General features: G+C 39.3%; 1 protein-coding gene and 1 long non-coding RNA gene across 10 annotated transcripts in view; both read right to left on the reverse strand.

Annotated features, from left to right (window-relative positions):
• Positions 1 to 4,684: 4,684 nt before the first annotated feature.
• SHISAL1 (shisa like 1) lies at positions 4,685 to 86,255 on the reverse strand. Of its 9 annotated transcripts, none has more exons than XM_085232703.1 (6): positions 85,695 to 85,885; positions 84,836 to 84,936; positions 49,166 to 49,264; positions 38,949 to 39,162; positions 30,646 to 30,975; positions 24,401 to 25,827 (listed from the first exon to the last, which is right to left on the reverse strand). In XM_085232703.1, the coding sequence occupies exons 3-6, from the start codon at positions 49,230 to 49,232 to the stop codon at positions 25,692 to 25,694; spliced, it is 747 nt and encodes a 248-aa protein (XP_085088829.1). In that variant the 5' UTR covers positions 49,233 to 49,264; positions 84,836 to 84,936; positions 85,695 to 85,885; the 3' UTR covers positions 24,401 to 25,691. The 9 variants fall into 9 exon arrangements, with proteins under 9 accessions (XP_085088875.1, XP_085088829.1, XP_085088835.1 ...); XM_085232709.1 differs by lacking the exon at positions 85,695 to 85,885 and adding an exon at positions 85,226 to 85,687; XM_085232749.1 differs by lacking the exons at positions 24,401 to 25,827; positions 84,836 to 84,936 and adding an exon at positions 4,685 to 8,585 and having other exon boundaries at positions 85,695 to 85,881.
• Positions 86,256 to 89,237: 2,982 nt separating this feature from the next.
• The window catches only part of LOC146545393 (uncharacterized), a 58,095-nt gene continuing 3,153 nt past the window's right edge, over positions 89,238 to 144,179 (reverse strand). The window contains exons 2-3 of the long non-coding RNA XR_014881242.1: positions 90,864 to 91,123; positions 89,238 to 89,594 (exon numbers count right to left, since the gene is read on the reverse strand). This is a non-coding gene — a long non-coding RNA (uncharacterized LOC146545393). The remainder of the gene's footprint in view (positions 89,595 to 90,863; positions 91,124 to 144,179) is intronic.

A 144,179-nucleotide genomic window follows, 5' to 3' on the forward strand; every position in this document is an offset into this window, starting at 1 on the left:
CAGTCTAATTGTTCTGTGAGCTCTGATGTGAAGTGATTTGTGAGGCATTTGGGATGCAACTTACGTGGGATCGTGGCAGTGGAGTGGGTGACTTGTGCTGAGACCTGAGCCAAGCAAGCTGGGACACTCTGGCTTCCATGGGCTCCCATCAGATTACTCTTAATGCTTTCAGACCATCCTTTGTATGTGCTTCTTTGGATGTAGGGCAGCCTCCTAATGTTTGATTTTGTGATGGGAAAAAGAGCTTAGCTGAGGTATGTGGCTAATAGTTAGACATAAGTAAATAGCCATGCTAACAGGAGTTGTTATTGCTAGCCCAAAGCATCTCCCTTCCTAGTGAGCAGACGTGCAGTTCAGCCTTCTTTCACACTCTGCCATTTTTACTCTGCTGTTCTCCAAAGTTTGTTCTCCAACTGGCAGCTTGCTGAGATTTGTCTCCTTGGTTCTTCTCTACAGAGCCTGGGCAGGAACAAACCCACAGCATCACTACAAACTGGACAGATTTGGACAGCAGAGCCTGGCTTTAAACAGCAAATGCCGGAGAGGCACTTTGAAGTGTTTTCAGTTTCAACAATTTCTTTGCTCCTTTTGTGCACTGACATTTTTCTGGCTCAAGGTGGAAAGGAGTGAAGTGTGGCCTCAAGGTACAGCAAGATCTACAAGTCATAGTGGGGTGGGAAAACAGATGTTTGACAAAGCAGGACCTGGCCAAGGCAACTGCAAGGCTTCAGTATTTAGTCTCTTGGAAAGGACATAGCAGCAGGGAATGCCAAGCGAAGCTGCAGAAACTTGGCTCTAGCATCCACTGCAAGATCCCTCCACTGCTCTTGAGGAGGAGACTCTTTGGGGAAACGTCTGGGACAGAGCATGCTGGCCCTACAGCACTGATCCTGCATCAGTGGTCCTGCATTGTCTGTCCCAGTGAGTGCAGGTGCAGGCTTGCAAGGCTTGCAAAGGAGAACTGGAGCCTAGTACCAGCTGGAGTAATGGAAACAGAAACCTCGATCCAGCTTTTAGCTGTCAGGAAAGAGATATGGCACTGAGAATTAATTTACTCAATTTGTTCATTCCTGCTGAGAAGGAACGTGTGTCTGTGCAAAATGATGCTGGAAGCTTTAATGCATGCATTCATCCATGTCATGGGTAGAAGGTGAAAAGAAAAGATTTCTTAATGTTGCTGATTCTCCTCATAACGCCATGACCTGATTTCCTGTGGGAAGCTGGAGGGGGAAGTAAGAGAAAAAGTGGTGCATAAGTAACCCAAGTAACCTATTTTATCTCAGTCCTGAATCAGTTCCAGTGTCAGGCATGTCTGAGTGTCTGTGGTACCTGTCCCCTTGCTGTGAGAGTGATAGTCCTTGGGAAAGGGAACAGGATTGCAACCAATGGCATCAGCAGACTGTGCCTTGACTGGGAAAAGCTCACGTGCTGCCTAGGAATGGAAGCACTCAAAGAAGCCCAGCGTTGGCCCTTGCACCTATGTGCAGGCATGCTCAGTGCCTTGTGGAGATGGGAAGATGAAGCACCTGCAGGTGGATGGAAAAGCAGGAATCAGAGCTGGAAAAAGACAGTGAATGGAGGATAGGTGACTGTGCAGCACGAACACCTGGAGTTGCCTACTGTGCAGCCTGTGGGCTTGACAAAAACTTGACTATGGGCCTATGCGTGTTTGTATGAGTGGCATAACTGAACATAAAATCTATGAGGCTAACAGTGTTGCACGGTTTGTTCTGCTAGGGCTTGGGGCTTTCCACTTAATTTTTTATTATCTACAGGAAAAGGATGTGAAATGCCTTTAACTTGCTTCTGCAGAATAACAACAGACATAGCACAGGGATGCTGTGTCTCTTTGCTGGATAATTTCGCAATTGGCTTTTTCTTTCATTCAGGAAAGAGGATGTGTGCTATGTAGTTAAAACTATAATGGAGCATATAGAGCCAGCCCTCACTGCCCCATCATCACCAGGAGTGGAATGTCCTGCAAGGCTGCCACCCAGTAAAGGATTTCCCAATAAAATCGGTAATGCTGGAGGAAGTGAAATTCACAGTGAGCAGTGTGACAGCATTAATTATCAGTGATCTAATATACTAACGGTTGGGCTAGCAAATACTGGAGAATGAAGCAGGTAGGTTCTCTGTGGGGGAGGTAAAACTTGAGGTCAACTGAAAATAGCTCTTTACTTGAGTAAACTTGAGTTAACTTGAGTTAACTGAGTAAAGGGATAGCAATAGTTGAGAAGTATTAAGTTAATATTCCCTAGCTTAATTAAAAAAAAATCAGAAAAATAAAGCAGCCTTGCACAATAAAAAGTATGTATGCAGGCACACAACTCACATTAAGGAAGCTGTGTTGTTTTGGTGACGAGCACCAGCCCCTAGATGTGAGCTGTACTCCCACTGGGAAGCTGGAAGAGTGCATGCTGCAGGAAGAATCACTCCTAGGAGTGCCGTCCTGTGCAGACAGAGGCAGAACGGAATGCAGGAATCTCAACTGGATGCTTCCTTTGCAGCAGAGCAAATCACTTTATGTTGGAAATGTATGTAAAAAGAAAGGTGCAAAGGCTAGCTGATGAAAAGGTATTGCTGAGAGGCACGAGTTTTTTTCTCTCTATGTGACTCCTCAGTTCATCTTAAAATCTGGAGGATTTCTTGTTATCCTTGTAAATAAATCCTGAAATTTTATCCTGAAATAAATCCCAGTGATCACACTTAAGGATGAAATGATGCACTGAAAATGAAGAAGACCTTGAGGCTCTGTACAGCACAGGGTCAGAATTCAGACTCATAAATTCAAGACACAGTATGCTTACATATGAATGCCCACACATGCCTAAAAGATTGGTGTCCCCCCAGTCTCCACTTTACACATGGACTGCATTAACTGATGAGAATATCTTAAGAGAGCTGGGCAGGGTTTTGTTGTCTCAGAAGTAAATGTCAACACAGAAGACACTTTTCTCTTCTTGTCTTGACATTCTATCTGTATGAGTGCATGATGAGCAGTTCAACACCATCCTTGCTTTCTAGCAAAGCAAGCATGTAATTTAAAGGAACTGATGCTCCTGTTTGCTTATGAGTTGGCGATAATGGCTTGGTAATGGCAGTCTCTAAGTCACTATCGACATCCTAACATCTTTTGTGGACTTTTCAGAAATATCTCATTTGCTCGCTTGGTATATAAAAGCTGTTCCTGCTGAGCATAATGTCTTGAATATAATTCTTACTCAATTACTAGAAATGCGCTGTAAACATTGTGGAAATTCAGTAAGGGAGCCATAACACACTTCATCTATCAATTTACTGTTTTTCTGTCATTTGTCTGACCTTATGAATGGATCTGTCTTCATAACTGCAAATACAGTTTGAGAAGGGAAGTGGGCTGTGATTATTTGTAGCTATTTTTAAAACCATCTTTTGTCCTCCCATTCTTTGCCATATGTCTCTGTAACTGAGCACAGTGGGAAGTAATTGCAGTTGCAAGTAAAGGGAGAATTATTAAAGTGTTGCTTTAATGAAAATGTTCCATTTCTGAGCTGATGTGTGTAGATATAGAAACTGCAGGAATGATCTTTATTGTAGGAAATAATTGACATTACAATGGATTTCTCAGATACGTGTATACTTTAATTTTGATTTGATGTTCCTCTGCCTTTTCCAGTGTAGGAGAACATACACTGGGGAGCAAGGGAGCTGCAGGAAAGGAGCTGCTTCTGTCTGGGGACACAGATCACACCAGAGGGCAGGAATGGCCCCTCCAAGTCCTCCCTGTGGTGCCATGCATTGTGCTAGGGCCTAGGCTCACTCTGAGTGCTAATGAAGATGCCAGAGACTTTTTCTTGAGGAGTGGGTGAGTGGAGGAGAAACATTAAGTATAAGCAAGGCTACCAACACAGAACGGCAATTGTGTTTGTGTCTGTGAGTTTGTATGGGTACAATTTGGCAGTCAAAAATGCCTCCTCTGACTAGTCCAAAAGCTGAAATTTCAGCTAGGCATGGTAAAGATTTTCTGGAATATTGGCAGTGATGCCTCTTAAATGATGTGTGACAAAGGGACTTGAGAGAGCACCATGTGCTTAGAAAGTCTGAGCCTTTCTGGGAAACTCTGAGTCCTTTGGTCCAACAGAAGAAAAATGTAAGCCTTGCCTTGGTGAGTTATGAATCCAATCTTTTTTACAAGCAAGTTGAAATGTATTTACCCCACTTCAGCTGAGGTGGTGGGGCTGCCATCACACATGTAGAAAGGAGCGTGGTACATTGCTTCTGCTCAGTTGCACATTTGGCTTCTCAGCTAGTCCTGAGTAGTGGAAAGATTATGTTTATTTCTAGGAGTCTTTGTTAAACATCCCACACTTTCCTCTAATGTATCTGGTATTAGTAGCTGCTGGAAATGTGATGCAGATTTAATGGACCATGTGTTGGCAAGTGCTACCTGTGACACCAATCTAAAGGCCTTAGCCTTTTTTTTTTTCCCCTCCAAGCCCAAGCATCATTCCTTCTGCAAAATACACAGTCTTCTTCATTTCCACTTGTATAAACTACAGAGTATTGGTATCTGGGGATTTCCCTGCACATGGAGAGGGAAGACATGAAGTCTGAAGCTACCGAAAGAGGTTGGAAACTCAGACCTCTAAAGCTATTCCAGATGGTCTTGAAACATTAAAGCAAGTTTTATTACAGAGAACAGTTTACATTACACTCATTTATTAAAACCTAAGGACATCTTTATAAAAACTACTGTATATAAAGACAAGAGCAGTGCAATAGCAGTGTAAAACACATTTTTGGTTTACTTGGCAACCACTTTAGAAAGACAACATGATTCATAATATGAAGTTAAGTATGCTGCAAAAAACAGGACAGGTTTAGATCAAAAACTAGATTAGCAAATCACTGGACACTGGCACATTGATTTCAAACATCAAGTGTTATGTAAACAGTATTATTGTCAGCATTTCAATAGTGAGAAATCACTGTAACCCTAGAATTTCTAGTTTGCTTAATTAGCCTAAAATTTGACTGTAGATTATTAAAATGGACTATTGTACTGTATCTATTATCTTCTTAGTGATTTACTAGTTATGTAAAAAGAGGACTAGAAAAAAATGTCTTATGCAATAGAATTTTCAAGGATGAGAAAATGTGTTTCCTTCCAGTGAATTGGTTGGGTTTTGGGTTTTGTTTCAGTTGTCCTAATTTTCATACGTCACCACTGGTAATTAAATAGAACTGGCTTTAAAAATTGCTTTGATGCATTACTTCAACACTTCTGCAAATGGACAGTCCTCGTATAGAAATTACAACCATAATAAAACTATTAAAAACAGTTATCTAAAATAGCTGCTACAATATGCTGATGTATACATTAAAAGGCCAGGTTGTTGTCACTTTCTGTTTTTTTGTACAATCGATAACCAGGCACGAAATATGGTTAATTACAACACCAAGTCCTGCACAAGCTGTATTACGTATCTTTTTATGTTCTACGTTACGCACAGCAATTATTAAGAAGTTGGACACTCAGTTCTCAGTGAAACGTAGGAGAGAAGATGAGTTGGACAAGGAAGAAAGCTTCTGGAACACAAATGTAATTAACAGCCACTGAAGTAGCTGCCATTGGTATACAGGGTGTACACTGAAATTATGCACTTTTTATATTAATTTTATATCCTTTGTTTTTCAAACTATACCAGGATGGAAACTGAGAAATATATTTTAGCCTAGGTCTTTTCTTTTAGAGAGAGATCACGTTTGAACCTGGCTCTTTCTGCAGAAATACTTGAATGATTCATTGCAGTTCATCTGATACACCATGATTACTTTGGTCAGGTGAATGCATGGCACTATCAGAGCTCTACTGTACAGAAGTTTGGAATGTTCGGGCTACCTTTTGTCTAGCAGTGCTCTTCTGCAATATCTTGTCACTATGGGAAATCAGTGTGGGAGAAAGGCTGACAGAAATTGGGGTTGGGAAATGTGTGTGCACTGTTTCCCTTTAGTTTAAGGCCCAGCAAGCATTAGTCTTATTCAAGGTCTATTCTGCAAAACTAGGTAGGCTATCAGGTGATTATAGCAACACAGTTGATGCATATCATCAGCTACGATGTGGATTTATCCATAAATTAATTGGTAGGCAAAATCAGAACTTCAGCCAGAGAGTATCTACCTTATATTAACTGGCTTTGTATGTAGAATCAAAGGAAAACAAAGAAAACTGCTAATCAATTACAAGGTATACATGTACTAGAAGTAAAGCATAAAACTGCTCATTAATAACGCACAATTCCCAGAGGGAAAAAAACCCTTACAAAATACAGTAATTCACACAAATCAGTATCTAATACAAATTCCTCCATGAACATAAATTTTTACAAAGCTCTCTGTGGCCCATTGCCTCACAATGAAAGAAGATGCTGGCAGAAGGCCAAAGGAGCAAACAGCTACTGCAAAACACCAATGTGGGACTGACTGCTGTAGGCATAGAGACTTTGGTGGCTGTCTGCAAGGGATCGTGAATCTTGGAGCCAGTGTGGAACTGGGCGAGGACACGATGCCTGCAGAGGCATGGATAGTGTTGTTTCCAGCTACTTGGCTTCCTTGCTGTTCTTGCAAGGTGGCCCTGCTAGCATCACCATCTCTCACTAGGAGAGATCTGCCAACACTCAGAGCTCAGCTCATTCCCCTGCTGAAGCTCCAGGCTCCCACACTTGAGCCACTGGGGCTGTGCTGATATCTGCAAGCTACTTACGGTGCTTGTTTGCAGGAGGTTCTTTTTTGCTCCCAGCTGAAGTTCCTTGAATGCTTCTGCCATGCACTAATGAAATGTTCTTGTGAAAAACTAAGGTCCGCTGTGTTTGGAGTGAAACAAGGTTTAAAAAGTACTGACTGCTTTTTATTTGAAGTGCTGGAAAGAACAACATTCTGTGAAGAGAGAGGGCAGCCAGACTTCTGCTTACCTAGAGCAAGATGGAGCCTAATGCCTGCAGGCTGACATACTTATCTGCAGCATTTGAGTTCTTGGTAGTTAGTTGTTGCCTGCCTCTATACAGGCTCTATACTCTGCTTTTTTTTTTTATTTTTACCAGTTGGATTGCAAAGAAAAGGGACTTGAGCATATCAGTATCCTCTTCAGATCTTCTTTGGAGACCAGGCATTCCTATGCTCTCTAGTCCTGCTGGCTCCTCCCAACAGTAATTGTTCCTGGGGAATTCAGTTGCATACTGTCATGCACTCCAGTAGCTATGAATTAGCTCAGATCTCTCAGGAATCTATCCCTTTTGAGTTCACCTTAAGACTAAAATGCTCTCAAATCAAAAAGACTAAAAAAATAAAAATAAAAAAATAATTATTCACAAGGTGCTTCTTTATACACACTGGCAAAATGTTCTTCATGCTGTTTGTACAATAAAATATGTCATTATTATAAAATTACTTGTATCCGCGGGACAAAAGATTAGGCAGGAAAAATTAATTTGGTATTAGCGTGACGCTGTGTTGCAATTTCTAGATGAACTCTGCTTAGTTGTCATTGCCAGGTTTTCCACAAATAGATCTTAACAAATGATTACATTTCACAGAATTTGCTCGTGTAATTGATATTGTGTGATTTTTAAGTAAACCTGTCCTGTGGAAAGTTAAGTTAAGCTTTCTTAACTTAGTCACCAAGTACTCCAGGTGCTTCTGTGTCAGCATCATTTCTCTTTTGACTTACAAATGAACTCTTAGATTTGGGAGGGATAAACTCTGACATCAGTCAGTGGCTGAGGGAATTGGATTATTGCCTTGTAAAGCAGAGGGACAATGGTATTATTGCTTTTGTAATATAAAGGTTGTTGCTTGTCTTCTAATATTCTTTCAGCTTCAAGGAGTATGGGGGAGGAATGGGGTGCCTGTTGCTTCTTAATAAAAGCTCCCCTCTTCAGAAAAGCATGTGAAGCTATTGAAGCTGAGATGTATTCAGGTATTTGATATCTTAGCAAAATCATTGCCAATGATCTTAAAATGTGCACTAAGGCTGAATCAGCTGCTATCCTGCAGTTTGATTGGTGGTGAAGGCTTCACATACCTTGTTATGCATGACAACGTGGGGACTGCCAGCATCTACTCTATTGTGACAAAGTAATCACCAGAGAACTTTGGAAAAACTCACATTCCTTATTCTGACATTTAGATTAGGCTCAAATGGCAATAGATGGATGGGGAGGCAAAGAAAAGTTATCTACCAAAGGTTTGTCTTGTGATCTTTTTCCACCTTTGTCCAGATTTGCCAGAGCAACTTTATTTTCTTCCTACTGAGCACTTTCTCAGACATTATGCTTCCTTTCAAAGATAATATTGTTGGTCTAAAATTAAAATATTGCTTACGGACTACTGTCTTCTGGAAACTCTTTCTACATTGTTTGCCTATAGAGGTTGTCTGAAAGATGTTTCTCTCCAGGTGACTTGGTCAACCTCCATCCGGTCCTTTTTCTCTCTCTGCTGCTTATCCACCATTTTTTAAGTTCTTGTCATTGAATTGGTTTCCTTGAAAGCTGCTCCATGGAGTCTGATCTTACCTCTCCCATCCTGAGGCACATCAATATACTTTTCTGGAAGACATAAAAGACACAGGTTCCCACAATGCTTTGTAAGCATTCGACATCAAAGTACTTTCTGTAAAGATAAAAGAGTAATATTCTCAGGTGTGGATTTAATCTGGGAAGGCAGTAAAAGAGCAAGGAAATGGGTCAGAAAGGAAAAACTACAGACTCTCAGATCTGAGGTAAAGACAAGAATCAGATTATATTCCAAAACTCTTTTTTACTATGTGTATGTGGGCTACTGTTTCACATTGCTGAGCTGCCTACTACCTGTGTGATGAAAAGATAAAATATTTACCTAAAAGGTAATAACTGCTGAACTCTTCATTTCTAGTGCAAGCTGTCCACTCTGACAGTACAAAGTGCAGAGGACTTCCTTTTGCAACTATAAATTTACTTTGAAGTAAATTTTATTTGCTTACACAATCTTACTTTTGCTGTTTACATGAGCAAAAGGGTATTCCTGTGACCATATTGTAAATGCCTTTAGCAAATATCATAGAGCTTTCTTCTCGCACTTGTTACCAAGGTATGCATCAGACCAAGAATACATGGCTTACTCCAACCTCAATTCCCTTCATACAATGAGAAAATGCTGTTTTTTCTACTTCTGCATATATAAATGACTATATGTTATAGTTATGCTTTCCTTACAGAAGTGTTGTGTTTAGTTTTTGCTTGCAACAAAAACAATAGTGTAATTCCACCCATCTTCACCTTGTGCAGAGTGTGTAATTATGTGATATAGGAGCTATGGTAGCATGTATAAGTTGCCTAACAACAGAAAATGTTGAGATAGATGGGGACTGCTAATCATAATGATAAATTGAAGCAATGCATCTGCTTGCTTGAGTAGGAAAGCTGTTGGAGGCACAATTAGATATCCTAGTAGCAGCAATACTTTATTAACTTCTCCCAGCAGATTTCTTAGCGTATTGGGTATTCCCAAGTCCATGTGCTACATTATACATGTTGCATTTCATTAACGTATAAAATGTAAAGAAACATCTGGTTCAGACAGCAGAATATCCATGGGAATCAGCATGCTTGAGGTTATCTATCTACCCATCAAATCTGTTTGGTGTATGAGGCAGTATATGCTCACTATATCCTTGATAACCTTATTCATATTAGAAATAGAGCAAAAGTATTTTGGATTCTGTTTTTTCACCGTCCTTTTTTGACAAAAATGGCCACTAACAAATCTGCGGACCTGCCTCTCTGAAGGCAGAAGTTTAAAAGTAAGTTTGTTTGTATCTAGAAAAGAACCTCCTGAGACTTGGCTATCACTAATTTAATAAACAGCTGAGAGAAGGGAAAAAGAAGAGTGAGAGCATGTGCCGTGGGTTGGAGCCACCTGTGACCTTTACGACACCTTCAGTACCTTCTTTTCACTCTTTTGTGGAGTGCTGCATGTGCTATAGCTCAGATTGTATCAGACCCACAGCATCATGGAGATGTAGAATATCCTGAGTTGGAAGAGACCCTCAAAAATAACTCAGTTGAACTTCTGGCTCCATCCAAAGTCCAAGCCCTATGGCTGAGAGTGCTGCCCAGATTCTTCTTGAACTCTAGCAGCCTGGGTCCATGCCCACTGCCCTGGGGAACCTGTTCCAGGGCCTGACTACCCTTTTCTTAACCCTCAACCTGACTCTCCCCTGATGCAGCTCCATGCTATTTCCTCGGGTCCTGTCACTGTCTCCAGAAAGAAGAGATCAGCACTGCCCCTCTGCTCCCCGTGTGAGGAAACTGTAGGCTGCCATGAAGCCAGCCTCTTGCAGCAAGCAGAAAGTACCTGCCCTCTGCTCTCCCAGCTCTGGCTATGGCTGATGAAACTGAGCCCAGTCAGCACAGATGCCAGGCTAAGTGTCACCAGAAGTGCTGCTAAAGGTGCAGCCCTCTGCTTACAAGCTATTGAGTGGCACAAAGGCCCAGTAAATTCCACTTCATGACCATGTTCTGCTTCCTCTCAGCTTGATCCATGCCCTAGAATGAGAAGTGTATGGGGGCAGTGACTGCAGGTTGGACTGATGATGGACCAGTCAAACTGGGAGGTTTGACAATAGCGGGATCATTGGAAATGCTTGCATTTTCCTAAGGGAAAGAAATGCTGATTTCCATGCATGGTTAGCCAGAGTGCATTTGGCAACAAAACCTTGTCTTGTGGTCTCTTCTATTGGGTTTTTACATATTAACAGTTGATGCACTTGGAGCTGGCTCAGCTTGCTGTCACTCACTAGCACAGGTCACCATCCACTGCTACCCAGACTGCCATTATTATGGCTCTGCCTGGCCGCTCAGGGGACAGACCCGTCATGCTGCATCCATTCACACTGACAGACAAGGAAGTAGCTAGCTAAGAAATTGCCTCTTCCTTCACAGCAATGGCTTTGCAAAGCAGCTTATCTCCACTGAAAAAAAAATAAAATGACATCCATTAATAACAAAGGAGTGATTCAGAGCCTCTGGAGAGAAGGCTTTTTGGGGGAACTTTTTTCATTTTCTGACAAATGAAGTAAACAGTTGCCACATTCCTGGTTGCAGGGCCTCTTGCAAAGTTAGTCTTCACATAAAAACACTATCAATCACTACAGCTCCTCCAGAGCCGAGATAACAAAGCAAACACCCTCTGCCGAGATAACAAAGTGAACAGCCTCTGCAACGTCCTCATCTCTCTCTGGTATAAAATTGTATTATGCTGATCAAACACACCCACCCTGATCTCGAGGTTCTGTTGCAATGCCTTCAACTCTGCTTGTATTGGGAAGCGGAGGAAAAGCTTTTCATAGGAGGAGCTCAGCTGCTGGACTAACAGGCGGCTTTCTGCAGCAGGAAACCCTGTGTGGATGCACTGATTGTTACAGGCACCAGGCATGTCCTCCTTTCCCATAAATGGAAGGAGAAGACAGAACAATGCACAATGCACCAGATTCTGAAAAAAAGCCTCGCAAGTTTGAAAGGAAAGGATATGGAAAATGAATTACAGGACAAGTACCAAATGAAAAGCCATTCAGTTGTCTAAATATATTGCAAAGCAGAAAGAAATAGAACATAATCTAATCCCTCTGCCTATGGAGTATGCAAAAAAAAAAAAAAAAAAAAAAAGGAAAATAGTTTTCATGGCTTGGCATCTGTACTGTCCAATGATTGTGTTATACATAGCAAATAACACAACATCCAAAATGTATGCTAAAAGAATGCTCAGATTACCAATTCTAAATCTTAAAAGCTATGAAATGCAAGAACAAATACTGCCTCTGCAGTCTTAATTTGGCCCTCTTGTTTGGGTAAAGAAAAGCCTCAGACTTTAGATAGGGCTTGTCTCCTTTCTTTGGGAAAACCTTTCTTTGGGAGAACACCACCAAAATAGCTGAGTGAATCATTTTTTTCCAGTGTAGTGGCAACACTTCAGACACAACTAACATTTGCTTCAGGTTGGAGCAGTAGTCTGAAGAGGTCACAAATTTTGTTCTTCTGAACTGACTATGAGCATTTCAACATCAGGCAGTGACATGGGATGTTGCTATCTTGACGCGGAGGAGCATCAGTGTGGCCCTTGTTTTCAGCCCCAGGCTGTGATTTCTTGCTGGCTTACATCGCCTCTGGGGCCCCACAGATTCTCCCCATGCATCACAGTACCTGCAGGGGATCTGATAAAAGGGCTGCCTTTAAATGGAGGCAAATTAGTCTTGTTACAATCTTTACCCAATATTACTGCTGTCACTGGTAGCCATTGCTAATGTTTCTAAAATACCAGTTGGCTCAGGGCAGAGACATCTGCTGCTTAAGAGTTTAAACAAAACCCAGGCACTGGAAATTTTTGACTTGAGAAACAGACTCTGATTTTTCAACTCGTACATTCTTTCTGCTTTAGCTGACAATTCTGCAAAGGTGGAAATGTCTCAAAGTGTTTGAAAGCCAATACTTCGGGAAGTGTTAGGGATTAAATGGAATGAGTATGTAGCAAATGTCAGATTGATCAGAGTGAAGTTTATTCCTCAGCAGCAGGACTAAGAAAAAGAGGCAGACAAAATGAGAAGCTTCTGTCCTGGTAGGTGTATTCTTGGCAGGTGGGGGCTCCTAAATGAGGCCAACTGAGAATTGGGCCCTTTGCTAAGCAGTCACAAATGCCTGAGAAATTGCTGTCCATCAGCTGTTAAGAAATACCATGGGACTTAATCACAGGCCCACAAGCCCAGGGGAGCATGGGACTGATGGGTATGCTGAATTTTGCTTATATTCTGCTGGAGTGTTTTGGAGGGTATCCTTTTTGAAGCATATACCAACTGCATTAAGCTGGTGGTCCATGACTTACCCAATGCACACGTGAGTGGTGATTAGGAAGGTTACTACATGTTCCGGACTAAGCGTAAATGGAGAAATGTGAATCACAGTTATGTGAGTCAGAGTTCTGGAGTGTAGCACCAGAGTGCTTAGGAAATTGAACAGTTCCCTGCTATTTCAACAGATAGCTTACTGGGATTTCTCTGCCTTGCCCTTCTGGAGGACATAACCTGCTCTTTTACTCTCATAGCTCATGAGCCACCATCTTGATTCAAGAGTATCACCAAAAGGCAGGTCTTTTCACTCAAAGGGTGGTGACACACTGGAACGTCTTGCCCATCCCTGGAAGCAGTTATGGCCAGACTGGATGTGGCTCTGGCAGCTTGATCTAGTGGTTGACACCCTGTATGTAACAGGGGAGTTGAAACTAAATGATCTTTAAGGTCTTTTTCAACCCAAGCCATTCTGTGATTCTATGATTTGCAGTGGGGATCAGCTGTGGATTGGAAGAGATTGCATTTATCTGGTGTGTTCTGGAAGGCTGAGGCCTACTGATAAGTCTTCTGCAATGTGCTCAGAACAGTGCTGGCATGTGCCAAGGACTTTAACACTACGAGAGAAAACTTTTTCTGGGTGGATTCACTGCAGTCCTACTGAAGCAAGTTGTAAAAGTGAATGCTGTGTTAGCTGTCTTCAATACTGGAGCACTGCAGCAATGCATTCAACAGTAGCAATTATTCCTTACAATGCTTGAGAAAGGACTATGCAAAAAAGTTCAGAGCTTTTTGGTAAGCAGAGCTTGGAATGTGCTTGGATCCCAGGTCTGCTATTAATTAAGCTAACAGAGAAAATGGGTTTTAGTAATATTTATGATTGCACAAATTAAATACATCTTCTGTCCCATCAGTGAGGCTGGGTGAGAAAGGAATGAAGATGAACAGGATACAATTTTTTCTATATTTTACCAAAGGCTATATTTTACAATTCTCACCAAGCATAGTGTATTGAAATCAATAGAGTGGCTAACATAAATATGTATTACTTACTATGAATAATGGTTCCTGAACTGTGAATGATGATTTCTGAAGTAATTCTATGCTTCTGAAATATGTATTTTTCAATTAGTAGTCATGTGTTTCATTTGATAGTTTCTGGCAGATGCTCCCCAACACAACTCTCCTGGACCGCTCAGCTGGGGAGACATTGAGTATTTTTGAAGGAAATATGAAGTGTTCAAACTTCTGATTTATGAGCATTGAATAGAGAAACAGATGAAGGTTTGAGGACATAAACTGAAAGATGATCACCGAAAACTCTATGTGTTTTCCCTCACTGAAGTACACTGATTCTTTAATGACTTAATTTTTTTTCTTCCTTCCATCAAGACTATTAAAAATATATATGTACTCCAGACATCCTGGGATTACCAAAGCACCTTAGATGTGTGGATCACCACCTGTAAGTAAAATGGCAGCAAGCTGGACTGACTGGTTTGCCTTCTGAAATCCTCCATTCATCATTCGTCTGATCAGCTGGGTCAGCTGAGGATGCAGTTACTCTGGCTGGTTGTTGCCCAGTTTTCCTGCAGGCTGATGTGTGGCAGCCATTAAATAACTGATGTACTTGAAGGCCAATTAATTTGCATAGTTCACAAGAAAAACTGGTTTTATTATGTGCAGTTTGAACTACTTCTGATTTTTGTCAAGACTTCAAGGAGTTCTGATGACAAACTCAGTAGGAGTATGTAATTAACTTCAGATTTCTTGTTCTATTTGAGACTGGGGTCATTCTCACATGTTTTCAGCTAACCTGAGAGACCACCATTTTTAATTGCACTTATATCATACAGGGAGATGTGACGTAAAATATTTGGGCATGGAGAGGCTAAGAGAAACCATTGCTAGAAGCAAGATAGTTGTGAGGGTGTTTGTTTTTTTTTTGCCTGCTTCTTTGAACTCTGGAGCACGTTTGCTGCTTCAGAAAGGAGATTCCAGCAATGTGTGATGTGTCTGTATAGATTCTATCATTGGGTTTCACCTCACCCAACTTTAGACATCAAAATGACCAGATGTCCTCATTTTGAAAGAATGACCCCAGGCCCCTTACTGCCACCAGAAAGAAACAGGCATCTCTGCAGAGTGTTCTCGTCCTGGGTCAGGCACCGAGTTGGGTGGGTGATGTTGTGGGGGCTCTCCTTTGTCCTTACCACAATGAACAGCAGCATGATGAGTTCAGGGGCAGATATTTAGAAGTAGGATGCCTAACTTAGGGCACCAATAACCCCACTTACACTAAAAAAACTTAATGATAAAAATTTCTAATACCAGTATGGATTTCCATTACCATCATGTTCAGACTCTTACTGACACAGGCCAACGTATAATTTCCTATGTAAATATAACCAACCATGCTGTTTACAATCCAGTATTACTAAATGGAAGCTGTTCCACAGTCTCCATGTTCTGTCTAGAAATGTTCTTGCTTCAGGTTTACTAATGAGCTGATCTGATTTGTGTGTTTAAGACCTGTAAAGTACTACAAGATTTTGATGGAAAACCCAAGCCAGGTACGTTATTTCCTCACACACTGCTGCATCTGAACAGACAAGCAATTTCTTACACTGGATGTACATGTGCAGCCCAAAAAGTTTCTCCCCTCTCTTGTGAAGTCTCAGTGGCTCAGAGTCAGGATGAGTGCATCCCTGAGGCTATACCCCAAGCACAGTTATACTGCAGGTGCTGCAGGCCCCTGTAAATGGGCAGTGGGTGGGCTCTCTTTGGGGCAGGCCTTCAGATTCTTCAGATTCTTTTTTTTTTTTTTTTTATAATTAAAACAGTAAATGCTCTTTAAAACCCTTTAAAAAAGTTTGAGAGCCTTTGAATATTTCTATGTCAGTGTTAAACGATCGGGATGATTTGAATGTCTCCAATTTCAGCTCATCCCAGTTTCCCAAAAGCTGATGTTATGGGCTTTCAAGATCTGTTTCCACAAAAGGGCTGTGACATACATAAGATATTCAAGTGTTCTTCGCATTTGCAGAGCTCTAACACAGTGTCAATGTAACTCTAATATCCAAGAGAACACAATGAGAAGTACAAGAGGCTTTACAAGAGCATGCCCTTCTATGTAAAGTTGAAGTACACGATATGAGAAAAAGGCTCCTTTCATGCTGGCTGACAATTTGAATTTAACAGTTCCGTAAAATTTATAGGATGATGCATATGGTTTAGGAGTTGACATTAATTGAACTGCCCAGAAAAGATAGCAAGTGAATGAAAAATGAGATCATATGTAAAAACTGTAGGTAGATATATAGAAGTATGAGTACACACACATATATTTGTATGTACACCTGCATAGTATATTAACATTTTGCCTAGTATTCATAATTTATATTAATCAGGCTGACAAGTTCTATATATACTCTGACAGATTCTTTATGTAACTGGACACATAGTATAGAAACTAGCCCTGTTTCTTCATAAAATTCAAGAAGGACTGACTGAGCTAAATAAAAGTGGGCTAACCTTCATCTGGTGACTAGCCTGCTCCTGGCATCCTATCTCTTTTTGCCCTTGTGATCTTTACCATCTTGACATCAGCCAGACACAACTTATTAGAATTGCTGCCTGGCACATCCTGAAGGCCAGCAGTGGATTAAACTCCTATGTTCCTGGAAACGGAGCAGTTGGAATCTTCTGAAGAGGTTTAGATTTGAGAGTGCTTGTGCTATCTGTAGAGCTGTAAGGTTCTGACTTCTTTCAAGTTCTGTGGAGGTCAATAAAACCAAAAACATTGAATTTGCAGAAGAATTACATTAGAAGCAGGAGATTTTTTTTTTCCTGTATTCCACCAGAAAGAAGGCAGCAAGGTTGGTTTGCAAAGCAGAGATGAATGTACTGCTTGAATCTCAGCTGGATCACCCACAATGGTTCCTAGTGCCGTGGAACAGTCCAGGCTCTTCATTCCCTGCTAGCAGGGTGGGTGTGCAGGGATTGAGGGCTGCGTGGTTGCCTGCAGAGGGATGTGGTCAAATCCTGTATCACCCAGCAGTCAGGGAGGTCCCGGGTCCCTCTACATGCTGGATGCACTCCTCAGTGTCCACCTCACCTCAGCCCTTGTTTGGCTTCCTGTTATGCTCCTCTCTTGCTCTCGTTTCCATCTTTTTTTCTCTCCTGTATGTTGAAGAACTTCTAGAGATCTCATTTCTCCTCCAGGAGGCCTGGAGCAATGTGCACGTGCTGCGTCCCTTAGCCCTGTCTGAGCCTGAACTTGCTCCAGTTGCAGAACGGTCAATGAAGAAGGAGAATTCCAGTGCAGCACTGGGATTCTGATCCTCGAACCTCAACGTTTTACATTTGCTCTTTGTTAAATCCGCTTTTTAAAAATTTATCTTGGCAGCATACAGGAAATCCATTCATTTCTAGAAATTAAATGCTTATTGGTGACATATGGGAAAAAAAAATGTATCTCTTGAAATAGTTGTTTCTTTTACCAAAGAGTCTTATTTTCTACTTTTGCTTTTCAATACTAGAAAGGCTAGCCTCCTGATATAGAGCTCAAGAAAAAAAGGTAGCAATTTCTGTGATGAGAGATAGATTTCAGTGTAGGAGGAAACATCACAGCATTGTGTTTCTTGTAATTGCTCTTTTTCTGCAGGATTTTTTTTTTTTTTCAACAGAATTTGTGTGGCTTTTCCAGCAGTATGAAATTTAAACTTGTTTCTGCTAAAATAAATGTCTGAATACACTTCAGACAGGAACACAGAACATTTTTAATGTTAACAGAATGATTGCAGCAACAATTAAAAAGAAGAAGAGCAAAGCTGTCATGGTGTAATCTGGTTACGGTGTTTGGTTTCCTGTTGTGGATCCAGTATATGTTTGTTTTGCACATAACTAGTAAAGCAATATACAATTTTTAACGTTATTTGTAGGTAAGAGCAGAAGAGCTGCACCTGCAAGAGCACCACTGGAAGCAGCGCTGCCTGTAGAAAAGCTTTCTGCAGGATATCCCTTCCTTCTCCCTCCCTGCTTTCCACACAGAGTGAGAGCTGGAGAAGTGGCAGTGAGTTGTTGTGGACAGAAGAATCCAAGGGCCCTGGTAAATTTCAGCAGAGTGGGCAGGAACTTTCTCTTTTGTGGCTACCTGAGCTGCATCATTCAGCTCTACAGAGAAAAAAGCTTTGATTCCGGTGATGGGACTGTGACTGGCTTATTGCCTTTAAATTATCTCATGGCTGTATTGGGTTGCTGGGGCATAAAGTTTGCTTTGGTTGCAATAGGAGCTTTGTGCGTATATCTGTGACAGCACATGACCCCTGCTGAGGAGCAGTTCTTGAGTGCAGAAGAAGAAAAGCTGTGCTTTCCTGGTGTCATCTGGCTGAGGTATCCCACTTGCTATGGCTTGGTTTGAACAATCATTTATGAAGCATGGAAATTTATGTTTTGAGCAGTTATGATGGCCAACTGGATGTTGCTCTCTGTTCTGTGTAATTCGTCATTATTTGTTCACCTGTTTGTGTTTGCGCATGTTTGTATTGTGGATCCATTGCGTGCTCATTTTTTCATGACAGATATTCATGCTTTTTGCAGCTGCCCAGTGTGACTATGCTTTTCAGGTGTGCACTTTAATATTAGATGAGAGGCAAAAAGGAAGTAATAATTCAGAATGAATAATTCAACAACAGGCATCACATGCACTCAGTGTAATGGAGAATCCTGCTGTGTTGTGTCAATGTTCTTGTGTCCACTACAATGTTAGAGTACTTCTAAACAAAAAATGGGAAGCTGACAACATACAAAAAATAACCTTCACTTCTTCATCTCTCCTACCAACACGGGCTTTCTGTGCCAACAGAACAGTAGTGACAAGGAATTAGCAGGTGATGCTAAGACCAGAATTTGCCCAAAGATTTCCATGCTTTGGTTTGCTTACGCAGTCACCACAGAGCCCTATTGCCATCAGCAACTAGTGTGCAGCAGCTGCATAATCAGGAATTTATTGAAGAGCTGGGGAGGAAGAAGGACATGTTTGTCCCCTGTGTTCCCAGGCATAGAGGATGAAACAATTGGAAAAAGCATTGTGTGATTCTGATTTGCAGCTGTTGGTTCCTCTTCTCTGTAAGTCTGATGTGAATGCAGTGCTAGAAATATTGATGATGGTATGTGTCTTCTGGGAGCCCAGCCTCACACATTCCCCAGCTGTTCTGCTTATGCTCCTCTGTTTGGCCTCCTGTGCAGTTTCAGATGATACAACCAAGCCAGGGACTCTTGCTTATACTCCACAAGTCATTTTGCCTTGTTGTAAAATCATACTTAAAGGGTATTTTGGTGCAAATCAAGATATTTCCTTGCAGAAATGTACACTTAAGTGAGATGAACACCCCTGCCAAACTCCAGCTGGTTCAATGCTAGTGACATGTATAAGCTCGTCTTCCAATATACTGACCGAAAAAGAAATAAGAGTGAGAAGCACCCAAGTGATTCAGTCCATCCTAAGGGAAATGAACAGCCCTCTGGAAATTTTTCTCTCAGTGTGTCAGGGAGGATGTCTAAATAACTGACTTGGGGTATATGCTTGAGTTTCAGATGGCTAAGCTGACTGACGTTAATCCTTCTCTTTTTCACCACTTTAAATTTGATTAAATTGATCAATCAGGTATTGGATGTTTTTGTTTTTGCTACAATCTGTTGTTATCTGAAATCTCCTCGCAAAGAATTTACAGACTGGGTTCAAATTAACTTTCAGTGCTCTTTTAGCCTTCAGCTTTTTAAAGTTCTTACAGTTTAACAGACTTTCTAAAAGTCAGACCAGCCCACAGCTCTTTTCCAAATGATCTCCCACCTGCTATTAGCTTGTTTTTTGCTACAGGTGGTGAAGGTGATGTTTCCCTCCAGCACTCTCACCGCTGCTAGTGAGATAACAGCTCCCTACCTCTAATTGGCATTTCCATCTTTATATACTTAATAATTTATTTAGCTCACTTAGTCATGATGTGGTGCAGGAAGCTCATGGTGGCTAATTACCTGTTGTATTCCTGGATATTTTAAATGTAATCAGCAATGCCTGCAGCATAACAGTTAAGAATAGGTTGTGCTTTTTCCCTGACTCTTACATATCCTCCATCTGCTATGTAATGCAAAATGTACATCTTGGTGCAGTGAGGCAAGATCCTCGCACAGCCTCCAGTAAAGCAGGAACCTCCTCTGTCAGCCTCCAAGAACCCTGCCCTAGCATGAGATTTATATGTGCAGATCCACTCAGTGTGCTGCCATGTGGTTTCCATGAAACCCAAATGGAAAAACTGGTATTCACCTATGCTGTGTGTGGAGCAGGCTGAACTTGGGATAGCTGGAGCCAGAATCTATAGATATCTATATACCTCCACAGTCCTAGGATTTAGTGCCTGCTGGTTATAAAGAATGGGTGATCCCTGGAAACTGCGATATTAGTTCGGGGGAGAAGGGCAGGGTCAGATTCTTGCCCTTGTCAAATACATCCTCCAGTGGGGCTTTCAGTAGCCAGATTAGCTTTTCTGCCTCATCTGTCGCACTAAAATAACAGTACTGTAAGCACTGTGAGGATAAATACATCTCAGAGCATTAAGTATTCATTTCCTTTCATAGCAGAACAGTGTGTAACTCCAGTTATGGCTAATGGTCATGAGAATTGACTTCAAAAAAGATAAGGAAACACTAGCAAATTCCTTAATTTGTTACTAATTTTGTTATTTAAAGTCTTATCTAAGCTTCCCAGACCATGTTTGCAGTAATCTAAATGGGAGAAAGGGACAAAGGAAATAAGGCAGGGATTGCCCATGCAATCACTGGAAGATCAGGTCATGTAATGGGAATTGGATTACTTGTCACTACCCTAATGCTTAACAAGCTCTTTTGCTGTTATTGTGCTTCTCTGTAAACCTTCCCTTACAGATAGCATTATTTTGTGGATTACAGGTTAAGTATAGTTGTGTTACTGCTTCACTGCTAGGTATTCTCACTCTGAGTTCCTTTTACTTTACGTACTCCCAGGGAAAAGAGGCAACCTAAGCAACAGCCAGCAAATACTGAATCAAATTTATTTTTGGTTTCAGTAGCACCATAGCCTGGCTGTATTTTTAACACATTCACAAAAAAAATCATTGCCATTTTTATCTTCTTTAAGTTGTACAAACAAATGGTGGGGCTCTTTTAGCAGGGACATCCTTCTTGCTCTGAGCTTTCAGAGGCTTCATGAAAGAGTAAATAAGAAAAAAAAGGAAAAAAGTCAGTCCCCATCCACTCGTGTAATTTTCTTAGATGTCTGAAAAATGTAAATTAAGCAAGCATTTCTGTAGATTATCTCAGTTATTAACTTCAGCAGCGTAAGAGAAGTTTGAGAGTTTTTTAGTGATTAGAGAGGATGAATTCTGGCCACTTTCAATCAGAATTTCTTCAGAATATTTCAAGAGAAACTGTGATCAAGATGAGCTGTTTGTATAAGTATGATAAAAGATTATGTGCTCAGAGCTTCAGTGACTCATCACTTTCAAGAGAAAAGAAGTTGGGAATGAGAAGTAGAAAATAACGTGCCACCCTCATCTGCGTGACTGATTAAAATCTGTATCGCTAATCAAGCTAGAATATAGTTAATGACTTTAATTAATTTGCTGTAATTTTTGATGAAACTCATTGCAGTTACTTGCCCACATGCTGCTACATGATAGTAATTATTTTCAACAGGAAGAAGGCAGACTTTTCAGTGTGTTTCAGCTCTCCTGGCAGCATCGCTTTAGTGACTGAAAGGAATTGCTCTAACACAGGGCTCGCCTCAGTGGTGTGATTAGCTCCTATTAACACACAGAATCTCCCTAAGCCATGAAGGCTCCTTCATGCATAACCTAATCAACTTTGTGCCATAGCATCAGTCATTCAGAAAGAAAAACTGTAGGCAGCACTTTTGTCCTTTAAATCCAAGCCCATCCGTCTCTGCTCTGCCAGGTGATTGCATGACCCCAGAGCAAACCCCTTACTATCACTGCTATAACAGCTGCTGTAAATGGTCATATCTCCACCATCCTTACATCTGTGAAGCTATTTGGAACATGAGGGTACCAATACACACAAACAAAAGGGAACAGATCACCTTATTGGGTAGTAAAGAGAGGTGGTTTGAGTATTTTGCAGCTTCTTGGCTTCCTGTTGTTTAAGATGGGTACCCACTTTCCACCATTTATTCCTTTGATGCTGCTCTGTGGAAGCAGCATGTTGCTGTGCTGATTAGCCTGTCTTCTCCAATGTTTAAAGTCATGTACCACAGGTTTGCCTCCTTGTTCAGTCTGGGATCATGTTATTACCTGCTGCTGGATTAACATTATTGATATTTTTAGTTGCTTGAGCTATATTTGTCATACTCCTGCTGTTAATGTTTTAAACAGATTCATCTCTGAATTTCCTATGCCATTTCTTATGGCAAACTTTAAAGTCTTTCCAGAGGCATTTTTTTTTTCCTGCAGTAAATAGATTTTCTTTATAATTACAGTTGTAGATATCTATGTACATGTATCCATAGAATCATAGAATCACCAAGATTGGAAAAGTCCTACAAGATCATCCCTCCCCCTATCACCAAAAGTTCTCACTAAATGATAACATTGTTCATGTAGCTTCTCCAAAACCTTTTAAATTCTTGAAAATAGTTTGCTGATTGACACAAATGTTCTCTCATGGCTTAATGGACAGTAAAATGACTTACATTTCTCAAATTTCAAAGCTTTTTCATCTGTTTTGCTTTTGAGACTAGAACAACCATTTTTCTGATATCTTCCTAATGATGAACACACTGACTGTGTCTAATTGCTGGCCTTTTCTTGAACTGTGTGGTGGAAGATCAATACACAACCAAGGTTACATAAACATGTTTTATCACTTTTCTGATGGAATGCCTAATTTCTTGCTGTCATTATCTGCATCATGAACTAATCAGCAACAGTGATAATAGAAGTAATGATGTTGCAGATCCTTGACCTCAGCTTTCAATGCAAATAACTGCCTGACACTGTTACCATTTATGGTCACATTCAGCATTATTACATAAGATTTTGATGATTTGATTATTGTTTGGCATTCCATGGCATGCCATTACTTCATGTAGAAACGTTAACACAGTCTAAAAGATCTTCTGCAGCCCTGTATAAGGATTATTACTTATAGCTTTTGTTTAATAATAATTCTGAGAATGATAAGCTGCTCTGTACATGACCTATGTTGTTCCTACATGACTTAGGAAGTAAGCTATCTGTTTCTTGATAGCCAAAATCTATGTTTGTGGTGACTTTCCAAGACACTGAAAGCAATGAGGTTTTCATTTAGTTTCTATGCTGTTGAGCGTCTGGCTCCTAGAAGGAGGTAATGGGTAGGAGAAAGAACCACTTAACGAATTATCGTGCCTTTAAAATTAAGTGGCTTTTGTTGTAATGCAAATGATGGGATTTGTTGATAAAACTTGTGATATCGTGCTCATTCCTGTGTATGACACTGCAGTGTTGTGACATTATGCAGTAAAATTGCAGGCTTAGTTGATTTCTTTTGATTTTGTATGGATTTTATAATGTTATCTGGTAATTCAGCAACATGTCTCTGGATTTGTTACAATGCAGGTGAGCTCAAGACAATCTACTCAAAATATAAGAGAAAAATTGAAAATGGAAGTTGTTCAGGACCAGTTTTCAGTATTTTACTAGCTTTCATTTCTCAGTGTGTAGAGTTTATTTAGCAATTTCTTTAGATAATCATTTAACTACTCACTTTTCTACTAATTGCTGTTTTCTGACAATTTGTTACCGCATTTAAGTTAGTTAAATGACTTCAATGGATTATTTAAAAGAAAAGACTTTCATGAAGTTGATAAATATGGCAGTCCGTGTTTGATGGGTAGGCTGAGAAATAAGTATGTAGACAGTATTGATCATCCCATATCCACTGAATCTGTATGTGACAAGAACATATGGAGATAAATGTTGCAATACTGGGTTTGACTTAACAAAAGGAAAAGGGGGATAGGTATGAAACAAAGCAAATGTATCATTTATGCAACAACAAAAGAGACAGTATCTACCAGCATATACAAAGGATTGCCTGGATCTAAACTGAAGTGGGCAGAAACCTTACATACTGTCTTTACTTCTCATCAACAGCAAATTTCAAAAAACGGGAAAGAAAGCACAACTTTTTTATCTTGAATTGTTTAAAGCAAAATGATGAAATTCAAAACTTTCAAGTTATTTGCATGATTATAGTACTGAGGCAAGTAGGCAGGAATCAGAGCATTAATGACTCTGGGGTGCTCGGTTCCAAGTCTGTTGTTCGTTTGTGCCCTTGGTTTCCTTCCCTGACATCAAGTAGGAGCCCAGGCAGAAGGGATTTGCGATGCAAAATCAGTTTTATCATCTGTCTCTTCTAGGACCAGAAAGTGATTTCCCTAGCTTTGTTTTCTAAGCAATTTCTGTTTGTACAGTTATGCAGTTCTTAGCAAACAGACAAGAATATTTAGACGAAATCTGTTTAACAATATCTTTATTCTAAATGAATTAATTATGAAGAGAATGGTAGATGTTACCAGATACATTTAACATTTGTTACTAGACAGATATTCCAGGACATTAACTCCTAGGTAGTTCTCTCATAAAAGCTCTAACAGATTATTTCATTTTCTTTCTTTCTTTCTTTAAAAAAACAAAAAACAAACAAAAAAAACTATTGGTGCGCTAGTTTGCCATACTTAATCTCGAACACAACACAACAGTCTAGCTATTGGGTTGTAAATAAAGTCTGCCTTGAATGTGGTAGATTTTGTTCACCTTGTTGCTGTAAGTATCTTCTATGGCAGCAGCCTCTGCCCAGGATCCTCCCACCACCCCAGCACTGAGTACTTTTGCTGTACTGTGGCCATGGTCGCATTGCACAGCTGCCTCTCTTCAGAGTCAGTGTCCCTAGTGAAGTGACAGCAGCAAGGCTGCCTGTGCAGCTCTTGGAAGTTACTGAATCAGAAGATCTACCAAATGTGGATAGTGTTTCAAAAGGTAGTAAGAAAGGAATTATTTCACGTAGTCTTTTTAGCCACCAGCGAAGTGGCTGTGGCTTTTTTTGCATAGCTACTGTGGATGTGCTTAGTTATTGCTAGTGTTTGTATTCAGCCAATATGTTTTTGTTTTCTTCCCTCTCTGTAAGATATTTGGTAGTCACTGGAAGAGGTGTGAAGTACTGGTGTGCTAAAAAATATTCTACTTTTTATCTTAAAGACAATGCATCTCAGAAGAACTCGCAGCCAAAGGAGGCTGCAACATTTCATGTAGGGAAGTTAAAACAGACTTGCTTTTGTCGAACCCATTCCAACTGCATAAATGAAATAATCACAAGCTCACCCTGCTGGGCTGATATCTGATCCAGGGCAAGCAGCAATTTCTGAAACTGTGACTCATGTGGCATAACATATATGGTCACATACAGAGTAGACAGAGCCCTGAAGACAGAGGCAGCAGTTAGCCTTCATGACAGCATCCCTGCACTATGCATCCTTGATGAATGTGGGGAGGAGTTTCACATCACCAGAACAAGGCAGATCACATTCATCTGTTCCACAGCTACAACACAGCCACAGGAAATTTGGAAAACACTGCTAGGCTGCCCTTGTGCATAGTGCTTTTGTGTGATCATCCTGACCTTTTTTATTCATTACTGACTATGAATATTCCTGGGGTAGCAAGACCATTTTTTAGCATTGGTCTGGACGTTGATTCTTCAACTTAGAATATTTCCTTGTATTGCTCCCTGGCTTGCACTTAGCTGAGCATCAGTAAGGATTTCCATGCTGCTTGTTGCTGCTTGATATCCAGCTGTTAAAAAGCCTGCTCGGGCTGTTCCACCTGCAGATTCTCACATGGACCAATAAGTGTGGAAGGACACAGCTCACGCACCTCAGCAAGGACCTGGAGGAACCACCACAATGGCTTAAACTCAGCCACTTGCAGGCTGCTTTTTTGAGTCTGTGACGGTGTTTGGGCTGTGGGAGGTACATCCAACAGGACCTGGACTCAGACCACAAAGGCCTTAGGACAGCCCTCAGATGGTTTCCATACTAAGGAAGAAATCAACATTAGTTGGGCTACAAAAATCTATACACTACATGGTGAAGAAATATTATTCTAAATCAGGCTCAATGTTTCTGAGATTAATGATTTTTTTTTCTTGTCCTTACACAACACTGCAAGCCCTCTACACATCAGTCAGTAGCTTGTATAATGGATTCCAGACTTCTTTAGCTATAATAATATTATGACTATACATGGCCCTCCTTGTCTCAAGTAAATAACAGAGTGGTCTGCTACAACAAGATGTTTAAACACCTTGGGGATGGTTCCACCCACCATATTCTATTGGCTTTATCTTTTCTCTCTGTGATGTCTCTGTCTCAATTATTGGTTTCATAGCCAATTCGCAATATGTAAGCTAAACATTAAATGAAATGAAAAGAGAATGAGCATTACACAATTTTTTAAATCCAAGGAGACCCCAGATTGCTTTACAAGCCATATGTTAATCCTGACACTGTTCTTGGGATATTTGGTTACGCTGTCAGTAAGGACAGGAAGGAGACAAAGTCTGCAGTGTTGCTTTGATTCTTCATAGAATGATAGAATCATTTGAGTTGGAAGGGACCATGAAAGGTTATCTAGTCCAACTCCCCTGTAATGAACAGGGACATCTTCAGCTCGATCAGGTTGCTCAGAGCCCCATCCAGCCTGACCTTGAATGTCTCCAGGGACGGAGATACACCACCTCTCTGGGCAGAATGATAAGCAAGAATCACATTCCTATTATCATACAGTACTATTTTCTAGAATTAAGATGTTTTTTGATTGTATTATGAAAAATGTAGTACAGGAAACTAAAACTTCGGCATCTTTTGTCATCATGAAACCCTGTGAACTTTTTTGGAAAACATTTTTAACAGTATGCAAGTTTTATATCCTGGGATATATTCATATCTCACAAGACTAAAAAAATCTGTTTTCATTTTCATATAGTATTTTATTATTTTTGAGCAGAAAGAAAGCTCATTTATAAATTGGAGCTGTTCTTACGGTATGACACCAACTATATATACATGAGTGTATTTGTGAGGTGTTAAAAAAAAAGTTTATTTTCTCAGTGGAGGAAAAAGCAGGGACAATTTTGATGCTTTAAGTTGATTTTATAAAGTAAAATCTTGCTGTTATCAGAGTAGATCAAGAGGTTGATGTCATCATCAGGAATAATGGAAATTCAAGTATAAAATACAAAACTAAAAGAGGCTAATAATTCAGCAGTCTTAAAAGCAGTGATGGAAATGATAAATCCAGTAACTCTGTTGCATTCCTTCACTGACAGAATGATTAAATTTTGAGAAGACAGTACTGAGATCATTTATCAAACACAGGCTGCAGCAGAAACAGACTTTGAAACTAAGTCTAATTCATACATATATTGCAAAATTTCCATATTTTCATGTATATAACCTGCAGATTATCTAGTAGGGAAATAAATAGTCAGGCAACCTATACTTATCCCCACTGTCTTGGCATGTGCTGTAGTAGACAAGACTTTACTTTTTCTGAAAGAGCTCCCTATTTAAAAACCTTTTCCACACACTGATCACCTTGCCTCGGATCATCACTGCCTACTGCTCTTTCGTCTGTATTTTCCTGCGTTAAGTGCAGACTGAAACACCTTTCAATTTAGTTCAAGGGCTGTGCGTTTTCAAAAGTTGCAGGTTATAAGCTTGAAAATATGGTATCTTCTGCCGTGTCCTGAAATACAAGGGATAAGTACAGATTTGCTAAGGAAACAGCTACTTATTTCTTTCATTGAGCAATGAAAGGAACTAGATTTTATGGGAACTAATAGGAGCAAAGACAGACAGTGCAGTGGGGAAGGGGTCAGGGTTACTACAGTGATGTATCAATGCTCATCTCCTGCAAACACAGGAAAAAGAGCATGTGATATGCTCACCTGATCCTAACATACATTCTCCGCTTAATGCTTAAAAAAAAAAAAAAGCAAAAAAAAAAAAAAAGCAAAGAATCAACAGAAGTCAGTAAAGGAAAGTAACCAAGAATTCTTCAAAAATTACTGGATAGTATTCTTTCACATGGCAGAACTATCAATTGATATAACTGAGCCTAATATTTTAAACATAAGTGCATACATTCTCACAGTCATTGCACTTTTGTATACACACACACATACACACGTATTAAGCTGAAAACACAATCAGTGTATTACTGCAGTGCTGGTTTTAACCTGAATGGCAGTTCTGACTAAAGACTGGGAATACCACATGCAAAAAACTTCAGGGATTGAAAGGAGAAGAAAAAAGAGGAAAAAAAGAAGTTGAAGAATAGAAAAGAAGAATGCTTTATCTAAGTACAATCTTAAGTGACACTATTAGGATTGTCCCATTTGGACAAGACCTGTTAAGTCTAAACTGCACCACATACATCCAGTACTGACTGCTATGACAAATGAGCTCCTCTTTCACTGATCCTTTTCATCACTAAGTTTTCTGTCAATCACAAAAAAACTTCAACAATTTTCACTCTAGATTTACATTTAAAATTAAGGAACAGGTTATGTAATAAAAGGATGGTTTCTAACATCATCTTGTTTTCAACACAGTACTCCCCAAATGTTTCAGATCAAGACCAACACTATGACTTTACATGCTTCATGATATAAGAATTACCACCATCTTTTACACCTTGCTCATTCATGGATCACTTTACTTTGCCAAAACTCTACTCTCTGGAACACTTCTAAAACACATTGGTGCACCCTCTTCCCCCAGGCCGAGTCTGTATGCTTTGTAGAAAACTCCTCTTGACAAGAAAAAAAAGAATCACCTGCCTCACTTGACGTCTTATTCAGAATATCACATTATTCAGGTCTCTTCCTTTGACTCTTTTTTGTTTGGTAAAAAACAGTCAAAAATCATTTTGTGACAATTTGTCCCATGGTTATCAGTCTTTAGTTTCTTGTGTTTGCATTTTACATTCTCACTGTTTCTGAACCTGTCTCCCATTTGGTCTTGTTGTGGTTGTTTTGCTTTTTTTTAAATTTTGTTTGTTTTGGTTGCATTTAACTTTACAGTAGCCTACTTGTGTCATCCTGTCAAATTAGATTAAGCTATGCTTTTTCAGTTATGCATATAAAAAACTAACCCGGTTTTCATGTTGTTTCTCTCATACCCCAAATGAAATTGTGACATCTTACACTGAAGCAAGTGTTGCTATTTATACAGTCTTTTAAAACCAGACCAACAGACACATAGATACACATGACAAATAGTCTTTGATACTAGATGAAAATTAACTTCATAATGGTTGATGTAGAAAAAAAAAATATGATTTATTTATACCACAGAATAGAATTTTTGAATGGTTAGGTTGGAAGGGACCTTAAAAACAACCTGGTTCCAACCCTACTGCTGTAGGCAGGATCACTTCCCACTACATTAGGCTGCCCAGGACCATATCCACTCTCACTCTGAGTACCTCCAGGGATGGGGTTTCCACAGCTTCCATGGGCAACTATTTTGTACTGTTCCAGTCCCTCATCTCTCTCATAATATCTAAACTGTATCTACTCTCTTCAGCTTAAAGTGAATACTTGTCCTGTCACTATATTTCTCAGAAAATGAATGCATCTTTTCTATAGGTACCATTAAGGTATTGGAGGGCCTCGTGGAAGTCCCCCCAGAGCCTTCTCTTCTCCAATATGAACACATCAAATTCCTTCAGCATCTCTTCATAAAAGAGGTCTGTCCCTCTGAGAAACTTCGTGACCTACTCCAATAGCTCCATGTCTTGTGCTGGGTGCCCCAGGCCTGGATGCAGTACTCCAGATGGGGCCTCACAAAGGCAGAACAGAGGGGGGACAGTCACCTCTCTTGCCCTGCTGGCCAACCTTCTCTTGATAAAGCCAAATTTACAGTTGCCTTTCCAGGCTGCAAGTGTACACTGTGGGCTCATGTCCAGCCTTTTGTCCACAAGAACCCCAAGTCCTTCCCTGCATGGCTAAATCCATTTTTCACCCAGTCTCTGGCGATGTCTGGGATTGCCTTCACCCAAGTGTAGCTCCTTGTACTTGGACTTGTTGAACCCCATTTATTTCATGTAGGCCCACTTCTTAAGCTTTGCTAAGTTGCTTTGGCTGGCATCTTTTCCTTTTGTTATATCAACTGCACCCTCATCTTAGTGTCATCAGCAAATCTGCTGAGGCTGCACTCAATCCCACTCTGTATGTCATTAATGAAGATAGTAGATAACACCAGTCCCAGTGCAGACCTCTGAGGAACACGCCTCATTACTGATCTCCATCTTGATATAGAGCATTTACTGCAACTCTCTGGATGTGGGTATCCAGCCAATTATTTATTCAGCAAACAGTCCACCCTTCAAACTCATCTCTCTCCAATTTAGAGACAAGGATGTTGTATGGGAGTAACATAACTATTTACCATTGAAAAATGGCAGCATCTATTTCTCTGAGAGAACAGTATTACAAGATGATGTAAGTCATTCCAGAATAAAAAATTACTCCTAAGCAGCAATTACATAAGACAATTTGTAATATAAAGAATTACGTCTTAGGTACTCGAATGGTACCACACACCCTGAATTTGCAGATGCTTCCAAACGCAAATGACTGTTCACACTATAAAGTAACTGAGTCAAAAAATACATCACAGTATGGCTTAATTTACTTACCAGGCAGATGTACTCTGAAAAGACATCAGGGGTGGGCTTAAAGCATCTCCTTTGAGAGTATGTACTGTCTGTGATGTCTGAGGCTGTGGCTGAGGCTGAGTTTGAGGCTGCGTCTCTGGCTGAGGCTGAGTCTGTACTTGGCTTGGGTCCTGAGCAGAATTAATCCATCGGCTCTGTCCTTGTGTCATCCACTTTCCCTGTATTCCCCACCGTGCTAGGTAAAATTTGCAAATATCATAGTTCATTGAAGAGTAATATAAAAGGTCCAGTACCAGCAAGATCACCACAAAAAAACCATAGATCCACACCCCTAACAGTGCGCTGTAGTTGCTGTGAAAAAAAAAAAAGGGAAAACAAGTCAGGTAATATGTCAGTAATCGTCACTGTATTAAGAGTTGTTTCTTCAATTATGTCAATATTATACATAGAAAACAAAAATTTTCTTTTAAAGTACATGATCAAAAATTATAAATACTATGTGACATGGGAGGTTTTTAAAAATGAAGACTCTCTGTCCTGCAAACATTTGGATTTCTCTCTCATCTGGGCACATATACCAATGTATAAGTGTGGTCTATGATTAACTCCAGTGCTTTAAACGAGACCTCATACGAAGACTTGATGATGTTAGGTGTGGTAAAGAAGAGCAATGAGAGTGAATGTCCATCTCTTTCAGCCTAGGACCACTCCTTCTCTGCCACTGGCTGCAGCCCAGTTCCCTAGGGTCTCTGTCCAGGCTGAAGGATAGGGCTGCTTCTTCTCCCTTCACAGACTCAGCCATTAGCAAAACTGAGCATACATTCCAGAGTCACAGATAGGCTGCTCCAGCCAAGGGCTGCCTTCAACAGCACTTACACGCAGCTCTCATGTAGAACAGACACTGGTGGTCAAGATTCTTTCCTTCTCTCTGCCTGGCAGAGACATAAGGTCACCAGTACAGGCATACACACAGCTCTCTCTAGGTTCATGAACACACACACATTTGCAATCTTTCAAGCACCTGGTATGAATCCTCTGTCCAATCTAGCACTCCCCCAGACCCACAGGTACTGGCATGGCCTTTCTGTCTGCCCAGCACTCCTCTGCCCAGATCCTTGAGTACTACTGCCTGGCACAGCCCTTCAGCCTGCCTGGCACCCCTCCCCACATCCTGAGCCCCACACCTCTCCATGGGTGTCCTATTTGCTAGATGGTCTAGCTTGAAGTTTGCTGGTGAATATATACTACCCCTTCCCGTGCACACCCCCTCAGGTTTGCAGAGCTCTGCGGTACACTCCCAGTTCAGGCCCCGTTGGATCACAGTTGTATCAGCTGCAAGGTTCATATTTCCTAGAAGAAGTGCCCATAGCTCATTAGCCTGCCAATGTATGTGACTGGAAGGTTTCTTTCTTGTGATGCTTTCCACCTTAAAAGTCATCCATCAGATAACCCTACAGGAATAAACATTCCTATGCTCTTACCTGCTCTCATAAGTTATTGTGACTGACCAGATTTGGTGTCCATCACTGCTTCCTTGTCTTATTATCTCTTGTTTCATTGAAAGAGGTCCTTGACCAGATACCCTTAAAAGAGCGGACATTCTCTTTCTACATAGCGTCACAGACAAGTCCTGTGTTTTATTCTGCAAATTCCCTCTCCCAGAGAGTAACCTCTCTGGAAGCAACAAGGCATTTATATAGAATCATAGAATCACAAGGTTGGAAAGGACCTACAAGATCATCTAGTTCAATTGCCCACCCATTACCACTGCTACCACAAGCCACTAAACCATATCTCGTAGTTCCTCATCCAGATACCTCTTGAACACTCCACCACCTTCCTGGGCAGGCCATTCCAGTGCTTGTCCACTCTATGAGAGACAAACTTTGTCCTTATGTCTACTCTAAATCTCCCCTGGCACAACTTGTGGCCATTTCCTCAGGTCCTGTTTGTTGCCTGGGAGAAGAGATCAAACCCCTCCTCATCACAACCTCCCTTCAGGAAGTTGCACAGTGTGAACAGGTCTCCCTTGAGCCTCCTCTTCTCCAGACTAAACAATCCCAGCTCCTTCAGCTGCTCCTCATAAGACTTGTGCTCCAGACCCCTCACCAGTTCCGTGTGTCTCTGGACACATATGAGTGAGGAAAACCATTTGAAAATATGTTGTAATCATTGACCCTGAGGAGGTGTCTACTACTGAAAACAGTCACTGCTGACGTGTATTAGAAACCTCCAGTCTTAAAACTTGCTCATTGTGCTTGGACTTGCCTTCAGTGTTCCGACTAATTATTGTTGGATGCAGCAGATGCTATTACAGGTATAGTCTCTCAGGCCATTAGTTTGCTGGTAGTAAATTTAAGAAGGAAAAATACTGACAAGATCTTATTATATTATGCATTCAATAGGAAGAAAAATTATTACTACATTTGAATGTACATGTTGGTGTAGCTATAGGGTGTATATGGGTAAAGGCAGTAAAAATTATCTGCTGCTGGCATGGTATGCAGAGCTTTACAGCTAGGACACATGAGTAAAGTTACTAAAAGAAAAAAGAAAGAAAAGAGGTCGAGAACTGGGAGAACAAAAAGGGGAAAAAGTGCTAGAGCTCTGCAGGTGACACAATACTAAAAGAAAACAATAACTATCAGGTGAAAGTGCAGTCTGCATTGGAAACTCTGTGAGTGAGGAAGATGAGGTGAGAGCAGAGAAGGAAAGAAACAAGTAAAAATGAATTTTCTTAGGTGTACAGGAAAGAACACTGATCTAGACCTAAGAGCTTATGTGGAAATAGATGTGGAGGCTATGAAAATGAACAAGCAGAAGAGATACTAATAAAAAATGTCATTAGGAAGACAGTCATAGGGGAAAATGCTCTCAGAGTAATAGTACTATGTAAGTAATCCCATCTGTTTGGAGCTGAACTTACACAAATTGAATCTAGCACCAGCTCTACCATGCTCATTCATAGACACTCAGGGAAACTTTGAGGGAATTGCATTTCATCAGAACATCAATCAAACCTGAAGAAAAAAGGCTGGGAAGATATATTGTAGACACAAGAAAGGAAGATATTTTGACAGTTTAAAAAAATGTCCCCAAATCTTTCAAACCTAAAACATTTCAAGCTCCTGCTTTGAATGTTCACTTCTGTTTAAACTGTTGTATGGCTCTTTCAGTTTATACTCCAAAAAAATCAGTAATTGAAACAAGATATCATATGAGAAATCAGAATTTTAATTTCTGTTGCTGCCTGTAAGCACATAACAAGACTGGTTCCCCTTTTCAGTGAGTGATCTTTCCACTAAACTGATAAACATGCCTAGATTAAATGAGATTCCATAGGAAACGATTGTGAGTAAAGAGAGGAAGGTTGAGGCTGTTAACGGGCCCTTTCAGTGTAAATGCAGGATTAAGCTAGCCTAGGATTTCAAACTTTTCAGTAAATTCCTAGAAGGATTGGATGTAGACAAAGCATAGTGCTTCCAAGAGCCCTTAATTCAAAAGTCAGAAAGAAATCCACTGTAACAAATCCTGTCCTTCTGCACCATTACTGCCAACAAGGTCTGTGTTATGAAGATGTGAGCTGTGTTTGATCCACAGGAAGAATGGAAATATTAGAAAACATGTTATTTTTGTTTAGCAGCAATTTGAGAGGGAGGAACATTTCTTATGGTTACCTCAGAAGAATTCATTGCTATTTCAGGCATTTAGTTTTACCCATCAGAATTTTGGTTTAGTGAAAATTAGAGTTATTTTGAGTGTTCCAATTTAAAGCAACAATTTATTAATCATGCCATATACGAATTCTCCATCTGTTCCTTCTAAATAACATCTGTTCCTCACAAGTACAGACATGAAAGAGTGCCTTATTTAACTTAAGAGACAGTGGGACAGCATCACTATCAAGGAGCCTTGTGAAAGATTACAAGCAAAACTAATAGAGTAGTGCTCTTCATACACAGAGAGAAATGCTGTATTTTCATACACTTTGTTTCTCAAACTATTAAGTTGGTAGAAAATACTAATTTTGCTGATGTTCATAAGTACATTAAAAATAAAAACTTCCCTACAAACTGAGAAGATACCTTAATTAGATAATAAACAACCTTACTTCTGTACCAGTGAATAACAGTAGAGCCAGAGACAGAGCAAAGAACTGGGAATCAAATCACCTAGGACTCTATCATTTCATTGAGCTGAATGATTTAATTTTAAAAGATTCACCCTGCAATTCGATTTTTCTGTGCTTCTGTGCAGAAGTTTCATTTTGATAAAAAATAAGTCTGAATGGATTCCAAATCTGTCAAGATTCCAATTATTGGAGTTTGTTCCTTCACCAGGACAGACAAGTCTAATTGGTTGCTTTGGTGTGGTTGTATCTCCTTCTCCCCCTCTCTGGGTGAAAAGCCTGTCTTCACCTCCTAATTCTCCCACCCTCCCAATAGGTGATTTTGGAGCTTTGTTTTTGGCTTCCATACAAGGTTAGCATAATACTGCTGGAAGTGACTTCCAAGGCCATCCTCCCCAGACCTCTGCTGTCACAGGCCCACAGACAGAAAAACTGAAATATGGAGTAAAGTTACACGATCATTCCTTCCTTGCTTGTACATCAAACAGAGTAATTTATGGATCTACCACAAAAGCTTAGGAGCTCTTTATTTCAAGACACTTCAGCTTTTACAGAAATAGAATGTATATATGCTATAGAATTGATGCGGTGCCTACTTTTGTAAATATTTGCTCTGGCTTCAAGCAGCCTTGAATTGGGCTCTCTGAGGAAAATAAATACTTTTTTTACCCGTCTCATCCATTTCCATGTACAAAATCCTACACAGATTTCTCTGACACCCCTGCAAAGAAGTGAAAATAGACAGATTATGTTATTATTTTTACCCATACAATTCTTTCAATCTAATTTATTAATTTTTTGATAGAGATGGCAAGCAGGTTTTGGACTAAGCTGTTTTTTAAAAGAGTTTGTTGTTTTTTTTTAATATGCTGCACACGAACAGAAAATAATTCATTAAAGAATTTAGGCTTAAAAAAGCCCAACAAATCAAAACAATTGTGAGCAGAATTCTACAGCTGCAGTATAAATGTGGGCAGATGGCCATGGAAAATGCTTCTTTCCCTATTCTAGTTAAAAAGGACTGTTACTTGCTGTAGTAACACATTTTAAGTGTTGCCCCAAGCAAATGCAAGCTTACCTCCTTGCAAATTCTTTGGTACTTCTATCACTGAGGAAATCTCAGTACTTTTTTACATGAACACTAAAATAGAAAATCTCTAAAGATGTTTGTCCCATCTTCTATTTTCCTGAAATAATCCACTGCTGCAGTACCTAAGAGGTCTTCCCAGCTAGATTACATCTTTTTGGAACAGTTGGTGGTGGAAATGAAAATTTTATGCATTTATTTAGCTTTTCTTTCTTGTAAAGAAGATTTTCTGGGAGATATTTAACCAAATGCCAGCTCTGCAGGGGACATGCTGCACATGGAGAAAGATACTGCTATTCTGTTCTCACATTGCTTTTGGTGCAGTGTTGTAGTGTGCTGTGCTAAAGCCATTCAACTCTGAAAAACTGGAATAAAAGATAAGAAAAAACACAGATGCATTACAGACTGCCATAACGCTGTTCCAGTGTCAGATCAAGGACTCCTAACACAGTACTGCTACTGATTCCCATCAGAACATGTATAATAGAAAATCCGAAAGAGGACAAATACAAGACTCAGGTTAATACCATTTTTAAGAATAATCAAATAACTTATTAGACAAAGTGTTATGGAAAAATTTTTGGATGGCAGAACCTTTTTTGTCTGTTAGTCATCACTGGTATTCCTATATTTAATACTACATGAATTGCTAACATTTAAAAATATTATAAACTGATTAGTCTGTGTGATTGCAAAGATACAGACCAGTATTCTGCACTTACCAAAACACAGAAATGTTTAGTTATGGAAATTTAAGTAATGTAAATAAACCCCTATCGTTTAACTGTATGACTATAGAAGACAAATGTGGTTTTTCAGCTATGTCACAACAAAGGAATTACATATGACTTCATTAATTTTTCCCCTCAGTTGCCTGATAAAACAAGAGATGTGCTTTGATGATCACAAGAATGGCAAAGGGGAAAAATAAACAAAATATTAATAATATTGAATCACTGTTCCCTTAAAACTATAATCAGTTTTTTTTCAGTTCATTGCTACTCCCATATCCTAAGTCATTCATTCCCTCCAGCCACAGTACAATAGGTTTCACCAGATTTTTTTTTCAATGGTGTGTGAAATTAAATCTAAACAAATAGCTGAGTTTGTAACAGTATAGTGAATCCTGGATGTATTGGAATCCAAATAAAGTTAAATTACATATGTTAAATAAAGTCCAAGTGTGTTAAGATATTTATTATAATGACCTAAGTGCAGGCATCTAGGCTTCGCTTTTTCTGCTCCTCTACAGCACATTAAAATCGTAAGAAAGTCTTCTACAAATCTCAGTGAGCTCAAGATGAGGAGATTTCTCTCTGTCTCTTTACACTGGAAGATTTTTAATAGAGAGTTAGTTTCTCTTCATTTTCCTGGCCCTGATGGATTTATCGGAAGCAATATCTCAGAAAGTTACAAAAGGGGAATACTGGTTTCATTCATGCACTTTTCTAAATTATATCTCCAAAAGCTCTTTTTTGTATTTAATATTTTCTCTCACACCTTTGCTTTGCACCTTTGATCAGCACATAGCTAATGTCCACAAGAAATCCTGGACTGAAGACATATGTAAGTTATGCACTCTGCATGTGATTCTCAATGACTCTTACCAACAAACACTACAGAAATAGCCTCTTCTCCATCACAGCTGCATGAAGTGACTTTTAAAGAAGTGACTGCTTGATTAAAATAAAGCTTACACTAGGCTCTAAGTATTTTAATTAAAGCAAGATCCCATAGCCCATAGAATACCAAATAACCTTCTTTCCCACTGATGAACTGCTCACACATCACAGTCCTGAAGTAGAAAGAACTCTATTTCTGTGGGTGCATGCATGTGTGTGTACATCTACACGTGTACATGTACACGTGAATGGACATGCAGGTGGCAGGGAAGTGTTCTACATCCCAGGAGATACTTTGCAAGTATCACTCTTTTACACTACATACGCTACAGGGTCCTTTATTCTAGGTGGTTGTTGCTAACACTTTTTAAGTTATAGTGTGCAATTTCTACATCTATACAAAATTCAAACATCAGAAGGCAGAGCTGTAGGAGAGGTGTTAAGGAAGACAACACTGAGCTGGCTGCTGCTTGCTGCAATTAAAAGCTAAAGGAGCCAACATCAGTATTCCAGCTCTGCACCTTGTCCTGTATAGATGAATGACAACAAGCTGACAAAGGTTTGCACTAGAAAACAAAACACTGAAATCCCCATAGTAACCAAAAATCAATAGGTTGGAATTCCAGCTGTCTTTAATCTGTCCCTTTCTTGCCCTGAAGGGCCTGGATACCAGAATAAAATGTCAGGGGAAAGCAGACAGATCAGAATTTGACTGTGGGAGTTTACATCAGCTGAAAGTTGCCCTCTGCACCAAGAGAAATCACAGTGGATTAGTGTGGCCAGAATATAAAATATGATACAAGACAGATCACAAGTGAGCATTTTGCCATCATAAATAAGTAATCAGTAACAAACATCTGCTTGCTACAGATTAGTTTCTTATGAAAAAAAAAAAAAAAACAACACAAAACCAACAAAACAAAACTAACTGATATTTAACCTAAGGATAGGCCCCAGAACTATATGGAAGTATCTCAGGTAAAAGGCAAGGAGGCCACACAGTGTTGGTATATAAACAAATATATTCTGTTCCCCAAGGTCAGAGATTACAAGAGATTTACATGTGAAATATCAGAGATTCAAGACAGGGCTGACACGGAAAAAGTCAGCTCCCTCCCTCTTCCCCCATGGATGTGGAGTTGAGGTTTATTTTTACAGACGTACATTTAAATATAGTTCAGATAAGACTGAAGCTGAGGAGAGACTGTTCATTTGTAACTTTTATATGTATCTTTATATCTCTTGTATTTATATGCAGCTTTTACTTACATACTGTCCAAACAATGTTTATAGTATGCACCAAAGCAATGAAAGCAAAGCTAAAACACCATTTCTTTTTAAAGTTCTATAATAGCAAAAGCCTTTCAGCAATGTTTCTCTGTGTGTGATTATTTTAATTGCTCCTATCATTAAGTACACCTCAGACTACATTACTAGACCAGGAACAGTTTGGTGAAGAGCACTTACTTAAAACTCATGTACTTACTTATGCATATATCCATCTGCATTCCCTGTTAAGTTCATCTGCATAACAGTCTGAAATTCTGTCTCATTGCAGCAGTATTTAAATACTGTGTTGTTATGGTGACAGCAAAAGATGTAAGATTTATTGTCAGAAAGACGGGGGCAGTGAAAACCAAAGTGGTAGCGTCCTTTGTAGTCTGTATATGGCTCGCAGACCCGAAAATGTGCGGACAACACTGTAAAACAAAGAACAATATTAGCATGGTGAGTCATTTCTGTCATCTGTGTGCTATGAACTATAGTTTTTCATTGGTTAAGCTTAAAAAACTGTCTTTGATTCCTGAAAATGTTAATACTTCAGAACTTTCAACATTATAACATTTTATACTAAAAATCATAGCATTTAGAATTTGCTGTTGTTTGACTTTTACTACTGCTATAATTCTGATAACTGTTCGTTTATTTCAAGGGAAGAGAAGAACTGCTTTCCAAGCCAAGAAACACACTAGTATTTAGGAAAACATTTAGGAAAACATATGCGTACATAGATATCCACAAAGACCTAACAATGTCTATGTTTGATTTTCCATCAATGACTTCATAGAAACAAAAAGCTGATGTAAAAACTTCAACAAAAGTTTGAAGATGCTTGATCTCTGGTCATTGTTACTGATAGACATCTCTTTTCCACTGTGAAGGTAGTTCTTCAGTAAGGATTATTCTGTCAGATATAGGAAGTACAAAATGTTTTAACAGATCTCAACAACTTTGAAATTGCAATGAGACAGAACTAATAGAAATACAGCTACTCCTGGGAATTCTTACAGGTCTTCTTTATTAAATTCTCATGTAAAGTGTTTATTACGCCTCTGAGAACATTTTTTCCGGGACTGTCACAATGCCTTTACCACCACTTTTCCTGAAAAAGACATGAAAGGAAGGCCATCTATACCCTTTGAACCCAGCTGACTGCTGCAGTGAATGGCACGCTGTGGTTACAAGGTCCATGGTAAGATTGCAGGCAGCCTGCTGGTTACCAGCAGCTCTGAACTGGAAACCATGCAATCACGTCAGTTTGCCTGAACTAAGCAAGTGTGCCAAGGGGCAGCAGGGAGAGCCCTTGCAGCATGGTTGTTAATCACCTACATGTGAATTCTCTGTACATCTGAAAAGTCCTGTACAAAAAAAGCTCCATATACTGCCACCATTCTAACCGATTCATTTTTGTGGAAGGCCCTGCAGTATTAAGGGCTATGTGTACCATAGGGTGCCCAAAGGCCTTCCACTCTAAAGAGAACAAAATATAGAAGTCAATAATCTGAATGCACAAGTGGCAGCGAAACGTTTTTACTCTGATTAGAGAACAGAGGCACAGTAATGCTGTGGGTAACTGTGCTTTGTGAGGTTACACAGACTGAAGATGCTCACTTTAGGCTGGCAGAATTAACTCTTCTAACTTGATGTATGATTTTCATATATGTTTATCAGTACATGAGGATACCTATAATGACTTGCATAGATTGAGCTTACCTATACAGCATCTCTCCACACACAGTTCCTGTTGACTGAGAATCGTGTTTTCTCATTATTATTTTCAGGTTTCTCGCACTCTTTTACTATGGGCTTAATCAAATTTTAATGATCATTGCAGTGGAAATGACTTCTTTATTTATGTGTATAGAGGGAGTATAGAACAAAGCATTAAACTGAGGAGAAAACAAGGTCACATATTCCCTTCTGAATGAAGGAAAACCACTCTAAACATCTTACAGTCTGAAATATGTATTTATTTTAATGGCTAAACTGAGGCCTAAAAAAATTGCGTGAGGATCTCATGAAATCAGTGCAGGAATTCATTTGCATCCTCTCATGCCAAGTTTAGTTTTTCATTTACCTGAAACACTGTCCTCCTTGGTAATAGGACATGTTTGGCTAGAATGTAAACTTACGTTTTGTAACCACAAATTTATTGAGAAAAAAACAACACCAAACCAGATAGATGAGGGCCTCCAAGGACAATCAAACGTGTATAAAACCTGATTCACCCTCTATGAAAGTTCCTATCTCCACTTGTCTCTGTTTCTACTGATTGAAGATCTTACAGCAGTTATCCTCCAAAAACAGACCTCAGCTCCATTCCTAAAATTAGCTGAGAAGAACCTAAGCTCTAGTATTAGTATAGCACAGTATTCAGAGAAGTAAGTAATTTCAGATATGGATTGATAGGATAATGCAACTGTTATGCACGTTATGTACACACACACCTGTCATTATTACTTTAACAACAGAGAAAATCCCTTCATCGACAATGTCATTTGGGATCTGAAGAGCTTGAGGAATGCTGTGATTACCAAAGGAATACAGACATGTATTTGTTTGAACAAGTAATGACTTCTCTCTCCCCTTGCCCCAACACCTTAAATAACATGGCAGTAAAATGTAGATGTTCCATGATTGATCCAGATTTGAAAAATCACAATGGCTGAGGTTGGAAAGAAAGTTGCCTGGCCCAACCCCTTCTTAGGCAAGGCCACCAGAGAGCTGGTGATCAAGCTGATAGTCAGCTTTTGAAGATCTCCAAAAAGGAGGCTCCACAACCTCTCCAGGCAATCTGTGCCAGGGCTCTGTCAATTGCATGGAATGAAATTGCTTCCTAGTGCTCATAGGGAGCCCCCTGTATTCTAGTTTGTGCCCACTGCATTTAGTCCTGGTACCAGGCAGCCCCGAAAAGAGCCCGTCTCTGTCCTCTTTGCATATTCAGGTATTTACATGCATTAATGAGATTCCCCTGAGACTTCTTTTCTCTAGGCTAAATAAGTCTCTCAGCATTTCCCGATATGAGAGAAGTTCCAGAAACTTCTTCCTCTTAATAGACTTTTGTTGGTTTCTTTTCATTATCTCTGTCTCTCTACAGTACAGGGGAGCCCAGAGCTGAATATAGGATTTTTGATGTGGCCTCAGCAGTGCGGAGTAGAGGGGAAGGATCACCTTCATCAACTTGCTGGCAATACTTTGCAACCCAAGATACTATCACCTATCTTTACTACAATGGCACTCTGCTGTTTCATTTTCAACTTGATGCCAACCAGGATTCCCAGGTCCTTTTCTGCCAAGTTGCTTTTCAGTTGGGCAGTCCCAGCATGCACACGTGCATGTTCCTCCCTAGTGACGAGACCTTCATTTTCTCCTGTTAGACCACACAAGGTACCTGCCAGCCCAAATCTCCAGTTTGTCCAGGTCCCTCTGGAAGGCAGCATGAACTTCTAGCCTCTCAGCCACTCCCTCCACTTCTGCATCATGAATAAACTTGCTGGGGTGCACCCTCTTCCATCATCATTTTAGTTTTAACTATGCACATTTATTATTATTATTATTAAAGCTGAGACCTATGGCATGGAAGAAATTCATAAAACAAACAGTATTTGACTAATGATTTGATTTCTAAAAGGATCAGAAGCTTGATTCATTTACTTAAATACAAAACTCTGGTGCCAATTAAGATTTCCCCAGTCTGTCCTGCCTGCTCTCCAGCTTTCAGAGGAGGAGGTTCAGGTCTCTCAAAGCTCCAGTGCATACATGGATGAGCTAGAGCAAGTCAAATGGCATTAAATTAACATGGTTAAGCTCTTGTAAAGTGTCCTAGGCATTCTGTAAATGTTTGATACCAGCTTGCAGGGTTGCATTACACACCCTCTAATGCATACACTTCTACTAATCACTGTTACTAGGAAAAAAGCACCCATGTCTAATGTCAAAGAACAGAAAGAACATTGACCTCATTTCTGGTAGTCACACAGATCAGTATATCAAGGTAATGCCTACTTGGTGTTTTACTGTAAATCTCTTTACAATCAGGGAGCTTTCCTCTAAGTCACGTTTCTGGGCCTAGTAAATCTGAGTGAAGTGGTAGCCTTCATGGAGTAGCCTTGCACTTCAATAGTGACATTTATCCATAGCATTTTTCTTCACAGTAGTGAGCTGAAGAGTATCCATTTAATCTTTCTCTGATAAATTGCCTGCTTCAGATGCTTCAAATGAAGATTTATCTGCATTATAGAATAAGCTGTGCAAAAAGTGTTCTTTTAAGATATATACAAGGGCTACTTAAAAAGTAATGCCTCCTGTTTTATAGTATTAGCTAATGACGTTAGAGGCAATGTTGGCAGTATAGCTGCAGAGGCTGAACCTTCCCACCAATAATTCATTACATTTTGTTGCTGTGAGACAGATGGTAGCAGAGGGACAATGTGACTAAATAACGTCTGTAATGGAAGTGCGGAGGAAGAAAAGGTGTGTCATCGAATTCCTCCATGTGAAAAGAAATGGCACCCATTGACATTCACTGACATTTGGAGACCAAACAGTAGCTGTGAGCGCAGTGAGGAGGTGGGTGGTGCATTTCAGACCTGTTTAACAGTGGGTCACCTCTGCTGGTACAGATTTTTACAAACGCAGCATGCAGGTTCTTGTTCGGCACTGATGAAAATGCACAATTAATCATGGTGATTATGTTGAAAAACAGCATTTTGTGGTTGAGAATTTGCTGCATTCAATAGTCTTATCATGCTCTTTGTATCTCTTAAAATTTCCACAGAAATAAATAGGAGGCATTACTTTCAGAGCAACCTACATATGTACCTCATTATACCTTCATTTATCATGCTTACTTGATATATAATTAGATAAATGTTATGACATATAAATGTAAAATGTAGACTTTTTTTTTGGTATGATGCCTTTTTCCTTTAAAAGTGTTAGATTACTACATTACAGCTACATAGTAATTTTTGCAGTGTTTAGTATAGATTATTGTTTCAACTTTGGGACATTTTAAGAGAAAATGCTAGAACTAGCTTTGAAAGCAAAACTACTAGTTTTCATATATAATTCCTGCAGCTTAGCCTGGGTAATTACAGCCAGGTTAAACTACTGCAAGAGAACAACAGCCCTGTGAGGTTAAGTTTGAGTTGATATGGCTCTAGTGCATGTTGTTAGAACTGAAACTCCTTCTTTGTTTCATAAGCAATGGAATACTTCTATGCTTCTGAAACTATCCAGTGCTGAGAGACAAACTGCATTGTGAGAATGCACTAGAAGGCTCCAGGAAGGTTTAGATTCTTCCTCCCTGCAAAGTAGTTTACTTATCAGCACATGTGAAATGTTCTCTGATCCCTAGGCAGGTTCTTTGACCATTTTGAAGGAAAATTAAACACAGCTGAATTTGGTGATGAAAACATGGGGAAGGGTGACTACAGAGAGGAGGCAGAACAGAAGATAACATTGGGTCAGAGTATGAGTTAAGCTTCTAATAAAATGTATTCCCAAACAAACCCTTAAATAGTAAAATGTGTGCTAGTGATTAAAATAAATAGACAAGAAAAAGCATGAAGTGATGTTTGAGTTCTGGTCTGAATTTGCTAGTCACTGCGTGGTGGGTTAACCCTAGTTGGCAGCTATCACCACAAAGTCGCTCATAAACTCCTCCTCCCAGTGAGAGGGGGAAGAAAATCAGAAGGGCAAAGTGAGAAAACCTGTGGGTTGAGATAAAGGCAGTTTAATTTGTGAAGAAGAACAGAAGAAAAAAATAGGTGACATGAAGGCAATCAGGCACCACCAGTGGAGAGATGTCTAGTCCATTCCCCAAGCAACGGCAATTATTGGGGAAATAAAAAAAAAAAAGCAACAAACTCTGTCCCAGTTTTATGGCTGGGCATGACATTATCTGCTCTGGAATATCACTTTGGTCAATGTGGTTCAGGGGGTCTGGCAGTACAGCCCCAGTGAAAAACAGAAAATGCCTTGATGCTGTGTAAGCAGCGTCCAGCAACAGCTGCAGCGTTCCTGTGTTATCAATGCTCTATTGGTCACCAGTCTAAAACACAGCACCACAGAAGCTGCTGGAAAGAAAAATAATCCCATCCAGCCAAATCCAGTACACCGTGAAAAAGCATTACACAGTTTACAATAAATCAATCATTTCACTTGCTGTATTTGCTTATTGGATCTCTGATTCCTAGAGCAAAATAAAATATAATGTTTTACAAAGTATTTTTTCTGAAAATAACTTAAATCCTGAGCATGAAGGAGCCTTATCTCTACAGCAGTACTTAGGATAAAAGTAATGTAACTGAAAGGCTGTGGGTTGTCTGTTGCAAAGATGGCAGCTGTTTCTGGAATGGATTTGCATGTGCAAATTCTCATCCTGTTTTTGAAAGGTAATACTGAACAGGTTGATGATATAGATGCTCCTATCTCTGTTCCTACTAATTTCCAGAGAATAGTCTGCCATGCTTCAACGGACTGATTTGAGCTCATCTTAAAATTTATCTAGTCTACCATAAAAAGTACACAGCTAGTATACATTAAGCTGCTACTGCAGTCCTACCTATTCATGGTTAAACTGTGCAATGCTCATTTTTTTTCTAATTTAGTCACATAATTTTTCAAGTACCAAAATTTTCAGAATGGCTGATCATTATAAACTTTCCAGATAAATCCACACAAATATTCATGTATTTACATTTTACTTAGCACAACACCAATCATTCGAGAGTCTCTGACAATTTTGCTATGAAAACATTCATGTTTTAATTGAAAGGATAATTAATGTAACATGCAAATAATGTCAAATTTTGCTTGCTAGTATAAGCTTTGATGCTATCCTTAATGTATTTCAATCCATTACATGAATTTAACTATCAATATTCCTGTAGAGTAAAAATAGGCATTACAGTGGTCTGAAAGGATATTCTTATGATATGACTGCATGCTGCTTCTCCCTCTATCAGGCACTCCCTATTCAGTTAGAACAATTAATAAACATCCATGTATTCTGAAATAGTGCATCATTGTGATAACACTGAAAGAGAATCAGTCTGAAGTTTCAGTATGCCCAATTTAATTTCAACTTTTTTTTTTTTTTTACCCTTCAAGGAGTCACAGTCTATTTCTCCCTTCTCTGAGAACATTTTGCCCATGTTGGGAAATTATAACTCCTTTCTCTATATTATATTATATATTATAACTATTTCCGCATGCATCAGGACAGGTTAGGGGATGACCTGCTGGAGATGAGCTCTGTGGAGAAAGACATGGGGGTGGGACCTTGTCGACAACAGGTTGGCCATGAGCTAGCAGTGTGCTCTTATGGCCAAGAAGGACAATGGCATCTTGGGGTGCATAAAAAAGAGCATGGCCAGCAGGTTGAAGGAGGTGATCCTCCCTCTCTACTCTGCCCTGGTGAGGCTATCTTTAGACTACTGTGTCCAGTTCTGGGTTTCCCAGTTCAAAAGAGACAGGGATCTCCCAGAAGCAGTCCAGCAGAGTGCCACAAAGATGATAAAGCTCCTGGAGCATCTTCCATGTGAGGAAAGGCTGAGTAACCTGGGTCTGTTCAGCCTAGGGAAAAGAGGACAGATTGGATCTGATAAATGTTTACAAATATCTAAAGGGAGTTAGGAGACAAATAGATGAGGTTAGACTCTTCTTGGTGATGTGTAGTTATAGGACAAGGAGCAGTGGCCTAAAACTTGAACATAGGAAGTTCCATACTAACATGAGGAAGAACTTCTTTACAGTATGGGCGATGGAGGAGCACTGGAAAAGGTTACCTAGAGAGGTTGTGGAGTCTTCTACGAAGATATGGAAGATCTGTCTGGATGCCTACCTGTGCGACCTATTATAGGGTACCTGCTTTAGCAGGGAGGTTCCTTCCAACCCCTGTGATTCTATAATTCTAACCACACAGCTCAAGCTGCCAAATTTTAGCCTCATCCTTAGCCACCACCACAGTACCAGACCTACTGTCACTGTTTCCTTTTCTGATAAAAAGGAGTATGGGCCCTGAGAACAGCTGTTCTGGGAACTTGCCTGTTACTTCTGCCCTTTCCTTCTGCCTGCGGAGACAATTACACTTCCAATTGCCGAGTGCAGTTTGCAAGCCTGCATATAGATTTAAGAACTTGAGTAATAAGGTGGCATGTATTTGTATGTAAGAGATTAGAAGGGAGGCACGATCTTACAGGTGAAAATCTGAAAATCTAGGAAACTCAAGAAGTTTTGCCTTTAGATTTTCATTTCAGCTCAGTTTAAGAATGCTGTTTGTATAATTTCAGTGGAGTAGCATCTCTTATTTCCCCATCACTCTCGGTGCATGAAGCCATTAGTTTTCCTTTATGGAAGCTGATCCTAGGCATAAAAAAAGTACACTCATGCTGTCTACAAAATAACAAATAATAAATGTTATCCTTTCATTCATGTCCCATGAAAGGTCATTTAGCAATGGTTTAAACCTAATCCTACAGATGTCAGTAGTAAAATTCCCCAATGAGTGGAACTTAGATAGCATGAAGGACTTGTGGTGACCCCAAATGAAGCCTGCACTGTACACGCTGACTACTATTATTAGTAGGTAAATCATGTAAGAACTAAAGGTCATATATAACTAGTTGCAAATAAAAAACTGTATTTCAGAGGCACTAAGTTTTGTCTCCTAAGAAAAAATATGTCAGGCCACTGGCTTTTTGTTTGTGTTTGAGGTAACAGGTGTTTATGTAGCAGCAGATGACTACTACTGTTTGCATGCATAGTGCTATCATCCATTCTACTGGAACACAGATATATTTAAATTATCTTGAGGAAAATGATTGGAAAAATGGAGTCTCAGGTGGTTTCTAGTAGAAGTCCCCTGAAGTGAGCAGTAAAAGTACGAAAACATAACAAAAATCAAAAGAAGAGATCAGAACAGCTTTGTGATGTTTGACCAGTGGGATATAATCACTGAAGTCTTCTTGAATAACTGACTTTTCTTTTACACCAGGGAAATAGCTTTCTGAAATGACCTGAACCTGAAAAAAGACAAAGAGATTGCTCTGACCTTCCATGCCTGATTCTTGTATACAGGAGCCAGGTTAGATAACTAGGGATGCAGAGCTATACACAGGGATAGCAATGAAAAGACTCCACAAGAAAGTAAATTTTTAAGATTACACCAACAAGTAGTTTAGCTGATAATAGTGTAACATTTTCCACAAAAGAAGATTAGATCTGTAGCTGGATAATGATCTATTGTTAGTAAGAATCAAGCCGAACATTTGCAAACAAGCATCAGTACTGTGGGAAAGAAAATCCATACATCACATAACTGATGGGGATATAACATTGCATATTACAGGCATCACACATATGCAATAACATGCCAACTCTTACTGAACACAAAGATATCTGAAGATATATAATTTCTGGTAAAGTTTTAAGTATGGTGATTATGGATGTGGTGCAGTACAAGGGAATATGGAGCAATGATGGAAAAAAACATCAACCACATTTTCAGTTAAAAAGTACTTCAGGAATGGAGGGCAAAAGAGGCCTTAGTCAGAATTAATAATTCCTAGGACCAAATCTAGTTGGCCTGTGAATATTCACCCCTCCTTTTTGTTGTAAATGTAAACATTCATCTATCATTTCAAAAATAAATACATAAATAAATAAATAAATAAATAAAATCCGTGTCTTCAATGTCACAGATATCTTCTGAAGAACAAATGCAACTAGCAATCATAGCACTCAACTAATTCTCAATATAACATCTAACAGATTGCTGCAAAATCTGTGTGCTAGTACCAAATATCTAGGGCAGATCTAGTGAGTATCTACAGAAAGAAACATATATTCCCTTCTGGTTCTGTCAGTTCTTCAGATTTGGGAAAATAATGATACTTGCAAACTATCATGTCGTACATTTTTCTTTAAGTATGTGTGTGTATATATATATAAATGTAATGTAAGTTACATCATATCTGATGCATACTCATTTCAAATACAGTTAAAGTTCAATGTTCAATCTTTCACATGCTCATGTGTTTTTATGTACACATAAAAACATACATTTGGTAGCCAACTTGCTTTTTTTTCAAATAGACAATCATTCAGAAAAATGGTTGGATTTTACGGTGGTGTGGATTTTGTTTTTTCTTTTAAGCGAGCTGAAAAACTACTATAGCAAAACAGTGTCTTCTTCTGTTAAACTATGTCAATACTCCATCACCTCTTCTTTCTTAAGCTGAAGTTTTCAATTGCATTTCATATTTCAGCCTTGGTTGTTAGATGCAAAGATGCTTTTTCGTTATTCAGTTACCAACTCATTTGAACATTTTGGTTTTCTAGGAATTTGATATCAAATTGCAACACTTTTTTCCTCATGACATTGATAGATAAATTCAAGATATGAAAGTTAGTTACCTGCTGACAAGAGCAATGAAACCAGAACCATCAGCACATTCAAGGACTGTTGACCACAACTTGTCATTGTTGGCTTTCATTGGTCCATCAGAGAATCACCTGTTTGATGAGATGCAACATCATGGTTAATTGCCTATTTCATATCGTTTTTGTTTGTTCAAACATTGACTTCCCCACAAAGCTTTGGTTAATTGATAGCTTCACGCAGCAAGAAAAAACAAAAAACAAAAAACAAAAACAAACAAACAAACAAAAAAACCCAACAACATACTTCTTTCTGGAAGTTTTATTTCTTTCTTATGTTTTATAAGAGAAAATATATCCATTTCTATTATTCCTTTCTCATTTTACCCTGAATGTACAGAGCTATTTACATACTTTTCATTAACTCAAGGTATAGAGAAATCACATAAAGTCTTTATTGGATATTCACACTTCTCCTGTAATCTAAGATCAGCAAGACTGTGCTTTTTTTATTGGCAAATGAATGGGCTGTTGTATTATGCCTGTAAGAACCAGAAGGATATAAACAACGTAAAAATAAATTATCTGCTTTGGAAGTCGATCTGTTTTACCCCAATAGAGGGTGCAGTCGTTCAGAAAGTGGGTTGAACAACTGTGATGGCTGGAAACATTTGAAAATACTGCTTTGATTCTAATGAAAAGACTTTTATAGAATTATTCTGATTTCTTGGTTTTCCTGGAAGACGGGGCGAGATGTGATCAGTTTGGCTGGTAGTTGTTCATAAAAAGGATAGTCTAGTTTATCTTGCAGAAAAGCCCGACAGCTGGGGAAACACATCTTACATCTGCATTGATTCAACATCACCAGCTGCATTTCACACAGCTATGACAGAGGTTCTGTCCCGGTGCAAACAGCGTCACCAATACCAGCAGGAACATCTGGTACCTGTTGTCATTGCTAATGCAGACTGATGCTGGTCTTCAGCATGCTGAACTCACACAGGCATTGGAAAATAAGAAGGTAATTGTTGGCCTGTACAACACTGGGAGATCAGCCTATACATCAGAAAACCTAGGTTTACCACTGAAGGCTGTTGGGTTGCATCTAATACCTTGGGCTGTTGAAAAAAAAAAAATTAAGATTTTTATAAATGAGTGACTTGAAAAAACTTAAAGGAAAATGGCATTTTATGTCAAAAAATAAATTGATTCTGACAGCTCAAAAGCAACACGATGCCAAATGCTTATGAAATCAGTGCTATAACAGATAAATGCAACATAGTTTACTGATCGATGTCCTCCATAGACTACAGCAGCAAATTAAAATCCCAAGACAATTGCACCTGCACTTTAAAAAGAAGGGAAATATATCAGCTTTATAATAACTGCATTATGAGTAACATTTGTGGGCACGGGAGGGGAGACGGTTCTATTGACAGTGTTTAGAGGCAACAGATTTCTCACTAAAAAATACTATGTTCAGAACAAGTAGATTCTGTAAGAAGTCATCTTAGCAGATGAAGAAAACAGTTCACAGACCTATAAATCAGTGGTAACTTTTGTACAAGAAGTTGTGATAGAATGCACTGTAATCTGCAAGTGTGACTAGTGTCCAAACCACTATCATACTTGTAGCATTAAAATAAATCAATTCAAAAGGAAAAGCAATTGGAGACCATACCAGTAAGAGATGAGAAATAATTACAGAAAGTCATGAATGCTAATTAGGAGCATATTAAGAATACTTCTAAGCATCAATACTGTTTGAAAAAGTCATTATCTTTCTTCAGAAGGAACATCACATCAATTAAAACACCAAGCAGATATAAAGTCAGAATTTCATAAGAAAAGAGTAATACTGATCATAAGACAGAGATTAAGAATGTGGAAGTTTAATCAAGTGAAACAGGTACAAAGAATGAGTTACCTCCTATATTGCGTAAGAATAATTTCCCAAGTAAACGAAAACTGCAAGAATTCTGATAGTGATTAATTACCAGAAGGAAACCTTGGCTTTAGTAACAGTTAATTAAAGGGATCAATATGCACCTCTGTTGTGCATCTGGGAAGAGACAGATGTTTGGTAGGGCTGAGACTATTAAATATTTCCATATCAAGAATAATTTAGGATGACATTAATGAGTTGATACCAAAGTACCAAAGTTTATAATTTTAAAACCACAGTTCTGTGTAATTTGTATCTCATTATTTTAGAAGGGATGACGGAGGAGTTTATAGATACTTTTTTTTTTTTTTTTTTTTTTTTTTTTTCCCCGTTATTCCAGTGGGAAAAATACAGTATCATTCAGAAGAAACTTAATGACATTTCAAGCAGTAAATTGGATAATCTGGGTAAATATAAGCTTGTGAGCCTGATGACGGTACAGAGAAAACTAATGGAATGATAAATGTAAAAAATAATTAATAACTAATTAAGGAAGCTAATGTAATTAATGTACATCACTGTGGGCTTACAAAAAGTACATTTTATAGCTCTCAATTCTGTTGTTGATGAAAGTTGCCTAATATAAAGATAGTAATAATATAGCAGATTTCAATAAAATATTTTATTGAAATATAGTGTGCAATTTAATAAAAAATGATGAAAATGCAAAATAATAGTACTGCATGTCAATTGTCAACAGAATATTAACTCAGACAATAAAAAAGATGCATTTTTTTCTTTCTTAATTTCCACTCTTGTAGGTAATAGATTACAACCTTACAAACAGACATAAACGTACGCAAATCTAGAACATTTTCAAGAAGAGGAAGATTATACTTATGGTCCAACAGAGGTAGCAACAATGATACTGGCATTTTAATCCAAGGGTTGTGATGCTTCAGTTTTGTTAAGTGCCAGCTCAGAAGATAAAAGTGGGGAAACAAAAACAGTAAAGACCTACAACAAAATGACAGAGTTGGGTATGTTTGTGTATAGGAATGATACAGTGCATCATCTATCAGTCATTGTGTATATACACACATGGTCATATGGTGTACCATGAAACCAGAGAGTGTGTTTATCATTCCTACAAGGGATACAAATATATGTGTGTAATACATGTATATATAGAGAGAGATAGGGAAGTGTTCTGATTTTGTAACAACTGATTCAGTGCATTAAATTGAATATGACCATTTCAGTAAGATGGAGATACAAACTAATCATTCACTACTTTACAATTATTGTTATCATTATTTTCTTCCAGATGCTGTTGTTCAACTAAAGCAATCATATTTAAGTGCATCATTGTGAGGATATCTCTGAGCTATTACGTAGGTTGCTCCAAAAATAATGTCTCTGGAACATGGTTTGTCTTTCACATCACTTTTGCCACTGCTGAAATACAACACCCATCATCCCACTATGCTCACATCCACTGTTTGGACTCCATAAACATTTAACAAGTGTTGATGAGTGTCAATAGATACCTTTTTTTTTTTTTTTTTTTTTTTTTTGCATGGAGGAATTTGATGATGCATCTTTCAAGTCAGATACCATTTTGTCAGACTGCCTCTCTGCTGCCATTTGTTGCACAGTAACAAAATGTAATGGAATACTGTTGGCAAGGTTCAGCCTCTATTGCCATACCACCAATGCCTCTGATGCTGTGGGCCAATACAATAAAATAGGAGGCATTATTTTTGGAGCAGCCCTCATAAAACTCAATCAGCCAGGTGGAATAGACAGGCAGGAGAACTGGTGGTACAGAAAAAGAAAGGGCTGAAATCATAAAGAAATCATCCTAATGCTACTCCACATGATGGAGTGATATAAGTATATATTATAATTATGATACAGCTGAATAATTTGTTATGATTATTATTAGTCAAAACTGACAGAATGCCTTAAAATTAAAAAAAAATAATTAAGGAAAGAGAAACTTCTTTGTGTTATTTCAATAAAATTTGAACAGCATGTGACAAATCCAATAGAGAAGGTAAAAGGCTTGGAAGTTAAGAGATTAGGGTTTCTTCCTCATTCTGTAAATCAGTGATGTGTGGTCTAATGCACCAATTTTAACTTTCAATGCACCATTTTGATCTTATTTGAGGTCAATATGGTCATCCTTCTCCTTGGCTCTCGACAACCCATTCTTTGTCTTACACCACATTCTGTTTTCTGCTAGCAATCATAAGTACCACTACAGCTACACCATAAAGTAGGCTAACAAAATAGTTGAGGAACCTTAGCTTTAGAGGGCAGTTGTTTTTTAATTCTCTCCTTCTTCCAACATTTCGGCTATGAAATAGAAATAACGGTCCTTACACATTTTTCTTAAGCTCTCTTTTTACAGAATAGAGATTATGTCGGGAATATTGCTTTCCCTTGATGAAGATGCAACAATGAATGATTCAAAGAGCACAAAATTCATAAGAAAGGTGCTGTGATGTTAAGATCAAGGAGCAGAGACATTAATATGAGACACAACAGGTGGGTAGCTTTTTGTTCCTGCCAACAGAGTCTGTTTGCCCCTCACTTTCTACTCCCACCACCAGTACAGAAACTGACTTCATTTTCCTACCCCCTTGCCATGTGATCCCTAGATGAAGATATATGTATCATATCTTTGCACCAGACTTTACTCTTTAGTCCCACACTGTGACATTCTAGCTCGTTCTTTGCTACTGTGTACACTGCTTTAGTTATCCGTATGGTTTCATCTAGCAGCCTGTTCTTGAGGGGAATTAGTGAATCATTTGAAAGAAAAGCTGCTAAGAGAAATAACCAATTCATGTGGCAAGATTTTATGCAGAAATATTTTCCCCCTCAATTCAAACGAGTATGTTTAGAAGAGATGCTTTGAACTTTTTTTTTCTTTTTGTTATTATAAAGAACAAAAGGTGCTAGCTAGAGGATTATTAAATATATCAGCACTGTCTCAGAAGTTAAAGAATAGCAGCAGTCTAGTATTGATTTAGAAGATCACCTAACTCAACTGTCACAGGATCAAGTGCATCTAAATCATAGGTAGCACCATCAACAGAGCGGTTCTCTAGAATTCCCAGGGTATTTCCCTTCCAGCACTTCTCTAATCTCATGGCTAGAAAAGTTTTCCTATGTCTAACTTGCAGCTCCTTTGCTTTGATTAAATCTCATCCTGAACTCAGTGGAACAAACAGAAATTTGCCCAGATATGCATCAGTTACAGCTCTCCATGTCAGTCTTCAATTACTACATTCAATAAGTGCCATCCTATCTATCCACTCAGTCTTTTTTTCCTTAGGCTAACAGCTTCCACTTCTTACAATTTTTCATTTAAGAATATATTTTCTATACTTCATCATATATCTTGCTCTACAGTTTATGACAAAGATGCGATATAATTCTGTGCACATGCCTTCAGTTGTTTAATTTATAGTTTATCAGTGCCCAGAATGTTCTATTAAATTCCCCTGTGGTTGCCAACTCTTCCACGTTAGATAAAATTACAGTATTACAAATGTGCAGAGAGCCACAGATCTTCTACTAACCTTCACAGTTAATCAAAAGATACATAGGTATGCTGTACTCAGGTACATGCCTCTACATGTGCATAATTAAGGATGACTCTTTTCTCACCAGTCTTCAAGAGGCCTTCCAATCCTGGTGAGTACCAGTGACCCGGCCCCAGGAAATCATACCAGTGGCAGATGCAATGATGGGCTTCCCTCCTCTTCGTCTTCCATTTGCTGTGAGACACAAAAGCCATCTTCTGTTCCACTTCTTACACTGCATGGACGGGGAGGGTCACTAGCAGGGAAGTGGCCTCTTCTCAAGCTATTAGCTCTTTACAAGGCAACAGACAACACAGCCTGGATTGTGACTGTAGTAAGGGGACTAATAATGTGGCCAAGGCGGTCACAGTGATTGAGAAAACTGTTTAAAATTTGATGCAAAAATGAGGCTGTGATCTAAACGTAACTTCTAGTTCAGCTCTGCTAAATTCTCACATTAACAGAGTGAAAAAATGCATCTAGAATGAATTCATGCATGCTACTAGAAACGAAATTATAGCCATATTACAAAGGTAGTAATGTAGCTGGAAGGAAAGAAAGAATGGTTTTACACTGCAATAACCTCAAAAAGTGTTTATGAAAAACAGGTACTAGTTTTAAGTTGACAGTTAGTTTACTTTAAATAATTAAAACAGACTTGTGCGAAGGAATTGCTGGTAGGAAACCTTCTGGATTAGAGTGCACCATTAGCATGGCTCATTACTTCCCCAAAAGCATCTTAATACATATGTTCAAAGTTAAGCATGCAAGATGTAGAGACACTTATGTCACTACACAACTGCAAATAAACTCTTGGCCATGAAACTCTTCCCTCTTATTTCATAAAATTTAAAATTGAAAACATAGATTTGTTTCACATGCACCCCACTGTCATTATTATTCTTCCTCCTTGCTAAATAGCTATGAGGAAACAACACACATGAGTGCTAAAACATAAAGCTATGAATGAAGGACTTCCTGCAGATCATCTTGCAAACTTCAGGTAGTCTATTGTTGTTATTAATAAGAGAAAGCCAAGAAACTTGTACATACTACAACTGTCAGCTACATCAAAAAACACCAAAGCTGCTCATTTATCTCCTGCCACACTTGCCCCTTCCCCATTTCAGCCATACACTTAATAATACTTTCCTACACCCTGAGAGACACATAGGAATGCCAGGTAGAAATGGATTTTAGTAGCTCCCACTCTGACCATGCAGTATATTGCAGAGCAGAATGACAGAGAAGTAAGAAAGATTTGTTAAGAAAACAGTATAATTGATGTTAGAGAATCAGTGGCATATTCAGACTTTAAATTCACAAAATAGAACTGATGAGAAAGTTCCCTAAGCTAGCATGAAATCTTAATTGGCTGCCAAATTCCTTACCATCTCTGTTAGAAAAGTAAAGATATTAAAGATACTGTGGCAATGCAGAATTCCAAAGAAACTTCAGGTAATCAATTTCTTGGTGCAATTCATTTTCTATTTGCATTTGATAGTGTAAATACATGATTTCCTGGATTTATTGCCAATGAAGGTCAGAAAATGATAGATGGCTTTCTGTCCCACAACTACCTCTCCATTGTGTGCATTAGACCTCACTTGGGGGAAAAAAAATACCTGAATTCTTCATGGAGACAGTCAGATGTGTAAAAATAGCAATTACAGTTGTGATGATTTACTGACATCAGTAACTAACTTCAGCTGCAAGTTACTGGCAACTTTCTCACATTTCAAATGCAAAATTCCCTCTCCTAATACTCTGAACAGAGCTTTTCCCTCTTTTTGAAGACTGAAATATTCATATGTTCTCATTTCTGTGTACTGTATCTGCACAAGCATATGCAGCTGACAAAGACTTCTTATAGCCATCCGGGATTCTTATTTTTAATCAACTCAACCCAGTTTTTTGAAGACACATCTCAGTTCAGAAACGTACCTGGATATATATCTGCATTAAGCAAAGCAGCTGAGTGATTCTGTGCAAACAACTTCCAGTTCCATCTTACACAGGTGGCTAATAGGGCTGCTAGATTAAATTAATACAAACATACATAATCAAGGTGAAACTGTCAAGTCTGTTCCAACATTCACAGAATGAAGTAATTTGAAACAACTAAAATTTGACTCTCAAATTATCAATGCTCTTCTTGGTCTCTCATGAGTCAGAAATGACAATGAAACATACACAAATATGCAATAAGCGCTAAAAAGCAGGATGGGATTCATTTTAAAATTATTACAAATCTCTTCTGGTAATCAAGATATCATTTCATTAGGCAAGAAATGCCAAATTCTCTAAGGAAAATTAAGCTTATGTTTTGAGCTATGTCCAGCGTAGAGCAAAGATTTTAATTTAAAATATCGTATTACCGCAAGTCTTTAATAAAGCAGATTTTTACTACTTTATTGGAAACAGTTTTTCCATATGATTTTAAAGATGTTATGGAAAATTACAACGAAGTTGTGAAGATAAAACTGCATACAAGTTTTATTATTAACATGTTTTGAAATCTCCCTAGTTTAACAGACAAATATTTCCAATCTGTGTTACAGAATAGCACTAGAACCTGAGAACACGTACATATCAAGATGAAAGAGAACCTGGCTAGTGAATTTTTATTATCCTCTTGATAAAAAAGATACCATGTTAACAAATAATTTATCTAGTGAAAAATAAGTTGGTAAATCCTCGGTTTCAGCAATATGCTGAAATTAAGAACAACTTTGTAGGATCACTTTTGACCCATTTTCCTTTCAAAACTGCCTCTTCTGAAAAAATATTTTCTAGAAGTCTGTTGGCATCCAAATCTTACTTCATTCTCTTGTTCTTGAATACTGTTATCTGTTTCTAAGTAGATTTGTTTCTAATCTTTCGTTACTCCAGGTTTGTAAAATGGTTTCAAAAATTATTTTGCTCAAAAGTAGAAAAAATACAGGGAGTAAATTAAGCAAAAGAAAAATTTTTAGTTTAGTCATGTCACATGGGGCAAACTGGGAACATCTTACACAATTTATTGTTGTGTGTCATCGGTTTTGGAGGGGATGGCTCCTGTAGAAATCTGCTCATAGGGCAACACTTTCTCACTTCTCAAATCTGAAACTGGCCATCAGCATTCCCCTAAGAGTAAAATAACTCTTTGGATTCCAGGAAACATTCTGGTCAAATCTTGCTTATGCTCTCATTAAAGAAAATGATGAATACCACCTGTCAGAGTAAACTGAGAAACAACCAGCTTTCCTCTTTGTGACATCTGTGATGGTATATCCAAAATGCTCTATAAATTCCATCAGTAACATCAAAAGTGAAGGAAGTTCTTAATGCAGACTGGAAAAAGGATAAGGATCTGTGACCACATCAGCTAAGGAGAAAGGAACTCGTGTGCAAACCTTGAATCAACAACTGCTAGAGAGAAAAACTTTGTGCCAGAAGATGGGAGCAAGTCTTTTCCCCTCCTTTTTTGCCTCGTCATTCTACAGTAGAAAATGCACTTTTTCACTGCAATACATTTAAAAAATACTTCAGAAAGCTGGCGTTAAGGACATTACATGCCAGTGCTACTGCAGTCATGCTAGTGTATTGCTAATCTAATAAAAACAAAACAACAAGATTTTGGAGCCTTCAAAACACTGAACTGATAACAAGAATACTAGTGAATCCTTTTTCCTCTCTTATGCAGGGATACTTACAGGACAAAAGGAAAGAACAATTGTTAGTAGTCAGACTGGCAGGTGGGAATATTGCAAACCAGAAGGAGAAAAAAGGAAGCAGAGCAACAGAGGAGTGGCTTTTAATAATGTAGGCATTTTTTCGATGTGCATTTTTTAAACTGAAATACCAAGTAAAACATAGCTGTGCTGCTGGTGGTGCCATCAAAGGCATCATTTTTATTTCACATTATTTGTTTTACAGGATGCAAAAAGTGCTTATTATGTATAGCTTGCGGTTTCTGCACGTTTTCTCACGCAGAGGCAGGTATGAGAGAAGCTACTTGAAGAGACTTGTACGAGTTTCGTGAAAATGTTATTTCTTGATCACACATGGATCAAGCAGAGAAATGCATGCCTCACTGACTCCACAAGAACCAAGCAAAAAAACCCCAGTGATCTACCAGAACTTTTAACTTCAGATTGAAGCTACACCTCATTTAGGAGTGACATCTTTTGTTCAATACATATGTGCGTTCATTGGGCATCCATGCATTATATATACACTCCTTGGTGTTCAAGTAGTACAGCAGTACAATGAAACCTAGTCATAAGCCACAGACATCAACGCCATACTGTGCTCAAATGGCCACATATCTAAGAATTAGCTTCTACCCCAAATACTTGCCATTCATGTGTCTTTAATTATGGCAGTACGCATGACAATTTGTATCAAAAGAAGCTCTGAAAGCCTAACATATAGGCTAGCAGAGACTGAAGGTCAGCTTACACCTGAAACAGGTTCCAACATGCTATTCTGGATCATACCTGCACAAAACTAGCACTGATCATGTGACTTATCTGTACACTTCTCTCTGCATAATCAGTTGAATAGTTTACTTTGTTGAAAAATTCCAATATTGATAGGTATTAGTTTTGCATTTTGAAATGGTGCAGCTTAAATGCAAAACAGCAAATGACTGTAAGAATGCAACTGCACTAAATGCTGTCATGAAGGTGGATGAACGCACTTTGCATCAGACATTGAATTCAGCAGTGTCTCTACAGAAATAATGTTTTGCAGTCATCTACAGTTGAAACAATTTCACCTTGGCTTGGTACATGTGCAAGTCTGGTAGGAAGTTGAGCCCACTCTGTATTCTGGATTTACGCTGATACAATCATCCCACATTGCGGTCCACAGTAAATGATGCTAAGAACACAGGCTCGTGACTACAAAGCAACTAAATGAGGAATTACCTCCCTGTGCATGTGTCAGATGCTGAGCTGACAACTGTGCTCTGTGGTGGAAAACAAAGCATTCCTATAAAACCATTTATCCATCTTTAAGTCACTATTTCATTTCCAGTGTCAGCATCATTCTAAATCCAACTTAACATCAGCATGCCCTGACAGGAAGCACCTTATGACTTGCAGATGGAAAGTGAATTGAGTCATGCATAAAATAAACATGACCCATCCACGCATTTTCATTTGGATCAATTGATTTATGTCACATAAATTTCCTTCACATAAAAAAGAGCATCTATTTCTGCATATTGTGCAAACTTACTTTACCATGGTGTTTTGATTAGTTCTTTAGGTAACTTATAATTAAGTTCCAGGGTAAAACACTGGTTTTACTGAAGTCAGTGGGACTTCAGTCTTCAATAGGATCAGCTGCTCACACATGCAGTTTCAAACTATGTAGGTCACTCCAAAAGCAACACCACCTATTTCTTTCCATGGAAACTACAACAGATACAAAGAGCACAATAACACTATTTGACAGAGCAAATTCTTATCTACAGAATGCTATTTTTCAACAGTCACCACCATCAGCTATGCATTTTCATCAGTGATGAACAAGAACCTGCATGCTGCACTTGTAAAAATAGGAAACATTACTGTCAGAGCAACTCTCATATTACTTGACTACTGGTTGCAATAGCCAATGTAGTTCCATTTGACAAACTCTCTGAAACTGTCTTTTTGAAGGTAACAATCACTTCCTCTTTACCTTGCAGAGCAGCACACAGAACATCACTGACAAAACACTAACTCCCAATAATTCATACATAAGGAATAAAGTATGGCATTCATTGTATATTGCACAGCAAAGATATTAGTAGAAAAGAAGTAATGCAGACAGAATAGTGGAGAGTTGGCAAATATATTTTGTTTCTTATATACATTAACTATACTATATATGGCCCAAAAATATTCCCAGGCAAGCCAAATCATGGGAAAATCATGCTTTAAACCATTTTTTTTACAAAACATGCTTACAGATGAGTTAGAACTTTCATATACAGATACATTAAGGAACAGGACATGACTTGGATATAGTAGCAAAACCAAATAAGTATGCAGAGTTTTAGATAATAAGAATGATTTGAAAAATTTGATGATACTTTCCTCAGGAAGTTGCTGTTGAGAGACTGTACTTCCTCTCTGCAGTACTATCACATCATATGCATTACCTCACTAAGGTCGAAGTAAAGAATCTCTTAACCGCACACAGAACTGCTTCTCACAGTATAGTCCCAAGGATCCACTCTTTGAGGTATTTTAGAAAAGTGAAATTAGTTAATTTGTTAATCGTTGATTTTATTATCCTATGACACAAATAGTTTAAGCTATTTTATTTGAATGAGCAACACAAAAAAAATTGATCATAAAACTTCGCATACAACAGAAAAGTTGTTGCTACAGCTTCCAAAGGGAGAACATGGTGCATGCAAATTTTATGAGCAGAATATTAAGATTAAAGTAATATTTTTATAGGTTTTCAAGGTCTGTTCACAAACATTGTATCTATTGTCATAACATTTTTGGATCCTCTTGACTAATAAAAATGTAATTCTTTTGGCAGCTTCCACAAATACTCATTTTGTAGTGATTTTCTTTTCACTAACCATAAGGCTTTTCATGCCCACTATGTAATATATTTATCAGTATGGATGAAGTCATATACCCCAGACAATCAATTCTGTCTTGGGACAGTAAATCAGATCCAAAATACACTGAATTATGAAATTCTTAGAACTCAAATGTAGTTAAACTGACTCTAACGAGATCTGTGAAGTGCAGAGTGGCTTTTCATTTTGGATTAACTCACTACAGCTATAGGTTCAAAATCTAATTTCCAGTCAACCCCCAGAAGAAAAGGTCTGGTATTCAGAAAGAATAATTGAAATCCGTCTTCCTCATTTTAGTTGAAGTATTAACTCAAAGAGACATTTCTGGAAAACTCTGAAGAAGAGATTATTAATGTTTTAAAAGGCAAAAGAGAAGATAAATTAGAAACTAAGTGACATTGTAATGAAAAATAATGGGGTCTTCCAGTAAAGAATAGGAGCTAGATGAAGAGGTGATTTCCCCTCTCTTGTCTAACCTATCCTATCCCTTTCCAGCTTCTACCCACTACAGTTACTAGATTCATGCTTTAATCCCTACAGCCAAAATACTGGGAATAAAAATGACCAGAGGACTTCTGAAGAACACTTTCAAATCTTGAATTTTATTGTTTCTGGTTGCCACCGAAATCCTGCTCTATCTACTTGTCATCTCTAAAGCTTATTGACATATGATCTTTTCTAGCCCAAAATCCAAGTCAGCAGTTCACTCTTCTGCTTCCTTGGTAACCAACTATTTTCTATTTTAGTTTGTGAAATTTGAGCAAAGTTCACATATTAACCTGTGTTCTCTTGGTTGTGCTAGTCCCTCTTCTCACACAAAAATCCTTATATTGATAAACTTCTTTGCCCTTGAACTTTTATGTTATAATACCTGGTCTTCACCACAGTTATAAGGTAGAGTAAACCTGCAGTGTGTTAAGGTGCACTTTGTGGCATGTCATCGCCATTCAAGATTACTGCCCTATTTTGAGGTTTAATGCCTTACGAGCACTGCAGCAATACTGAAGGACCCACTTCAGTCTTTTCCAAAGGCTTTTGAATAGCCAGTGCCTTCGCTGTTGTAGCTACTATAGGTCTTAAATGTAACCAGGTAGCTTTGTAGTTATAGCAAAAGGTATCAAATGAACACAGCCTTCCCAAGAAGTCCTAAGGAACCCAAGGTCTTCTGCTAAAAATAAATGTTGTTCTTATTTAGCATCTTATCCATTATTTGATAATACAATTGAAAAGTTGAACCTGTCCCGTTCACAATATTGAAAACATTCTAAGCACTGAAATCCTATTGATTGCAAGAAATCAGCTGCCCTAAGGATGGTTACGTAGTTCTCAAAAGCCAGAGTAATATCTTGTTCCACTTGCATGAGTTCTATGTTTTTCTTCTGCCTCTTATTTGCATTGAGACATTGTTAATTTTGTAGCCTCGTCCTAAAATGGGATATAAACATACATTTTCTGAAAATGATGTGTATTCATGACAGTTAAGCATAGTAGAAATAAAAGATGAATCACTGGAAGTGGAAATGTGAGTTTCCCACCTTCCTTCTTTCCAGGTAGCTTCTACCTTGCTACAGCCACTATATTAGTTTAATCATTCTGGCTTTCTGCTTACTGGCCAGGCTGGTACTGCTCTCAGAGGGCTATACTCTAGACAGTTAAGTTCAGCTCCAATCTTTCTTTTAATCCAATTATTTACTTCTCTCCCATGTAATTTAAATCATAAGAGTTTACACAAGTTACTGGTTTTTATAAAGTCTACTCTGAGCAGAAGAACCATTGCCTTGTTTCCTACTACTCTGTAGTGTACATCAGAATAGGATATTTTGTTTGTAATGTATGCACCAAAACTTAAGATTTCTAAGGAGAATAATTATTCGTAAAGTCAATTAAAATAGTTGTTTTTTAGAAATGGTGTTTCACATTCTAAATGCAGACACTGAAGAAAAAGAAAACAAGGAAGAAAAAAAAAACGAAAAAAAAAAAAACCAACGACCGTAAAATGTTATCCTAGAAATATCTGAGTACTTATTCAATTTCTTTCTGATGTATAGCATGAGAGAAATGCACGTTGCCCTGGGTCAAATGAAACACTCTTGGTTGACTTGACAGCTTTTTCTTCCTTCCCTGAAAAGGCAAAAATGTTTCTGATTAACCCTACTTAATGTCACTCCATTTTCCCATATAATATGTTTTAATTTTACCATTTGACTAACTCAAAAATCTAATTCTAATGCCAACTTCATTACACTAAAGTCAATGCCTTAAGTTTCAATAAAAGAACAAAAATGGAAGTTTCAATTCTTAATAGTTGATTTTTAGAAATATTTCACAAGATAGGAGAGGTTACAGTGAAATCCCTAACAAAAAATGTCCATCACACCAGTCATGTGTTCCATTTTATTTTACCAGGCCAGACTGCTAGATATTTGAAAATGGACACAAGCAGAAACTTGTCTTATAGTAAATTTCCTTGATATCCCTGTAATTAGAGGCTCACAACATCTTGAAGATAAAATCTATTGGAAACTCTAATTATTGTAACACTGAATTATTACACAGTTATTTCATTATTTCTGTGTTTGCTCTTCTGTGGAGCTCTTATCAGCTCAGACCTTTTAGCTCAATTACTTCTCTTGATTAGTTTTAAAGAAATAGTAAATGCTATTTGACCAGACTAAACATTCTCTTTGTTATATCATTTCTAATTTTATATGTCCTTTTTGAAGCCCATTTCCCAGTATACAGTTTCAATCCTTTCAGTACTCTCCCTGGTTCAAACTTTGTGTGATGTGTCCTGTGAAAATATGGGGGTTCAAAAGTCTTTGATTAGGAAACTAGAATTGTTTCTTCATAGGACTTGGATCATAATGCTTATTTCAGAGGTACTCTTAGAAAATGAATGTGCATTGAAGCACCACTAATTTGGAGACATAAAGAAATGATTTCAAAGTTATTAAATTAGATTGATGTTTACATAGCTTAAAAATTGTGTTTTCCTGAAAAACTTACATCATAAGTAGTTCAGAAACCCTAACAATTACAAATGCCATTCAGGGAATAATAAAGTCAATTTAAAGGAAGCCTTGTTCTTAACCTAACATACCCCTAGCTAGGAGCTATTTTCTTTCTCTGGATGCTTTCAGCTCATATTTCCAACTTACCCAAATCATTATACCAACTCTGTAATGAAAATGCCCAAGTAACATGGTTAAAAATGCAATTTCATCTTGTTTCTAAGCTCTAGGTGTAGCAATTCCTGAACGGGATTTTAAACAAATGAATTTCCAAAGCCACTCATGCAATTACCTTTCTTATATTATAAGGTAATTCACAAAAATTAGGAAGGCTATTCTAACTTACAAAAAACACAAATTCCTTTCAGTCTAAAAAGAAAACTCACCTAGAAGCATAGCACTGATTAAGAAAGAATTTATTTTAAGAAAATCACACTTTAAAAAAACATTTCTGAGTTAATCAGGCTTGCAGCTTGAAATTGCACCAAGTTCTACTTAATCCTTCACAGAAAGGTTCATAATCAGGCTAAGCATCTGCACTGGAACTGCAATCTAATGTCATAAACCTTTTCCAAAAGGGTCTCTTCAAATGAAAACGACTGCAAAATATGCTCAGAGATGAGATCAAAGTTCATCTGAAGAAGTGACAGAGAAACGAAGAAGTGTTTTTTTTTTCCAGGGAAGTCAGGAGGCAGGAATAAGAAATTAAACATTGCAGTCTGCTTCTTTGCAGGGCACAGTAATTTGATGATTTTGTAAAGGTAAAAGCTGCAAAAAGCACACATCTAAGAATCGCTGATGCACACGAAAGAGTAAACCAATTCATTTATCCAGTAGGAATGTATTTGGGATGAAGCAATTCATAAGAAAACCAGAGAACACTGTTTATTAAAGCAAGCAAAAACGAAAACTGTATAGGGATGAAGACAAATATGACTACTGATGTTTGTAACTCAACAAGCAATGAAAGGAGCCAAACAGCAGTGCATGTGTTGGCAGTGCATAGACTTCTAAACTAAAGACCTCTGATCAAGTTCTAAACACATGTAACACAAAACAAATAGAGGCACTTAAGAAGGGACCTGTGGGAATATCAGCTCAATGAATTTGAAACAAGCTGTTAATAAAGTGGTGTCTCAACTGCAGCCATGTAACAAAACCAGTTGAGAAGTATATCCATGTTAACAGTTAACAAAGCATTTGCGATTTAAGTCATACATTTAAAAGCCCAGGTGGTGTACTGGTATGACTACCCACAGACATTTACAAAAACCTGGTAAGAACAGAGCAATCAGCATGGTTTTCTGAAAGCCAGCACCGCTCTTAAAAAGGCAGCTCTCCCACAGAAGTGCATATACAAGGTTTCTCAGCAAATTAGGGATCAAAAGCGTTGTCTGTTAACCTGAGGCAAGCATTTAAGTTCTCTCATTTGTCTTAAAGCTGGAGGAAAAGAGTCAACTAAATTCAGCCTTATTCAGCATATCAGCATGTTGGTGGGTATCTGAAACTACTCGCACAATCGTCAGTACCATCAGGAATATCAGTGACAACTCTCATCTTCGTCTCATAACAAGGCAATAGCTTTCCAATTACCCGTGGTTTCTCCAGTCAAGCCTCTCCTTGCACTACTAAGCTACTAGTTAGCAAGAAGGTAGTAAAAGAAGGGAAGCAGCTGAGATAGGTGCCCCCTACAGTACGTATGCTAGTTACAAAGCCTGGTCTTCCAGTATGTGAGAGAGTTTCTGGCAAACCGTGAGCAGAAATAGAAAAGGGAAAATGTATATGTGTGTCTTTGTATTTAAGAGAGAAAACGCAATGCAATATCTAAGTTGTTTGGTTTTATTACAAGTAACACAGCAGGCATTACAGCAAAAGCATTTCCACTATTATGTATGTACCAACCTGTCAGTACCATACTGCAGCACCTAATTAGCCTGCTACTTTTTATCCACCTTCTGTTGTATTTTAATTTACCTCCATAGTTGGAGCATTAAAAATACATCGGAAGGATCTGTCGTACTCTTAGAAAAAAATAATCATAAGCCTCAAGTATTTATATTATACAACGTATATTGATGCCACCCATTCTTACAGCTAAAAAACAAACTACAGACTTTTTTTGCTTCTAATAAAGTTTATTTTTGAAAAAAAAACCCAACCCAAAAAACTTTATATATTCTGTGTAATTCACATTGCTCTAACATACAAATCCATACATCATATTGTTCTTTCACATGAAGATAAATATGTTTGTTCTTCCATTGACTCAATGCTACGAGGAAATTGATGCAATTTAAAACTATATAACTTGAAATGAATAATTTAATCCTCCAGAATTTTCTTACTGGAAAAAGATAACTGCATAAATAAATACAGCTGTTTTTCATCAGGAAAATCAGCAGTGTTGCAATACAATATGACTACTGGTGAAAATGCAGTAGTATTTTCTCCACTATTGCAAAACTGATTCATTTTGAAAGCATGTACACAGATTATTTCCAAATACTTAAGCACACTCTGCAGGCAGCTCCTAACAGCCTTAAGAGGTACTTTTTTTTATGTATTTTTACCTACATAGAGGCTAAAAATCTGTCCAGTTACTTAAGCACTCCATGACCAATTAAGAACTTAGATCTTATGTTTGACAATTGAGTAGTTGACATATCACTGTATGCACACCCTCTTTCCCCTTTTAGCTCTGTCACAGCATTGCAGTATGTAAGCATTGATGCAGTTTGGTTTAACAAAGGCTTTCTGAGAAAGCAAGAGCCAGATTGAAAAAATAAAGAATCCTACTTCTCTCAATGGACTTGCACCTTTTAAAATGTCTCTCCTTTTCTGAATAAGTTTTACAAAAAATAAATAAAAGGGTTCTGCCACTAATGCAGGCAGCATAACTTCTATTCAGACACTAGGAAATTTTGCATCTGGAAAACAAGTGCATGATATAAAAGTGATTCTCCTTCACCTCCTATTATTTGAAATATACATGTAGGATTTGGGGACAACATATTTTCAGGCATTCATCTTAAGTGACAGGGATTTTTTTTGGATATTAATGTTCTCCCACACTCCCGACAGTATTTCTAAAGGGTTTTAAAATCTGATGTATTTATTAATACTTCCTTAACAACAATAAAGCCCCCACCTTCATGTAGTAGCTCAACTTTAACCATTTGTATTCTGCAAAGTCATTGTTACTCTCGTTCTTCTGGCCACAGAGAAGGATTCCGTGCTGGGGAAAGTCAGAATACTTAATGCAAGCAGCAGATGGGAGCAGAAATGGATGCCAAAGATTTGGCAACGTTCTTGATTTTAATTTAATCACAGAAAACTTGCCTCTGAAAGTTTATTGTTACACATGCTTCACAACGCAATGGAACTGGCATTTCAGGCTTTTCTGCTTTAACATTTGTTCTCAGCCGTTCGTGCTAAAGTGATTCAAAAATCAGTTACCTATTTTTCTTAAAACAAGCCAACAATTACCATTTTCTTAAACAAGCCATGATGCTAGGATCCTTTTTCAGCAATGTTACACCCGCACCAATAATGCTGTGCAGTTGCCCACTCTACTGCTGCTGTACTCTCTAATCTGCAAAGCAGGAGACATACTATCCTGAATTGTTTGTTATAAAGGGGCCTTGTTTTTTTGGTAAACCACATCCCATCAGAGTAACTTCTCCTGTTACTCAGGCTTTCTCTACTTTCTGACAAGGGAGCAGGACAGGTTCAGAAAAACAGTAGCCACTTCGGACACAGCATTTAAACCTTGAATGATCAGCAAAGCAATGATCTACATCACCAAAACATATATTACATGTTCAGTGTCATAAAACTTCAAATTTTGGTGAGCTCATGAAGACACATTCACATACTGGCTTGATCTTTTGGATCTGCACAAAGTAAAAAAATATAATACACTGTCATAAGCTGCTAGATGTGACAAACCAGGTTTTCAACCCACAGAAAATGTTTTAAAATCTATTCCAAAAATCTTTTTATTGTTTTTCAGTAGTATCACCTAATAACAGTACTGGAACATAATACATATGTAAAGGGAAAAAAGAAACAGTAATATGAAGTGGGATATTAATAAAAATGAGGAGTGAGAAGATGCATCCATGAGTGAGAAAGCTTCTTAGCAACATGATACAGAAATGAAAATGGTGCTGCTCATGAGGCAAGAAAAAAGCTTCTTACTGAAGAAGTATCCATCTTCAAGTAATAAAAGTATAATTTTTAAATGCTTAGGGCAATGTACTCAGTTAAAAGTGTTGGCACTTATTCACTACTGATAAGTCAATTATGAGGTTCAGACAAACTATTTTTGAACACTGTAATAGTTAAAAGGATATTCTGTCCTAAATACACTTCGAAACTATGACCAATTATGCAGAAAAAAATTCAAAGTCTGTTCCAATTCTTGTAAAAAATCAGTGCAGCTGAAAGACTTAAATGAAAATAACACGAGTAGTATTTTGTATTTCCATAGTAATCATTATTGAGCAACGTTATTGAGTCACTTATGCATTCAAAACACTTTCAGAGTATCTGAGATACAACTAAATCTTCTAATGTCTGCTTTGTTTTGGCAAACATCTAATGAGTACCATGTAACAGGCACCTTTGTGTGATCTTAACAGACACATTTCCCATTTCCACCGTTTCCTATCTCCAAAGAATGTTGGCTTTAGAAAATCTTATTTCTGAAAAGTTAATTACCTTTTAGATATTTTATCCCAGTTCAGCAGATGTGGCCTGCCATGTGGCATCCTTGGAGATGAATGAGGAATACTGTACTGACAAGACATCAAGCTGTAACTACAATAGGAAGCTAAGAAAGGCCATACAGGAAGATGAAAGCTTGACCATCTGCAAATAGATGAGGATTTGTCAAGTGAAGCAAAGTAAAGCATATGGTGGACAGTCATCACGCAACTTGCAGAGAACCCAAAGTACTAAAAGCAAAAGAAATCTGATACAGAAAACTGCCTATGAACCTATGAACCTATGGCGAACTGATGGCAAGATAGCTTCTTGCCTTATAAAGATTCAGTGAATATGGTGGGATAACATCACTTACCAAGACATACAAAGAACCAGAAATTGCATAATACGAATGATAATCTTGTCAATAAAGAATTCAAAAGCATTCTAAGAGTTACAGACAAAGTTGTAGTAGACGATAAACAGAACGATCAGGCTGAAATCAAATAGGCTACTTATATACACTGCATTTGGAACACATGTAAAAGTTATCATGATTTGACTAATTATGCCATCAAGGCTCTAAAAAAAGTCTTTAAAAAAAGAAGTTGAGGTTCAAGTGAACTTTTTTACACATCGGGATAAAATAGAATACAGCGCTTAAGTAGATAAACTGAGAAAGATACAACTGATAACAATAAGGCAGAGGAAGAATTATCCATCAGTTTTATCACACTGCTCACTAGACAGACAATTCATATGTATCTAAAAGTGCTAATGAAAGGTCAAAGGACATTGTTATCATGACAGAGGAAGGGACAGAAGAGAACTCAAAAAGATCAAGTACCTTACAATCTATGCCTTAAGACAGACTTCAAAAGGAGCCTTTTGTCATTTGGCTATTGGATTAAAAGATACAAAAGCAAAGAGTAAATGCACTTGCAGTATAAAAGAACATAGAACTTAACACACTGCCTCAGAAGAACCAATCAAATACACTGAAAAAGAAAGACCTGGAGGGACTAATGACTACAGGTATTTCCTTTGCCTTAGGCAACAAAAGGTTATGCTTAAAGCTCTTAGAGAAACAGAGGGTGTTCATGCCTTTTTGGTACCTACCTCCTATATTGGAAAGTTTTCTGTAGATTAATTTCCGAGTAAGAAAGTAATTGAAAAAAAATGACAGATATTTTCATTACATAAAAGGCTAATGCTAATGCTGATGCCTCAATCCAAAAGAAATATCAAAAAGGAGCATGATTAGTGAATCTGAACAGCTCTGGAGAAAACTAGAATTGAGAGATAAAATCAAAGCAAGAAAATAAGTCACCTAAAAATAAAAATCCTATTAACATACTTGGAAATTAAGGCACCTCAAAATGTTGAGGATGACCATGAGGATACCACAACATAGAAAAGAGTACTGCAAAAATGACTGCATTTTCTTTGAAATCTGAAATGAACTGATACTGTCCTGTCTCCTTGATATAAACTACTGTAAAAACTAACTGATTAGTAGACTCCTTAATTATTTTGGCTAGGCACATTTTGTGTCAACAGACACTGAACCAGATTATTTTTTGCAGTTACAGAATTGTACTTTGGGTAGGACATGAGTCATCATTACCCTTTGGAAAAGTAAAGACCGGAGGAGGGAAAAACCCTAAATATCTGATGATACTGTTTTTTCCCCAAATGGGAAAAACTTGAGTTGAGGATTTGATTTGACAACCTTAAAGATTTTCTTCATTTTGTGAAGAAACACATCTTGAGATTCCTATACATTAGAAGGCCAAGTACCACACACACAGGCATAGTATCGTGGAATGTTTTGAATAGGAAGGGACCTTTCAAGGTCATCTGGTCCAACTCCCCTGCAATGAGCAGGAACACTTATAGTTAGATCAGGTCACTCAGGGCCCCATTCAGCCTGATCTTGAACATCTCCTAAGACAGGGCTTCCACCACCTCTCTGACAAACCTTCTTCAGTGCCTCACCGCCCCTATTGTAGAAAATTTTCTCCTAATGTTCAAACTAAATCTCCTCTCTTTCAGTTTGAAACCATCTCCCCTTGTCCTGCAAAAGAGTCTATTCCCTTTCTTCTTACAGCCTCCCTTTAGGTATTGAAAGACCATTATCAGGTCTCTCTGGAGCCTCTTCTTCAGCCTGAACAGCTCCAGCTCTCTTAGCTTGTCCTCATAGGAGAGATGTTCCATCCCTTGGATCATTTTTGTGGGCCTCCTCTCAACACACTTCAAGAGGTCCATGTTTCTCTTGTACTGAGGACTCCACATCTGGACACGGTACTCCAGGTGTGGCCCCACCAGCACAGAGCAGAGGGATCACTTACCTCAACCTGCTGGTCATAATTCTTTTGATGCAGTCCAGAATACGGTTGACTTTCTGGGCTGCAAGGGCACATTGCTAGCTCACGCTGAGCTTCTCATCCACCAGTACTCCCAAGTTCTTTTCGGCATCCTTACATTCCCCCAGCTTGTACCGATAGCAGGGTTTGCCATGATCCAGGTGCAAGACTTTGCACTTGGATTTATTGAACTTCATCAGGTTCATCTGGACCCATTGCTGGAGTGTGGTCTCTCAGAATGGCATTCCGTCCTTTGGATGTGTTGACCGCACCACAGAGCTTGGCATCATCCGCAAACTTGCTGGATGTGCACTTGATCCCACTGTCGATGTTACTGATGAAAATGTTAAAGAGCACTAGTCCTGGTAATGACCCCTGAGGGACACCACTCACCACTGATCTCCATCCGGACACTGAATCACTGACCACCACTCCCTAGATATGAGTGCCTGCTCATCATAGGTATCACTTACCTGCTCGTCATCCATTGAAAAGTCCACCCATCAAATCTGTATCTTTCCAATATGGAGAGAAGGATGTTATAGGAGAATGTGTCAAAGGCCTTTTCTCATGTCCAGATAGATGACATCAGAGGCTCTTTCCTTGTCCACTGATGCAGTTATGCCATCATAAAAAGCCACTAGGTTGGTCAGGCAGGACCTGCCCCTGGTGAAGCCATGCTGGTTATTCCATATCACCTTGTAGAATCATAGAATCATCAAGGTTGGAAAAGACCTTCAAGATCATCCAGTCCAGCTGTTCACCTATCACCAATAGTTCTCACTAAACCATGTCCCTCAACACAACATCTAAATGTTCCTTGAACACTTCCAGGGTCAGTGATTCCACCACTTCCCTGGGCAGCCCATTCCAGCACCTGACCATTCTTATGGAGAAGTAGTATTTCCTAATGTCCAACCTGAATCTCCCCTGGTGCAACTTGAGGCCATTCCCTCTAGTCCTATCACTAGATACATGACGGAAGAGGCCGACTCCCAGCTCACTACAACCTCCCTTCAGGTAGTTATAGAGGGTAAGGTTTCCCCTGAGCCTCCTCTTCTCCAGACTGAACAACTCCAGCTCACTCAGCCGCTCCTCATAAGGCCTGTGCTCCAGATCCCTCACCAGCTTAGTTGTCCTTCTCTGGACCTCTCCTCTCTTCCATATGTCTTAACATAATTTCCAGGAGGATCTGCTCCATGATCTTCCCCAGCACTGAGGTGAGGCCAACAGATCAGTAGTTCCCTTCGTCATACTTTCTACTCCTCTTAAAAGTAAGTGTGAAATTTCCCTTTCCCCCTTGGACTTCGCCTGACTACCATGATGTTTCAAATATCATAGAGAGTGACCTGGCAACTACATCAGCCAATTCCCTCAAGAGTCTGGGATGCATCTCATCAGGACCCACCCATAGTCTTATGGATTTTCAGGTTCCTCAAGTGGCCGTGAACCTGATCTTCACTTACAGTGGAATGGGCAATGCTTTCCCAGATCCCACAGTCCAATTAATCTGCTTGAGGGCTTTGCGTAGAGTTGCTCGTGAAGACTGAGGCAAAAAAAGTTGTTGAATACCTCAGTCTCAGTTTTAAAGTAGTCATGCAGTATCTAAATCAGTTTGAAGGTCTCTTCTCCCAGCAGTAGGGGTGTCTAATTCCTACTACTGACCAAAACACTGCATAGCAACAAACACCAAGTACCACTTCTGTCTCTGAAATTTTCATCGGCGCAATAAAAATTGCACAGAGCTATAACACAGCACCGTGGAAAGGGAACAGGAGAGAATAAGGATAGTAAAAGGTAAAATATTTTCAAGCAATTAAATAAACAAGGAAGGGAACTCAAAGGTCTATTTGAGTGGCATGGACAAGCTGAATAAGCAACAGTTGTGCATCACTTCTCATGATACAAGAATTGCAAGCCAAACAGTGTTGGCAGGCAGCAGGTCAAAAATAAACAAGAAGAGGTGCGTTGTTTTTTTTCCCCCCCACATAACATACAGCTTAACTGGATTTGTTGATGACAACAGCCTACATATATTCTAAAAACAAACACATTTCATGGATAAAAGCATCCATCAACAGCTCTTAAACTCCAACCTATGATCTTTAATGTGGAAAGTACCTGTGATGCAGTCGGCCAGGAGATGGGAGAGTATCTGTCTGGGAGAGCGTATATCTGGAAATAACTTGGTACTAGAAGACCTACTCCAGGCTGCTTATGGGCAAATACACACTAGCAAAGCCTCAAGTTCAGATAGTCAGGAATAAAGACCACACCAGTTGATACTTAGAACCTACTGTTCATTGTGTCTTACTGAAGAGTTAACCCATCTTTGAAACTTTTCATTTCACAATATACAATGAAGTCACAACTGAGGGTCAGAGCACACAAGAGTAGTCTACATCTTGAAATCGATTCCTGTAAAAGGACAAAGCTCCTGTACTAACATAGAGTTGTTATTATGTATAGAAAACTACTATCTATTTAACTCAAAAATCCTGCATAACCTGTCACAGGGTATACAGCAGATAAAAACTTCTGCAGGTTGAAGTGATTAGTCTGCATACTACTGAGTTGTTAGCTTCTGAAGAATAAGGTCTTCAGAAAAAAAAGAATTGTGCTTAAATTACTCCTAGGAAAGCAGCAGATCCCATTTGTTATTATAAGGAGACAGGAATTAGAATCTTCCCATTGTCTCAACTCACAGTCTAAATCTCAGCACATATACTTAGGCCTTACTTCTTGTATGGGACTGCTAAATCACGGCCTGAACCTTTGATTGATCACCTGAGGTGAGCAATGAGTCAGCCATGGGAGCACAGGTGAAGGCAATTCACTTGTGCTGCAGGAAGGGGTGGAGCCTGGCTCCACCTCTCCCAGACCCATTTAAGAGCTGACTGCCAGTGGGGAAGGATCCCTCTGGAGATCTGCTCTATCAGGAGTTAATCTTGCAAGCCCAGGACAGGGTGAGTGACTTTCTCTCATTTCTCCAATATAAATTATATTAGCCAAGCTCCTGGATGGACGGATGCGTGTGTGCACACACGCGTGTGCACACACACCCCCCCATCTGTATATCTATTGACTATATACCATCTGTATATCCATTGATTATACATTCTATCTTCCTGATTACCTGTATGTTTTGAGAGTGCTTTCTATTGTATTTTCATTTATTTGTTGATCATGAGACTATTACCTCCAGCTTACAAAAGCATGTTCTTCAGACATTATTTCAGCCTTCTAATGGGGTAGATCCACAGCTAATCTTTTATAACGTTGCATTTTCAGAGATTCTTCACTCTTGTGATAGAACAAAGTACCTCTTCAATGTTGAAGTGCTGTGGTTTTATGATTCTTGTTATCAGTATTCTACATCATAACATCTAGTGAAGCACAGGGAATTCAAGAGTGAATACTCCAGTCCCATGGACTGACAACTTCCCGGACACCTGGTTCTCAGAAGAGAAGAACTACATACCCCAGTGGACTTTGTGTTCAGAGAGAAAGATAAGTCACAGGAGGAATTCACGGGATACTCTCTCTCACTGCCTGGCAGTGCATAGGTGTGCTTCCCAGCTGTGCATCTCCAGTTCAGAGTAAGGCTTTTGGTTTTGGACACTCTCACTCTCATTTTATTTTATTTACTAGTTTCAATTCCAATTATATTGTATTATATTGTGTTATCTTGCATTCCAATATCATATTTAGTAAAATTAAGTTTCCTCCTTTGATAGTTGCCTCTGTTTTGTTTGTTGGGGGCCCAGCTCTCATCTTCCCACCCACCCTCTTTTCTGTTTCCCTTTTATTTTTGGGTTGGTAGGCCTGCTGCCCCCTGTCATAGACACAGATTGATCTAGACAACTCCGTGACTTATGTGTTTTAAAACATTGCCAAATTCAGTCTTGCTGTAAAGTCTGGATCCCTTTTACAGGTACAGGAAGGTCTGAGTCTCTGCCATCCCACTGAATTTTAGCTAAATCCATCATCACTCAATACTTCAAAATCCAGGCTCTGAATTTGCAGTATCATTACATTTTTTTTTACCAATAACAAGCTGTACAACAGATGGCTTTCTTCTTTGGGTCTGCTTTGCTACTAATAACTAGGTAATTTAATTCAAGCAACTTCCTCTTCCAGGCCCACTAGCCTCCTCCCAAAAGGAGCAAAGTCTTTGTACTGATGGGTTGTATTCAGCATCGATATACAAACTACATGTGAGACAATGCTGCCATATGACCCAGTTAGTATCTATAAAATTATTCTTTTATACATATTTCATAGTAAAAACACTTTATTTGGACTTGTGTAACAAAGTGATTCTAGAGCAAGCATTGCCAGTATGGGTATAGAATTCAAATTATAAATTTCCTTAAAAACCATGACTTGGCTTTGTTTCCAAGAAAATGCCATGCACAGTTTACTTTCTTAAAGCAAGCTCTTTCCAACCTTTTCATTTCATCACAATGTTCTCCTAAAGCACTCGCTAACTGCAAGTTTCTCTGGCTTCACAGTCATGGAGAAAGCTCTTGTGCAATAGGGCAGGACTCCTCTTCCAGGAGAAAGGACTTGCTACAGTGATGACTATGGAACCAAACTGGTTGTATTATGAGCTCAGAATCTCAATTCATGAAAAAAATGTGTTCTTTTGCAAGGCCATTTTGTGTCACATATAAATTCTCCAATAATGCTATGCAACCAACTGATTTTTGTTGTTTTGGCAGCAGAATTGGGAATAAATAAATAAATCAGTGCAGACATTCATGTTGAAATGCAATAAACATTTGTTTAGTTTTGGTGCATGAAATTAAAACACCAAAACATTTACTTCAAGTCAGACAAAAGAAGTAAAAATTAAAGGAAATAGAGATTAGGCTCATGAAAGAGGATTTTCCTTGTTTGATCAGGACTGTACGAAACAAAAATACTGCCACTGTTCCTACTACCATTAGCTAGGCTAGATACAAAGTGGAAGACAGTACAATAAATATTTTTTGAGAAAAAAGTTGGGCAGATTTTAGAAGTTCTCAGGCAGCTGCTGGACACCAAACTTTATTGACTCAGATCATGACATCAGTATGCTGCAGAACATAGTCTCGAGTTTGATAATTTATATTTAAAAAAAAAAAAAGGACAAAGGTCCCATATAGCTCTCCACTATATGCCTGTCTAAACCCATCTAAAGAGAGAGACATGATTGAGAAGGCAGATGGAAGAGAAAAGGAAGAACGGAAGAGAACACTGAGCTTTGACTGTTAAGTGATATCACTACAGCTTCATTTGCATTACTTAAATGTTATACATGGCTTTTAATTGTTTGTTGTAGGTAAATATAACTATTATGCAAAAACAATGCTTGCTTTTAAGGCCTCATTATCAAAACAGACACCACTATAAACACAGCCTGCCTAAGAAAGATGCTGAGTGCATTGAGAATATTGCTCCTCTTCTTTCCTTGAAAAGCACCTCACACCAAGAGTCTTCACTAAGGCTTACTGTGAGACAGGTGCAGTACAGAACACATCTGAAAAGCATGTGTGCATTTTTAGAGCTCTTACTCGATGTTTTAAGGCTGGACTATAAATACCAGTGATTAGATTGTACTACTGGATTAACTTTCATATTTCAGAGAAGAACAAAAGGAAAGAAAAATAATCTATTAAATGTTTTAAACTATTGTGAATATGTTTATTCCATAGTTCAGTTCCACCACCACAGGAAGTTTAGGAATTTGTTACTTATGTTCAATAGGTAAAGCAATAAATTTTGTTCCTAGCAGTAATCAGACATTTGGATTTGTGTTCAAGCTACTGTTAATCTCCCACTGTAGCTTGAAGTCAGAAGATGTAGGGAAAAGCTAGGTGGAGTTGGAAAAAGTTGTTATTACAAAGTAATAATTATTACAAAAGTACAAAATGAACACATATTATGCAAATTTATTTAAATGAAAGCTAGGCACATATGCCTATATGTGTGCGTGTAGATACATTAATTTCTCTTGAATATAATAGATTCTGGGAAAAAGAAGAAATGAAGCTTCAGATGATGGCCTTAGGGTTTAAGAGACTAAAGTTGGATAAAACTTTCCCTGTTTTGAATGTGTCATTATGAGAGAGAAGATAGAGTCTGTCTAAGAAAGACAATTAATGGACTGAACAGTTCTCTGCCGATAATGACCCCAAAACATGGGATGCTAGCAATGAAGAGCAGAAAGGCAAAAAAAAGTATTATTAGTGTCAGTTCCCTTCTTCACAAATATCATATTGTTATACTTAGATTGTTGGCCAGTAGTTCCATCCTGATTCCTGCAGAGGGGACTCAGAATGGGTTTGGCTTTGCTTTCACAATAGCATTCTTCACACACCTGGGACTTGACTCTGCTTCCATTCAAATAAACAGGAATTTGTCCACAGTCTTATAAAATTTGGGTCTGTGTCTTGAAAATAGTTATTTCAAATTAAAAATAAAAGTTTGAGTCTTGTTAAGTAGTTCATCACCTCTTCTACTCCGAATGGGGAGGAGGGGAATTAAAAAAAAAAAAGTGAATTGTTTTTTTCATCCTATATGAGCTTTTAATTTTTAAATACAGTTCTATTCATGAGGCTTCTAAAAAGTAAATACCAATAATGTATGACGTGGGCCAGTTTCTTACATAAACTATACACCTCTACTGTCAACAGATGAATGGCAGAGTGCACAATCTTAAAAAGAAAAAAGAATAGGAATGAGAAAAAGCTGAGAGTGACTGAATTTGATCTTTGCAGCGCAGATTCAGACTGCACATGATTTGTACACTTTGTCATTTTTCTAGCAATAGAACAACTTGAGAACTGTTGTAAATCACAGATTAGAAGTAGAACAGCACTGAGCCCAAATGATCCTTTTCATTTGCCACAAGTCCTGGAAAGGCCATGGGTCAGCACGTGATCAAATAACCAATGCACTGGCTCGTGCCCCGATACCCCTGCACTGGTTGCATAGCTACTGAGTTACTTCACATGGGAATTCACAGATTTGCCCAAACACAGAAGAGAGCCTGCAATGCAAAGCAATAATTAACAGTCTCTGACTTGTGTATATAGAATCTCCTTGCATAGTTGGCTTCTGCGGATTGTTTATTCTCTGGCTAGAATCCAGCTTTCTAAATCCCTGCCAATACTATTTCTAAGTATGAAAATTCAGCAGTGTCTTAATCAGGGAAATACTGCTATGTCACCACACTTTACAACAGGATCACAACGAATTACTCAATCTCCACACAATCAAAAAAAGATAACAAGGACGATTATACAAAACTTACTTCAGAAACATTGTTCCAATATGAAGAACAGCCCAAACCTAGTTCTCTCATGACTTTTCAGTTCTAGCCCAGTATGTCAATGCTCAGTACTTTCACTAAACCATAGATGCAACTAGTGCTTTATTCATGTTAGAGCTCCTTATGTGTCTGTATCTGTAACTGGAACTTAACACTTGATACAATTAAAAACATATTCAGAAGAATGAGCCATAACATTTTTCCACAAAATGTTATGTTATGAAGTCTGTCCAATAAAGACATAATTGTTGAGTTTCCCATCATCTTGGATAGTTTAAGTTCTCCGTGAAGTCTCATCATGTGGGCTAATGCTATTTCTGCCTTTAGGTTTACATTGTCTTTTATAATTTTACAGTATATCAGTCAATCAGATTTGTATTCAATTCCTGTATTTGGAGATATTTTGTGTGAATAACTTCTCATTTAATCTATTTTGGTAGCATTTCTTCCAAACTACACACCATGGTAATTCCGAAAAGACAAAACAGAAAGAAAAAAGAAAGAGAAAAGAAAGAATGCAAAAATTCATCCTTTACAATGTGGAAAAAAAGCCAGTATTTTGAATGTTATCATGTACTGAAAATTCATGTTTTTCACTCAAGATAAAGTATCTAAAAAGAATAAAATCTCCTTGTAAAAGTTTACCTCTGCAGAACTTTCCCTATGGTTTTGAATAGTAAGATGAACTGTCTTGGAAGTGACATAATGCAAAAGTGACAATTTTAAAGTGTAAGTATTGTTGGTCAGAGGTTGACACTGCTAGTACTGGCTGGGGCAAGAATACAAAAATCTCTCAAATTCTCACAACAAAAAGCAAACCAGCACAAGATGAGAGATTAGCAGATGAAGCATGTTTAACAGTGAAAGAGGTGTTCAAATTTCTACAGGCTGAAAATGGCATGGAAAAATCAGTCCTGGTGTCTTCGTATTTGGGAATGCTACAAAGACAACAAATGTGCAAACTAAATGACCCAGGCAACTACCTCCTTCTACCCTGACAGTTTTGTACAGAAGTTGCTAGTCCTCTAGCAACAAATTAGTGAAATACAGAGATTCTGAAAAGCTTTCATGGAGCTGCAGAGTTGTGCAAAATACATTTTTTTGAATTGCCTTCCTCCAATGGGTTCCAGCACTTCACTTTAGTTCCTCTCAGCCTGTAACTGAACAAGCATCTCTGTTAAGTGAGCCATAGGAATGGCAGCAAGGTAATCACCAAGGATAAGATTAAGAGAAGTAAGGAAAAAAATAAAGAGAAAAAGAAAAAAAAAGTAATACTCAAATGGGAGAGGAGGACAATTGGTTAGGAATATGCCTAAAGTATCACAACTCCAGACAACAGGATGCAGTCCAAAGTTTTTCGTAGTATCTTTCAGATGTCCCCTCCATCAGTGCTGGGCCTTTTCCTTCTCCAGGTAAACAGAAATCCCTCTGCCTTTTCTCTTTTAGGTAGTAAATCCTTTGTGTAATGCCACTAAGTAAAACTTCACTGCTTGTAGATTGTATCAGGACTGGAATTCTAATGTACTGAATAGTGCCCATTAGAATAAGTGTTGTTGTTTTTTTTTTAATCAGTAACATGATCAAGACTCAATTGTTTCTCAGCACAGCCTGAGAGCTGGCAATCCTCCACAGTCCTTCTAGGAATGCCCTGAGGTTTGTTGCTTGCAATGCTTGGTCTGCAAGCATACTACTGTTGAGGGGTTTGAAGCATAAAACAATGCTCACTGTTATGCTCAGTGTTATAGTTTGGTTCTTTATTAGGAAGTTTCTTTCTAGCTACTGAAGTATGTTTAGGAACACAACTTGTTCCTATGGAAATTAGTGAGAATTTTGCCCTTGACTCCAAATAGAACAGGAACAGACTCCCTGTCTGCAACATCAGACAACCCAGCATAAAGTGACAAAATCGTGTGGGCCTGCTAAGCTTCACCGTTGTGAAAAGGTCAGCCTACAAATCAAGAGACTCAAAAGGAGAAGCACGAATGCCACTGCTGGAGCTGCTGCGCACACAGACGTTAGATCTCTCCCTGCTTACCTCCAGAGAACATAGAAAATCAGCACCTTAGCTTCCATCCCGCACAAACTGCCAGGTAGATCCATCTACTGTTGTGCTGAGAGCCTATCATCTGTAGGTGAAGAAATCAAGCAAACCAGCCGTACCATAAAAGCAGCGATGTACTATGTCAGCTGAAGATAAGGCATTCAGATGCAGCATCAGCATCAAAAGGTTGCGATGTCACCTGAAGCACTCAGTGGCTCCTCTGTAGACTTTCTACATTGACAGGGGGGGTACTGAGGTGTACCTGGGGAATACTAGCTGTGTTGCATGCTGGTACTGATTTATTGGGAGTGGGGTGTTACTCCTCCTCATTTCCATTTCGGTGTGCAGTGTATGTGTAGGGTACCAATAAAAGCAGAAATCTGTCTTGTACTGGGGAAACTGCTAATAGGTTAATTTGTCTTTATTTTTCCTACCATTAATACAAAATAAAATCAGATTTAAAGAAAATTAACTGCTCTAAAGGTTGCACTATGCTGTTCTTAGACTTTAAAGATGGTAGTGGATTCTCAAGTCTACAGGTTATTATCTGCCACATCGTATGTTCTGGCATTTAAACACAAACTGTTTGTCATGTGATTTTTGCTTCTCTCTTGAGAGCAAACATCCTGTCTGAATCAGACTTACACCACAGACATTTCCAATCCCAGAAAGATGAGCTCTTTACAACTGAGGCTAAGTAAGGCATGCAGATCATGAAGACTTCATACTGGGGAATCTATAAAAGCCAGCAAATAGCTTTATTTTCTGGGCCTCTGAAAATTGATTGTTTTGTTTGGCATTTCCGAAGCAGTGAGGCAGCCTAGTCAACTCGCTCTCAGGTCTGATTCTACTTATGCCAGGCTTCTGGTGACCATTAACACCACTGTTACTACCCACAGCCCTAGCATCTGCATATATCTTTTGAAATGTCTGTCTTCACAGAGTGCCTTATGCCTTCCTGAATTTTTCAGTCCTTATAAGCTTCCATGCATTCTCTTCTTTCACGTAGGAGTCCATATCACGCTCAGTGTGACCTTGTGAGAAGGAAGTTTTGCTTTTCCCTTCAGAGTTCCTATAAGTTATACTGCAGTGATGTACAAATCAAACACTGGCTGAGTCCTACAGCCACTGAACTCCATTGTCTGAGCAATAAAATTTGGAGGTAACAAATTTGAGCTGATGAATACTTTCATCTGTCTATTTCATAAGTCGGAAAAATGCCAGGCATATTTTAAAAAAATCCTTTGGCTTGTTTCATATTTGTGCCTTAAAATTCTAGTCACTTTGAAATCATTGTACAGAAATCATTAAAAACAAGGCAAATAAATGAAAAGATGGAAGAGAGCTTTTCTAGATCTTCATGTGTTAAAGTTCTCATGTTTAAGAGGAATAAAACGAACAAAATAGAAGAGCTTTACTTCACCTTCCAAAAACTTGCAAAAAATAAATTCCTTGCCTTATTTTATTTTTTCAGCTAGATCCTGACAAAAGAAGTCAACCTATTATCTATGGCAGAAATGTGATTAGTTCAAAAATCAGTTCTTATCTGTAAACCTTTTTTTTAGAAAAGGACCTCAGCCTAAAAGCCCAGTTTATCAGAAATCTCCAATATCCATTAGGAGAGTGATTTTGAAAAGTAAGACCAAACAAAAAAAGTTGTAGCTGGATTTACCCCAAGTATATCATATTTCGAAGTATAAACATTCTTACAGTAGTTTATCGAGAGCATAATTAAGCTCCCAGCTGGAATGATACAGCGACAGCTCTCATACCTGCCTAATGCCATTACTTACTGCTGTTATATAAAGCTGTATGCTTTATAAGCTTGAAAAGGATACTTGGAAACTCATCTGCCTTTCTCCCACCTACAAACACAGGAAAAAGAGAAAGAATGAATAAATAAATAACAGGGATTCTACTTCATTTCTTTAGTGTTCGATTCTGCTGTTGATGAACCTCCTCCACCAACATGCAAATCTTAAATACATGACTGCATTATTTTTACCTCCATAAGTCTAGTACATTTGCCCCGGCAACAAACATACACATACAAGAAAAGCAGGAGTGAGCCACTCAAATTCTAGATCTGTGAACTTTTTCTCCAGAAGTTTTAACAAAAGGAGCAAAAGGGACCCTAGCAATAGAAACAGTTCCTCCATTATACCTTCACACTGATCTGTAACAATCTTACTGCCTCTCAGACAGCAATAAGTGTTCATGCAAACACCTTGGTGACTGATACAGGAAAAATGTAGCCTATCATTTCTCATTATTGCACTGCAGTAACATTTTGCTGCTCCAACAGAGATCTGTCTGGGCACCATACCCACACAAAACAAGATTTTATACTGAAGAACCTACACTCGAAACAAACAAGACTGAAGATAAGTAGAGGGACGATGAATAGAGAAAAGATGAAATAGGGGGATAAAGGAATATGCCCAAAGCAGATCAGTTATAGACAAAGTAGTTCAACCATCTTCTGTATTTACTTTTTTTCCCAAACCACCTGAAGGACTTCCAACACCAGAGAAACAATGCTAAGTTTACTTCTACATGCCAGTAAAGATGAAGCAACATACAGCTTGAGCAATACATAGCTGGGATATGAACATTCCCAGAAGCACTTTAGTTTATTGAAAATATATATATAAGCAGTACATTATAACCAAGTTACATTGGCATAGTAAAATACAGAACCCACATTACCATCTATACCTATGGGTTTAGTCTCTATATCTGTTTGCTTTTTTCTCCCTTTTTCTTCAAACAGAACACCTTTAGCACTATCAGCTCAGACAATTAGACATCTTCAGAGAATAGTATTCTCAAAAGCAACTATAGAAATCATACAGACTTTATAGAAAGAATCTTTCTTGCCACTGTTATCAGTCTTAAGAAATACATATTTACCACCCTCTCATAGCAACCAGGGTCTCAGAACTGAAATGTAATATCTGTCATTCTTACTACTACAAGGAGCTCTACATAAGGCATAAAGCACAGAATAAAACCTGGCTCACTTTCTGTCTACCTGCATTGACTGTGCAGCACTAAGTAGTAAAAATTTAATAGTTCAATATCGAAACATAATTCAATGACAACTAAAGGAGATGAGATATTCAGACGTCATTTCTTTTTCTTTCTTTATGTAGGTTTGTCATTAAGTTTCTTCTCTAGGGCCAGTAACGGTCAGAAAGTCCTCAATTCCCAAAAGATATTTTCAGACAGATGTTTCACTGCCAAGTTGCTAAGAAGACAAGGTCACAGGCTTGATTCTTTAGAATACTTAAGTAAATGCTGGAAGCACAGTTTGCTGATATTAGAGAACACTAATGCATTAGGAATGAGGCATATGTTTTAGCACTTTGCTGAACAGAGCTTGGGATAGGCTCTTCCTCAGGGTATGAAGGAAATGTGTATTTTAGAACGGATATGATTTACTCACTTGAAAGGAGCATTTCAGCAAAGAAATGTACACTTCTACTGAAGCTCCCCTGCTATTCTAACTTACTACTGCTATCATCTCAGATGCTTATTGCCGAACAATCAGGTGCTGTTTAGATTTAGAAATGCATATCCTAAAACATTTACACACTCCTTCTCAATGCTTCTATGAAGAATGCTACATATCAAAACATTTATTGGAAAACTAGGAAAATTGTTTGAATCATTTCAGATGTTTAACTTGACATACAGTTAAAAGTGTGTGCTCATTCTCTCTCAAAAAAAAAAAAAAAAGAAAAAAGAAAGAATAATAATAAAAAAAGCTTTTTAGCACCTCTTTGGTTGCAATTCTAAGACAAGTGACCAAGATTATCATTCAATTCTACAGACTTCTCTTTCTCTACTATTTTATCTCCTTGCTACATATATATTCTTAGTTGATATTCCTACAAATTTAAAACTGCCAAAGAGTTCCATTTCTACCCGAACCCGATACAGTTAACATAAGAAGGCTGTGACTGCTTGTTCACGTAAATGGGATTAGAATTATTGATTTCAGACGGATAATGACAGGACACAGCATCTTGAAGAGGTAGAGCAACTACCCTATGTTAAATAAAGATTGGAATTAAAAAAAAAAAAAAAAAAAAAAAAAAAAAAAGAGGGGGAGGTTTGCACCTAGGTCATTACAGAAGAGGAACACAAAAGATGCATTTACTACTCATAACAAAACGATACGTTCAAATGTAGCAGTACTTCACCTCAGAAGAACCGTTTGCCTGATTAGCTCAGAGCACCACAGGTACCAGCGGGCAGCGTTTCCTCCCGTTAAGACCCCAGAGGTTACAGGGAAGTTAAGGACCTGTGAAGGTCACACCACAAGAAGGTGACAAAGTTACACAAGAAGTCAATAAGCCGATCCTCACCTCTGTGCTGCGGCAATAAACTACAGAGATCCCAGCACAGAGCCGCTCGGGGGGGGGGGTTGAGGGGGGAGGTGGTCAACGACACACAAAGGCAACGAACATCGCACTTCTCAGTACTCGCGGCTTGAAGGAGAACTGAAGCAACTGACGATCCAAACTACGTTTTAGTCCGAGCTTTATGGCTAGAGAAGTAAAACAAACACTAAGAGATCTAGCACAACTCACACTACTGCTCAGTCCCGTCCGTGCATCGTTAAGGAAGGCACCGCAGCCCGGAACGCTGAACTGGGGCCGCGGATCGCTCCGCTTTTATTGCTTGTTTTTCTCCTCGGCGGCAAAACATGACAGTGGTACAAGTCCATCTCACGAACAGGAAAGAGACGAAGGCGGGCAAACAGATAACCCCGAAGCCTCAGAGGGGTCCCGTTGTCATGGAAACGAGTCACCGCTAATGAGCCTTCTAAGACGCGAGCGGTTAATACCTGACTCCCTCAAATCAATATTGACTCACGAGCTCAGCACACACACAACAATCCCGCTGCCAGCAGCCCGGCTCCTGGCCAAACCAACCAGCCGCCCCCGGCCGCTCGCACACCGCATAAAGTTTCCCGAGAGCGGCAGGTAGCGCCCGGGAACCAAAAGGCAAAGCGCAACCCCTAAACAGCCAGAGCACCCCAACGCGCGGCCCGCTCACCTGGCGCCCGGTCGCTCTCGGGGCGCTTTTTCCCACGGTCGTTCGGGGAAGCCCCGGGGGCAGCGCTGGGCCGCTGCCGAGGCGGCACGTCAGAGCCCGAGCCGGGGGACGAGGCTCTCCGGAGCTTCCACCTCCCTCCCCATCGCCCGGCTCCGCGTCCCCGCCCGCGTCCCCTCCCCCGCCCCGCCCCAACCAGTCGCTCTCCCTCCACCTGGGCCGGCTCTCCCACGCGCGGCCCCCGTGTGACGGGAGGAACGCCGGAGAGCCAGCTCCGCCTCTCCCCGCACCGGCTGCCGGCTGCGCTCGTCCCGCCCGCAAACTTCCCCCCGACCGACTGGGAAGGACGGCCGGGCCAGGTGCGTCCCCTTCGACGGGGAACGGAAGGCGCTGAGCTCCGAGGCGGGACGGCGCCTCAGGGCGGAGCCGCCGCCGCCAGCGTTTCTCCTCAGCCTTGCGGGGCGGGCGCCGCGCAGCCCCCTCCTAACCACAGGGGCGGCCTGAAGCGGACGACGGCCGGGAGCTGCTCGCTAACGGCGTGACTCCTGGAGACACAGAGGGTGCGCGCCGGTTTATGGGCTCACTTTGCTAAAAATGGCAAAGCCTCCCTCCGCCCGCCCTTCTCTTGTGCTGCAGTCGCTCGGCCCAACGGGAGGAGACGGCCCTATGCCATTGCCTCGGAATGGTCCCTCGTACGGATTCGATGTATAATAAAAGCTCTCTTTCATGTACACTTTAATGCGTAAACCGTGCAGAGCAGGGAGCCCCGCTGACGCGGTTGCGGGAGCGATGACTCATGCCCACCACATGTACATTATTTACTGTTTGTGGATGGAGCTATGTTAAATGAGGCGGCTGGATAACACAGTCTTCACTCTCTAACTGCTTCCCTACAGGCAAGATCTCTCTCCCTGACATGTTTTGATTGATAGCCCTGGGTGAAGGTATGCTTTGGATATCTGAGCAAGTGAAGTGCACTTTTTGCACAGGTGTTGCACATGGAAAGGAGTGGCTGCAGATGTACCTCTGAAATCGGGCAGCAATATATGCTCTCACTCTCTTCACATCACCAAACTCAGCCAGTTGTTTGAATCTGTAAGCTGAATGATTCCAAACAGAAATCAAAGTCCCCTGTCATCTAGTACCAGCTTTTTGCAGGAGGATCCCTTGTTACACAGCTGCATGAAACTAGGCTATACTGTCCCAGTGGGACTAATTCTTCCACAGACACCAAATAAAACTCCTTATGACTAGATGGGTGCTGCTTTTTTTTCATAGAATAATTACAGAGCACAGGAATGGTGGACCAGCAGTTAATATGTTTGTTGTTTTTCCTACAATTCTGTAGTAGTGCTGATATCTCAGTTTAACTTAACCTGATAGGACAAGAGCAATAAACCATTTTCTATTTCTTCCATTTATTTTTCTTCTTAAGCAGATGGTAGCATGGAACCTCTCCCCGCGTGGATGCAGATTCAAAGCCACTCTTGTGAGGCATTCAGGCTTCAGACATTCCTGTTTCTTTACTGGGCTTCTCTATTAGAATGACACTTTCACTCCATTTCATTGTCCTAAGAGACCAAAGGAAAAGCTTCTTTAAATAAGACACAAATGATTGTGGATTATTTATGCCTATTTCCTAAGGAGCAGACATTGTAGAGTGTGTATATGCATGAGAGGAAAAAGCAGGAGAGAAGGTGTGTATTTTTGACTCTTTTTTGAGGACAGAAAGAAATACTGGACTTTTACTGACATGAGCCTTCAGCTGGTCAGCTCCCAAACCCATGGGGCTGAAGATGCAAATTAGAACAAGAAATGGAAATTAAATTCTGATGAGTGCTAATTCCAAATGCAGCAACCAAATGCCTGTGCCCCAACTGCCTCATCATCATCTGTTCAATGCTGTATAGTTCCTGTGCAGTAAATATAACATTTCTATTTTTTTTTTCTTAAATAGTGACAAGTTTTCCTGCTCTAGCACTGATGTCCCATACAATAAAATCTCTTTAAAATCACAACTTCAATCACTGTGTAGACTTGAAGTACATGCCTTGCTATGGACAGTGATACTAAACCAAAAAGAGGAGAAGTGACTGATGCATCTCTCATCCCTACCTAAGCTAGTGCTGGAACTGATATTAGGATCAAGGTCTTATGGTGTCAGAGCTCCCAGCTAAGCCCAAACTATTTCAAACTTACACCAGTTCATGATTTCAAATGCAGAGTTCTGAATAAAAATACAAAAAAAAAAAAAAAAAAAAAAAAAAGGTTGCACTCCAGGCAGCAATTGCTTGTGACTCTGTAGTATAAAAAAGGCTGTGAATGGGAACCTCATTTGGGCCTTGAGACGATACCATAGTAAATTCACAAAAAAATATATCACTACTAACTGTAGATTTCTTTCTCATCCCAAAACTAGAGGAAAGCACTATTTTAAAGTTCACAACATCTGTGTAGCTAAATTACTATGTTTGTCATGTCCAGAACAGTGATGCTGGCTCACAGATAACTTGGCTCACACGGAAAGTCCCATCCATTAACTCCAATAATGGCAAGATCACACCTCAGGCTTTACAGCACAGGACACTGTGCTGAAGCAGCCGTGACGGAGGCCAAGTGTAATGATTTGCATGCTCGAGTTATATATAAAGATAAGCGTATGTGTAAGCCTTTGTGGGATTGACCCCAAGTTTCTCAGGTTTTCATCACTAAAGATCATGCTTTGCCAAACCCAATAAGGATGTATTGTTCCATCCTTGCAATTCCGTGTGTTTTTACTTTCTATATAACTACTAGCATATACACTGGTTTTTTACTATGCCATGCAAAGGAATCTTAATAATGCCCTGTAAGCACAGAAGTATAGCATATGTCAGTATCAGATTCATTTCTGAAGAGGCTGATTCACCTTTGCAAGTACTTTGAATAGATTTCATTGGACTGTTACGATAGGGAACACACAATGTTTCCACATTGTATTTGGAAAAGAGACTGTGTTCTAGTATTGTTTCAGCCATCTTTTTAACTCATCTTTGAGTATCATCTAGGGGGAACTTCCATGCAATTTTTTGTGAGGCACTTGCATGCTAACAAGTTAAACTCAGGGCATTAGATCCTACCAGATGAGAAGTGTTGACATCTGCAGACAATTAATAATTAGAGTGCTGACTGCCAACAGGGAAGTCCAAACTCAGGTGGTTTGGATGTGGCCCTGGCTACCACATGGTCCTGAATGACTGCCAAAGATGTTTTTCAAAACCAAATGTCAAGGAAATGACTCAGGGATAGACCTTACTATTTCTCTTCAAGCCGTATATTCATGAACATGTGTATGTGTATGTGCAGTTTGCAAGAAGAAACTGATACATAACATGGGTGAGAATCAAAAACACTGGCATATACTTCTGTAAGCTTTACTGGAGCAATGACTTTGGAAGGATTAGCTACAGCTGAAACATTTTGTTACTGTTTTAATTTGGTTAGATTTCTGAAAGAAACATTAAAAAGAAAACAAACATAAAATACCAATGGTAAAACAACACTCGGTGATAACTACTATCCATGCATGGTCATGTGATTTACAAAGGGGTAAATACATGCACAGATATGCACATGTACACAAATACACATTTATGCTTTCAAGCCCCTGTCTAGGGAAGCAGAATAGGTCACAGCTTTATACTGTGCTGGTGATAGATCAGGGTAAGGATTTGTACTGGTAAGTTCACTTCAGAACATACCCTGTTGCCTGGAACTGGCATTAATCCTATAATCAAGGAGGGAAGGACGTGCAGGGAATGCAGGACTCCATTTGATTGCCAAGCAAGTCAGACTGCAGCACTTCTCTCCCACTCACGTGCACCCCAGGCAGGTGTTGTTCAGCAGGCAGCAACAGGAGGGGAACTATTTTTGTGAAGCAAATAAAAAATACCGGTTACTTCTTTGCGTAGATGATGGGCTATGCTACAGCACCTGACATTTAAAACCCATTAGCACTTGTCATAGAAATATTATGCAGTGGGTTGGTTATCCTGCAATAGCTACGTGGGACCATGCCCAGCCTAGCTTACATTTTTTCTTTCTTTTAGATACTTTTTGCTCTTTTCTTTTCCACTGATTGCCTAAGAGAAAATGTATGATTTTCATTGTTCCCAAAAAGTTAATAGATCTATCTGTGCTTTTTGATGGGGTTACAATGGGCTTGTAAAGCAGAAGGTAAAGAGCTAGAACAGTGCTCATGTCTGACATTAAAAGCAGAAAGGGATCTTCTTAGCTTTCTCTCAGTGCATCTTTTTTTTCCAGAGACAATCCATCCTTCTGAATCATCCTGCATATGGCAGAGAAGGAACTGGTTCCAGAGGACTCAGAGCTAGACAGGACCACTCTGAGTTGGTTAAAAGTGGAGGAAGGGAGTAGAAAGGAAGGAAAAGAATTTGCTCTATAATACTGAAGCAGGTTTTTGTGGCCACAGGGCCCAGCCAAACCCTCCAGTTCTGTAAAAGAAGATGCAGCTAGATGCAGTTTTTGGACTTTGATATGGAATCGTTAATAAGAAAATAAAAGTGATGGAGATTGCAATGTAAGTCGAGTTACTCTAATGAGATGGAGAAGTGTGAAAGGAAAAGTCAGCAAACACTGGGGTGAGTTTTATATTCTCTACAATTGACGTTTTAAACTACTGTACAATGTGTCTCAACTAATAGTTTTTCCAGAAGTTTCATTTTGTCACTGCTTCCTGACAGGGATTACACAGAGCTGGATCACTAAGCAGTGGCTACATTTCAGCTTCAATAGGGCTGCATTTAAGGGGTGGAACTGCAGTTGCTGAGCAGTATCTTTTACAATTTTTAGAGAAGGCTGTGATCCTTGACATGGAAGGAGCCAAACAGATGTCTGATGACTATATTTTACTAGGAAATACTTAAACCAAGGCAGGGAGAATAGCAAATAGGGTAGGTTTTCTTGTGGTTACAGCACAATTGTGTGCTATATTTTGTTTTTTGTATTTTGTTTTTTTTTCCCTGATTCTCCGAGTGGATAACATTTTAGTTTAGCTACCCATTACATAACCACAACAATACCTGTTATCCCAGATGTGCTGGGGCCACAGTTTGCAAGATATTTTAAGATTCTTCAAAGGAGAAGGAATTGGTATTGTTGCAACTTGCTTACCTTGAGCCAATAGGAGCTCTCCTGCAGTTAAAACTCTGATGCAGGCTCTGATGCAGGGGTTTGGAATCTGGTAGAGATGTGTAGCACAAGTGAGATGGGCTGTAGGCACATGGGACTGAATGCATGTCTCAACTTCTTAGCTGGAATAAGTGATCTTTGCATGATAGATTGTTTGGGATTTTGCTGGGAATGTAGGTTGTCTTTGGGTTCACCAGTCTCCTCCAGTCCAGTGGTTGCTGTAGTACAATTAATGATCTGGTCTAATGACAGAGAGAAGGAAGGCTGTTTTTCTTTGAGACAGGAGAGGTTTTATTTTGATGGGCACACAAAATGAGATATCCCCCTAATCTCCTGTGTAATTCATTCACATAATCCCTTTGTAGGCACATTGTATTAATCCCTGTTATTAAGAGAGAAAACCTAAAACATTGAAAGTGTCAAAACATACTGCTCAACAGAAGAAGCCAAGATGCTGAATCTCCCTCCTCTTTCTACTATAATAAAGATTTACATTGTTTATGTCTTAACATATCACTAGAAATATTCCCTGAAGTTGATGTTCTCTGGGGAAAAAAACGAAGAAAAAGTAATTGAATGAGAAATACGTAACAGAGCTACACCAATAAAAGGATTTTTCTACAGTAATGCAATCAACTGCAAAAGCTGGGTCAGAGGACTTTTAAGGGGTGAGCTGAATCCAGAGACTGAAGTACAATTCACAGAGTTGCTTATGTTTTCCTTTATAGTCAATTTCTCTGGAATCTGTCAGTGCAGAGAAATGACACAGCAAAAATAAATTATAAGACCATCATGTAAATAGATTTCTTTTACACAGTGTTCCACATTCACAGGCTTTAGGCTGCCAACCTTGGGCTAGGGATTTGTATACAATAAATATATCTGTACTATTAGTGAGAATGGTTTGTAACCTAAAACCTCTGTGGACTAATAGCCAGCTACATCCAGAACAGTATTCCATCATCCTGTTTAGGATTAGATGCTGATGGACCAGAAAAGGATGCAGAGGCTCCTTTAACTCCACAGAACAATTCCTTTCCTGCCTGAAATGGAAGCTTGATGTGATGGCTTGTTTCTTCCTCATGTTCCTGCTGAATATTCCCTTCTGCACGTAGAATCATAGAATCATAGGATATCCCAAGTTGAAAGGGAACCACAAAGCTCATTGAACCCAATTGCTGGCTCTGCACGGGACCACTCAAAATCCAAACCCTGTGTCTGAGAGTGTTGTCCAAGTGCTCCTTGCACTCCGGTAGCCTGGGACCGTGCCCACTGCCCTGAGCAGCCTGTTCCAGGTGGAGAGCCTATTCCGAACCCCCAGCAGCCCCTCCCCTGACACAGCTCCATGCCGTTCCCTCGGGCCCTGTCGCTGTCACACAGAGCAGAGCTCAGCGCTGCCCCTCCGCTCCCTGTGAGGAGCTGCAGGCGCCATCAGGCCTCCTCTCAGCTCCTCTGCTCTGGGCCCAACACACAGAGGGACCTCAGCCGCTCCTCATACATCCTGCCCTCTAAACTTTTCACCATCTTTGTACAACTCCTTTGGGCATCTCTAGTAGTTTTATATCCTTTTTGTACTGTGGCAACCAAAACTGCACGCATTAATGAGTCGGTGCTATTGCAGTGTAGAGTGAGACAATCATTTTCCTTACTTCAGTCATTCACAGAAATACATGTGAAGAGTCAGTAAACCAAGTTGCACCAGTACTTTCACCATTACATAAGTATTTCCTAGACATTCTCAGGAGCTTGTACAATGCTTTCATTTCTCTGTTATGCCCTGTATTATACTCTCTAAAGCATTTTCCCCTTTGCAAGCCTTTCCTTAAAGGAATACACTGTAGTTTGGAGGACAGAATTTTAGCCATTCTTCTAAGAAATCTCTACTCACAGCCTTAAAATTATTTAGGCATGGGAGTAAAACTTCTACATCTCCTTGAGGATGTGGGTCACAGATGTATTAGAAAATGTTATCTTCACTTTGAAGTGCAACTTCAGTACAGATTTGCTTGCTTCATGCTGCTCCTTTCTCTTCTTGCTTATTTATACCAGAATCTTTTTGTTTGTGAATAGGAACTGAAGTAGGTTACTTGGCATTTCAGTCCCTTAACCATGCACTGTGTTTATCTTGAGGATAATAAGAATAATATTTTACGTGCTATACCAACATTAAGACACTGCACATTACTGACAGAAAACAAAAGAAATCCTTTTGACTGATGGGCTGGGAGTCAAATACAGGGAGAAAGCAAGCAGAGGTGACCTGAGTGCATTAGAAGTTCTTGCACTTTCTGGAAGCACATGTTGAAACTCAGCCACTTCTGTCTCAGCAAGATAAATGTTGCTCTTCATGCCTTTTTGTAGGAAAGTATTATGAGTAAGACTTAAAAAAACTAGGGTTCTTTTCTGTTCAACACAAGCCTAATAAGATGTTTCAGTTTTGCTACCCTTGCTAAATGATGGCTGCAAAACTATGGTATTTTGTGGGCAATGTCTAATGGAGTTTTTTTCAGAATGAAATATATTAAACAATATCAGTGTCTGGAAGTAGTAACTACCAGCTATTTGATGTCATAATATTAAGGTTATTTTTCCATTATTGTCATAAAAATAGAGGACTGTTTTGCTTGCTGCTTTATTGTGGAGATTTTGATTTATCTAGGCTAAAAATTTTTTCTTTCTAGTGGAATAAATTCTGTATTTTTCCAGAAAGCATATCAGTTTGGTATGCTGTCATATTCAGGTTGCCTGAACCACTGAGTTGCACTGAGCTTCCCTTTGTGTATGAACAGGGAGAGCAATCTGGACTTCTGGGCAGTATGTGGGAAGGGAGAGGCTTGGAAAAAGAGAAAAGGCAGGTTTTGCAGATTGGTGGAGAACAGAGGTTGGAAAGGTAAGAAGGAGATAAGAGGTTGCAGATGCAAACGGAAGAAATCTAGAATAATAGGGAAAATCAAGGCAGAAGAGAAGCAACTGAAGAGATAACATGCTGGGAACTGTACGGGCAGAAATGAAAACCAAAGGTTTAAAGGCTCCTGTATGACACATGTTCAGAAGTAGAGAGCTCAAATTCTTTAATGTTAATAATGGTGATTGTGACCACAGTTCTCTTACCCAAATGCATGGTGGCATTTACATGTTAGGGTTCTGAATCCTGCTGAGTGGACACTCATGCTAATGGTAGCTGGTGAGTGCTCCCATCATGACTGGCCATGTCCATTGAAATTCTAGACACTCTCTTGAGTCAAAAACACTTGCAAAGGAAAATGTACATATAGGTAAATAAAAAGAAGTCACAAATATTTTCGGAGCTATTTCTCAGTTGTGAAAGCAAATGTTCACAAATACATCCCCCTCATCCCTCCCACATGGCAAGTGCTTGTCCTAGTCTACTGAGGACCAGAACTGAGTGTGAGAGAAATTGCAAATAATCGCAGTAGGGCATAATAATATCTCTTTTGTCTTTATTTTACACAGCTCCAATTTTTTTTTTCCTGAATTTTCATATATTCTTGTTGTACTCTTGCATGTAACTAAAATGATATGGTTTAACCAGTATTTGTTACTGCTTCACTTATAATAGTAATATTTGCTCTACAAAGATATGTAAATTAGGCACTCTCACAGTGTGCTGTGTTCCGTTTGTTTGCAGTATTCTTAAGAGTCTTGTAAGAATTATTTAAACTGCCTCTAGTCTCTTCTACTGAAGGAGAGATTTGGCTAGATCTTCTACAAATGAAGCCAGTGTAGCCTTATTCTTCTCTCAGGTTGGTCACAACCCAATTTGAGATGGGGACAAGATAATAAGATTTTCTGGGAAACAAGTGTCTAGTGCTGCACATCGGTAGGTAAAAAAGTCACACATTATTTTGTACTTCTTCCTTCTTTGCCAAGACTTGCCCAGAATTTGGGTGGTTTAGGCAGAGCTGCTAGAATAAGTACAGATTCAGCTGACAATTCCTGCTGTGATTCGTGTCAGGCAGTAAGGACTGAGAAGGCCCTTTTTGAATATGCTCCAGTGGCAGATATGAGGATAAGTATTAGTAGCAGATTCTCATAAATCTTCATGGAATCAGAATCAACATCCAACTGTTGCAGCCTTTTAAGCACATGCAGTTATAGCAGATCTTGCAGTCCTGTAAGATGCATGTGCACTTTACCTCAGCCTCTGGCAGAAACTGGATGACTTGTGCTGAGAATATGCCTTTTGGTTTGTTTGTTTTGCTTTGTTTGATTTTTTTTTTCTTTTTTTTTTTTCTTATGCCATTGTCAGAACACGCAGGAATACATTAAGGCATAGCCAGTGTAGCCTTTATGCTTGCCTAGAAAATAAGACATTAAAAATATTTATTGGGAGAATCACCTTTCTGGCCATTTTGCTATCATTTCTGTAATTTCTGCTGGCTTGCATTTAGTGGTGTCTTCTGCCATTAAGATCAATAAAAGCTCATTAAAATGAGTGGGGCTGTATTTTGGCAATAGAAGGAGCTTGTTGTTCGGTCACAGTGAACTGAACCTTTCAATTCTGACTGAATGGCAGTGCTGCTTGATACACTAAGCACTCTCAAACATCATTAGTGAGTCAGAAAGAGAAATGCTAATATTCTAAAGTGGAATACTAAAAGTACTGTGACATCATGTCACTGCCAGATTGTCTTTTATGAAGACCATAGTTTTATATGGAGTACATGAGAATCCAAGTCTCTCTTAATACTAACCATATCTTCTCAAATCTGATGAATACTGAAAATAAATAGAGAATGTGGACAATAGTACAGCTCCTTATACATTTTGAGACACAATGTTGTTTGAGAAAGTTGGTTCTGTTTTTGACATTTGTTCATATATTCATGGCAGTAAAGCTCTGTAAATCTTTAGAAGCAGTTTCTTCATAGTTTGGCTTATAAAAAACCCAAGAATATCCAGCCAGCTAGATAGTCCAACCAACAACATATGCCAACTTTACTACTAATTGCCTGTTTTAAGCCATACCAGCTGAGTGTCTGCTACCTTACATTTTTACTGGGCTAAACCCAATTATTTTTATTTTGAGTAACAGTTTTAAAAGAAATCATTCAGAGTTACTAAATATTTTGGCTGACCAGAATAGAAGTGCAGAAGTGTTACCCTTCATTTTTACTCTTTATGTTGGCAATTTTAAAATAATTTTGAAGGCAAAAATGGAAACATCTTGTTTGAAAACATTGAATTACAGCATTTTTATACTTCCAATATTTTTTTCATTTTTAAGCTACCAGCCAAGTCAGTGAAGAGCTGTGACTATTAAACAAATGCATTTTTGGTAAATAAATCATTAGTAAAATTTATGAATCTGAGTCACTCCACTCTAGACACTGCCTGTCATAATTTTCTAAGATCATTCTTTGCCTAGAAATATGTCTCACTTTGATCCATTTGTAAAGCACTGAGTGTATATCTAGCCTTGAATCATGCAATTGATTGATGAACGCTCACTAACATTTTCAATTTTTACTAGAGCACAGCCTAACATCCCCACTAATATAACTCCCACCGAGTTACTCTGAACAAACAAAAGTGATCTCTCTGTTTAGAGCATTCATAATACAAGTGCTTATAAAATATCAGAGTAGAAGAAAGTTCTGCAATCTGCTTTTTAGTTTAGTGAATGATTTTTCTTGTTTTGTCAGAAATCTGTAGAAAACATCAGAAATCGAACTAATGTCTTTTGAGGTCTCTGGCAACGCTTTACTACAAGACAATCCTTCCTGGAAAGAAAAGACAAACTGAATATAGTGAAGTTGCTAGGCCAAGAATCACCGCTATCTCCAGTCCCACATGAATGGAGTAGTTTTCTCATTATTATTCGCTATGTGTATTGGCATATTGTCTTTGAGTTGAAGCCATTGATCCAGATCAGACTGCAGTAGGCACTATACAATCACAGACCAAACAAAACAGCACTTTTCTCAAAAAACTCAAGTTTAAGCACTGCTGGTACCTCCACTAACCCATGCGCTTATGACTGAAAATGAAATCAGGAGCGTAGAATCATGACAGATGTAAGACATTATCATTTTTATAAATAATGACAGGCTGAGAGGCATATGAGGATTTGAGTTTTAATATGTTAATGAAAGGTTCTGTGTTCATATTCTCATAAAAAGAAGTCTTTGGGAGACATTTATTGTAACAGAAAATTCTTCCTTTCTTCTACTTGGACTGTTTCTTTCTTTAGGGGGTTTTGAGTCTTGACTTACAATAAAATTTCTGGGAAAAAAAGACACAAAGGGAGAAAGGATGATTTAAAAAAAAGAGAAATTACCAGGAAACATTTTGACTTTATAGGAACAAAAAATTTGTCTTAAAAAAGATGGTAGAAGAACCAGCTGCTTATTGCGCTTGATTCCTTACCTTGCAAACATCAGTGGGTTTGTAACTGTACTAGCCGGAGTAAGAGATTTCAATTAAAGTTTCCTCAATGTAGGAAGGCATGTTGTATGTTGGAAATCATCACTGGAATATTTTCAGAACAGATTGCACTGCCATTTGCTTTGAATTATTGATTTTTCTGGGGGAGAGTGTGATAAACCAAAAATGACATCCTGAGGTTTTTAGCAGGCTCTCATTTTGTTGTTTCGATCTTTGCTGGTGAGCCCTTCTTCCAGGAGCTCTGTAAGACCATGTGTTTCTCTTAATGTTCTCACACAATTCTGCATCATGGTTGGAACATTTGGTACCATTCCCAGGGCATGGCTGAGTTGCTGTCAGGCCTTAACACTAAAGATGGGTAAGAATGAGTTGAAGCTGGGGTAGAAGACCTTTGGAGAACATCGAGTTACTGAGAAACAGTGGAAAAGCTGGAAAATGACGGGACTGCTGTCTTTAGCATGAGACAGAGCATCAGAGTTCCAATCACTTCCAGCTATTGTTCATATCACCACACTGGCTTGATGGTATGCAAATATTCTTTTCATATTCACAGTTGGCCAAACATTTCTTGCTTCCTAAGCTTCCTTTGTGATTTAGTGACAAATAAGATTATTCACTCTTTCTGCTCCAGCTTTATGCTTACTATATGATTTTTGACTGCCAGGATGGAAGGTCCACAAGCAGCTTTGGGTGTTCCTTGTTTTAATGGCTTACTGGGAGAGGATTTTATTGTCAACAGGTTGGAGTTGTAGCACAAACACCTTGTAGACATGCCTCAACTGTCTCCAGAAGAACCAGTAAAGTGCCCAAGTGAAGTATGAGGCTAAAGGAAACTACACGGTATGCAGATACCACAGACAGGTATCTAGTTCAGGTATCTCTTTTTACTACTGTATTGATGTATATTAATCTATGTGAACAACAGTCAAGGTTGAGATCTACTGGTCTTGTGTTGGGGTCCACTGTTAAACTGAGGTGATACCCATTTAGTGACTGAGATTACTTCTGGGATGAAAAGTCTCTACTACACATTAGAAAAGTTTGTTTGTGAGGGACTGGAGTGGACTCTAGCATAGTCTTCCCAGATAAATATTATAGCATATTATAGCATTGTCACTATCATTTCTATGAAGTTCTGTGTCAGTTGGTGCTTTGTGACACTCTCAAGGGAAATGGTGAGTATCATGGAAGAAGTAGAGATGAGCTCTCTGGATGCATATGAGGATACTTGAACAGGAGTCTTATCTATAAAATGAGAATATCTGGATATCTCAGACAAAAAAAAACTGCAGAAAAGTACTGGAAAATATTATAGTTGTTTTACCAAACACAATATGTTTATGAATCATCTCTTCATAAAATGAAAACTAATTCGGTAAAATCATGAGAAATAGCATTTAACCCTCATATTCTGTGTGGATATTAACAAAATGGTTAACGAAACTGCTCTTACTCATCTAATTAAACTCTTCAGGAAAAAAAAAAAATAATAATGGTTTCCAGAGCTCTGCTGCTAGTGAAAGAAGCAATACTGTACAGTCTAATATGCTTCCAAAGGAAGGTTATGGTAACAATGTGTAACTATGCCCTTCACAAGTAAAAATTGTTATGTGATCATTTTTATGAATCATGTCCCATTAGATTGCTTACATCCCATTAGATTGCTTACAGGAAACCTCATTAATGCATCTGCTTCTTCTTTCCTTGCAAAATGCAGAATTAAGTTATCGTGACATTTTATTGTGTACAAAATTAGCTCAATTACTAAATTAGAAAGGAATTCCAATAGAAACAGATATAACAATAGAATGGCAAATAAAACCCTTATGGCTCCTTCCTATTGTACTTGGAAAATGAAGAATGATAAGTCACATATCATAGCAGGACCTGCTGGCTATATAGTGGAAAAATGTTTGTTTTACATGGTGTTATATATGGTCTATTCTATTCTGCTTATTAAACTTGTTCTTTTTTATCCTGATAATATTTATCTGTGTATAAAAACTAATTGGAAATGGAAGATTCCAACCAACTGCCCTTCCTTTCTTTTTTTTTTTTAATTGTACATTTTGATTTTATATTTCTGTCACAACACTTTTGTCATGGTTTCTATGGATTAGAAGTTTGAGAGAGCCAGTGACTTTTCACTACACACGCACTTAATAAATCTCTAGAATGCAGGAACAAGGATAGTAAGTTCCTTGCTAACTCGAGGCCCTGACAAGTTAGACACTTAGCTGATGTGCTCAAGTTAGAAACAAGGTCATGCTAGGGTTTCTGCATATTTAATTCATACTTCCTGAGAGAGGTGCAGCCCACCTATGGAATGAATCACTCACTGGAGCTGCATCACATTCTTCATTGACTGCAGAGGGACCCTATGGTGACCTTGATCCAAATATAGATTCTTGAGTTTGATACTTGAAGTTAGGTTAAAGGAATCCAGGACTCTCTAGATGTCATTTTAGATTAAATAGGGAAAAAAGGCAAGATGAAATGAGAAACATGCTGAGTTTAAAGAACCCAAGCACATTGGTATATGAAGTTTTGAAAGTAAAAAAATCAACACCTTGCAGAAGAACTTCTGTTCCTCATTCTCAGTGTTCCATTTTGGCCTCTGACCTGCTATCCCAGAAAAGAACCCAAGCCAAAAATACCTCCCCCCAGTGCAGTTAAGTAGGTTATTTGCTGAGGATTGTAAGAAGACATGTCCTGAGTCAAACCTTGCCCATCTCTGCCAGTACTCTGTCTTCAGCAAGAGCCAGAAATACCTGTAAGGGGGGAGTGTAAGTACTGGAACAAAGCGTGACATTTTCCAGCAATATTCTTTCAGTTTCTAGAAGCCTGTTGTTTAATGGCATTCTCTGTATTTAACAACCTTTGATTGTATTTCTCTTACATGAACCTGTCAAATGTCCTTTTTAAGCTGTGTTAGCTGTTGTCACCCACCATTTCTCAGGGCAAGAAATTCTACTGCTTAACTAAAATGTTATTTTAAGACTCCTCTTTTTTCTTTTTCATTTTATGGCGTTTCCTGTACTGCATCCTCTTCCAATCAGCACAATGAATTCCTGATGGCACTTTCCTCCTTCAAAACCTCTGAAAAGTGAGTAGGTAGCTATTTGCTGCAAGCTGACAAGAGACTGAAAGGAGCTGTGCCTCCTTTTCCTCTCTTGCCTGGCTCACACAATTGCTCGGCTGGAGGAAGTGGCTAAGACACAAACTAAAGGACTTGTAAACATTGATAGTATGAAGAAAGGAAGTCAAATGGAGCATGCTGGTGATGTGCCAAGTATAAAAGATTCAAAGATATGTCAAACCTAAACGGGAGAACTTTGGAGATTATTCGACAGTTGTAGGAGTTCCGGGAAGGACAAGACAAGCAGTCTCTGAAACTATGTCGCCTGCTCCTTGAAGAAGTTTTAGATAAAAGTAAACTTAATTTTGATAGGTTACAGGCTTCTAAGCCAACACTAAGTGCTTAGCATCAGGAATAGATTGGTACATTTTTCAAATTCTCCTTAAAAAATTGCAGCTAGCCTTTGATAAGTAAAGAAATTGTGTTAGGGAACAGAGTTCATGAAGACAATTGTTTTTCAAGATTTAGTCAAAAGACATAGAAGAAGAGAGATGAGACATTTTGAGGGATTAGGCTAAGCAGGGAAGACCATGTTTTTCATGAACGTTTCAGACTAGTTTTAGTTCAAGATTCATTTTCAGAAAACAAAGAAGTTTAAATATTTGTAATTTTCTTTTCCACACTGAATTTTTTTTTAGTTGTTGCAGTTGTCTAACTTACTTGTGTACAAAAACTTAACCAATGGCTGTGAATAACAGGTCTAGTAATCTCTTCCTCTCCAAGAATGTACTTTATTATTTCCTGGAATAGGTACAACAAGTTTACTAAATTGTTGAATCAGGAAGAGATTAAAAAGAGAAAGTCATTCCACACAGTTCTTAGGGGAATGAAGTATCAGGCGGAAGAATGCATTTAAATTGTGTTATCGGCTACATGAGCTTTCTGTGACTCCTCTAGCTTTAGCAGAGAGTTAATGACATGTTGGCAGACACACCTAGCTGGACAGATCAATACGGATAATTTGTTTGCAGATACTACAGTGTTATCTCAGCACTGAAGTACACTAAAGAGATGGGTTCCCTGCAGGAAAGCACTCACTTCCCTTCTGAGAATCAGTGCTTGCAGAAACTCCCTCCATGTCATCATGCCTGACTTCTCAGGGCCCACAGAAGTTTTTGACTCCATGTGCTGGAAGCACAGATGAAAGCCGCTCTCACAAAATGGCATGGTGTATGAATAACCCGAATGATGCACTGATGGGACAGCTGAAAGAAAACAAATGTAATTACTGCTTGTTGACCTATGGAGTACAATGACTTCTATCCATCTAGAGCTTCTCCTCTGTCCTTGTTTTGTTACCTTTGACTTTTTTCCCCTCACATGTTCCCCCTTTTCTCCTACCAGTCCCCTCTCTTCCACAGGCACTGAGTCTTCACCTGTATTCCAACTCCTCGCACCCAGTATCTGAGATTTTCCATCCCTGTCTTCTGGCCAGGCCTCTGTAAAAATGCTTTGATCCTGAACATAGCAACAAGAAGTATGAAATGCACTAAAATAACCTTAATACAAGAATTTACACTTTGGGGCAACAGTCTTATTTTTCTTCAGTCCTTTCTATCTGCCTTTAAAATAAGAGAGGAAATGATCTTTGCGTGCTAAGTCTCTTTGTGAAGAGAATGAGCTCCCAAGGTGTGAAAAGTCTCAGTTCAAACCCAACTTGCTGTGACTGCTCTGTCAGGCAAATATATTAAGATGAAGCAATAATAGGCAGAAATATTTTGACATCAGGTAAAAAAAACACATTTTCTAAGTTTGCATTTTCTATATCCCTACAAAACAGCTTGTTGTTCTGCCATATGAAAAGCAGAGAATCTGGAAAGGTTCTAACTGTTGGAAAGATTCCTGACAAGGATGTCATGCCTTCCTGTCTTGTCCCACTTCTGCCTCCATCTCAAATGCACAGATTAGTAAGCTTCATTGGGACACTACAAGTTGCTTTTTCATCACAGATTGTTATTTAGCTGATGACAGAAGGGATGTTAACAAATGTCAAGGAGGTATTCCACTGTAATAGGAAAGCTCTGAGCCACCATGCTGGGAAGTCAAGCTATGAAGATAAGATCAAATTGATGCATGGCCAGGCAGAGTGTACCTGCAGTGCAGATCAAACAAGGACCAAGGATGAGGCCTGAGCACAATATGGGTCCCAGGATAGAAGGGGAGGTCTCTGGCAAGGTTTCTCACAGTTCTTTCTCTGATCTAGCTGCTTTACCAGCAGCCCTACCCAATATCTGCATCACATCAGCCAAACTCCCAGGACGGGAGAAGAGATTGCAAAGCTTGGTGGGTGTCCTTAGCGTCCTGACACAAAGATGAGGATGGATCCAGTGAATTGCTGCTGGTCTGTATGTATTAACCCAGCTTCAGTGGTTAGGATGTTTTTCCAGCTATTTTTTTTTTTTTTTTAATATTAAATTACACACATGGCTACTATAATTGCTTTGGCATTTTGTTTCCCTTTATGTGCACATCTAGCCCCTAAAGTTGTAAGCCAGTCAAAACCACAAGGGTGCTGGAATAATATTTTGAAGATGTACAGATAAGTAATATCTGAAAGGTCATAAAACCAATAGACAGAGATCATTCATACTTTTGTTGTTAATTGGGTCCTGTACTCATGCAGATTTCTTTCTGCTTTGCAAAAGCTTGTTAATTTTCTAGTTGACTTCCCCACCGCCACAATTGTTTTCTCTGATTGAGCATCTGTAATGCTCTGGATGGTAACAGATCCAAGCAATACCCACATGGGAAACAGATAAAAAATATAAAAGTTATATGGAGAAAAATCAACTTTCTAGTGCAAACTCAAGAAACAAACTCCTCAATATGTAACACATACACAACCAGATATGTCTTGTGGAAAAGTTAAAAGTTACTATTATAGAGAATTCTTAAGATACCTTGATGGAAAAGAAAACAAAATAACTTTGATTTTACTGATGTGGACTATTTCCAGATATGTAGCAATCTCTGTCTAATAGTGGTATGGATTCAAAAAAGTACACGTAATGTCAAGATGAATTTCTCTTTTACAGACAGGCATTAGTTGAAAACATAGGCATTTCTCAGCTGATTAAGGCTGAAAGATATGATTACTTTAAAAAGACCTTTCAAATAGGATAGCAACTCTCTATAACAAAAGGTAAATTATTAACATCATCTGAAGGTTTCTGGTAGAATCATTTCAGTTCTCAGAACATGAGGGCTCAGTGGGTGTAAGCACATCAGTGCAGTGAGGCCACTTATTCAAAAATTGCCAGGAGCCAAGCTGAGAAGATTTCATCAGTGTGTGCGAGTGCTCTATGTTAAGATCTTGAAAGTGGAGAAAACCTGGAGGACATTGCCACAAGAATCTCCACATCGTGTCTTACACTTCTTTCCTTAAAAGATACTTGGACAGTTTAAGGAGTCATTTTTGGACAGTGATAATGAGGAAAGTCCTAATAGTCTGATTACTGACTAAAGCAGGGATGCCATGCTATCTGTGTTTGAACTTCAATTAAACATTTCTGTTAAACAGTGTTGTCAGAAGGCAGGTTAGAAACTAATACAGATAGAATGAAGTCCTAGCAAGTAGCCTGAAAATGCTTTTGGGCTCTTTTTTTCACATCCAAATCAAGTTGGATTTGTTAAAAAAAACTGACAGATATTCACAAATTATTTGAACCATAGCATGAAACCCAGTGATCTCAGTGTGATATTTTAGTCATACATGGGGAAAAGGAGTTTATTCACCATCTATAACTTTTGGATTTGAGCCTGCGTTTAGCTCCAGCATTCAGGTCTTGTATTCTCACCAGCATCTCACACGATGAGATAAAGAGTCTCTGTCAATTTCATTACCTTCAGAGGCATTAAGCCATCATCATGTTATTTCTTTTGATTTGTTTCTGAAGGAAAAGCTTGGTGAGTTCATTTAGACAGCAGACATTACAGAGTCACTCAATAGGGCATACATTAACAGCATATACTGATAATACCCTACGGTACATATATCTAACTCTCCAACTCAGAAATTCAGTCCTATTATCAGCTCATTCTGAAAATGAATCAATATTTGAGTCTGAAATTAAGTGGAAAAAATGTGAATTGTTGGAAATCTCCCAGCAGCCATGTAATGGAGAATCTCCAATGAACCTCCACAGGGAAATGAATGCAATTAAGGACCAAGGTAATGAACTGCCAAGAAATTTTAACTAGCCAGAGAAGACTTATTTAAACCCTGAGTTTCCCCAGTGAGGTGAACAGGGAATGCCAGCTCTTCCTGAGCTACTGAAGAAAGATTTTAAGTATGAAAATGAATATACTATACAAATATCTCTATATTTTCATTTGCCTCCCTGTATATACTATTCTAACTCATTAAACAGGAATTGATAGTATTTTTTGTGGTATCCTGTGTGATTCTGGCTAGCATCCTGTCTATCATTTGAAGAATTCAAATATAGTATAATACTTAAAGTGGCAAATATCTTCTCCCTTTCACAATACCAAACTGTGTTCTGACTTAATGTCTTTACTATTGTGTAGATAATTAAAACTAAGAAGCTCATGCAGATACTCCTGAACTGTCACAGGTCCCAGAGTGCCCTACAACCTCTCTCACGCACACTTTGCTAATGAAGAACTTGATGAGCCTGAAGCTCTTTCTGAAAGCAGGTCACCCCATAGAAGGATCCCAGTGACAGAGTGAATATTATAATGGAAAAAGGTTTTTTTTAATGGCTTGTAGAGATCTTCATACAACAAATATTAACATCAGCTTTATCAGACACTATAGTTTAAGCTGGGCAAAAGCCTTTTTCACTTGGGAGTGTAATAACAAAGAAAATAGGGAGTAAATGTTGCTTGGGTCTGTCCAGCAGCCTGGCAGCTGAAGGAACAGAGAGAGACCCAAGAATTAAAGCCATCTTCAGTAGCCAAACTTCTGCTGTGAATCACATTCAGTTGTTCATTTGCCAAAATGTATTAAGTCAGACCATGATGACTTTGGGTTTTGACAGCTGCAGAGATCATGCCTGCATCAAGTTCATGAGTTCACAGAAAACCAGGAAATAAGCCTGAGCCCAGAATAGAAAAAGGGTACTTGGATTTTCTGAAGGAATAGCCACAGAGTGAAGAGCTCTCCACCCCAGAGAGCAATAAGAAAAGTTCAGAAACGCTTGGAACACTCAACTAGATACAATTGTTTAAGAACAACTGAGGCTGCTGAAGGAATTTCAGCCCTCCACTTCCACTCCATGCCCTCAGTTCACTCCTTTCCCTATTATGCATGTCGCCTCTTATTTTATAACTAACACTCAGTCTAATGTGTTATGTCTATGCTGTATTGTCTGGTCTTGCATTGTTTGCAGCTTTGACAAGTTTTTAAATTGCCTAATTACATAGTTCTATTTGAGATACTGGGAAGCGTGCAGCATTAAGAAACATTAAAAATATAGCACTTTTAACTTGGTTTTCTGACTTTGTAGAAAAAATAAGTAAAAAGGCTTCCCCAAAAAGGCTAGAATATAAATTATCTGAAGCAAATGTGTTAAACTTGCTTATCATTTTAGAAAGCTAGTGTTTGCTTTACACTGTAGTCACCAGGAGCCACTTTGCTTGCACTGCACATGATGGTGAACAGGGAGCAGCAGCATAAACACGCAGCATGGCAGAAGCTGGTGCTGGAGCAGAGACAAGCACTGCTCTGCTTCTGCAGGAGGAGGTCTGCTGAACCATACAGAGAGGGAGTTACATCTCACAGTTGCAAGAGTAATAGTAGTTTCAAGGGCAAAATAAAAAGACGAGAAGATATATGTGCCTGGAAGCAATGGGATGGATGCCAGGTAGAGACTTGAGTCTAAAGACAATGGTGCTGGATCTTGCAGACAAGCTCACAAAAAGCAGAAGTTTTTGGGAAGATACAGTGCTCTGTAAGCTGTGAAAGCGAACAAAGGGAAGATAGAGTGACTGTGCCAGTAGAGCACAAAGTATAATACACAAAGTACTCGTGCAAAAAAGATGAGTTAGGGGAACAGAAATAGAGTCAATGGCTTGGATTAAAGATGCAGTCAGTCCAAAGTGCACAGTTAAGAATTCATAGAAGGTTTTGCCAACTCGAAGTATTGTAAAGTTGACTACCATAAATCTGAGATTTAAAAAAAATCTTTCTACATATTTCAAGACACATATACAGTAAGAAAAAGCTTGCTGTCAAATTAACTGTGAAAATGTACTCTAGAGCAGCAGTTCCTAAGTTTCTGCCCTGTAAAACTTCTCAACCATCTGAATTCCTTGTGGGCCACAATCTGAATAGAAAGCATATCTTGTCTAAAAATGAAATTATTTCCTAGACCACTTACTGTTGTTTCATGATCAGCAGTTTGAGAAATAAACCATTTCAGAGGATCCAGAGGTCATAAGACTGAAGAGAGAAGTAGCAGAAGGAGCTTGGGACAAGGAAAAGAGAAGATCTGAGACTGGAAACATGGGGAATTGGAAATGAAGGCAGGACAATGGGATATTCTGAACTGGGAGGCTTAACATGCAGATGTAGGACAAGAAACCATGTACAAAGTGTTCACCTCCAAGACAGGCAGGTAAAGATGGGGCAGTAACAGCTCAAAATAAGGAGGGTTTTTTCTCAGGAAACTATAGTTGTCTGGATCTCATTAACCTGCTGATGCCAACAAACTTGTGATCTCTGATGAGAGTACTCTGGAACTGGTCTACACAAAGGTTAACCATCTATTGCTACTACTCTCAGTGGTAGCTGACAGCTGTCTTAGCTCAAGTAGTGTAAGATAAGAAGTTTGACTGAAAACTTCCTTCTTTGGTAATGGAACACAGAGTCAGTAGCTATATATCTGATTATTCCGCCAATCTTGTTCTTTCAGTATTTTCATTTGGATTTCTACTGAAGCTATAATCACCAAAGGAGCTTTTAAGAATGTACTCACAGCAAGTCCAAGATAGCCTTCCAACTTTTCCCCCTTAAAATATCAAGACACTGAGATGCTTGTGTTAGTGTTATACTGAGAATATCATGCTTACACTGTGCAGGGAATGACAGCCCTGAGAGGACACCAGCTGGCAGACAGATTTGCACTTCGTATCTCTAGAATAAGTTGTGGGTCTGGCTTGTGCTCTGCATCTGTCACTGTTTTTCTGCTTTCCTGGTCTGTGTTATTGCTTAAGTTTCTTTTTGAGTGCTCACAAAAGTTACAGGTGACAATAAAGAAGAGACTGCCACAGACTGTACTTTATGTACTGCAGAAAAATTCATTAGGATCTAGCACTGTGAAATAAGAAACCTCGTACTGCCCTTGAGTACAGTAATGAAAAAATTAATATGTACAACATTAACTGCTAGTAGATGAGTAAATCATTTCAGAACAAATGACTGTCAGAGACCACATCATTACTAATTTTCCTTTAGCTTAGTGTCCCCATGCTTCTACTGAATTTCTGACTGGATGGTGTGCAGTGGTGTGACACCAATAAACATAACAGCAGCAGTGTTACTGTAGCTGTAATTATCTACAGCTACCAAATAGATAAAGTCCATAAGGAGTGGAAATAGCTTTGATTATAATAACTGATATAGCTGGAAAAGAAGAAGCACGGACAAAAACACAGGTGCTCCCTTTTTTTTTTTCTCCCCCTATATATGTCTCTCACTGATGTAAGTTTATGATTTTCAGAGAAGACACTGAGATTTTCCTTTCTTGCTGCCTTTTGAAGATTTTTCACCACAATGAATTACATACATATGAGAAAAATATATTATGACTTCTGGTTAGGAAAACAAAACTCTGTTCACTAAAGTATAAACATATGCCACAGAGATGAATTAATCTTTACACAATTTTTGAAAGTACAAATAGTTGGAGCTACAATTCTAAAACTAATGTTCTTATTTAATCAGAACCAACATAAAGACTGCTCTCATCTGAAGCCATAAATTTATGGGAGCATAAATTTCCTAGACACAATAGAGACCCCTACCAGAACATGCTGGCTAAACAATACATGGCTATTTGTTCTGATTGAATTAAAAAATTCCCTTGTTTGTGTATTCATAAATTGAACTGAAAAGCTAGATTCTTATGTTAAGAATGAAGCTGCAGATGTGAGGAGCCTAGGTTACTTATGGCAGGACAAAAACTTGAGTTTAAATATCCCATATTGATCAAATTAATCTGCTTGTTCTCCAAACTCATTTGGTAAGACAAGTACATGGGTTAAGTCTCACTAAGGGAGAAACTTGGTTTCGTGCAAGGAAATTTATTAGTGAAATTAATAACAAGACCAAGAATTCAGGTTGATGTACAACAGTGCAGCTGTAGAGTTATGCTGGCTATTCAGTATGTGTGCCAGCAGAGTTCTAGCTCGAAATAAATAAACATAATATAGGCTTTGCCTGGAAAATAAAGTGGCAATGGTTTCACTAGCATTGTTTCTTTAAATCAGTTTCATTAAACATGAAGCAAATGTACATGTGGACGCAGTTAAATTGATTTACAACTGGCTTATGTTTATTTAGCTTAATTCAAAGGATGGAATTTTATATGGCAACTATAAATTGATTTAAGCGCATCTACACATGGTTGCAATGTTTCAGTTTCAGTAGACTTAAACCAGACTTCACTTAAGCTGCTTTTGCAACACTTTACGTAGCAGGTTAGATCTTAAGAAGCAAACAAACACACAGGTAAGTGACAGCTGCTTTTCTAAGAACAGGACACTCACATCGAACTGAGTTCTGCTTAATGGTCTTCTCAATGGTTGGACTTGATGATCTTAAGAGTCTTTTCCAAAGAAAATTATTCTATGTTTCTATTTGTACAAAGCCACCAAGGATTAACTTAGAGGCTTGCTTGAAAGTTTCCTCTATTGACCTACAACCAAGCTGTGGGGTGTGGTTGACATGCCAGAGAAAGGGATGCCATCCAGAGGGACTTAGGCTTGAGTAGTGAAGTTCAACAAGCCCAAGCGCAGGGTCTTGTATCTGGATCAAAGCAACATCCACTACCAATACAAGCTGGAAAGGATTGAGCCAAAAAAGACCTGGGAGTACTGGTAGATGGCAAGCTTGGCATGAGCCAGCAAAGTGCCCTCACAGCTCAGAAAGCCAATCCGTATCCTGCACTGCATCAAAAGAAGCATGGCCAGCAGGTCGAGGGAGGTGATCCTGCCCCTCTACGCTGTGCTGGTGAGACCTCACCTGGAGTACTGCATCCAGATGTGGAGTCCTCAGTACAGGAGAGACATGGACTTGTTGGAGCACATCCAGAGGAGGGCCACAAAAATGATCCAAAGGATGGAACACCTCTCCTGTGAGGACAGGCTGAGGGAGCTGGGGCTCTTAATTCTGGAGAAGACTGTGAGGTGACCTGATAGAGGCCTTTCAATATTTAAAGAGGAGCTACGGGAAAGAAGGGGACAGACTCTTTAGCAGGATCTCTTGTGATAGAACAAGGGGAAATGGTTTCAAGCTTAAAAAGGGTAGATTTAGGTTGGATATAAAGAAAAAGTCTTTTACAGTGAGCGCAAGTGAGGCACTGGACGAGGTTCACATGGGTCCAGCTTTCAAGTTTGTTGAGATTCCTCTGGATGGCATCCCTTCCTTCTAATGTGTCAACTGCAGCACTCAGCTTGGTGTCACTGGCAAACTTGCTTAAGGTGCACTTGAGCCCGTCATCAATGTCATTGATTAAGATGCTGAAAAATACCAGTCCCAAGACATACCCCTGTGGGACACTGTTTGTCACTGGACTCTACCTGGGCATAGTGCCATTCTCCACAATCCTCTGTCTATGTCTATGAGTTTCCAACCAATTAATTATCCACCAAGTACTCCACTCTTCAAATCCGCATCTCTCCAGTTTAGAGATAAGGATGCGGTGGGGGATCATGTCAAAGGCCTTGCAGAAGTCCAGGTAGATGACACTGGTAGCCTCCCCTTCATTCACTAATGTTGTAAAACCATGACATATAGCTGTCATATTATAAACTGAACCTACTTGTGAAAAGATTTAATATCTTCCACTGATCTTTTTTTTTGGTCTTTATTAACTTATATCTATATATAGCATCCTTCCATTCCCATAGTGACTTTTAGTTTGTATCTTTTGAAAAGTCATATTCAATATTCAGCAGCACAGAACATTTTTTGCAAAAGAAATTTAAAACCCACTGTTTTGATTAACACAATGATTTTCTACTGTGCACAGAAAGAAAAAAAGATAATCTGATGCAATATTGATTACCTTTTTTCATTGATATATTCAACTCATGCTCCAGAATCAGTGATTTTGTTGCACTCCCAGTGAAGGATCTAGGCCATGCAGCAGGGAGCAGAGTAGATCACTGATTTTCATCTGCTTGCAATTCTGCATCTGAGTTGCTAATCCTCATTTCATATCTGAACATATGGAGAAGAAAACATAGAAGAGAAAGGGTGGTTTCTACAATATCGTTTCTGGTAAGTTTTTTTTAATTACTTTCTTAGTAAAAAAATTTTTGCAATGTGACAGATGTAAAAAGAGAAAGTGAATAATGCGTACTTGGACTAAATACTCACTTGTCCGTGTATGTTAGAATGAGATACACTGACTACTCATTGCAGTGGTGTCATCAGAAAAAGCCAGCAAGTGTTCAACTCTTTTGAAAATCAGGCCATTTATTTCAGAGCCTAAATGTGCACTTGGGAGCTAGAATTCAGGCATATTTCTTGATGCCATGCCTGCTAGCCTCTGAGATGCAAAACCCCAGAGCAGAGATCCAAGTAACATCTCAATGTTTTATCCTGCTGAAGGCAGAGGAGGTTTTAACTCTTCCAGTGTTCCAAGATTTCACCCTGTATCTTCTCTGTGTTTAGTTTAATGCTTAGCATACCTTCAGTGGTTAGTACACATGATATTCATTTATTTGGTGAATGCCAGACTATAGTAATAGTGATTTCCTCATTTATCAGCTTTAACAATAGAAATTTTTTTTTGTCTTCCTGCCATAACCAATGAAAAAACCACCACTAATCTTCAACAGTTTTATGGGTGAAAAATCTTCATTTTAATGGGGCTCTTTATTGATCATTGCGTGATGTTAGAAATGAAATTAGAAATTAGAAATTGCCCCTTGTCCTATCATTGAGTGTCACTGAGCAAAGCCTGACTCCATCCTCCTGACACTCACCTTTTCCATATTTATAAATATTAATGAGGTCACCCCTCATTCTCCTCTTCTTCAAACTAAAGAGACCCAGTTCTCTCAGCCTTTCCACGTAAAGGAGATGTTCCACTCCCTTAATCATCTTTGTGGCTCTGCACTGGATTCTCCTAAGCAGTTCCCAGTCCTTCTTGAACTGAGGGGCCCAGAGCTAGACACAATATGCCAGATGCAATCTCACCAGTGCAGATTAGAGGGGAAGAGAACCTCTCTTGACATACTGACCACACCCCTTCTAATATAACCCAAGATGTCATTGGCCTTCTTGACCACAAGGGTACTGTGCTGGCTCTTGGTCATCCTGCTGTACATCAGGACTCCTGGGTCCCTTTCCCCTACAGAGATCAAGAGAGTAGAAATTTGCTTGAAAATAGAAAGATAAACTCTACTTAAACATTGTTGAATTTTGCTCAGATTTTAGCTAAGAGTATTTAAAGATGTGCTTGAATAAATAACATAGTGAAATGAACAAAAAGTGGAGTTTAGAGTAGCCATGTACCTGTGGCCCAGGTGCCATAAACTATTTCTAAAAAATATAGAAAAAAAGCAAATGAAGAAAAGCATTTATTTTGTCAGTAACAATCAATTCACTCTGCAGATGTTTGTACTGCCCTGGGAATGTTTGAGCAACCAAAAATCCAAAGAAGTTGAAAATTCATCGTTTAAAAACATTTGATACTACCAAACTTGCTGAACCCACCTCACTTTCCACTCACCTATCTCACATTTCCTAAGCTTGATTACAAGGATGCTGTGGGAGATAGTGTCAAATGCCTTGCTGAAGTCAAGGCATACACAACATCCACTGTTTGCCTCCGATCTACCCAGCCAGTTATGACATTGTAGCAGTCTACAAGGTTGGTCTAGCATGATTTTTCCTTGATTAATCCATGCTGTCTATTCCTGAAAGGCTTTGTCTCTTCCAATTGCGTTGAGATAGCATCCACAACAAGTTGGTCTATCACCTTCCCAGGGATGGAGGTGAGGCTGACTGGCCTGTACTTTTCAGGTTGGGTATTTGGAAAAAATTCTTCTTCAAAAGAGTAGCCAGGTATTGGAATGGGCTGTGAAGGAAGGTAATTGAGTTGCTGTCCCTGGAGGTGTTCAAGAAACATTTAGATGTTGTACTAAGGGACATGGCTTAGTGGAGAAATATTAGTGATAGGTGGATGGTTGGATTGGATGATCTTGGAGGTCTTTTTCAACCTTGGTGATTCTATGATTCACAGATCATCTTTCTTGTCCTTTTTGAAGACAATTGGCTATTCTCCTGTCCTCAGGCACCTCTCCCATTCTCCAAGACCTTTCAAAGATGATAAAGAGCACTTCAGCAATCCCCTCTGCCAGCTGCCTCAGCATATGTGAGTGCATCCCATTGGGGCCTATGGATCTGTCTACATTGATCTTGCCTTGATGGTCTCTGATCATGTCCAGCTTGACCAAAGGGAAGTCTCCCATTCCCCACACTCTCTCTTACCTCTAGGGCCTGGGATTCCCAAGAGGAAATCTTTGTAATACAGACTGAAGTAAAGAAGATGTTCAGGATCTCTATCTTCCCAGTGTCCCCTGTTACCAGGGCACCCACCTCATTTAGGAGTGGAACATTTTCCCTAGTTTTCCTATTACTGTTGACATACTTAAAAAAAAAAAAAAAAAAAAAAAAAAATTAACAACCTTTCTTGTTATCATTTACCTCCTTTGCCACGTTAAATTCCAAGTGGACTTTCAGCTTTTTCATTGTATCCCTACAGACCCTTACAACGTTCCCATATTCCCCTCAAATAGTTCTTTTTTCCATATTTCTTGGACCTTCTTCTTTGCTTTCCATGAGCCTCTTGCTCATCCACACAGGTTACCTTCCACCTTTCCCTGAATTCTTACTCTCAACGATGCACCACTCTTGAGCTTGGAAGAAGTGGTGCTTGAGTATTAACCAACTCTCATGGGATTCTTTTCCTTTCAACACTCTAGCCCATGGGATACCTTCAAGTAGGTCATGGAAAGGCAGCAGTTGATTCTCCTGAATTCCACTGTACCAGTACTACTTACTGCTTTGCTTCTTCCACACAAGATCCTGAACTCCACCATCTTATGATACTTGCATCCTAAGCTGCCTTCAGCTTTCACATCTCCAACTAGTCCTTCCTTGTCAGTAAGAACAAGGTCCAGCAGTACATCTCTCCTCTTTGTCATCTCTACCACCTGTGTTACTAAATTATCTTCAACACATTGTAGGAACATCCTGAACCATGCAAGCCTGGCCATGTTGCTAATTGAACAAGTATCAGCATGGTTGAAATCACCCGTAAAAACCAGTGCCTGGGATTGTGAGGCTAATTCTACATGTTTGTAGAAGGCCTTATCAATTTCCTTCTCCTGCTCAGGTGGCCTGTAGTACACACCCACTACAGTGTTACCCACAAGCTCTCCACTTGATCATCATTGTCTCCCAGGTGGAGCTTGATACATTCCAGTTGCTCTCTCACATGAAGATTACATAGCCATCCATGAAAGCATTCCAGCTGTCCAGGTATGTCTCCATGATTGCAATGAGATCATGGCCCTATGACAGATCTCTTGTTCTTCCTGTTTATTCCTCATTCTGCTTGCATTAGTATATAGGCACTACAGAGAAGAAGAGGGTGCAGGTATCCTTAGAGGATCACAAGATTTCACACAGACATACTCTTGAGGTGGCTGGCCTTCTGGCTTTTGTCAGTAGAGGCAACTGAGGAACATTCACTAGTCTTACTGTTACCTTGGCTCATTCCCCAGTTGACTGCAATGGCATGAGCATTGCCATTATGGAGTCCACCCCCCAATTCCTTCATTTTAAAGCATGCCTCACTAGGTTAGCTAGCCTGTTTCTGAAAATTTCCCTGCCCCTTCTGGACAGGTGAATCCCATCCCTCATTAACAGATTATAATCTTCATAGAAGGTCTCATTATCATAAAACCACCCCAAGCCCTCACAATGGCCCCAGCTATGTTGCCAGAAGTTAATGTGTATTATATGTCTCTTCCCAGCTTCCCTCTTTCTCTAGCTGGTAAAACAGCAAAGATAACCTGGGCTCCACTATTTTTTAGTTGTATTCCCAGGGCTTTATAGTCTTTGAATCTTTTCATATTCCACCTTCCAGCACCATTTGTACCCACATGAAAGAGCAATAGAGGACAGTAGTCTGTGGTCTTGATGAGCTAGAGCACCCTTTCAGCAATGTCCTGGAACTTGGCTCCCAGAAGGCAGCAGACCTCTCAAGATTCCCTTGTCAGGCCGGCAGAGGGGAGCCTCAATGCCTTTCAAGAGGGAGTCATTTACTACAAGCACCCAGCATTTCTTTTTACAGTATCCACTACAGGCCACCAGTGTGGTTTCTTCATGTAGATCTTGGTCATGGAAGTCAGGAGTATCTACAGTTGCAAGAGCTTCTAGTGAAGCTATATGGTAGGAACCAAAGCAGAGCTCTGCTTTTTACATGCTACCAGGGACCAAGGTTCCTCCTGCTCATTAATGTACCCAGCTGAAACATGATTGTTAAATGACGTATCTCCTTCTCAGCACATCTAATACTACATATCCTTTGAACTGCTTCTTGCAAGCAGCTCAGCTACTTGTCTTAAAAGGTCATCCACCTGAGCACGTTTTATGCAGGTACTTACCTTATCAGTAGAAGGTCTGGGGTACTAAGTACAATCACCCACCTGAACGGAGGTCCCCTTTCTTACCAATTCTGCCTGGGAAGAGGCATTTAACATCTCCTAGGATTTCCCTGAAGGGGTGTTGGTTTTAGCCCTCAGAAGAATGCTCACAACTGTGCCAGCACTACTCTGCCTATGAACCAGCAGGCTAACTGCCATGATAGAGCAGAGCTGAGGTGCCCTGTCTACTTGCATGCCCTGTGTAAACTGGGGCTCTAACCTTCTATACAGAGGGCAAGGTCCACAGTATGCCAGAGTTGTGTGTGTCTCCATTAACATTAGATGACCTGGCCCAGAAGTCTGATCTGCCATCAGGATGGGGTGACAGAGTACACAGTCCTGCATTCGTGACTGTTTCAGTACTTCTGAATTTACCAAAATACTGCAAGTTCCTCAATGTTTTTGCTTAAGATGCCTGTCTAAAAAATAAATGATAATTTATCAGGAAGTCTTAGGCTCAATTCTGTAAAGCATAGTTACAACAGTTACAGGATGAATGTTTATCTCATTTCAGAACTTACACAATGTCGGTACTTGTGTTCATGTATTACAACTAACACAAATTACAAAATCAGCTGACCTCAACTAGGAATTATGGATTTAAATATTTAAAATGAATGGGTATTAACTGAATGATTGATTTCTACTGTACAATCTTTACATTCAGAATAATTACTGAGTAACTGGAGCTAAATTGCAAAATAATCATTTTTATTAGTTGAGCTTAATTAAACTGCAGGGTCTGAGGATGTGAGATCAGTTTTTGGAGGGTGTTGGGCTGGGTATATCATATGGCTAAATGCAATGCTAAGGCCCAGTAGTGTTGCTTAGCAACTTCTGAGGGTTGACTTTGGCAATTGATTATTGTTTGTGCTGTGGATACACCATGGCTTTTTTCAGGACAAGAGAAGGTGGAGCAAGTGGTCCTCCAACAGCAGAGAGACAACACCAAAACTGGGACTTGCACTGAACAGCCACTGCGAAACAAGCCTTTGTGCAGTAGCTGTTTCTTGACGAGTTCCTTTTCTGAATACGCTCCTTCTTTCCATGCAAACATAACATGCTTTTGTAAAGGATTCATTATTGTAAATCAATATGATAATGCACACATTTGTTAAAGAGCAAGAACATCCATGCTTCAAAACCAGCAGTTTCATTTTACATTCATATTTGAATCTAAACTGGCTTTCAAGTGCAAAAGCTGTAACCTATGACCTATGCAAGAAACAATACTGCTTGTATGCTTTTTTGTTTGAAATTGCACTTAGTTTTGCCTTAGTTTGAGCTCAGGTGCCCCAATACACTAGGAATGGACAAAGAGGTCTTCTCTGCCCTTGCAAGTCCCCACTTGCAGTACTGCATCCAGGCCTAGGGCCCCCTGCACAAGAAAATGTGAAGCTGCTGGAGCAGGTCCAGAGAAGGGCAGTGAAAATGATCAGAGAGCTGGAGCACCTCTCCTATGAGAAAGGTTGAAGGAGTTGGGCTTGTTCAGCCTGGAGAAGAGAAGGCTCCAGGGAGACATAATTGCAGCCTTCCAATAGTTGATGGGAGCTTATAAGCAGGAGGGAGACTGACTTCTTACACAGTCTGATGCTGAGAGAAAAAGGGAGAATGTCTTTAAATTAAAAGAGGGGAGACTTAGGGTAGATGTCAGGAGGAAAGTCTTTACTCAGAGACACTGGAACTGTCTGTCCAGAGAAGTTGTGGACACCCAATCCCTAGGGGCATTGGAGGTAAGTTAGATGGGACCCCAGGAAATCTGACCTGGTGGCAACCCTTCCCATGGGAGGCAAGTTGGAACTAGATGATCTTTAAGGTCCCTTCCAACTCAGCTAGTTTTATGATTCTGTGAAAGAAAATGCTGAGTCTATGTTGTCTTCCTAGAGATGGTAGCAGGTTGTTCCAGTGCCCTTCTCCCATGTCTAAATCTGGACAAATCTTCCCAGTCTTCTCCATTCTGTAGGCAACTCTGGCCTCTCTTGCTCTCACTGCTCTTCTGTGATGAGGAGGGCCTCAAAAGAGGGAACAGAGCTCAAAGGAGCTTCTAACTTCTCTACCTGGTGACAAAGGGTCAGTCACTAAAAGCCCTGTTTGCAAGCACAGAGCAGCAATGCTTCCCACTCAGCAGCCAGCTTTATGTCATTCCTACTGAATGCCCACAGTGTATCAGTCACGTGTTTATTTTGCCCTTCAGGTGGAGGTGGAAGCAATGCTGTCAGTGTGTGAGTACATTCAAAATTCTGATTCATTTCTAAAAAGCTTTTGCATAAACACATACAACTGAATTATTTATGAATTTCTACCTTCTTCTTCAACAATGATAAAACGACTTGCTGAAAAAGGCAAGTTGGAAGACCTTTTATAAAAAAACTAAAAAGCATTTCCTCTGTGCTGGCAATATCATTTGTTAAGAATTCTGAAAGCAAAAATTTTGCATAATGTTGCAGTGAAAAAAAACTTGGAAGTAAATTTACCTTTTTTGTAATTTAAAAGAAATATCTAAAGGCCAACTTCTGTTCCTTCAGAAAGTAAGGGGAGCTACAGTTCTACTTCATCCAGAATGCTGAAGTTATAATGTACTTTACATATGAACTATGGAAAGAATTTGACAATATATCTCAAAAAATCAACTAGCTTGTTTTATAACAGACCAAAATAACTACATTTTTTTTTCTGCAGTTGAATCATTTGGAATTTGATAGAGCTCTTGTCTTTCAGCTTTCCAGTTGGCATTTGCAACAAGATTAATGCCTTGTTACTGCAAATGCCTCTTTTGTCCATGGAGTCAAGTTGTTCGAAAAATTATTTCAAGAGAAAAAATTGCCCTAATAACAATGAATACTACTTTGAAAATTATTTCACTGGATAAAGAATTTTACATAATTTACACACGTTAACTGATTTTTAACTTGCCGGTGATTTATGAGGCATCAATTAAAGAAAATAGCCAGCAAAGGACAATACCTTGGGAAGACTGCACATTTACATAGTGAGTCTACATTTAACGAGTAGTTGATTGTGTAAAATCATGACCTTTTACACAGGCTGAGCTCTGCCTAGATATGCCAGCTGTTAGGCACAGCGACAACTAAAGATATGCTATTTACTGGACTGCTATCTGGGGCTAATCAGCTCTCTGCTCACCATCGTGACCTTGCAACAACACCTGTCTGGATCGCCCAGCCATGTGGGGCATGGACATGATCATTCAAACCCACCAGGGAAGGGAAATTATTTTATGCTGGTGTTCAACAAGTATAGCAGCACTTTACTTTCTGTATCACTATGAGTAGGCAGGGAGAGAAGGAAAATAAACAGCCCTAAACTATGATTGCTCTAATCATTAAACATCAGGAAAGGACAATTTGAGATAAGATTTAAACCAGAAACACTCTACCTGCCTGGATATCCCCCAGCCAACAACAGGCCGATGGGACTCTACAGCCGCTGGTTCCTACATTTTTTATTTGCTTGGTAAACATTTTTGGCTTTTTTTTGCCATCTTTGACAGTAGGGTTTTATCATCAGTCAGAAATAAATTGACCTAAACATTTAATCTCTCTTATGGGAGCTTCAGTTATTTCAGCTTTTGAAGAAGAGAGAGTGGGTATGTGGGAGTGCCATGAAGAAGCAGTTCCTTCTGCCAATGCAGCTTGAACATTCACTTTTTGTTTTCAGGCAGTAGTCTCAAAGACAGAAATTCCCATAAGCTTTGGGCTGTAGATATTCGACCCAAGCTCTGTTGAACAAAATTGATTCTGAAGTTAGTTCTTCAGCTGTTATTAATGTTCTTGTTTTCTGAAATATAACTCAAACAAATATGAAAACTTGTGTCATTGCCACATTTTTGTCTTCCCACCCACACACTACCTAGATATTATGGTGTCTGTCTGAAAATTGAATTAGTTTCCAGGTTGAATGAAGTTCATAAAACTTTTTAGCAAAATTGGGCTGAATTTGATAAGCATTAATCCACATTATGGCTTGAGAAAGAGATCAGAGAGCTCACAGTAATTACACGGCTTCACCAGAAATCACAGAATCACAGAATCACAGAATTGTAGGGGTTGGAAGGGACCTCCAGAGATCATCAAGTCCAACCCCCCTGCCAAAGCAGGTTCCCTACACCAGGTCGCACAAGTAGGTGTCCAGGCAGGTCTTGAATATCTCCAGAAAGGAGACTCCACAACCTCCCTGGGCAGCCTGTTCCAGTGCTCCGTCACCCTCACCGTAAAGAAGTTCTTGTGCACATTTGTGCGGAACTTCCTATGCTGCAGTTTCTGTCCGTTTCCCCTCGTCCTGTCTCCACACACTGCTGAAAAGAGTCTGGCCTCACCGCTCTGCCCCCCACACCTCAGATATTTATAGACCTGGATCAGGTCCCCTCTCAGTCTTCTTTTCTCAAAGCTAAACAGACCCAGTTCACTTAGCCTTTCTTCACAGGGGAGATGCTCCAGGCCCTTCACCATCTTTGAGGCCATTCACTGGACTCTCTCCAAGAGATCCCTGTCTTTTTTGTACTGGGGAGCCCAGAACTGGACACAGTACTCCAGATGAGGCCTTACCAGGGAAGAGTAGAGAGGGAGGATCACCTCCTTCGACCTGCTGGCCACACTCTTTTTAATGCACCAGGATGCCATTGGCCTTTTTGGCCACCAAGGCACACTGCTGGCTCATGGCTAACCTGTCGTCCACCAGGATGCCCAGGTCCCTCTCTGCAGAGCTCCTCTCCAGCAGGAGAGTCCCCAACCTGTACTGGTGCATGCAATCATTCCTCCCTAGATGCAAGACTCTACACTTGCTTTTGTTAAACCTCATCTGGTTTCTTACTGCCCAGCTCTCCAGCCTGACCAGGTCTCGCTGAATGGCAGCACAGCCTTCAGGCGTGTCAGCCAATCCTCCCAACTTCGTATCATCAGCAAACTTACTGTAAGTAATCAAGTAATTGATGAAGATGTTGAACAAGACCAGATCCAGCACCAACCCCAGAGGAACACCGCTAGTTACAGGTCTCCAACCAGACTCTGCACCACCCTCTGTGCTCTGCCAGTCAGCCAATTCTCAACCCACCTCACTGTCCACTCATCTAACCCACACTTCCTCAGCTTTGTTATAAAGATGTCGTGGGAGACATCTGTCGTGGAAGTATCAAATGCCTTGCTGAAATCAAGGTAGACTACATCCACTGCTCTCCCCCCATCCACCTAGCATGTGACAACATCGTAGAAGGCTACCAGGTTGATCAAGCATGACCTCCCCCTGGTGAACCCATGCTGACTACTCCTGATAACCTCTTTTTCTTCCAGTTGTCTGGAGATGGCATCCACCACAAGCTGTTCCATCACCTTTCCAGGGACAGAGGTGAGGCTGAACGGCCTGGAATTACCTGGATCTTCTTTCTTGCCCTTTTTGAAGACTAGAGTAGCATTGTCTATCCTCCAGTCTTCAGGCACCTCTCCCATTCTCCAAGACCTCTCAAAGATGATAGAGAGCGGTTCAACAATCGCCTCTGTGAGCTCCCTCATCACCCGTGGATGCATCCCATCGGGTCCCATGGATTTATGAACATTGGTGTTGCCTTGGCGCTCTCGGACCACCTCTTCCCTGACTAAAGGGAAGTCTTCTATTCCCCAGACCCTTTCACTAACCTCCAGAGTCTGAGATTCCTGAGGGAAATCATGCAAAGGTTTTCAGGTTCCTCTGTATTTTGCTTTAAATTCATAAGCTTCTAAATTTCTAAATTTCTAAACTCCTAAATAAAACCTAGGCTTGTAATTTGCCTGAATTCAACAGGAGAATTCAACGTATCCATGAGCTACTCCTCAGTTCCTTCAGCCCCAGAACACTGCTCTCTCTACCTGAGATCTGATTGCATTCCCAAATAGCTGAGAAAATTGTATTTGCAGCCACTGTAATCTTAAAGGATTTTGTCCCATTTGCAGAAAACTTCTGTCATAAAGAATTCTGCTATGTTCCATTCTTCAAAGCACAAATGTTTCCTTCTACCAAATGGTTTGTGGAAACTTAGAGCGCTGTATTGCATTTTGTATGTTCACAAGCTGTACTGACTATAAGCTCTGTGCTGTAGAACAGGAAAGTCCTTCCTTCAACACAGACTGGAAGATTTCTGTTAGGAAAAGGTAGCGTGCATTTACTTTGGGGGATGGAGAGGGATATCCACAGATGTCTGCTTTCCACAGAGTCATGACTGAGGGTGCATATGGTACTAAGTGACCAAGGTATGGCAATGTTTTTTGGCTCATTAGTCAATAACAAAGCTTCACTCTAGCTGTTACCACTGACGCTCATAGACAAACTGATGAAGTACAGCCTAGAGAAGTCAGCAGTGTGGTGGTCTGAAAACTGCTTTACCTCCAGACTCAAAGGGCTGTGATCAGCAGCACAAAGTCCAACTGGAGGCCAGCCACCAGTTGGGTACCAAAGAGTTTTGTATGTCAGCACCTATAGCACAGGAAGTTTGCCACAACCATCAGCTGCACAACATGACTTGCAGTTCCAAACAGTTGACTTTAACAAATACTACTCTTCACTTCTGCTAATCAGATTAGGAAGCATTTAACAAAGTATCAGATCTTACTAAATCAGCAAATTTGAAGACCCCTTGTCAAGTATTGATAGGATGTGGAGCTGGAAAACCTCTGTGTATTCAGTGGAAGGGAATAAAAGGATGAGATTCAGGAGTAATATAATGTCAGAATGAATTATAAAAAAGAATCTCAAACACATTCCATTAAAATAAAATCAAAGATTATGCTAAGGGGAGAAGGCCTCTGAAACAAAACAGAAATACTAAGGACTCCATTCAGGGCACATATAGAATATACTCCCCTCAAATGATGCCCTTTGGGTAAGAAGCATAGCTTATTGGTAAGAGGGGAGAAAGCTTCTACTGTCTGTACTAGTGTATGATGTTACTTTCCCATGAAAGAGACAGTTTGATCTACAAGGCTTTCAGTTTTACAAACTTGTCACGTTGAAGCCCTGCTGTATTCTGTTGAAGAGGACATTTTCTACTGTTCTCGATAGTTACCAAGCCCAATTATTGAGATATTAACTCAGGAACCAATATAGATTCTGAAGCAGCTTTCACCTCTGACTTCATCTTGCTCTGAGTCAAGGGCTTTCAGAACATGGTAAATAAACTGTTTTAAAGAGCTGTGCTGCTGCCATGGCAGCTGAGAGTCAAATTCTCGTTTGTTTAACAGCACAGGCAAAGCAAAAAGCATTAAATGGTCCAGCAGCTAGGTGAGGTTAAACATCCCTGCAAGAGATGTCCTGGTAAAAGCAAGGTGTCCTTCCAAAGGTATCCTGGGCTCCATCAGAAGAGGGGTGGCCAGCAGGAATAGGGAGGTGATTGTCCCTCTCTCCTCTACTCTTGTGAGGCCCCATCTGGAATACTGCATTCAGGCCTGGAGTCCCCAATACAAGAAAGACAGAGAGCTGTTGGAGAGGGTCCAGAGAAGGGCCACAAAGATGATCAGAGGGCTAGAGCACCTACCCTATGAAGACAGGCTGAGGGAGCTGGGCTTGGAGAAGAGAAGGCTGTGGGGTGACCTCATTGCAGCCGAAAGGGAGCCTACAAACAGGGGGGAGCCAACTCTTTATAAGAGTAGACAACAGCAGGACAAGGGGAAATGGTTTTAAGCTGAAGGAGGGGAGATTTAGGTTGGATACGGGGGAAGTTCTTTACCAAGAGAGTGGTGAGGTGCTGGAATAGGCTGCCCAGAGAGACTGTGGATGCCCCGTCCCTGGAGATGTCCAATGCCAGGTTGGATGGGGCCCCGGGCAGCCTGGTCTAGTATTAGATACAGAGGTTGGTGGCCCTGCATGTGGCAGGTGGGTTAGAGCTTGATGATACTTTAGGTCCCTTCCAACCCAAGTCATTCTGTGACTCTGTGAAAGCAGGTTTGTGATGGATACAAGCTCACTTATTTCCAAACACAGAGTTTAGGATGCAGAAGTTCAGATTGAGCTTCCCTTTGTCATTCTCAAGTGCACAGCACTAGACAGTGGTACCTGTTCAGTCTCAAAATCTCGTCAAAGAAAATTTGGTCTACTGACTTATGACCAAGGATACAAAATGAAGGCACCAGGGAGAAGGAGAAAATTAATTGCGACTGTTAATGGATTTCATCTGAGCAACTTTTGTCTCGTACATCACATATTAATGCAGCCTTTAAAATTTTATTCTTTCTTTTTTTTTTTTGTCAGTAATAGAATAAATTAAATTATGCATTATTAATAATATACCTTAAAAAGATACTAAAGACATTCAAGAAGGTAAGCAGGATTTACAAAATCCACTTCAAAAATTGAGATTGTGGTGCTACCTATGGAAAAAGGTATTTGGAGCCCTTTTTAAGACCTTGCCAAAGCATGTTTCTGGATGCTATCAAGATTTTCTGCTGGGATGGCAACTCTCAAGGATGATGGAAGAACAAAACTGGAAACAAAGGTGGCTTTGCTTTTCAGGTCTAGTTGCCAAGAACTCCCCAGACAAAGCGCATGTCAGGCACAGATGTGGTTTATACAGTAACATTTGTTAAAGTGAAAGGTTATTCCCTGGGATTCATTGGTCTGAAGACAATTACAGACCTCATAAAAAGTAATTGTCATGAAAAGCACCTTGCTTCACAACAGAGAGATGGAAAACAGAAAATCAAGACTATTTGGCAGGCTGTTAGGAAGAAAATCCCCACAGAAGTTGCTGTGTCAGTGTTACAGAGATATATGAGCTTAAGCAGATATGTGTGATATCTAATAAGTGTGAGGTTAAACATCAGACAGAACTAGGCAGTTACAAGTAACCCCATGCCCACCAAAACAGGGAAAAAATGGGTTTTACAAAGCTTTATCATGAGAAATTGTGCAGAGCATGAGAGTTGCAAGCATATAATTACCCTCAGCATCAACCCTGCTCATCCCAGTCTCAGCTCACTGCTCAGGGGAATGGGCAGAGCTGTGTTCCTTTTCCTTTTAGAGACCTCCAGGGCCTCACAGCCTTAAGGCTTCTGCTGTAGTGCTGTTCTAATAGCCAGGCATGGCTTATACCATGGTCCTAATGTATTCCATAGTCCTGCTTTCTTTGTCATACTCCTTCTTTCCAATGCCCATATGTGCATTAGCAGTGGAAGGCAGCCATCCCTGCCTGCCACAGTGATAGGTTATACAGTCACCCTGCCACACAAGGAAAGTCTGTCTCAAATCCTCAAGTGTTTCCTTCTGAGAAAGACTGGAAGTCAAGAAAGGAATTGTGCGACAGAGATCTGGAAGGGAAGGAAGGTTTTCTGTAAATCACAATATGGGAAATACAAGAATATCAAATCTGGAATTCAATTCAGGATATCCTTGGATTTAAATTCTACAAAAAAGGCATTACATAATATGAACACAACAAAGTGATAAAATGCAGCTTCATTATGTGCTCTCAGTTTACATATTATGTGTGCTTTTAGTTCACTTATTCAGATTAGAAGCATCCGGTATTTAACTGAATTTCCCTTATTACGTGAGTTATGTTTTCTCCCAAATGAACAACAGCATGGAAAATATCTGTGAGCATTTTTCAGTATATATTGACAGAAGCTTTCATTTTCTTTTCTTTTCTTTCAAAACACTGCAGATTTGTGTAGGATAACATGAGATAACACCCCTACCTTTATCTTGAGTCTTCACCTATTTAGAGTCTCCCAAACATCAGTACCAGAGAGGATGCTCTGCTCCTCTTCTCTTGCACATATTTCTGGAAGGGGAATCTTGCTGAGAGTAAATTAACACTCAAATGTGGATAAACTGCTATGCAAAGGAGCACTCAATGTGTCCAGACTTTTCCACATGCGGTTCCCTGCAGGTGGATTTGCTGCCCATGTTCAGCTGTGGTTCTATAGGCAGCTTTACATTGTGGGGTTCTTTCTGATCAAATTTCAGGAGATTTAAATGCTAATACTGCTTATAAGATTCACTTCCAATCCCTTGGAACATTTCTCTTCTTAACTGTCTTTTCTCTCATACATTTTTAGAGAATTATTCCACTAATGAGGGGATTAATATTAAGTCATTTCATTATAAATGGGTTGGATGCAATGTTAATATCTTGAATTAATCTGCATTTGGCAAGCACAAGCCTGCTTTTGTCCATCTTTCCAAAATATATTTAGAATGACAGATTCCTTAGATGTCATAAATAAAACTACTGAAGATAACCAACTTGTCAGACAGGACTGAATACCTTTTACAATGAAGAAAACTAAGCATATCTCCCAGAAAGTTATGTAAACTACACAAGACTGCAGGTTTTTTGTTTGTCTGTTTGTTTGTTTTTCCCCAGTTTTTACCAAACATAATCCTGGGGGCTCTTATTTTTTGTCAGATGCTGTATGGGCAATAACAACGGAAAGGCTCGCACATTTCTCCTTGAGCTTGCCAAATGTGGTGAGAATGCTTTGAGAAGGCTCAAGTTTTCTGGCTTGACCAGTCCTGGCCACTGCTCAGGCTGGGACCCCACTGCTACAGATGATAGCTGCACAGATAACATCACTGCTGTGCCAGCAGCTGACCACCCACGCCTGCCCCACAGCCAGCCACCTCCACCTCCGGGCTTTCGCTGCATGCAGGCTCAGGATGAAGCAAACTGTGCTTTGCTTTCTGGAAAGGGGTTGGGGAATTGGGCAGCACTAGAGGAAAAGAAAAGACTTTCTGAGTCATCTTCCCCTTTGCAAAGCAGCCAGCTCCATCCTTCCTCTTGGCGCAGAGGCATCTGGAACTGGATCCTGCTTCCTGTGAGAGAGAAGACGAAGTTGTCAAAGGGATGAGAAGTGTTTCTTCTGAGGAGGAAATCTGCCTTCTGATGGTAGGCTGTGGACAGGCTGATCTCCAGGATTCACCTTTTGACAATGGTACAAAAGCTGGTTTTAAGGAGTCGTTACTAAAGACTGTGCTATTGGCCGAGAAAATCAACAGATCTTCCTAGAGCAGCAAAGGAGCTGGCCTCATGCATCAGGCATTGCACTGGCTGAACTGGGGTGCAGGAAATAATAGACATTACCTCAGTCTTCTGCTAATTTTGAAGTGAACTATTGCAGGCAAGAAGAGGAAAAAAAAGTGAAGAGAAAAGGAAAAAAGATTGATTTTCCTTTTGGCAAATATTTGGCTACAAGGATGTGCTCATCTGTCATTTGTCTTGTCTCAAGAATTGGCCTTTTCAGAATGAAACAAACAAACATTGCTACACTGTATGGCATTTTGTATTGACACAAAAGTCTCACTGAGGATAACAGACATTTATAGAGCAATTCACATGACTTTAAAAAATATCACTAAGCCTTTGCTTAGTGATATTTCATCTAATAGCTTGCATTTGCTATTTGATGTGTAGGCAGAGTAGATTGTGTTGCTTACAGCACTGTGAAAAGCCTGCTGTCTGTTAAGACTTACAATTTCTGTATGTCCTACCTGATTGCAGGATTTTATGTAGACAGTTAAAAGAGGACTACAGAATCACAGAATCACAGAAACACCAAGGTTGGAAAAGACCTACAAGATCATCCAGTCCAAACATCCACCTATCACCAGTAGTTCTCACTAAACCATATCCCTCAACACAAAATCCAAACGTTCCTTGAACACATCCAGAGTCGGTGACTCCACCACCTCCCTGGGCAGTCCATTCCAGTGCCTGAAATGCCTACATTGCCCTACCTGGTTCTTAGAGGGAGCAGAGAATGGCTGCAACAGCCAAGATTCCCTAGATGATCTATATAACTCCCTAGAAGATCCACACAGAGGTTTTCCCTACAATATCTCACACTGCATACAGCAGGTTGGAAATAGAAAATACAAACAATTGCTGAAGGTTGGCGTAATACTGCAGATTCTTGAAAATTCTGTGTGGCCAGGCAAAATTCAGGGAAATGAAGGTAGCTTGCTTGTACCAAGCTTCCCAAAAGCTCATCCTCTCTGTTTCCTATCACCTGATCACAAGTGCTTAGGAGTGATCACAAGTGATCAGAAGCACTCCTCATTTCCTGAGCGCTTGGTGAAGCAGGGAATTGAGCTTTGATTGCCAGAAGCCTTAACCTGTGGGTACCTCTTGGGAGATAACTACTCCTGTGATGCACAGCAAGGATGAGGTCACCGAAAAGAAAGACATAAAAATTCCTGCATCTCTCAGAATAATTTAATTCTTGGATCTTCAGCTAAAGCCCATTATCCTTCACAAAGAGTTAATCTGGACTATTAACATTTACATTCTAATCACCATCCCCTCTCATGCTCTGCTCTACTATCAGAATGCAAAGACGCGGATAATTTAATTGTCTGGCTGACAACACATATAAGAATACTCTGGGAATAGCATTATCTGTGCCTGAATGTAGGGCTTACATTCCTGTTTAGGTAGCTGGATAAGCACTCTGGCTGTCAGGGTTATTATCACATCAAGAGTTTAATGGCAGCTGATCCTAATAGCTTCTGCAAAGATGCCCCACAGGCCCAGTTCTGCCTTCTTCTTTTGGGGATCTCTGAAACCTACAGGAAGCAAATGATGTACAACGTGTATCTTTGTGTAAGTTAAATCTCAGAAATTTTGTCTGATACTGAAGCAACATGTTTTACTGACAATCTGTGGAAAGCATAAGATTCATAGAGCATATTACTATTTTTTGCACAAATTCTAAGCTATTCTCCACAGAGTATTAACTTTTGAAGTACAAGAAAAGCCAGTGAACAGCTGGGAACACCCTAGCAATCACAGCTTTCATGGCCATACCAAATGATTTTATCGAGGATACCTCTAAGGGTAATCTGGTATCTTCAGTGATATATAAGAAAGGACAACCAGGGACTACTAATATCAATGAAAACCAGCAAAAATTGTTTCAGTTGCCTAATGTAAGGTGTTCCAAGGTTAAAAAGGGCAAACATTATATCTCTGTATAAGAACACATGTAAGCTTTTGGTTAGATTTTGTTGGTGTGTATGTGCACATGCTAGCAGATGCATTTACTGTAGGATTTACCAAAGATATCTGCATTCAGTATGGAGACGAAGACATGGCACATCAATCTACGCTGATAAAAGAAACATTTTCTGTTTCAAAGAGTCCTTTTCAGTGAAGACAGAGTAGCTGTTTCAGTAGATAATGACAGATATTCATAAAAAAGCCATTTTCTAGGTTTTGGTTGAAAAACAACTGCTAATACCACTTGGAGAACTGTTTAGTTCTTATGGTGGGAGAGAAAAGCAGTATGTAATACCACAAAGCCAAGCATCAGTTTCCCATATTAAATGGACTCCACCCTGTGAAAACCCCCAGCACTAGCAGCAGCACAAGACAAACAGACAAGCTTACGGGCACATAAAATTCCTAAGTGGGAGCAGCAGCCTTTATAGCTAACTGCAGCTGAGCGTAAATGCAAGTTAGCAGACTTCTCTGTGTTAGACTGCTTATGTTAATTATTTAGACAATCTGAAAGAAAAGGTGGTTGGTACCTGTGAAATGGCATTAGGGACTGAAGCATTAAGCTGGCTGAGGCTGCTGGAACAGGGAAGCACTACAGCTCTTTGCAGGGGTGCCTGAGATTCAAGGATTAGGATATGTGACGTTTTCACAGCATGAGCCTCATGCCAGCGGGCTCTTAAATCACTAAGTGTCCAGGCAATTTTCACTGTGCTCTCATCCATTCCCCACAAAGCAAGATCAGCAGGGGAAAAACTGCCACTGTATATGAAGCGAGACTAGTGAAACACCTGCTGGGACAGAAACCATATTCATGAGGTATGTAAATGAGGTGACAACAGGAGGACGATGTAACTAGTCCTGAAGCATCAACTCTGCTGCACTGAACGCAGCTTCTCTAAGTATATGGGGCTTGTGAATGAAAACCTTGTTGTTACAGAGGCAAGCAGCATGTGCTGCTCAGGAAGTATATAAAATGCAGGGCAATTATCCTCATCTCAGGGAAACAAACAAAAATAATGAAAATGGCATTTCCGGAGTATTAGAAAGTCCTAAGAGACTTGAAAATGTCCATCCACAGAAGCTAAGAAGTACTCAAACCTGTGAAGGCTCCTGTTGGAGCTGTCTCTCCTTCAGAAGCAGTACAGCCATACTAATAAAACAGTCATCAGCCAGGCTAACAAACCTGAGCAGAGTGGCACACTAATTCACCTCCCAGCACACAGACTAGGCTTGTCACTGCCTGACCCTTCACACTGTGAGATCTGCCATGAGGTCTCTTGAGCTGGAGGATGGCTGGGGGCCCTCTGAAGTCTTTTCCAACTTCAATTATCTTATGGCACTATAAACAAACCATCCTAAAATTTGGTAACAAAAACCTGAAATTAAAACCACGTGTCTGATTTCTGCTATTTTTTCTTTCTGAATAGAATGTTTTCTCACAGGCTAAAATAAATATTTTTCATATATATGTCAAAATACACTGCAAAAATATTCCCTTCATGGGGAATTCATTTCAGTGAGACTTTTGCAGTAAATAAATGATAATCCAATGGAAGTGAGCATAGTTTTGACCATGAGTTTTAAAACGTCTAGGAGAAAAAGATCTAGTCATAGATCATATCAGCCACTGACTAGATACAAGCAACACGTCAACAAAATGGTGAAGGACTTTCACTGCCAGAAGTAATTTCTGGTTCCATTTCTATTTCCACCCCCTCCTTCTTCTTTCTGAAACTTTGTCATTATGTGAACTGATGTATTGATAATGAAACTTGTCATAACTCCTTTTCTAGGACATTCGTCAATTAAACTAAATATAGCCATAAAATCCTGTTAGGTAAGATAATAGAGTGCTGCAGTAATAGTGTGCCAGCTGTTAACGAGAGCTGTTAACTCCCTCCGAGAGTGTCAGAGGGTCTGGGACTGCTGCTATTGATGAACTGAAACTCTCCAGTGACAATAACATATATGTAGACCCAACCAAGAGTGTGCTAAGGCAACACCAGCATACGTACTGCAACACCTGCACAAACTTCTAGAGGTCAGCTTATCTTAATTGTGTTTCTGGAAGGCAAGAGTTTAACTGAAATAAAAACTGGTGTAGACTGTTTTTATCACATAATAGAGATGAACAAACTAGCTTTATTACTGTTCAAACAGTGCTGAAATATTTTTATATAGGCTGGTAAGTTCTTAAATTAAGAAATGTCTGGTTTAGGTAGTGGTGGATGCTAAATGCTTGCTTTTGGCGATGGGTGAACATGACTGACAATAAATGCCTTTTTATTTCAAGAAAATGTCCAGCCATGGCTATGAAGGAGAATGAGTGGCTTAAATCACAGCAGTCAGGCTGCTGTTAGGGGTTTCTCTACACAGCAAATGTTTTCTGCTGTTGTATTATAATTATATTGTCATTATTGTATTTAATGCTATGATATGTGCATATCATAGGCCAAACACAGTGTACTTGCACAGTCACAACTGTGAATACCGTGTGAAGGACATAAAAAAAAAAATGAAAAGCAATAGATGATAGAGAAAGGAAGAAAGAGCGAGAAAAAAAAAAAAAAAAAAAAAGAGAAAGAAAAAGAAAGGAAAAGGAGAAAAGAGGAAAAAGGAAAAGAGAAAAAGGAAAGCATTATACAAGGGAATAAGGATGCCTACACAGGAGATTACAAAGGTGTACGTCTTCTTAGTACACATCTCCAAACAGGCAAGGATCCAGGCTGCTCTGATACATAGGAGGCCAGATCAGTTCTTGTAGGCTATGCAGGGAGGAGCACTCCTTCCCTGGACAGAGTTTCCAGTCGTACCAAACCACTGCTACTAATATAAGAACATCACTTTGATTTCACATTCTAATCCTAACATCTAGCCAGAATTTTAGCCTGGTCTCAGTAAGAATAAAAAAAATCAACAATAAGAAAATCAAATTCTCTTGGGTGCTTCCTCTGAAAAGATATCAACTGATTATGCAGAAATTATTTCGCCAATGCTGAGGAATTTGACTTGGTGGTTACTATTGCTTTGCATGGCCTTTTGAGACAGAAAAGCCTGAATCTTATACTGTAGCTATCCAGGATCATGAGAGCAGCTGAGGGCTGCAGTGCTGAGCAGAGAATCCATGGAGAAAAACACACAAACTGAGTGAATAGTAGATTTGCCAGGCAGATTCAAAGGGCCTATGGGAATGGCTGTAAGAACAGAGAAGGGTTTAACTGGAGTTGAGCTTGAAAAAGAGTCAAGCAAACAAATTCAAAATTGTGCCTTAAAAAAAAGAAACAAACAAACAAACAAACAAAAAAAACCCCACATCCAAATTGTTTCACTTATCTGGGCTACCAAAAAGTTAAGCCTGCATACAAATTGTAAGAACAGTTGTAGGAACTCTCTACAGAAGCAAAGAAAAGGTGGTGAGCACTACATCCATTCATAAGCTAGATGAATCACCAGAGCAACAGTGCTGATGAACAAATGAAGGCTTTATCTTACTTGGTTAACATGCTTACTGTTGAGAAAGATAGCGCTCGCAGCAAGGCAAGTGGTGATTGATAGAAATTCAGCTCTCTCCCTTCTGCTTAGAAAGGAAGAGTGAGATGGGACAGCTGGGTATGCAGTTAGTGATTCGTTTGCTAGGACTTTGAAGCTGTAAAGTCCAGTATCACTATGAGCATATCTGCACAGTGCAGTTCCAGGCTCAAATCACTTATTACTGTGCTGCTGCATTAAGCTGGGACTGCATCCAGATAAGAGGCAGGACCACTCTCAAAATATCTCATTTCTAAACTGCATTACACCTGCAGAGCATTCAGGTAATTTGTGGTGACATTGCTTATACTAAGGCCAGTGTGAAAGGGTGAAATATGGGCACATCGGAGAGATGTGAACAAGAAAAGCTAGGGTGGAATGAGGAAAAGGGGAAAGAAATGCAGAATGGATGTGGACTACCAGCACTTGCCTTGTCAAAACTGGAATACCTGAAGCACTCTGGCTATTTCCTTCAGGTAACCTTAACCTCTCTCTGCCTATATTGTGGGGAAAGCTTTCCACGTTGTCCCCTTCAAGGAGCTTTCACAGAGGGCTTTAATAGCATGCATGGATACTTTTGCCAGAGCCACTCTGAATGAAAAAGGAGACTGTTCAGCTTCCAGCATCACCTGCATTTGGTTAAGAAGTACGGTGCCTGCAGGACTGTGACTTCAAGCTGCTGCCAAAATGCCCAGTGTGATGATGACTCATACCCTCCAGGTACACCCTGCCATGTTAATTGTGCAGCAAAAGGCAGTAAAAGTGCTTTTGCACCGTGTGGTATCCAAGCTTTGGCAGCCATGGGAACAGATGGGAGGGAGGTGTGAGTGCGGCTGGGAGCATTTGCAGTTTGCAGGGCTGCGGTGGCAACGGCATCTGACCTGAAGTGCTCAGTGCCTCAAGAGTGCAGAACATCCTCACTGCACAGTCTCAAATCCTTGCCCTGCACCTCCAGGTGCCCAAGCTGTTGGCATAGGAAGCTAATGGCCCTCTCACATCTTACTGCAGTAAAGCAGGTGGAAAAAGCAGCTTCAGCTAAGCCAAAAGCTCATTCCTGCTGTCACCTGCTCAATTTCATAGTGTAGAAGGATTGTGTAACTACTGAATCTGTTATGAAGCTGGTGTGGAAAGAAAGCTTAATACTTGAACCAACTGATGCTTCTCCACTCAAAAAAAAAAAAAATTATTCTCATACTAATGCTTCTTCCCAGCATTTGGACACAATGTGACTCTTATGGACTTCTTAAGATGGGCTAGAGAATATTTCGCACACTATACATGCCAGGCTCAAGTAGCCTGCCCAAAAGAGTAAAACAGCTTTTGTACAGTAGGATTCAATAATCTCAGCTCATTTATTTAAATTTTGAAAGTCTCACTTAGACACTTTCCTGTCTCTTTAATGTCTTTGTAATGTTTTAGATAAAAACTGTCATCAAACATTCCTGAATTTTTATATCATCATTGTTAAAAATAACGATACCAAATTATGAATGCACAGAATAGCTATGTTGAGTCATTTATACTATTTACAAAATATTCTCTTATCTATCTGATGTTTCAAAATTCTGAAATCACTTGAGAATCTCTGGGAAGTGAAGTTTAATTCCGCCTCTTGGCATGTGCAATCAGTTGGTTGCCTTAGCTACTCCTCAGATAAATCTCTAGCATCCAAATGAAAGCTGAGCCAACACATCTATGATGGACTGTTGGTTAAAATGAGATTTAAAGGCCAATGCGTATAGAGTTCAAGCAACATCAGTAATTCTGATAACTCATCAAAACCTTACTGTGCTCATGTTAGTGGGAGCTTATCATTACTTTTAACACATTCAACAGGATGAAGATTTTGCTCTCCAGCTTTATTTGCACTCAGGGATATCAGCCTTTTTTTAAAATATCAAGTGGAAGTTGATATTTTATTTCAAAGGAGATACTAAGATATATCTGCTTGGACAGATTTTGGCAATGTCAGTGCATTCTGTCCAGAGCAGTTTGAGGCTCAGTTTGGAGAGCCTGTTTTAAAAATCGTGTTAAGAGATGTTGATCCTTCTCATTCAGCCTAACACTGAAATATCCATATGCAGAAAGTGGAGTCCAATTGCACGCATGTAAGCCTTTATTGCTTGCCTGGCAGCCACTGCCATCCCAGAAGACCACTGCTCTCCTGCACGTCTTGTGTCACATTTGCCCAACGTATGTCCCTGAGATCACATGGCATTACAAATGCACTACAGGCATAGATGACACATTTTATATTTCCCTGTGGCGTCACGAGAGGCAGCTAGTTCACTATTAGATAAATAAGTGAAATTGCTTATGTACATTAACCAAATACTTGGAAAATCTGCGGTTATTTGTTTTTAAATGCCTCTCAAATTGAGTGTGCTCAGCATGACTGTCCACTTGCCTATTCCCTTCCCATATGTAAACACACTGGCATACAGCCCCTCCACTAACCCATACTACAAATTTTCTTTGCTGAAAGTCAGGTTCCAGTTCTAGCACATACTTGTTGTTGGGTATGCCTGCTCAGAGAAGTGTAACTATGCATTTCAGTAGAGCTGCCTTGTACTCGGCCTTAGTATGGTGATGACAGCTTGAAGACAAAACTGAGCTGGATATTTCTCTGCTGACTTACTCCAGAAGAAATCTGCAGGCTCTTGAGCAGATCTGCAGTACCTTCACTTTGATTTCAGTTATCTTCAACAGGGCATAAAGACCTGTCTGTAACTGAGAGCAGAATAGGTATGAAATTCAGTATTTCTGCTGATAATATGGCAAAAAAACTATACTTCTCTCACAGCCATACTATTTCTATTAGATTTGCTCAGGGCTTTTGTGTCAATTTATGCTATTTATACAATATATATATATTTGCATATATTTATGAATACTAAGGTACTATAACGACAGGAAACTATTAGGGCTCCAACTGACACTGCTTAGATAACTACTTTTGTCAGTGTAAATGCATTAATATTCAAATAAGGATTATACTTTTTTAATTATATGCTAGGAAAAAAAGATAGAGCGATGCAAAAATTACATGTAGCTTCAGTCTAAATTAGGGCAGAACTCTGAATGTGTTTAAACAGCAGAACTCTTCATTCACATGGGTACTCTTCCCAAATTCACATCTCAAGAGTGTAATTGTACTTTAAGCAGTGCTTCAATCCACTTATGTGTCCCAGTTATAAATTGTCTCTTTTTTTTTTTTTTTATTGCCTCACATTTGGTGGCTTCCAGCTTACATTTCTCCTTGACAGACTGAACTTAAATCAAAAGGACCACATACTTATTCTCTTCTGTAGGCAGCTCAGCAGTGAAGTGTGCTTGCTTCTCAAGTTCTGTCACTGACAATTATCGAAGAATAAAATCAGAAAAATGTTGACTAGTCCAAAGGTCCTTTTAAAAACCATGGTCTGCAGTCAAGATGTAATTAACTCACTGTATTGATTCAGGGTTCCTGTTGTGGAGAGAATCCCAGTAAGCTATCAGCAAGGCTGCCCATGAAAATTTTGTATTTCCTGATAATACATTCTAGGAATTATACTGTGTGGAATTGAAAAATGTGTTGCTTATAAATGTGAAACATTTTCATTTAGAGTTGGCTTTAATGGCTCCTTATTTCTCAGCATTATTATTAATATGCAAATAGGAAAGCAACCTTGTATAAGCGGTTACTATGATTTATGATTTATACCAGAGCACATTTTCTGGTAGAAACAATGACATTTGTTATCATGAAAAAGTAATGTGATGACAGGTTAGGGAAGAGAAGCCAGCAGGAAGTGGCTATAATCTCTTTCTGATGTGTGTGCTTCAAGTTTCTGTAGTTTCATTGAAGAGTAGAGAATTATTTTAAGAAGATCTTGTGGACTTGGTGGCTTTTACTGTATCCTAGCTCTACCTCTGTTTGCGAGATGTTCCCACTTAAGATTTTGCAAGATGTTTTGCTAAGACTGTTTCCTTTCATATTAGATTTGAGGACTTCAGATGGCAAGGGAAATACCTGTACATATATAGAATGTCAGATAAGAGGGAGATTGAAAGAAATATTTCTCTGCTTCCCTAAACACTTTCTCACATACACAATTGCTTGAGAAATATAAAATTATTGAGAAAAATATATATAGTGTGTATTAGCACTGGACTGAAACAAAACCTAGCACTATGAGAGACAAAGCATTCCATATAATTGTAAAAAAAATCATTTGAGAAAGCTGGTTCCTGAAAACATTATTCATTTTTGGTATTAAGAGCCTATTGCTGCACAGGGATTTTGCAGGTGGCTTGCTGCATATTTATTGTCTCCATTTAATTAAGCATTGCACAAAGTTGGTACAACTGAGCTGGAGTCTCAGGGCCCAAGGTCCTGACTCAGAGAACATTAAAAGCAACGTAAAGACTTCCATCACCTCTGATGGTTTTAGGTCAGGCTATAAATGAGCTGAAAATCTTGAAAAAACATTCCTGAACTTGTCAGGAAATTTCAAAGTCATGAGACTGACACATTCTCACTCTTCCCTTTGTAACACAAAAACATCTTTTCATTGAAATTAAATCCATTATTCTCCTCATAACATGTCTTAAGAATTTTTATTTTCCTTTATTTTGAATAACTACTGAAACAATTGAAATATGGAAGAGAAATAGATCTCTTAGAAATACATCACTTACAAAGGCTTTTTCACTAAAATACTCTAGGAGAAAATGACAAAAGAGAGCAATGGAGAGATGAACTTAACCTCTCACATTCTTCCCTCTGCCTCCTTTTTATCGTCATATTTGTCCTTTTAGCACCCTGCATCCATCTCCCATTTTGGTTTTCCAAAGCACTGTTTTTCCTTTCCATAGTACTCAAGAAACTACTTGATTCACAGCCCAAATTCCTAGACAGAGAAGGCAGCTCACTTTGCCCCAGAGAGCAATCAGTGTGAGCACCCCTGCCCTCAGGAAGAGCCATGCACAGAGGCAGTATCAGATGTAAGATGCTTTCCAGAGGGATCCCTGGGAGTGGCAACAGGTTGCCTCAGCCCACCAAGCCAACGACAGCTGGTGGACAGTGGGCAGAACTGGAGGAAAGGACCTGGCTTGTGGGATGCAATGAATAAAAGAGAAAGTTCTCTCGCTTCCTCTGTTTTTTTTTATTTGATAGTTGAACTAGATGATCTTACTGGTCTTTTCCAACCTTAATTATTCTGTGATTCTATAATTAATCTTTTTTGGGGGGTAGTGCTTTTTTTTTCTTTTTTTTTTTCCTAAGTTCTCCTATTCATGGTCCCAGAGCTCCAAATAGTTTAGGGTTTCAACATTCCTTCAATGAAATTACTTTTGTTTTTAGATTCATGTCCAAAGAAGCTCTAACCAACAAATAATTGACTACATGCTTTTGCTAAGAATAAACAATAAAAGTAAGACTGCACATTTGTTCCTTTCTTCATCCTTTCCCTAGCCCTCTGCATTTAGTAAAAATAGAAAAGGGGGGCAGAGAGGGGTGAAGGTGCAGTGGGAAAAAAAAAAAAACAAACCCAGAAAACAAGAATTTTTTGTCACTTGTGTAGAAAAATGAAAAATGGTAAAAAAAAAAAAAAAATTCCACCAAAAGACTTTCAATGTTTTAGTTATAACAGAGTTATTAATCATAGTTTGGGACTGTCTTTTTGATTTATGAACTGTGAAGTTATTCACTGAAACAATATGTAAATGTCTACAACCTGAAGACAGAAAAATGAGCAAAAAAAAAAATAAAAAATCAGCCCATTGGTTTGTTGGGTGTTATTTACTGAGTTACAATGCTGATACCTTGCTTTGACTCAGGGCAACGACCCCAGGCATCTTGCTTGAGGGTGATAAGAGATTTGAACTGGAAGAAAACCTGGTTCATGGTATGTGGTGACAGTGCAGCAACTGCACCCAGTTATCGCAATGGACGGGTCCAACACAGCATGTGGAAAATTGCTTGCTGTGCTAAACTGCCCATAGAGGGGTTGAGTGCAAACTGCTGCTGTTTCTCTGTGAAGATAACGGTAATTTTTTGGGCTAGGTAGCAAGGCTTGTTCTGCTGACACTAACCATCTCAGGGACTGCATGCCGAGAGAAAGCATTAATCAACAGGACATCAAGGTGAAGCCATCTGTGGCTCTTGTGTACACCAAGCCACCGGTATTTTTTCCAGGTACTGACTGACGCAAAGACTCACTCGCAGTTACTGCCTGCTCAGTCTTGGCTTTTAACTGAGGTTCGTGACAAAATAAAGAAATGCCAAGTTCAACTGCTGTTTCAGGAAACAACCTGCTGTACAATCCTTTCAGAGCACTGATACAGACACAGGGCACAGAGGGAATAAAGCTCTGTGAAGGAAAAACTCCCAGGCAGTGCTGCCTTGCTGGTGGCCATTTAATATTTTCTGGGCTCTCCAACATTGTTCAGTTCTGCAGGGTAAAAGCAGAAGATTTGCCAGTCTTCCCAAACGGGCCTCTTAATTAAAGCAGTTGAACAGATAATGCAATTATCTGTTATAACACAGAAGGGCCTTTCTGAAGGGTATTACTTAGAGATAAAGCAAAGTTTTCAATGTATACATGAAGAATTGCTACTGGGGAATCATCTCCCAGCAACAGTATGTGATTTCTTATATACAGTACTGAGGGAGAAAAGAAAAAAGATGTAAAGATTTGAGAGTAATGAATATGATTAATGTCAATATGATTATTATTTAACCGTACTGTTATTTACTTAACCATATGGTTATTATTTTACCATATTGATGGTACACAGCATGAAAAAGATAACAAGGTCTGGTGCATGAAGCCAAAGCCTTGTGTCTCCTCATGTTGACTCTGAAGACTCTGCAGAAGAGGAATGTGTCACATAAATGTCTGTTTTACAGGCCTGGGAATGTGCGTCCAGTGAGATGAAATTATTTATCAAACTGTTCAATAGATAGCCCCAGAATGAGGAATTGGAACTCATGCCTCTTAAGGCAAATGTAACATTCTATTCCCTACACATTTTCTTCTCCATTAAAATATACTCTTCCATAAAGCACGCATTGTGCGGAAAAATCTGTACTAGGTCAAAGGAAAGAATTGAGAGAAAACACTATTAAGAGGAATACTGCTTATTCTGTCACTTAATATTGGAATTGCAGAAAGCTGGAGAGGCACAGCCTTCACTATATGGGTACATAAAAGCACTAATGGCATTCATTTAACACACACACTGTCAAGTCACAGCCCATTGAAACAAGAAGAAAAGCAAACACTTGATTTTCACAAACTTTGCATATGGTTTGGAGAGAGGAAGGTAGAACAAAATCTCCTTTCGGGCTGAGGCACAGATCTAGCAATAGAATTGTATGAGGGCTGCTCTGAAAGTAACACCTCCTATTTTACTGTATTGGCCCACGATGTCAGAGGCAGATGATAGTGGTGTGGCAGTAGAGGTAGAACCTTCCCACCAATATTCAGTTACATTTTGTTGCTGTGTGACAGATGTCAGCAAAGGGACAGTCTGACAAAATGGCATTTTACAAGAAGGGAATATGATGCAAAGGTGTGTCACTGAATTTCCGCATGTGGAAAAAATGACACCCATTGACATTCATCGATGCCTGCTTAACATTTATGGAGACCAAACAGTGGATGGAGCACAGTGAGCTGGTGGGTGGCTCTCGTTCATTGTTGGCAAAACTGCATAGCTAACGGTGGTGACTATGTTGAAAAAGAGCATTTTGTAGCTGAGAATTTGGCCTATCAAGCAGTAATTATTGTGCTCTTTGTATTTGTCATGATTTCCACGGAAATAAATAGGAGGCATTACTTTCAGAGCAACATATGCATCAAGCAAAAAAAAGAAAAAAAATCATAAGAAGGAGACCTAGTGGCAATATCTGAGAGGTTCCTTTTACATGCATGAACCTTGTTCCACTTGAAGTTCACCATCTGCCTGCAAACCAAGATTTTTCAAAAGGGAATAAGTAGGAAAAAGCAAGTATGGCTTATAATAAATCAGACTCAAAGTTCATGTATCTGATCTGATGAACTTCGCTTTAGGGATTTTAAAATACTCAAATCTCATTGTCGTTTTGGTTAAAAGCTACTGTCAAAGCAATGTCCTGCTGTGTTAGGGTTATTTTTGCTGCAAGGTACGTGATTCACTACAAAGGCGCTCTGCAAAAGGCTCCTTAGCACAGCGTGCTGCAAACCGTGTCTTCAGCAGTTTACTGTTTGTAGCTGCTGGATGTGTAAGGAAAAGTCAAGGGCAGGGGAAAATGGGGATGCTACCTTCAGTTACACTGGCAGAAGCTGTCAGGTGGGAATTCACAGACGGACATTTAGCAATCAGGTTTGATGAATTAGATTCTGATTCATAAGAGATTTTCTTTTCCTTCTGAGGGTTAACAGATGTTTATATATCAAAAGCACTCTAAGCCTGGTCACTGCCAAATGGCTCCAAAATAAGTCAAGAAACTGTCCTAGTGAGGCAATACAGTGGCACTGTAAAAGACCGTAAATATTTATGAACCAAATTAAAAAAGGAGACTTGCTGCAGATGGGTGACAGTTAAACTGTACTAAATACTAGCTTGTTAAGCTATGGGTTGGCTAGACAGTCTTTACCATGCTATCCCTATCGTGCTAAATACTAATTAAATACTTGCATTTCATATGGTTCTCTCATCCTGCGGTACTTTAGCAACCCTCTTCTGCCTTTCAATAACAATTTAACACCCTCATGCCAAGCTGCAGAAAATTAGCTTATAGAGATGCAGCATGTGCTCCCAAGGTAACTCTGTGGATAGGTGTGGTTATGGTATTAAAGCCACAGCTTTGCACACTGTTTTATTAGCAGCTAAAGGCCTGCGGGGTCTCTCATTTCCTCCCCGGGTTTCAAATGAGAGGTGGTTGGTCAGAATGTGTGTCATAAATGCAGTATAGATATGGAAAAAAAAAAAAAAACAACAACCCACATTCATGATTAGTTCTCTTGTAGGGAATATTATTCTTTGTTGTGATGAGCAGAATGAAAGTATGTGCTCATTTTGGGAGAGATCAAATTTGAGACTGGAAGATCCCTTTCAGCTTCTGGCCAGTGATGACTTTTAATTGAGCATAATATTCTGCTGTGCTTGCCATGGATACATTTCAATTGGGAAGAGCACAGAAAACAAGGCTGTATGTTATTTTCATATTGTTTTTAAACCTGAGCTGTCATTTTCTCAGTGCAACTAATAATTTTTGGTATCCACCTCTTAGTACCTCCAAACAATGTATTCCTTCAAAACTCCAGAGTGAAACAGCTTTACAATGCCTTATGTTAGTGCAGTTCCTAATCACCTTTTTTTTTCTTTTTTTTTTTTCAAAACAAGCATACCTAGACTAGAATTAGATCTGGAGTTGGTGACCGTGCATGCAGCAGAGGGGTTGGAGCTTGATGATCCTCAAGGTCCTTTCCAACCCAAGCCATTCTATGATTCCATGAAACAAACCGTGGTAGCTCCCAACAATTCAATCTTATAAACATGCTGTGCAAAACATCCACTTACCCTTGGAGAAGAAGTTGTGCAATGACAAAATGCTGACATGTGGATTCCAGGTGATGAGCCTACAGGTCTGTTCTGTCCCTGCTGTGCAATGCTTTCATTTCCTGATACTATCTTTAATAATGCATTATTTCTGCTGCTTCTAATCATGAACATCTCTTCTTGAAGGAAAAACTATCTTGGCACTTTTTCAGTGATAATTTCTTAAAAGCTCAGCCTTTATGGTCTCCTAAAATGAAAGGAGTGTTATGGAGTTGGTTAAAGTGGAGATGCATTAACTATTTCTTTTCTAATAGCTGTGCCATCCAAGCACAACAGACATAGCCTGAATCTTCTGCAAAACTTATAGAAGAATGATGCATCTTAACAGGTGAAAAAAAAAAAGAAAAAAGATTTGGTTTTATGTCAGATTACATTTGGATTTTATTAGAGGGAGGATGGCCTTTACAACAATTGCAGTGCTTTCTTCACCATCCCGCAGATTATTTTCTTTTTTGGGCCTTTCTTAGTGTGAGAAGAATAAGAGCTACATTTCACAGCTTCAGTTTGTATACAATCAGTCACAGAAGCCCTGATCCTCCAAAATAAATTTCAATTTAGAGAACCTTGTAATAAATTATGTTCCATCATAATGTTGTTTTCTGTATCTGTAGTCAATCATGAAACACGAATGTAAGTAAATATACAAAATTAAAACTGGTTAAATGTCATCCATCTTTCCATCTCCTCCAACAAATGCTTTTTGTGCGAGAGTAAATGGTTCAATAAGAGAATTTTAAATTTGCAAACAGGTAACAAAAATACTTAAAGACTGAAAAACAAATTCCCTGTTGAAAGATGAGCAGCAGATGAACTGAAATCAGTATTTCTTGTAATCTTGTCATTTGAAGAAAAAAGTCTATTTTTGCCACCTCTTTCATCAGTCCAGGAGATTGTGTTTGTTTTCAGAAAGACTGTATTTTTTGCAAGATATAATTCCAGAAGTTTTTATCACCTTGAGCTGCAGTGGAACTCCTGTCATGGACTGATTTTTATCATTCAGGGTTATTACTACAGTATATTTCATGTTATTAAAAAAAATAATACTGAAAAAGGCTCCCAAAGAAAGCTGATTACAGCCAGCTTCCTCCTGCTTGAGATATAGGAGTGTTTAAAATATTCTTTACTTATATTATCCGCTTACAAGCTCATGTAACTGTTCAAATACACTAATTTAATTTACATGATAGCATTGTTCCTATTTTGTGATCACATACTGAAAACCTATTATTATGTTTCATGATCTCATTGTAAGACTATTACATTTATCTTTGCTGTTCTACATTACTACCATGAATACACTCCACCTACAGTCTGTGATTAGCTCTTTTATATTTCTTGTCATATTAAGAATGCAATATAGAAATGAATTTAGCGCCACCAAAAAAAAAAAAAAGTTGCTGATGTTATCTAGACGGTTCCAATGCATACATTTTTTGAGTAATTGCTTAATTGATAAAGAAACACATGTAGTGGTAGATGTTGGAATGCTGTATTTTAATCATCTTTCTCCAAAACTGCTGTTACATCAAAAGTAAAAATGCAAAGCCTGTATAAGTCTTATGCAGAATGGGATTTTGTTTGCGTGTGACACTGCCAAGATTTCAGTCCTAGCATGCAATTACACCTAAGGTAGAGAGTGCCCTCAATGGTCAGAAGACATGGTATTTATATGAAATCTGCCTTTCTCTCTGTAGACCATTTAGGCAATTTTCATCAGTCTGAGTTTCTAAGAATTCCTAGGGTACCCGTGGGTACAGTGTGAGAATCCTTCTTTGTTTTTTGGCTCAGAGCTTGCTTCCTGAGGTATTTTTTGTGATAAGACTCTAATTGATTTGTTGAGGAGGCAAACGATGGGTGCTACCGTGTGACAATCGACATCACTTTGAGAACATTTGAAAGCTGCCTGCCTCCGGAAGAGAGTGCTCAAGAGTATTTACTGGTGGAAGATCTGACCTGTGACTAAAGCTCCAGCTTGGTATGGGAAAACTGGGGAATGATACCATCATGTCCTGTGAAAAACAGGATGCAGATGGGCATTCCTGCTCCCTGTTATCTGCTGGCAAGGCCCGGAAGGTGGGAATAAAGGAGTTTCTGCTGAGATCCCAGAGCCAGAAGCTGCCCCTCCAAGGAGAGCTGACTCAACCACTTTGGATTTGAGCTGTCACTCCAAAGGCAGCTGACTCGACCACTTTGAAAGCATTGAAAAGGGCCATCATCGCCATGGTCACCGTCGTTGTTATTGCCGTTGCCGTTGTTGTCGTCGTCAACAGAACAACAATGCCCGACGACCCATCACTACTGAAGATCAATGACTGAACTAAGAACCACGCTGGATCCATGGTGGTGACTATCTCCCTCTTGCTGCCTACAAATACTCCTTGCTTCTTCTTTCCTATCTCTTCTATCGCCCTCCTTCCCTTCCCCACTACCCTAATTTCATAATAATGTCCGTCCTCCCTTTCCCCATTTCCCTAATTAAGATTTATAATAAACTGGTTGGACCAACATTTGAACCCTTGTTTCTTAATCTCACGCCGGGTTTATAATATTAAAAGAACCTCATCTCCCTCCTATGAATCGGAGAGAGACATACAGTCAAAGAGCCCTGTGTAGGTGCATTTTATATTGAAGGGTGGAGAAGGTTGCTGTCTGCACCCTGGTCATGAGCAGCAGTGGAGCTAAGGGATGGGTTGGGTACATAATGCTGCAGCAAAGAGAGATTAAGGTCAGAAGACATCAAGTGATA

This window comes from Meleagris gallopavo, chromosome 1 (assembly GCF_905368555.1).
Source record: "Meleagris gallopavo chromosome 1, MGAL_WU_HG_1.1, whole genome shotgun sequence".
In the NCBI taxonomy this organism is placed as follows: Eukaryota; Metazoa; Chordata; class Aves; order Galliformes; family Phasianidae; genus Meleagris; species Meleagris gallopavo.

Bases quoted from the DNA above. Each gene is read 5' to 3' on its own strand.
- SHISAL1 (XM_085232726.1), bottom strand. From the start codon at position 49,232: ATGACAAGTTGTGGTCAACAGTCCTTGAATGTGCTGATGGTTCTGGTT. The intron at 39,163-49,165 runs GTAACTAACTTT...TTTGTTTTACAG, and splicing joins TTCATTGCTCTTGTCAGCAG to TGTTGTCCGCACATTTTCGG. The intron at 25,828-30,645 runs GTAAGTAAATTA...TGGTTCCTCCAG, and splicing joins TTTCAGAGTACATCTGCCTG to GTCCTTGCTGAGGTGCGTGA.